Genomic DNA, 121896 nt, shown 5'->3' with positions numbered 1-121896 from the left:
TGATTCACATAATCATACAAACATTTCATAGAAGCCTATGTTTTTACCATGTATTTATGCTAGACAAATTTGCTTAATTTTATAAAAATTTACCTTTCAATGAAAGCGGCAGACTATCTTACATTTTCCTTTCCCAAATTATCATGCAGTTCAATAGACTGTTGCACTGCCCTCTTAGTTCCTGCAACAGCACAGCTCCCCAGAGCAACTTACATAAACAGGTTTTAAACTCCTTGCAAAATAGTGTAGATTTCACAGAAATTTGGTATCCTAAAAAAATAGTTCCTCCTGGAATTTAATGTAGGAATTTCCATATGAAATTCATGCTGAAATTTCAGTTAAGTCATTTTAATTACTAAACTGGTTTTTCTACAGGAAGACTACACACCACCTTAAAAATACCAGCCAACCACCTTCTGGTGAGATTCAGGCAATGGCAGTGCAAGACAGCTACAAAGACTACAGAAGTCCCAGCTACTGGACTCCCAAAAGCCCAAGACCAAGAACTACTAATGAAAAAGCCTAGCAGCTGTTCTCACAGTCCAGTTTCTATACTTTTTTTAGGTCCTGGCCATGGTCACAGTGTGATGGAATTCAGTTAAGATTCCAGCTATGTGATTACAGAATGAGTAAAATATTTGCAAAACTAGTTATTGAATTTGTTCAGGCTGTCCACCGTAAGGCCTGTGGGAAGGATATAGAAACAACACGGAGAACATAACACACAGCCTTAAAAGGTTACCTACCTGGATTGCTTCTGCTAGTGGGAAACCCATCCACAGATGAAAAGATTGCAGAGAGAACTGAAATAGGAGGCAACTAGAAAGGAATTCTCCATACTGATCTCTTTTGAAACAGTTCTTTATCAACTGAGCTTCAAACAAAGTTAGTTGAGCTCCATAGCACAGTATTAGGCCCATCTCTATGGTCCCCCTAGATCTAAAGAGTTTGAAATAAGTTTGGTGTGAAGTTACCAGTGTTGTGAACATGGTAAGAAAAAGGATGGCAGGGTTAATTATGTTGCTGTACGTCTGACTGTGAAGGAGCCTCTAAAGCAAAGTCTTCTATTTTGCTTTGTAGATTCATCCATGTAATAAATAAATAAATAGGTAGACATGAGTAAATAGAATTCCTATTCTAGATGCCACTTTTATAATTTTATTGAGGACTGAATACTTTCAGAACAGCACACATGACTATTATGGGAAAATAAAATAGTAATTATGCAACTTAGCACTTTTCAATCTTGCCTATAGTATAAACACTTTATTGATTTAACTCAATCACTTTAAACTGATGCAATTTCTGCATGGACAGGGTAGGTAGGTATGTATGTAGAAAGTCACCGCAATTATCTAATATGAGGCATATCTTAATTTACCTCCACTGCAGGCTATTGGGGTTCACAAGCCACAATGTTTAAGTCTCACCCCTAGTTCATATACTATCTCATACCAAAAACACTTCCTACGTTTTTCTTGTAAGTTTTAAAATACCTGTATTATCTATTTTACACAGAGTCCTACGAATTTTTGTCTTTCAGTAAAAGAAGTGAATCTCCTATTTTTTTTTTAGGAAAAAAGTAAATGATTTTGGAAAGACTGAAAATAACCTCTGAGTTGCATTACACGTATTTCAGTAAATCATTGTTTTAACTCCTCATCAGGTGGCAGCACAAAGTTATTTACAGTGTCATATTAATTCTGTACTGTATTAAGTAATTTGTTCTTAAATTTGCAATAAAACCCCCTACTATTAGATAATTACACCGGATGGAAGAGCTAATAAGAAAAATCAGGCTGTCTGTTTATTCCAGTTCTTCAGGATCACTTCAGCTGCATCTAGTGTGCTGTCTTTCTGCAAAAAAAGGAATATCACTATTACTGCAAGTATGGAGTTCTTGAAAAGAGAGTAGCATTCATGTACATCATCGCAAATCAATATTTGGCAGTTTCACTTGCATCCTGTAAATATCTGTCAGTCAGTTTTTCATTAACAGTTATAACTACAAATCTAGACTACACAAAGAATTCGATGCTGATTCCTTGCAAATATTTATTAGGTATATTTAAAAAGATAACATATTTTCTCAGCATTCATACTACCAAATTTAACGAAAACAATACTACTTATATAAATGCTTAGCATTTATGCAGTGATGTACTTCGCAGGTCTATATTGGAGACATGCTAGCATAGTTTCCTAATCGTTATGTGTACAGTTGGGATTTTTAAATCTCCATGCAACCACGTTATGCTGTGAACTACTTAAACATAATCCCTCTAAGTATGGGTAATCTATCCACTGGCCAGTTGTGTGGCTTGGCTACAACCTGGTGAGTCATACAAGTAGTCTTTAACTTGACATCATTAGTGCTGTTCATCCTGGGCAAGCCACATCTACAGCCAGCAAGTTTCATCCGGGTTGTTACTGGCTCAGTTTCTATCACAGTCTTTATACCTCATCAAAAGAACTAAGTAACACAAGCAGAAACTCCCCTTCATTACTGGTTCAAGCTAAGGCTCCGATCTTTACACTAGAGCAGTTAAGGAGTTGCACATGTTCCATTATGCTGACTCTTGTTACAGAACAATCAGGAAACATCTCAGGGCTGTGGGCTTATCAAAGCTTATGTACCTGTCCCCAAAGTCTTTCAGTCTTTTTAAGAACAGATTCAACAGGAGGAAGAACAACATGTGAAAAGGACATGCTCACAAAATGGCAAAAGTCAGCCAATTCACAAAAAACATGTAAGATAACTTCCTGTGTCTTTGTTTTCTTTTGTAATTTGGAGCTCATGTGAAACCCTATGTATTTTCAGGCAAGTGAGCTAAACTTGAAGGTGACCTCTTCACCGTTTTTGTTGTTGGAAACTGAATGGGCATGGGGTATACCACTCTGCTATACAATTATTCTCTGCTCTGGATTACAGAATTCACCTTAATTGATACCGTACCTGTGTCATTCATTTTCACTGTCACCACTGGTCAAGAATGTTAGAGTAAGCTAAAAAAGGCCTACCCACCCAGTTGCTTTCTGCCAGTTGCCCTTCTTAGCCATGCCACTCACATTTACGGTTTAAAGTCCCTCAGCAGAAAGACAGCTGAAGCTACTTTGTGCTGAATTTTACACCAAGCTGTCTGTTTGCCCAGGAGATCCTGGGCAAAATGTAACAATCAGTCTCTTGCAGATTTCTGTAGTGCATTGATTTTTAGGAGTCTTAAGTCTTCCCTGGACACAAATTTACCTTAATGAAGCAAAAACGTATGTATTTTTCAAACTGCCTTTTTGTCTCACGACCACAGAACGCTGAAAGAGGAATTGCTGACAGCTTCTGAAACATAAAACAAATATTATTTGCTTATTTTAAATATGTATTAAAAAAATCTGTTTTAAGCATGATGATTTTACTATTCCATTTCTAGAACTCTCCCTCCCAACATGTGAGGGAAATACAAGGTTCCGTTTTGTATGCATTAGCTAGGCTTAACTAAATTCAAATTACTTTTCTTAGGCAAAACATTTCAAAGGTACTTTTGTACAACTAGCATTTAAGCATGCTGAAAGAAAAGTCCTGGGCTGTAACACAAACCTACAGGGTACCTTTTCAGCATATTTAGCAATATTTTAGCCACATCATTATCAGCAGTTACTATAAACACCAAATAATATTTTGAATAGAATATGTCTACTACATTATTTAATAAGTATGGTTGCACTGCTCTTGCTTTCAATCGAAAAGCATTTCTAAAATTAGAGTATGATTAAGACACCTTACCTTAGATGTTATCATCCATTTGACAAATTTATAATCATAAGGTTGTTTCTCATCTACATCAGAGAGATCCACATCTAAAAAAATTAAATTTAAAACAAACATGTAAGATTTCCTAGACTCCATTGGGAAGGCATTCATTAACAGCACTTTATTATAGTTAATACTTAAGAATAAAGATGTATGCTTTTATTTTAAAATATAATTTAAAAATTATACTATAACAATTAAAATAGGCCAACAGATTGAACCTTTCTGTTCTGACCTGAGCACTTGCTTTCCATTCAAAGCAAATTCACACATGTAGCTTGGAAGAAAGCCATGCAGCACTCCAAGAAGTCCTCAAGTCTGGGTTTTTGAGGGGTCAGGACTGTGGAGGGTACTGAAGAGCGTATTTATTGCATGGACAGCAATAATCACTGCAACTGCAGTTTTCTCATCTGTGAAACTGGGGTATCTAAAACTTTCTGACACATGGTAGCACTGCGAGGTCCAGCTGTGTTTAAACATTTCTGTGTGAATGACAAGTGCCATTAGGACCAGTTAGTGAAAAATGTGGAACTAGAAAATGTTCCCCTGTGGGAATTCTTCCTCCAAAGTTACCATAACCTGAATTTCCAAAACGTTTTGTAAATTTTGGTAGCATTTACAGTGTTTAGAAATCAGAACACCTCAAAGAGCCTTCAGGGTATGACTTCAGAATAAGAAAAACAAACAAACAAAAAACAGAAAGGGGAAAGTACAAATGGTACGAACTCAGGATATTAAGCCAGGTGCTTGGCTCTCAAACTTCTTCATAATCATAGACCTTTTGAAAACAGAAATTTTATCCACCTCCTTTATCCTCCCTAAAACCTTGCCAAAGCTTTGCAGAACACGGACAGTAGTTAGGATCACAAACAAAGGCTTTGCTAAAGTTTATAAAATCTACCTCCCAGGCTAAGGTCAAACAGAAAATTTCAGTCCCAGTTAGTACTTCTGACAACATTATGCAAACATGAGAATAGAGTTTAAAATGAAAGTTACATTTTCAGATTAACTATAATATTTGCTTTCCACACCCTTTTTAATAAACTTTATACTAACTTAATGTAGAAACATCAACGATCATAAAGTATCCTCCATCTGGAATGACAGGCTTTAGTCCAGCTTCTTGAAGTAGCTGAGCCATCCGATCACGCTTGCTTTCCAGCTCTCGAGACAGTGAGTAAAAATAGCAGTCTGGGTCATCCATGCGTTTATAGTCTATCCAAAATGCTTGTGCCAAAGCCTCCTGGAAACATAATCAATGTTCAAAGTACTCATGGACACTCAGTAAACCCACAGACACTTGCACACTTCCTACTGAAATCACGTGGATTCCTCTTCGATTCTGGCCCTTATTAAGCAAATCAGCATATACAAATTACATAAATTACGTCCAAGTGTGTAATTTGTTACTTTGTGCTGTGGCAACACCCAAAGCACCCAATCATTTGCTAGGCACTAATCATATACAGAAGTCACAGTCCTTGACACAAGGGTTTACAATCTGAATTGAAGCTGAGTTTAAATTATTGATAATAATGTATCATAGAATACTAGAAACTAGTAGACAGAGATAATGCTCAGTAAAACAAAACCTCATTGCAACAACTTTTATTTGTATTTGCTAGGAAACCACTAAGATTGTCATGTTTTATGCAAGAAGCAGTTTGTAGGTGAAAGAAGAAAGAATCTGCAAGACCTTTTTTTTTTTTTAAAATGCGTAGTGAGCTGATCAAATTTGTCTCCTTTCTTGCACCCCAGTATTCATATTTTGACAACTAAAAATTCATTTTTGTGATTACTGTTTTATTACAGTAAGGCCTACAGTTTTGCTACGCCAGAAAATAACCTCCTCTGCCCCATTGGTACCTACCTGTAATGGAGTTGGGCAAGTGTACAGTGTATTTTGGTGAACAACTTGCAAATGCTTAATCAGGTTCTGGGGGCCAATAGACCAACCAAGCTAAGGGAAGAAAGCATGCATATGTTATACTTACAGCAGTGGTGTTACTAAAAATTAACAAAGAATTAAAATTAGCTAATGTCTCAAGTTTTTCTATTTTAAGAATTGGTAGTGAATTTGTTTTGATAAAGAATTAAGAAAAGAGCTGGTTTACACAAAGTTTGCTGAATGATGCCACTAAAAAAATTCTAGATTTGAGACAACAGTTATAGTTTCACTTATCCCTCTCTCTCATAGGGTACCGAGCAAACTTTCAACTCTTCATATAACAACGGTTAGAAATCAAACAGAGCATTTATTAGGAATGTTATTCCTAATTGTTTTAGAATCTTTCCATCTCATAAGCTCCTGTGTCAAAGGTGGTTTGAGCATAAAACAAAAGCTCACTACCGAACCATATATGTCATAGTTCAGTTTGAACACAGGTGATGAAGAAGAAAGAATTTAGTTGCCAAATGGTTAAATATTTTTGTTTACTTTCTGATATGTATTTTAAAGTCAAGCAAAATATTATCATCAAATATTTTACAGAAATGTAAGCCATTCCAAAACATACCATTATCACAATCTGAAAATATCACCATAAAACTGGAAAGTTAAAAATAAGATAATATCCATGTTTTCTCCAAGAATCTTGACTGGTTTTGAACAAATCATACTGTGTTTATTTTTTTAGTATTGTTTTCTTACAAGAGCTTATTAATCGAGAAACAAGAAGAGAATCAAAACATGGGTGTTCAAGATAGGTAATTGCTCCAACTGAATGCTATCTTCATGTTTTGGAGACACAGAGATTTGCCAGAAGCTTTCAAAAGATAGGTCATAAAAACAGAGTCTTCTTTAGTGTAATAAATGCATTTTGTTATTTATATAACTGAACTCTTTTATATTGATTCTTCTTACCTTCCAGCCAGTTACACTATATGTTTTTCCAGCACTTCCTATAGTTATTGTTCTTTCCCACATACCTGGCAACGTAGCTGTATATAAAATAAAATTAATTGGGTACAGGTGCACTCACATATTCCATGTAGTTAGAAAAACTGTACTGCCCCTAGCTCAGAGCTATATGTTGATATATCATTGCAGCATATTAAGCAAGCAATAAGAATCTTCTAAAATTATAGCAATTGTAACAAATGAGAAAGGATATATGGGCCAATGCTTTTTGGCATGAAAAGAAGGAAAGGATTAATGAAAGGAGAAAGAACAGGCAGAAAATGAGAGGCACAGTTTGTGAAAACTAGATGTTAGTTATCCTCAGCTAAAATGCATAATTATTCATAAGAAAGATACGATCTAAGAAGTGGCTACCCATTCATCTCAAGACAGCATTATTTCTGATGCCTGATAATAGCACCATATACAACATTAACTCAGGCACTGCAAGTCATTTTAATAGAATTGCCCAGTTCAGTGTCCCTGGCTGTCTCAAGACATCAGAAAAAGAAAAGAATTACTAAGACTTCTAACCCGGAAGCAAACACCACAAGAATCAGAAAACTAGCAGAGTAAATAAATTATGTTTTGTTATAGAATTTGAACAGGCCTGGGACTGACTGACAATAGCAGCTAGCTAAGAATGTCTGCAAGGATTAAGGGTCACATGGAGGCCTAGCTCTGTCTCTGTATTTATATCTGGTAGACCAAAATCCTTTGTTTCCTTTCCAAGGAGATGACAAAGCAAAGGTCTCTTCCTGCAGTTTGCAAATTTTTTTCTGTACACTGCTTCAAGGGAGTTCTATTTGGACTCTTTAACTTAACTCATTTTCAACAGAAACAGATAAATCAAGATACACATAACTATGAGACACAAAGTTAGACAAGGTCATACCACTACTGCAATTGCAGTGGTCAACAACATCCAGCTCCACCTCATTTGTACACTAGAACCACTACCAATGAATCTGTCAATTGTTAAATCCCCTCTCTAGGGAGACCAACGAACAAAGATTTTCCAAATGAAACCACTGAATTTAATAAGGAAGTTTTTGCAGTATTTATCTGCATTAGATACGGTATAAGTCGTTGCAGTTATTTGAAAACATGTATTGTATTTTTTTGAGCACACTTGCCAAGAAGAAAAACAAAACAGCAGGAAAGAAACTCATATTCCTATTAGCCCACCCATATTCACTCAACTGCTCTCTGACCTTGAAAACAAAAAGGCAGTTTGAACAGATGCATCTTCTAGCTAGCTAGGTCAAGAGTATACATCACTTCCTAAAGGCAACCAAACTAGCTCTCACAGACTGCAAAAAGAATTGAATTTCAAACCTAATGCCCTCTAGCGAGACTGTTTTGTCACATAGTCATAGGAATTCAACCTTGGAGACGGAATGTAACAGCATTTCAAACAATAGCAGCAGCAAAAGGGCACAGGGGAAGAAGCAGCTCCATTGCTTTTACAAGCAGCAAGTTGGGAAAGACAGGGAAATTCCTCCGTGGCAACATCATTATATGACACCATAACCAAGTCTGACTACAATTTAAAAACTAATGAAGTGCAAACTAACACATATAATAAACCTGTTACCTGGGATGGCACTCAGCTTGTTGAGAGGTTTGTTCAGAATCCTCAGTTATAAGATGCAATCTCTAAATCTGCCAGTGCAACCCTAGTCATTACTTAGAGGAGGTCCATGGTTTTACGGAAGTCAGATAATGATGAGAAACATGATGAAGTGGTCTACACTACAGAAAACTGCTTCAGTGACAGCACAAAGACTGTACCAATTTTATGATCTGTGGCTAGCAACCCCTGTTAAATTGTATTAAGGAACCACCATCAGACCCTGTAAATTGATGCAATATCCATTTTGCATCTCTCACAAAGTGCCACTGTATTTGATGGAATATGTAGAGGTTAATATGGAAACACAACAGTTTTAAAATAGTGAAATAACACATTCATTTTTTTCTTGTATTATCTTTTGTAGATTTAAAAAAAAAATCTAAGAAACTTAAGTTAAAAAGAGCAGATCTTGTTTCTTTTACTGAAATAATGTTATTGTTTACAGTGTTACCCTGAAGGTTTTATAGTCATTTTAACACTAAAGTTAAAGGTGATACCACGGGATCTGTTAGAGAATATGTACCTAAACCTAGCTGACTAACTGTCCAGGCTTTAACTTGCATTATCATTACCACAGTATTTTTACATTTTATGCTAAACTACAGGCTGCCTTTTGTTCAACTGGAAATGTTTTGAAGCATTAAAATGACAATACTGATACTAACAAACAATAGAATTACTGTGTCTTGAGAATTCACCACCTGTCCACTAAGACAAAGTGTAACTGACAACATGAGTGTTCGGACCTGCTGCGATTGCAAAGGAAAATGGATTACCTTACACCACCCACAGAGATTTTGGTTCTGTTGACGGCTATTTTCATGAACCACCTGCTAAACCCATGAAGAAAGCTTTACTTTAACTCATTTTACTTTGCAATTGGGACATGATAAGCCACACATGATCAGTTACGGTGGTTAGGATGCACTGACTCAGATTACTGTCACATGAATGTACCCAAAATGTTCCCCTTCTTCCCTGTCTGAAGGTCTTCGAGAAGCTATCACTATCAAGGCACCACAACAGCCATGACTTTCAAAACAGACTCATAGCCTATGCATTGTCAATATAATCAGTGTACTGCAGCTGTATGATCAACAACTGTGTAGCTGAGCTAATAAGTATTGCAAGGTCATTTAGATATAATTTCCTTTTTATTATTTATAAGATTCAGTTTTTACAACAATGTAGCCCCCACTAATGGAAAGTTTCTTTTATTGCCACTCTACATATATGGAAATGAAGCATAGAAGCAAAGTTATTCAGCATTCAACCAGTGGTAAAGCCAGGAAAAAAGCTAAGCTTTTTCATGTCTAAGTTATATTTATGTTTCTTGATTTCATTGTTTAATCTCAACTAGATGTCTCTCGCACACCACTGAAACATGCCTTCATTATGACAATAAGTACATCATAACAGATAGTTCATGCAAGATGCTACCATCAGAAACAAAACGTCTGTACATATAAGGAGGAAGTTTTGGACTTTAGCCAGCTCAAATACATCAGCAGATGCAAACCAAGACCACCACACTAGAAACTTTTACATAAATGCTTAGCTGTAGCATTATAGGACTGGAGAAGGAATTCAGTAACCTGCTGTCATGGTTTAACCCCAGCCAGCAGCTAAACACCATGAGGCAGCTCCCTCACTCCCCGCCCCGCTCCCAGCAGGATGGGGAAGAGAATCGGGAAAGAAGGTAAAACTCGTGGGTTGAGATAAGAATGGTTTAATAACTAAAGCAAAATATAATACTAACAATAATAATAATGAAATATAATAATAATAGTAATGAAAAGGAATATAACAAAAAAAGAAGGGGGGAGAAGGGAAAAAAAAAAAACCAACCCAGTGATGCACAATGCTCACCACCTGCTGACCGATGCCTGAGCAGCGATCCGCCCCTCCCGGCCAGCTCCCCCCCGGTTTATATACTGGGCATGACGTTCTAGGGTATGGAATACCCCTTTGGCTAGTTCGGGTCAGCTGTCCTGGCCATGCTCCCTCCCAGCTTCTTGTACACCTGCTTGCTGGCAGAGCATGGGAAACTGAAAAGTCCTTGGCTTAGGATAAGCGCTACTTAGCAACAACTAAAACATCAGCATGTTATCAACATTATTCTCACACTAAATCCAAAACACAGCACTGTACCAGCTACTAAGAAGAGAATTAACTCTAGCCCAGCCGAAACCAGGACACCTGCACTAAATTCACTTGTTCTGAGACAGTGGGAGTGATTCCGCTAACTTCAGTGAAACTTGGATCAAGAAGTAAAACAAGAGGGACAGGGACATAACGTCATATTTGGTTTTCTGGTTTGTTCTTGCAATGGTGCTTTACCCCTGTAGCAATACTGCCTGAAGACTTTAGCATGCTTTCACACTGCCCATGCAGCGACTCACTTCATTGAATTCAATGTCCATTATTTAACACTGTCCCTGCACTTTGGAGGGACAGTGTTCAAGCATTGTCTCCACACTAACCTTTATACTTTTTTTTTCTTTTTATAAGTAGTGGAACAAAAATAATTGTGTTCCTCATTATGCATTTCCCTCATTGATTACCTCTACAATGCTTTGAGAACGAAGTTTTAATCCCTGTTCCTTCTATTAGTTCTTCAGCAAAGCACAGTCCAATATACATACATGAACAGCAGTTATACTTGTCATGGCCAACAAAGTAACTGAATAAGGATGGGATATTCGAATGATCATAACTGATTTATAAGCATCAGTCCCACTGGTTTCTATGGATATCTGCTCTAAAGTCGCTTAAGAGCTTTTGGAAATTCTGTTTGGAAATTATTCTTTAAAATATTTTTCAGAAAAGGGAGGGGCTCTCCTCAGAGTCTAAACATTGTAAAATAGTCAAAGCTTGAAGTTTGAGCTCCTTCTAGCAACCATTATCTCCAAGAGGCACATTTACAACATCATTCCACGACCAATTCTAAGATGCCACAAAAAATCAGTACCTATTTTAATGTGTTTATTTCCTTTATATACCAGCCATTCATACACCTCATCGCTGATGCACAGGGTATCATGTTTAATACAGAGATCAGCTATTACTTGGAGCTCTTCTCTGGTAAACACCTGGGATACAAGAAAGTAAGAGACAATGCATTAATCATAGTATTTAAGGCATACTCTAAAATTACAGTAGTGTTAAAGCAGGACTCTTACCTTGCCTATAGGGTTGAGTGGGGTATTCAGAATAATTGCTTTTGTTTTGGAATTAAATTTATTTGCAAGTTCAGCAGGATCTAAGACCCAATCAGCACTAGATGCAGGGTTTCCATCATTTTTCTAAAAAAAAAAAAAACAAACCAATAAATTTATGCATTACTTGAATACAACATGTTACAGACTAAACAGAGATGCCCAACTTATCACTCTCAGACACTTTCATAACCATACTTGACAACCTATCCAATCTGTCCTGCTCGCCTGGGAGAAGGCACTTCTAGGAACAGGCAGGGAGGCTAAGAGCAAGGTAAATTATTATGACAGTGGCTGTCCTCTCCTGGACACTGTCTGTCTTAAAGCCTCCGCAGGAACTGGTTTCCAGTATCTAGTTACACATGTGCTGATTATAACAGTGTGTAATGCAGGAAGCCCAGTCACATGACAGCAGAGTTTATGGCCTTCCCAGACACTAGAACAAGTGTGTGCATGCTTGGCTGGAAAGACTGATCACCACTGGAGAGATTCAAGGTCTTTTCCTCCTCCTTGTCCATATGAAAACGGCCAAACAGTTAAAAATCTGCACCACTGCGGCTCTGGAGTTGCTGTGGTATTACACAAGGACAACAGAAGTTTGGGCCAGTTGCTACAGAGAACAAAGAGCATGCCACACTAACTTTCTGACACCTGCACATTACTGGGAGAGGGCCAGACCAAAAACAAGGGTGTGAAACAGAAAATACTTGGAGGGACCCCATCATTCAAAACATCCCTAGAAGGAGGGCACCCAGAGGAAGTGTCTCACCTACTCCCACTGCAGTCCTGGAGGTTTTGTCATTCTGTGTTGTTCTGATATCGTGGTGTTCATGCAACAGTCCTGCCTTAAAGAGCCCCTCAGCCCTCCCCATGCAAGGTTGCCAGTCACCCAAGGCGATGGTAACAGGATCAACACTTTGCATCCAGAACAATCCTTGCAAGCTGCCAGCATAAGGCCAGCAGTACCAATTTGAAAATTAACCCATACCAAAATTACTCCTTTTTACCAATAAAGGAAACAGTAATTCTCATATGTATAGCAAATATGTCTACTGCATGAGCGCTCCTTATTTAGTAAGCAGATTGTGGAAAAGAAATTACATTCTGTCATTGTAGGAGTTGCTGAAGGGATCAGAAAACAAATCTTTTGAAAACCAGCAGATACAGAAATTGCACTGATATGTGATCCTCCTTCCCTTATTTGCACTGAAAACATTCTCTGATGACATCCAAAAAAGGAATTTTGATCAGCTTTCAGAATGCACAAATTAAATGAGAAACATTGTCCCACCTTCTCCAACACTAATAAAATATTCTATCTGCTTTGGATTATCATTGTCTCAGACTTACACTATAGCAATCTATCTCATTTTTATATAATAGGATATTTTGAAAACTATACAGAGAAGCATCGCCTAGAAGGTGTTCATCAAACTGTATTGAGTATGGATGAGAAACTTTATATGACAAATAATTTTTAAAAAGCTACTCACATATCTCAGTGGGATAAAAACAGGCTTTGCACCCGCCATCTTTACCATTGGTTCATAGCAGTCATAAAATGGCTCTATTATTATTACCTGAAATTACAATCATCAGTATCAGAAACAGAGAATTTACCATGCATGATACCATCATATTTCCAGATTTACTTTAGTGGTATAACTTGATAATGTTTCTGGCACTCCATCCTGATCTAACATTGCAGAATATTCCTCCTTTTAGAGCATCATATAACAATGCCCTCAGTCTAAGTATGATAAGCACTACTCATTTTTGACAACACACAGAGGCTGTTCTTCTATAGTTACACATTACAACTACTAAGATATAATATTAGGAAAGTTTGGGTCCTGCACACAGATTTGAAGGTGCAAGGCAAAGATGCAAAGATGGGAGATAGCAACAGTAAACTGTTGAACCACAGCACAGCTGCCCTGTGTCGGACACACACATGGAAATCCTCTCCATGAAATTCCAGGATTTCCAAGTATCTAGAAATCTCAGAAGAATGGCTTAAGTCCTCAGATTTTATCAGAAGAAAAGTTTCACGTAGAAAAAGAGAACAAATTCAAGGAAAATTACATAGAAGCTAGATAATAGGAAAACAAAAAACCCCAAAGGCTAATAGCAGAGAACTCTTACAAAAAGAGAGAAATGAATATCAGAGCAACAGAAAAGGAAGAAAAGATACAGATGAGAATACATTATACAAGCGAAACCAACAAAACATTGAAAGCAAAATGCATGGCAACACAAAAAGTTCTTGTCCACTACAGATACAAACATCCCCCCAAAATGACTTTTAATATCATTGTCAAAAAGGCAGACATCCACAGCTAGTACAGTAAACTAACGATCCTTGCTTTAAAGGACTTTTCTGCTACCTATGCTGCTACCATGCAATGGTCCAAAACAGAACTTGATACACAGTGGTTATTCAAACACCAACAATACTTTGTGCCACCCTTAGTCTTCTGTTGCAGACAACAGCCCACAAGTTTTCTCAAATAAAAAATCAGTGTGTATTGTGTCATACCAGTTATACTGATAAAAAACCTGCTACAGGTACCATAAGTATGAAAGGGGTTTGTAAGTTGGTGAATGATAGGAAGACATCCAAAGGATAGTCTCCTGATCACAGCTTCTGAAACTGTCAGTCAGATGTGCAACTGTAACAAATCAAATTAATGGAGATCAGAAAGAAGCCCCAACATTAACTTACATTTAAAAGTGGACAAATAAAAACCATGCAAATTCTCATTTCAGTGAGTATACGTGAATATTTCAAATAAAAACTTACTTCATCTCCCTCTTCGATTAATGCCTGTATTGTACTAAAGAGAGATCCATAAGCTCCCACGGTCACCAGGATATCTGTGAGAGGATCAATCTTTCTTCCACAAACTCTCTCGTACACTTGAGACAAGGCTTTCACCAGCGACGGATGTCCCTGTTCAAAGCAAACAAATGCAACCGATTGGTGTGTTCCTGACAATGTACAACGCCTATGTTTGAGGTTTTTTCCACATATGTCAAAATAATACTTTTTGAAATAGAAAAATACGAGATGAGCCCTCAGTGTTAATGGCTGTTAACAGGTAGCACGTTAGGGAAGAAAAGTGGTTTCAATTCATACAAAAAGAATTTCCTAGTAGATACGAATATCTGATGCTTTCTAATTTCTATCTTATTATCACATCTCAGGATAGGTCCAGGTAGCGACAGGAGAGCTAGGGCAAGAGACAGAAGGAGAGAAGGGAATACCCTGACACCAATTCATCCTCACCTCCTTTAGAGTCTCTTTCCCACTGCCCATATTTCCATCTGAAGCTCCTTCTGTTTCCTTCCTTATCTTTCAACTAAAAATTATTTGGTGCAAGGGGAATCTGTTTATGTACTGCTGATAAACAGCACTTGTGATCAGAATGATCATTCATATAGTCATATCCCAAATCTCAGAGGACCAGCACCCTTCCCTAGGTGACAGGGACATGGCAGTTAATGTCCTTTTCTCAAAATGTGCAAAGAACAAGAAAACAAACATGCAACAAAGATCATATACAATATGGAAATAAGAAGGCACAATTCTGTTTACTCAGGAAGACTAAAGGTTTCCTGTTGTGAAAATCTTTTTTCTTTTTGGATACTTGGTAGAAATAGAAAACAGCTCTTTGAGAAAATGCACCTATGTAAGAAAAATCCTTCTCTAAAATATTGAATGTTGTACCTCTACACACAAAGCATAAAATCATGAACCTTTCTGTAAACAAAAACATTACCATAAATTAAGGCTTACAAGTCATTGTTGATTCAAATGACAGCCATTTCTTGCCATGAGTGTGTCAGCTACACAGGAATGCTGCACCACCCAAGTCACGTTAGGCCACTCTACAGGCCATAGCCCTACAGTCAATGAGAGATCCAAGCGCCGCAGCCAGCTGAGACGTCGTCTCAATTATCAGATGGCTGTGCATCGTTCATACTCGTCCCTCCCATATTTGCTACCACAAATACTTGTGCTCAAAAACCTTAGAAGTGCAGAAGTTTGCAGAGGAAGTGCAAAGGCTGAAGATGGGAATATTGGTAAAAATCCCTCTTTAATTACTATCTACAGTATAACATATCTGCAAACATTCATAATTATCATGGGAATTATCAAACTATTTGGAAATAAAGAACAAAGTGACAGAAGTAAATACTGAGTAATTGCATGCATTGGGAAAATTGTATTTATGCTTGATTTGCAAATTCTTTTAGAGAATCAGTCTGTGAATATTTGTCAGAAGGTAGACTGTAGCCCATTCTCTCTGTGACCTTTCCCCCTGTGCCAAGGCTCCTCTAAAACCTTGTCTGCCTGGTGAATAAAGACTTTTCAGGTACCTTACCGTGGATGATGAACATGCTAATGCTGAGCCCAGAAGTTCACTAAATCCCAGCCATCTTTTATGTGTGTCCGACACAAAATAATTGCTTTATACTTTCAAGTTTAGAGAGAGAGAGAGTTTTATGTATCTCTCTCTCTATCTATCTATCTCTATACTTGCAGAGACTCTTTGCACACAGCTAAATGTGATTAAACAAAATGACCCAGAAGGATGGAATGAGACTACAGTCACAGGGGATTTTTTTTTTTCTTTCTGGTCTTGCCAGGGCCCTCAATGCCCTAATAGGCCTCAAGGGCCCTGACCAGCCTCACCTGGGGCCTCTACTCAGGGCTGTGCCCCTCGTCCAGGGGCTCCATTTAAGTGCAATGCAGTAGGGTTGCTGGTCTGCAATTCAGTTACAGCCATGCCTGTACCTGGCCATAGACCCTGTTGAACCTGGCCCCTACCTGTAGACCAATTTTGTGGCTTCACCCTAGACCTGCTGTTGTCACCCTGGACCTGCCCAGTGATCACTGGGTTATGTCTAACCATGGTTTGCATTGCCGGGCCTGACCTGTGGACTGACTTCCCGGCTGGACCTCAGGCCCGCCTCACCACCACAAGCTTGCCTGGTGATCTGGGCTGACCTCAGCCACCATCTCCGGGCCTGCCTTGCTCAGGTACTGTGGGACTGGGCCCTGGCTGGTGAGGCCTCCACCCCGCTCGCTGTGATAGCTTGTCTTTTAGGGAGCTGCTGGCCACTGCTGCTCCCCATCAGTTCTAATGCATGCAGATTCTCAGAGAACAGGCAAAAAGTTATGTTGGAATATATACACAATGATGCCACAAATACCAACACAATTGCTGGCCTACCAGCCTATACAATGTTTTTCTATCACTGTTGTATAACATGGTCACCTAGAAAAATATTAGGTAGACTCCTTAGGGTCTTGTAGCAATCCTGACACATGATTCTCAACTGGGCAATATGGTTTATCTTTACCACAAAATAAAAGAAAGGCAAACCAAACAAGGAAGTCGTCATACTAAAACAGTAATAGTCCACTTGAATATCCTGCCTTGGACAATGATAAATGCCACACACTTACACCCAGCTCAAGACATAAACTCTACAAGCCAACTTACAGAATGGGTAGCGGCTATCCTCCAGGGACAAAAACTTACCATTTTCATCACTCCCTAATCTCCACTGAAATCTACTAAATGTTACGGGTGAATCTTTTCTTGATCCTAGAGGCGCTGTCTCAAGTGGTATCAAGTATTTCTTTCTCATTCTACCATTATCCTATCTGATCCATGTTTACACTGACCAAAATCAGAGGTAAATGTATAATTTACACTCTTTAAACTGTGAATCGACTCTTCAAATCAATCCCAGATGTGCTCCACCATTTTGCTCTTGCTGAAGGATTCTGCCTTGAAGAAGCCTGCACAGAGGATGTTCATTAGTAACAGATAAGGCTACTAGATCAACTTAATTTGGGACATAACAGTATCACCTACAGATAAAATCAATTTAAAGCAAAGTCAATTTTTTTTTCCCCCTGTGGCATGTTCTCCACTGAACTTGGGTCCTCAAGTTCCCCAGTACTTACAAAGCCTCGTGTGTACTGGTTCAGTCTGTCAACTGCTGCTGCCTTTGCCAGCTCTTCTTTAACATAGCTGGGAGGGGATATATCAGGAAGGCCTTGACCAAGATTAACAATTGAGGGGTCTGCTGCCACCTTTGTAAATTCAACCCTAAAGGGAAAAAACATCTTAAAGGTAACATACCAGATAAAACTATCTTTTTCTTCATTAGCATTAAAAGGCAAAAAAAAGTATTTCACTTTGCCAAATTCACAGCAGTGGAAACAGGTTTAAGTAGAGTGCTCACATGGTAAGGTGGGGGCTAGGACAATGGTAAGTAGCCACAGGAGTCAGAGGGAACCCAATACAAGGTTGACTTTCTGCATCCACAGAGTAACTTTTCTGCCAGCAGAACTGTGCTCAGATGTGCCCATGCACAAACACACAGTAACTCTGGATATGGGCAGAAATGGAACGCTACCCTCTTTGCAAAATGAAGTAGACCTAATTAGAACAGGCACATTAAATGATTTAAAGGCTAGATTCTGTCAAGTGAAGGTGTCATTTAAACTATCCAGTCACCTCAGAGTGCTATAAATTTTTTTTTTGTAACTTTAGGCAACAGACTGTTTCAGGCTGTTCATTAACTGTTCCTAGTAGCCTGCCAGATATGAACATTAGGATTCTTGAACAATTTTTTTTTCCTCCCTTCACAGGTAAGCTTTGCATTTTACCCTTTCCTCCCTACCTAAATGTTAACAAGATTTAAAAAAAAAAAACAAACACACACAAAAACACCAAACAAAACCAAAAAAACCCACATAGCATCACAGTTCTGTCAAAAATGAATACAAATTGCTAAAAATTAGTTTGAGGCTGGATGACCAAAACACCTTGTGTATATATATACACATATATACATACAACTAATGTAAGCCCAAAACAGTGTTTTCACCAACTAACAAAATCCCATATTTACCAGTGATGGCAATATTGCTTTAAGATCAATTTAATACCTAGAAAAAAGTATTAAAAATAATGAGCTAAATTATAAAGACAAGTATAATGGCTTTAAAAAGAAATCTGATTCATTTGGTAAACACAAATCAAGTGCAATTGAAATACATTACTCAACAAAATTAACATTTAAATTTGAAAGTCAGCTATGCTACCATGCCCAAGAGTTATACTCGTCTTATGTGCTTTACTAGATGAAGAGAAGCCCAAGCCTAATATTTAAAGCTCAATAATAACAATTAATTCAAACCTTTAACAGAATTTGGTTCACTGCTTCTAAGCAGGTGCCAAATATATTTCAGCAGAGATAGCAAGTGCTATGTACCTTCTTATTGGCAATAATTATCGATTTGGAAAGAAAATGTATCAGCCAAAGACATTTTCTGAAATTTGCAGATATTTTCCTTTTACTTACCACACATTGCTATCAAGGCCTTCAATTCGCCTTGTGTTTTTGTGTCTGAAGGCCATTGTCTGCAAGATCAAAATATACAGACAGAGGGGTTTTGTTAACAAAGACAAAGTACTATATTGTTGGATTCTGCATGACAAACCCTCCTTCATGCTTTCTCAAATATACCATTGCCAGCTGAATTCAGTAGTTACACAAAATTATAGACATGTTCTTTCATTAAAGCTTCTATAATAGCTTGAATTCAGACTAACAAGAAAATACACAAAAATGTCCTAAATTCTCATTCATCATTATCTAAAGCCACTGAACTTTCAGCAAGGATGGAGCACGGGCATAATTTAGCTCAACAGCTTTAAAAGATGACCTAAAAAGAAAAAAATAGGGTACATACATTCTTTTTCTTTTCTATGATACACTAACAACTTAAAGACTGTTATTTCTAGCCCAATTCCTGCTCAATCCAGTTTGGAAAGCGTGCATTTTTGACGTAATTTTATTTTTTAAATTGATGGGTAAGAGGAAAATAGCAAAGACATTTCCTATTTTCATTCAGACTTTTAAAACTCTGAAGTATTTACTTACAGCACAGCAAAACCACATTAGAACATGTTTTTGCTGTATATTCAGACCTTCAATTAAGGTCTTGGAAAACTGCTTTAGAATAGACTTTCAATGAGTACGCTCTATAAAGGTAGAGAAAAACTTACTGATAGTTGTGTTATTTTTAAGCTAAAAAGAGAAAACAAAGTTAGGGAAAAAGATTTATTTCTATGTGCAAACAAAAAAAGTGCAAGCCCATTTCTTTGTAAATCAGCTTGATACTGGAAAAAAATTACATAGGAATTACATAGTCCCTCAGTACTCCAGACACTTCTGTTTCTTTGGGTCAGACTACTGATTTTACCACTGCTAGCTATTGTTATTGTCTGAAAGATTCAAAAACCATACTCTAGCTACCATACTCTGAGAAGAAATTGTCTGCGTTACCATTACACTCCAAGTTTCAACTTTGAATCAATGGGAATGACTTATACTAGAAATATTAGGCAGGCACATGTTTGCATTCAACCTTTTTTACAGTAATGAAGCTACCATATACATAATGATTTGAAGAATGGGAAGCTATTAAATTAAACAGATACTTCTCTGCTTATATGTCTTCTCTACAGATCTGATTCTGACCTCATCTATGAGACACAAACACCAGAGGAATCAAGCACAAGACACCTTCTATTTGTCCTCAGGAAGAAAACCATTAAGATAACTAGACAGGTGAAGCTGTACTTCTTGACGCAGAACAAGAGGGAGTTAAGATGAAGTTCTGACTAGGTAATCTCTACTGCATCTATTTACAAACACACATATGGTTTAGAAGATGAATCCAATTTTACAGTGTAGGTCTTGGCAAATATGATTAATGTTTGGCTGTACTACATAAATACACATAACACAGGTACTACTTAGACTGAGCCCCCCCCACATCTTTTTTCACATGCTAGACTACTTCTCGTACTACAAGGAATAATAAGTCTCACCTTGAATCTTTCCAGTTAATAATGAGAATTCTGTATGCTGCCATGGATAAATTTGTTCCATTGACCAGCGTTTCCTAGCTAAAAATGTATTGACCAGTAAAATAAGCCTTACAGCTCTCATACTATTTTAAGTTTAAATATTTAACGATTCAAGTCTTCCTATTTATTTTTAATTGTGCCTTGAAATTAGTTTTAAAACAAATAGCTGGAGCTGCATTAGTTTTCAGGTTTTCACAGATTCAGCTTACAGTGGGGTTCAGGTCCATCTTATTACTTTGAGAAAGCCAACCAATTAACTGACATTTTAAAATGACACCTTAAGTAGCATTCTTTCTTGCAGAAGGTCATGAGAATTCTTAAGACTCTTTTTTCTTCTAGCCCAGTTTTGTCATCACTTGATAATCTTCAAGCCGTTTCTAGGTACAGGGCTAGGATTTCAATGAGTTTAAGATCAGTGTTAAGCAGGAGAGGTATGTCCTCATCAAGATCTAACTCTGACCTCCTGCTTTCCCTAACACTTTCTGTCAGGGAAAGCACCTGATAGAAAGTCAGGTGCTGCTCATATTTATCTTTCTTCCTAATACAAAGAAACTTGTGATTAGATTGAATGGCAATATGTTAAATAATGATAGAAGCAAATACTTTTACATGGTGCATAATTAAATTGTGGAATTCAATGTCAAAATCTACAGCTGAAGCCAAGATCTTAAGGAAATTCAAAAAAACCAGGATTAGATTTCAGCACACTTAGTGAGAATATCCAACTCCATTAAATAGAATACAAATACTTACAGCATATGAAAAACTGACTCAGGCAAAAGCTGACCTTCAAAGTGGCTTGCACGCTAAAAGAAACTTCTCAGATGGGCAAAACATGCTACAACTGTCCAGTATAATGGTTTGAACATCTGTTTTGAAGGATCTGGCATGTGCCTTGGTTGACCCAAGTTGCTGACTAGATGAACGCCTGTTCTGACAATGTGTGACTTCCAACCACCTACCATGTTGCAAAGCTCCGTTTTCTCTCAAAAAAACTGGTAGACTTAAAATGAAGTTACACAATCTTATAAGCAGTTAAGCTGGGAAATTGAGAAGATTCTGTACAAAATTAAGTTTGAGGTACTTGTATACCCCTTGTTATTGCAGCATCAAGAAGCACCACTACTCTCATTTCATTAAAGGAAAACTGAGATACAAAGGAATTAATTGTCTTACCAAAAGTCTGTGATAAAGCTGGGATTGAACCCGTCTCCTTTATCTCAAGCTCTAGTGCCCTAACAACTAGGCAATCCTTTTGGCCTGATATGTGCTAGATGTGACTTCAAAGACTGAAAAGGATACACAAAGCAATAATCACCAAATTCTGTTATGCTAGCGTGGTTAAATATTTGACTGATTCAAATATCTTATTTTGTTCTTGATATTAAACATTTGGATCAATGTAACAAGAAATAAAGAAAACACAGCTAATGCATATATATTGGCAACATTGCAAAACTAGCGTGTCTCTAAAATATTGCACAAAGTAGTTTTATCTGTGAAGCTGAAGGAATACTTACTGCAGAGGCTGAAAGTTTGATGGATCTGGAAAGCAAATCTGTTTGGAGTTGGTATGTTCTAATGCCAAGGCAACAGAAGCTTCGTGAAGCAAAAAGCATGCCTGCATAATAAATAAGTGACCTGAAAAAAACTTACAGATTGCAGGAATGAGTTTCTACACATCACTAAGCAATTTTAAAAGATAAGATCCTCTTCTCTTCCCTTCAGTGATTTTGTTTCACTGAAATAAGTTCTAGTAAATTATTACCTTATCACATTTGTAAGCACAGAGGATGAAACTTTTTAACTGACAGGGCTGCAAAATGTTTCTGAATGTCATCTAGAAGGAAGGTTTCCTCTATTTGACAGCACTGATCTTCTTTTCCGTGAATGACAGTTAAGACTAAATGCAATTCAAGGTTCAAAGTCTCTGTTAGAGTTGTTGTGAAAATGTGTTTGTGTAATAAAAATTGTTATTACAATTGCCAATTTAGACAGAATAGAAAAAGAGCCCAATTTTTAAAAAGTCACACAGCTTTAAAACTGGTCTCCATTTCCAAGTGTTTCAAATCAGGTATTCTGAAACTGAGATAATTAAGATCACCAGTCACACTGGAGAGGCAGGCCTACGCACTTTATATAACTATACTAAGTTTTGCCACAGTGACTTGGCGAACATCAAGTATCTACAATGGCAGAAAACAGACAGCTAGAAAGGACGTTCTGTGTGGAGTAACAGATCATTCACTGACTAGAGAAAATGTGTCCTGTTAATCAATAACTATAAAAAATAAGTAAGAGCTGGTACTTCAGGTAACTACTTCAGAACGTATTTTTAAACATATATATTGGATGACATTGTCAAAATGACTGGAATCTGTAAGAGAAAAACATGTAACCCATAGACCTACGTCAGAAACACAGTAGCCACAGCTGTATAATTATTAACTTTCTTTTCCATAGTTTACTCTTCCCCTCCAGACTTTGCTACCTGAAAAGGGGAAAAAAAACAACAACAAAAAAAAAGAAAAAATTGTACTAGTTGTATTAGAAACAAAGGAATGCCGTTGCCTGTTAAAACAATACCATGCAAACCTTGCAGATAGAAGTAGAAAAGGTAATTCAATATCAAAGTAAAATATGATTTTTTTCATCAAGAATGGATTTAGTCCAACAAGAAAGTGTTCTTTACACTTCCAATGTAAACTAATAGAAAAGGTCAACCGATACTCCCTTTTAAGGATGCTTCATTGAATGAGTTAAGTTTTAAAAGTATGTTGATTTTGCCTTTCCCTTATTCCAGTGCTACAAACTCAGTCTCAATTCTGAAATTAGAGTCTTTCTCACACAGTACTGAGTTGTAGCTAACTCAATTAGACCCTCAATAATACCCACGTAATCCCATTGCATTTAAAATCTGCAAGTATACAATTCATTGACGCTTCCTTTACAAGAAGTAACACTGGCAATTTCCTCAACTCCGCTGGCCTGAGGACTAGCAAAAGCAAACAGCAATTAAATCTCTGATACTAGTTAGCAGATACTCTGAAAGACACAAAAGAAATATATCTGTTTAAGAAGACCTGTAAATACATTTTAAGTTACTTTTAATAACAGCACTTAGCATATTTGACATAATCTTTGATAATAACGACGTGAAATCAAAAAGATTGTGAAGGCCTCTATTCCTCTCCCTGTATATGCTTACAAAAACTACTTATGTAACATACTGATACTATCTTAAAATGTGACTATAACAATAGCGCTATTCTCCCAGGGTCAGACCGGAGGCAGGATTACTCTTGTAGCACACTGCGAACTCTTGCAGTAGTTAGCGCAGAGGGACAAACATGCATATCTTTGCCTCTTTAATTTTGTATTGAGGAGTAGCAAAATGAAATAAAAAACTTGCAAACCTTACATGCAAAACTACCTTGCAAATTTTGTAAGAAAAATTATTAACAGTTGTAAGTATTTCTATCATTAGTGCCATGCTGCACTGCAAGACAGTGTGCTATTTGACAAGCCATTATTTGACACAAGGCAATCATATAAAACCACAACATAGCATGAGGAACAGCAGACCTGTATCACTGTGGCATGGTCAATCTCTGCAAGTACCTGAAATACCTGAAGTAAAAAAGGATACCCACCTTTAACACCACAGAAATGCAGAAATTGTGAAAACTTTATGAGGAACTTAATGGAAACAATACTTTGCTGAACAGCCTCAGTAAGGAAAGTCAAGGCACTAGCATGTAACATTTGTCCTACTACACTTCAATCTGTGACACTTTTCCAGCGAATGCTGAACAGCATTTGTTCAGACTCAAGAGCACCCAGAGACAAGACTACTGGTCATTAAATGGGAAAGCCTCCTATAAAATACTTTTATGAGTTTTTTTTCTTTCTAAAAATACCTCTTCTCTCTTCTGCAACACTGAATACTTCCATTTAAGCTACTCTAGGAAGTAAAGGCAAAGGCCTCCTTAATATAATCAGATACTCTCCCACACTGATCTCAAAAAAAAAGCAAGACCTACTCTTTTTTTTTTTCCAAACACACACATTCCCACTCTAATTGTATATGACATGTTAATACATATCACAGTCTCAAGAGAATTATTTACTGTTACTTTTAGGATGAGTGCACGCTTAATTATTACCTCTGTACGTGTTTTGGCAATGACCAAGTATGTATAAGACATCAATGAGATGTTTTATAATGTCCTAAGGTAAGTTTTCCTCATCAAGACAGAAAGTTTCTTCCAGCTCAGGAAAGTTACACAGTGCTAGGCAGCTACAGAAGTACGGCAAACCCTGTTTCAACTCCCTTAAAAATTTGTAAAGTTCTTCAAACACAGAAAATGCACTGGTCTTTGTGGGGGAATGACAAGGTATTAATTTTTTCTTTCTTAGTCTTATTAATGTCTCTTTTTTCAATCTTGGAGCCAGGCACTGGCTTTTTGGCCAAGAGTCGTGTCTGTTAAACTCAGAAATTAACAGTTAGGAATATTTTTCATCCCATTTAATCTTCAGTGCTCTGAAGCATTCATGCTTTAACTTGTGGTCAGTACTCTTGGAATTCAGGGTTGCATACTCATAGAGAAAACAGGAAAATTAACATGTTAGGGAAAAAAATGATAACGAGTGACTACTCCTGCAGCTTCCTGGTTTTTTAGGGGAGTGAGAAGCAAGGAAGGCTACCAGAAAGGTCAACACAGTAAATGTTTTTTAGTGGGGCTGGGAGGAAGACACATTCTGGTTGCTAATCTGGTTGCTAATCTGGTTTAAACTCAGATTTGTTGACTAAAACTAGACTGGAAGATATAGTCAGACTTTGTCATGGGAACTCTATGAATAAATCTGTGTACTAACAATCATTTAGAGCTCATGCTGTGCTGTATAACCACTCCAGCACAGATACAACCTCTGAGTTGCCGGCTCTTCTGCTCCCTTCACAGCTGCCCAGCCTCCTGGTCATACAGTACCTTGATCTTGGATGCTGCTGTACCACTGGCATTTTATGAAAAGTTACATGTTTGTAATGAACTGATTTTTTTTCCCTTTGAAACTAAAGGCCCAATGCTGCTGTCCCTTCATTTTTGAGCTTCAGTTATATCACCTCTGTAAAAACAATGCCTTTGAGCTTGAAAGACTTATGGCCAGACCCCTTAAGCTGCTGCATTTTTTCCATGTAACAAGTAGTCTCATTTTACTGTGCAGTCTCAGCAACAAACGTTACTAGAAACACTGCAAGCCCATCAGCCACCACAATAATGTAAATATAATCCCTGTTATATTTGTGTTGTGTTTAACATTTGTTGGATGTGCAAGCCTGGAAAATGTTACATCTCAGCCAAACTTTGTGAAGCCTTTGAAAGACTGTCTCTTCATATGTGTCTAGAGGATGAAAGCTTTAGAGAAAGAAAGGGTGCCATCTTACCGAGGCCTCTCCAAACCTTTTTTTCCTACTATCTACAAGTAATAACTGACATGTCAAGCCAAGAACACTGTTGCTAAAATTGCTGGACTCAGGGAAGTTGGATATTCTTATTAAGGGCACTGAACTTAAAAACTGCTGTATGTGAAGGATTTGTCATAGTAGTCACCATTTTGTCATTTCTTCTTCCATAATCTACATGGAACAGAAAAAACTGAGCATGGAGAAATAAATTTTACGATATGGAATGAGGAGAGGGATGAGGTTGTGGGTTTTTTTCTTTTTTGCCCTCATATAGCAGCTTTGCCACTTAGCCACTTTGTATCGCACTTACGCTTTCACTGACGCCCTCTACCCACGCGTATTTTCAACCTGAAGCACTCCGCATTTGCAGCACAATGCTCGGAAGGCCAGAACCTGCCGGGCACCAGCAAAGCCCCCGCCCTCACCGACAGGCCCCGCGTTCAGCAGGGGGGAGGGGGCCGGCGACGGGACGCCCCTACACACAAGCACTCCGCCTTCACCGGGCCCCCGGCACTGGCTCCGGGCCGCTCTGACAGCCAACAGACGCGGCCACCCGCCACCCCAGCTCAGGCTGGAGGCCGGCGAGGCCCAGCCCGCCCCGGGGCCGCTTCCCCCGCAGGCCCTCGGCAGAGAGAGGCCCTCAAGGCAGAGCCTCCGCCCCCAGCCCGCGCCGCCACAACTCACCGCCCCGGCGCCGCCTCCACCGGCCGCCGCGCTCCCGCCCGCGGAGGGAGGCACGGAGCCGCCAGGGCGGAGCTAGGCGCCCGCCTGCCCCGCCGCCGCCCTGAGGGGGCGGGGGGCGCTCTCCCCCCCCCGCCCGCGGGCGCTCCCTCGCGGCGCCTCAGGGGAAGGGGTGGGAGAGCCCTGAGGGAAATGGCGGCCCCGGGGGGCAGAGAGGGCCCTTCCTCCATCGCCCGCCTGGGGCAGGGCACCGACTGGGCCGTGAGCGGCCGAAGAGAGTGTAACGCTGCATGGCCCGAGATAGGTGAAGTCCTGCCCCGCATCCGGAGCGGGAGGGCGGGCGGGAGCGGGATGTCCAGGGCGGGTTTCCCGCGGGCGCCTCCTCGCAGGTGCCGCACAGCCGCCGGCGGAGTGAGGAGCGGGGCGCAGGCGATGGCTTCAGTGGGTACGGCCTGGAAAACGCGGCGGGAAGGCAGCGCGCCCTGCCACGGGCTGTCGGGCCTCACTCCTGAGGGGGAGGTGATCCGCCAAAGCGCAACGTTGGTCATTGTACCGTGGCCGGCGACTGAGCTGGCACTGCGCAAAGGTCTCGCCAATGCGCCATGCGGGTGAAAGGCTGCTGCTAGATGAGAGGTCTGCTCGCAAAGGAAAGCACAGCAGCTTGGCTGAATGTTTTAGAAATGTCTCCCCATTTCCAAGTTCTGGTGGATTTTTTGTCAGAAAGTAAATTATGATTTTTCTGATCTCTCTATGCTAAAATACTTCTTGATACGGAGCTACACACACATACGTACGTAGCATCTCCTGAGCAACATAAAATTTGGCGCTCAGTTGGGGTAAACTGGGCTAACTAGTTACCTTCTTTGGGCCATCTTTCTGGAAGGAATAAAGTGTCCAAATCATTAACAATCATCTCATACCTAAGTTAACCCCTTATCAGGAAAAGAATGGGGTTTTCCAGATTTCTTAAGCTATTCCACAAAGTCACAGGATTTGCATTTCTAAGGTTCCCCTTCACCACCAGGACAAACAGAGACTTACTCCATTCGTAAATGCAAAAGTTCCCTTTAGTCAGTACCTCATCATCACTAAATTTGATTATTCAGTTAGAAAAAATATATATATATTTGAAATGTCTTTGCAACCTATTTTTACTGCTTTTATAAATCTTTACAAAACTGGTTTGCCTTAACATCAACATCACTGTACAGAGCTTTAAGAAAGAGAAAGATTGTACAACTCCGGTTGATTTTGTATGCTAAGTAACATTGTGATCTTAACGTGCAGTATCTCAGACCACTGCAGAGCTGAAAGAACCTCACAAATTAGATTTTTACAGGGGCCTGGCATGACATCACATGTCAAATGCATTTCTTGTTCTAAAATGTCCAGTAATACAGATAAATATTTTAAAAAGAACTGTACAAGCCAGTAAGAAAACACTTTCTGTAGCAAGTCTTGATTGTTTTTTTTAAATGTTGATGCTAGAAATAGGTCTAGTGTGTCAATAATAATCACAAAGAGATGGATGAGCAGACAGAATGCAGATATTATCAAATGCAATAGATACATCTACTACTTGGAAATCATTACTGTACGTATTGTGCTATATATATAATCATTATATATATTCATATAAAATGAAAGTGAGAACTGATTGAAGAGAACCAGTTTCATGGAACGAACCGGAACACCTCTACTTGGATGTAGAAATACTCTGACAAAGCCAGAACAAAATAGCAAAATTAAGAAATGAGTCCCAGCTTTTATTTTTGATCCTAAATAAGATGCACGAACAACTTGACACTTTATTCCTTTTTTCTGTCATGCTTGTTGAGAATTCTCGTGGTCTCAAACGCGGCGCTCCTGCTGGCAGAGAGGACCTCTCCAAGCGTCCACCGGAGGGCAGCAGATCCCAAACCTTGCCATGTCCCAAGGCGGTTCAAAAAGGAAAAGCAAAAAAGGAAACTTTAGCCTTCCGTTGGCTCTTCGTCACATTGATGCCCATATTTTTCACAGAATATTGTGTACAAAGCAGACGTGATGGGGAAGACCATGCAATGTTGTATTTTCCGGGCTTCTGCATGACACCGCTACCCTAGGTCCCTGATACAGATAGCTGAAGGGATGTTATTAAGATACTGCTGATTCATCCTCAGCTGATGAAACAAGCACTGTTTGAGTCCTTACCCTGTTAAGTGATGCTCAGTGTTTACCAGATCAGCTGAGATAGTGAAGAATAAAGGCGGTTTTAAAGTCTCGTCTGCCCCAACTGGCTCTGACATTTCATCTCTTGCAAGACACTTGATTATGTGACTCCTGTTGGTAAAACAATCTTAGGAGCACATGAGTTAATAGGATCCACTGCAGTTTAACTAACACAGCAAAGGCAATATTGTCTACTCTTTTAGTTACAATTCTGTAGCATCTGGTGCAAGAGTTTTGGTCTAAATTTCAGCTGAAGTAATATGAAAAACATGTAAGAGGTCCAACTCATGCAACAATCAAAGTCCACTGTAGTGATGGACCACTATGAAAATTCTAATTGCTACCTATGCTCAGTAGCATTTTTTTTTGAGTTCGCCCCCAAAACCGACAATTTAATTTCTTTAACTTAATGGCATTTTGTGCTTTAAGCAGGAAAAGCTCACTTTGTATATCAGTCAGAAGGTCTTGAAGGAGGCCTGTCTCAACAGTGTTAGAGAAACCGATTGAGCAGTTCAGCCTTGCCACACTTTCAGCAGTGTGAAAGGCCAAAAATTCTGTTTCAAAGATTGCTAACTTAAAAGGATTTTCCAAGTTCTGGCACAGCAGGGAAAACAGGAACACTGACATCTGACCCTAATGATTAAATACATTAAGTCAAGTCTTTTGAATTCAGCATTCAACAGTTTTCGTAAAATTAAATCGGTCCTGAATCCCAGGACTCAGCTAAAGTAATAAATTTAGATATGGTGAGGTATTTGCTTTTTCAAATTTATCTTTCATACTTAGAAGTAATATTTTTTTCCATATTTAAAATAAGTAATTTTCCCAGCACCCACATTAAAATTTTCTGGCCTTTTTTAAGCACCCTAAGTGTCTCATACTGACTTTCAGTTTCGAAGCATCTCATTTTGTAAGTGCACAGCAATGCATCCTGAATTTTTGCTAAAAGTCTTGCATGGCTGGTCTAACTGCTTAACACATTCTCATTCATTAGAAGTAAGAATTGGTGCATTTTTAGGCTAATTTCTTTTCATATAACCCACCTCCATCTTATTTGTGAAGTAGGAATGGTAGTCAGGAATTTCTACACTTCAAAACAGATTAGTGAGAGGCAGTTCAATTGAAGAGGAGAAAATTATTTGGCAGAACTTGGATGCACAAATCACACTATTAACAGTCCATAGAAAATCAGCTGACTTCAGCTCTGTTTTGTCTGTTGGAGTTTTCTACCCTAGCTGCAGTAGATAAGACTCTAATGAACCTGTGTCTTGGTCAAATCAAAGTAGAGATGAAAACCATAAAATTTAGATCAGCTTTCCCTTGGGATATAGCCAGTACTTTCCAAAGTGGTATTATGCAAGTCATAAAAATAAAACCTTACACGTGGCAGTTCAAAAAGACATGTATGTGTTGTAATTTCCTTTTTATATGAATTTAGGACCTCAAGGATTTTTTGTCAAGAGGAAAAAATATTAAATTACTGATGGGACATGTAAGTCTTTGACACAGTCTTGTTTACTAACAAGAAATGGATGAAAGCCTGTTTTTCTGATCACAAAAGCAACTGGACAGCAGATGAGAGAATCTCTTTGCTCACAATTCCTCTTCTTTGTATCTTCTATTCCTTTTCTTCCTCAGAACTGCACAACTATGCTGTGCTAACAGTCCTGCTTTTCAAGCAAAAGCTCAGGAAGACATGCTGATGTCTGCAGCAGTTCAGTGTCAAGTCCTGTACTCACGCCTGTGCAATAGGTTAGGCAGGACACCCGCACACCTCTTAGCCGTGGATAATTTGGAATCTCTCAGGTGGGAGGTACCATCCTTACCCCCAGCCCATTGCCATGCTGCCACTTCACAGTCTGCCGTGTTGTGGCTGTAAGCCCTGCTCAAGAAAAATAGTATGAATCTTGTCTTTTGCAAATATTTATTAAAGAGATGTTCTGAGAAATTAGTGTGCCATCTTAAATATAACGTATGATAATACAAATGAAGAAATACAGCCCAAATATCTCACAGGCCTAACTTTATTCCTAAAGGCTGAGTCCAGCCAGCATCTGGATTGGGGAAGAGGATGCGGCTATCTGACTGCTCCCACACTGCGTGACTAACACTGGATTGCATCAGGGGAGTCTAGGAAGCTGGAAATACTTCAGTGAGAATTTCCTGTATTACTCACAGTATGCAGTATTAAACAAATGCATAAGACTTTTCAGTCGTTTGGGGTGAGCTGTATGACTCGTGTCTAACTACATTTTTTTATGATTAAACATCCCAAATATGTGCCAAGGAACTCCTCATATCGGGCTGTGCTGTACACATTTATTATTTACTTTGGTTCTCATTCAAAAATAATGACTTTTTCTTTTCTTTGCCCGGTAGGCTGCACTGTAACGATTTACTTATCAGATAGTAGCTACTGTGTATGCTTGGCACTATTTTAAAAAAGGTATCATAGCCAATTAGTTTGATCCTGGAGTTCAGATTATACTGGCTTTATTGCCTCTAAAGATTTAATCTTAGCAGGTGGTGAGAGCACTCCAATTTTAAATGACCTCATACCTTTTGTATATCAAAAAAAATTGAATGCAACTGCAGAGTGAAGGAGGTAGTAGATAACTCTAGCATTTCTTAGCAGTATCCATAAACAAATTAATATTCATTTATTTGGACATTGTTCATGCTGCCAAGGCTGATTTTAAATTGTGTCTCTGTATCTTTGACATCTTTATAAAATTATGTATTTTTATGTTGTGAAGGTTTGTGGACAAAATTGGCTTTTTTTTCCCTGTGGCATCAAGCCGTTAATAATGAAAATGGATATGACAATGGAAATCTTTTCTGATAGATTCCAGAGGTGTCTTCTTTGTATTTAAATTTGGGTAGAGATACTTTGGTATAACAGACCTTTTTGTCTTATTTTTCCCATGTCCTCTAGAAAACAGAAGGCAAATTTCTGCTTGAGATGTAGCAGCAGCATGTTTTATTATGGATTCCTTAAGCTACCAGAAAGTGATTCTGTGATGTTTTTGCTGGCAGGGGCTACAAATAGTACAGAACTGAGGTTTTCACCTTCTGGAGGGATATTGGGATAAATTTTTCAGATAAATCACTGGCCAACCTCAAACTACATGTTAGGAAAGAAGACTGAAGAGAATGAGAAAAAAAGGTCCAGAATGAAAGCGTGCTGAAAGACAAATAAATTGCCTTTGGTCTTTTGATCTAACAACTTCCCTGAGGATCTGGGTCCGCAAGGTGCAGAGCAGATCCTGCTTTATTGTAAGGGCAAGGGTCTTTCAGAATGATGCAGATTAAAGAAACCCTGTAACCAAAAGTGTTCAAACTGATCAGGTTAATTTTGGTAGCACCAAACCGGGGAGCAACAACACACATAAACCAGACTGCAGTTTTGAGGGAGCAGCAACTTCTGGTGAAAAATTAGCTGGGGACTATAATCAGCAACAGGAGGTTATTTGAAGGGGGTGACCGCCTTGAGCTGTCTCAGTTGAAATCAGAGCTGCATGTCTGTGGCCTAACAAGTAAAGCAACAGTGATTACATAAAACAACACAGTAAGTAGTTTCCTACTGGAGGACTTCTGATTTCCAGTGTGTTAATCTCCACAGCAAGCATAAAGTTGTCTCCAGACAAGTGCTGAATTGACTAGAAATGCAAGACTTTGCAAGAGTGCTGAGCAAACAGAAGCTGGCATTTATGAAATATTTACTAGGTGTAAAATTCTTTCACCTCTGTGCAAGGTGAGTGAAATGTAAAACATAAGATAGCATAAATGAAAGAAAGACCTAGGACAGTTGTGAGAAACCAGGATCTGCATAAGAATACACTGAAGTGTATTTTCTGCAGAAAATTATGTGATGTAGAGTTTCAAGTGCTGGATTCTTAATTGCATTTTTATGACTTGTAGTTGCAACAGTAGAACTGTACAGTGGAGTCAAAGCATTTGGAAACAACAGGGGTGAATGGTATTGGAATCCCAAAGCACAATTATTTTTTTTGTTAGTAGCATTCTGGCAGACACGCATCAATTATTAGTAATGCAGTATTAAGTGTCATGTGTGAGCTGTTAATGCCTGTAGGGCTGGTAGAGCCAGCAAACATTTATTTTGTGTTGAAAGCTCTTGGGAGATAAATACTCATCTTTAGTTGCTCTGTGTACTTGGAGTCCACCTTAGAAGTTTTCTTGGAAAGTGTCAGATGAAGACTTCACAATTAGTCAATAAGAATAAGATGCAAGGATCACCAGGAGACAAGAACGCAATACCATCCAAAAGAAGCAGACAGTAATCCTTATTCTTCAGCATTTAAAGACCAGGTGACGACTGGAAAACATCCTGCTTAGAAAAGCATTGCTTATGCCACCTTATACTGTATATTTTTTTTAAATTTCCTTTCCCTATTGCTGTTACTCAGGATGTATCCTTGATCCTGACATTCTGGTTTCTTTATTCAAGCCTTTTATTTCGTCTCTAAACTCTTTGAAAACTTTTTTTTTCATGAGAAATATTTCTTATTGATCTTTTCTAACTAGACCTTCAGTGTGCTTAGCACAGCTTTGTTCTGCACACAAATCAGGAACCACCTACTGCATAATCACCTGTTTCCTGTCTGCTAATGAAGGTTTATTCTGGTTAACCTCAGTATGGCTTTCAGCAGTGTTACCTGTTTTACCTTTTGAGTACCACTTTGATCCAATCTTTTGACAGTTTTTCGGTGAAACATCTCTGTCTCCCTTTTCAAAGTAAAGTTCTCTGACTGGGAATATTGTTTTAGGATTATATCTGTGTTTTCTACTCCCCTTCCCCCATCTTTGGCTTATTCATCATCTTCCTGTGTTTTGAAGTCCACCAAAAGCCTTCATTCAGCAGAGTATGTGAACAGAGTCTTTGTTCAGCAAAATGCTTAATTATGTTTTTCAGTCGTGTTTGTACAAGTGAGTTAGGAGCACACGTAGTACTGCACTGGGACCAGTTCCTGTCCTTGTGGAGAACAAGAATTAAGCACAATCTTACTCATTTATCCCTGCAATTCTCTCTCCCCTTCCTCTTAACACTCCCCCTCCCTCAGTTGTGGACAGTATTCCAACAACTGTATGACTTGAACACAAGACAGCTGTATCTGAATATGGTAGTTTCCATCAAACCCCCCTGTAAAAAGTCATACTCTGGTTATTGCTAGCAGTTTGGAACAGATGGCCAGATAGGAAGTGTAGCACTCAATTAAAATTCACTGTAGCACTATACTTGGTTTCCATTAGAGTCACAAAAAGTGCGGCCAATATTTCTCTCTCTCTTAAAAAAAATTAATCTTTTTTCTGTGGCGCCCTATATACACACTCTACAAGGAAATGCCTGTTGGTCTGGGTAAAAGGTGTTTTTAAATATTGACTTCATTTTATCTGGCATGAGGCTCCAGTTGACACTTAAGAGTTGTCAGTTAAAATCAGCATAGGCTGTGTAGAGAAGGTCTTTGCAGACAATAGATCTATATATATCCATTGCTGCGAAGTGAGGTTCATGCTAGCAACCCTATATACTGTACGTTTCTGGGGTTTTTAGGCTGCCTGCACTGTGATGGGCCAAAAAATTGATATCAACATGCTGCTGTCACTTTGTCTGCACTCACTTCCTCACAGGTAGACACAGAGAATAGGTAGCAGCACAGAATAGAGAAAAAAAGAACATGCTGTCTTCTCTGTCCTCTGTTTTGCGGGACGGCCTATGTATGGTGGTGTTCTTGGGGTACCCTATGATCCTGATGCTTTTTCGCTGAAGTATATCCAGCCAAGGAGGCATATCCTGCTCTGAACTACTGTAGTGCAACTCAAGAGCTAACGTGTCAGGGTTTTGGAGTGAATATGAAATGGCAGACCCTAAGACTCCCAATTTTAGCAATGTCTACAGCTTTGAGATACTCCTGTCTTGAGCAGAAACTAAATTGATATTCCTGTCCAGCTGATGCTGGATTAAACTTTTATGATTGTAATATTCATTTGATAAATTAAGAAGCCCTTTGCTAGTTTCTTACTGTCCAAAGCTGTCTGGTAGGAGCAGGGGTCTTGCCTGAGCTAGAGGCAGAGGATCTGGGCAGGTCCCTCCAGTGCAGGCAGAGCTGTGACTGCCCACAGATCCAGCAGAGGGAAGTGTTGTTCTAAAATACCCACCCCTGCAGTGAGAGCCTTTTTTGTTAATTGCAAGCCACATTATTGCACCAGGAAATCAATGATCTGGAGCGTATGTAACCTGTGATTTATAAATTCTCAGAAGGAGACAAAGAAGCTTTAGCAAATGCCGGAAAGAGCAACTGTGGTAATAGTCAGGATGTGCCAGGAACTGAATTAAGTTATATGGAGAACTATGAAGCTTACATGTTTTTTATTGTCTTTAGGAGAAAAAATGGCAGTATAGCATTTTAGAGGTTAAAGGGTTGTGATCTGCTGGTTCATGCTTCAGCTAACTATAAAGCTGTAGCCTTTCTTATCAAAGGATGAGATCTTGAAAAACAGACGGTCAGAAATGCACTTGGTGATCATGAGGCAAGTTGTCATAGGGTGCTTTATTCAAAGAACTGGCTCAGACTCAGTTAACTGCTGCCGGTGCGATTGCCAATCAAGGTGCTGTTGCTCCTGCAACTCCAAGCACTACTGGAGGGTTAAAAGGCAAGTATAATATCATCTCTCTGATATTAAAAGGAATGTTCAATAGGAAATATTTTAAAGTGAAATTTTGACTATAAATACTACCCTCTTAAATATATAGGACTCTGCTATATAGCTTTCCCTTTGTTACTACATGAGATTTCCCCAAATCGTGCAAGCAACAGGATTGACGTAGATGCTCAGGACACCCATTAGTCACACTGAGCATAACATTTGAAACTGTTACTTCTTTTGAGATTCAGAGCTGGTTTTGTAACATCTAAATATCAAGTTAAAAAAGATCAGGGGATGGCATGATGTGTGAAATGAAACTCAACTTTCCCTGGATTGTCAAGCTGTTGTTTTTCAGTATCATAAATCGCTGTGACAAACAATTAGAAAGGGTGTTAGAGCTTGAAGAACATTTTCCGGATAATGTTGCTTGAAAAAGACTGGACGAAATTAATCCTAAAATAATTGCACTAAGATAACCCCAAAGAAGAACTTGATCTGCTAGGTATACAGTCAGGAGCTACACAGCTAAAAACAGCGTTGTTTTTGAGTAGGCGGTTAACAAAATATTCCCTTTGCTCAAATATCATCGCTCGGAGATTTGTGGGGTGTGATTGATGAGTGGAGTGCTCCCCTTGTGCTTCCCCAGGAGCTACTCAGTAGCAGAGTAAATAAGAACCAAACCTAGAAAGTTGGGTTGCAATCTTTTGTTCAAGCAGTTATAAGCCTTATGACCATTAACTTCAGTGTTCTGACTTAATTCAATACTTTTATTTTTAGTGCAAATAGTTCTTGGTTTTACAATTTAGCACAAGTAGTTCTTGGGTTTATAATTTAATTAAACATTAATTTGTCTTCCTAGCCTATTGCTGACAGAAAGAAAATGTGCCAGATCCTGGAGACAGACTTTTCATTTTTGAGTTAGTAGAAAGAAAGATTATAGAATAAGATGTACTTTTATTTATTTTGCTCCTAGAAAGGGGAAATAGTTCCAGTAAGGTAAAATGGATGAAATCATTCTTCAGGGAAACCCTAATAGAGCAGAAGATTTGTCTTGATGGAAATCGAGATACAGTCAGCTAAGGAGGTGGCAGGTCGTGAGACAAAAGGGAATTGGTCTCCTGGGAAGACTGCTGGCCTGCTGCCTGCTGTTTACCAAACCTTACCAACGACTCTTGGAGCAGTAATGGCAGACAATGCCACGCTATTGCCATCTTTGTGATGACAATAGCAGCTGCTCTAAGGTTAGATTACTATCGAAGTACATCACCCTGAGTAGAAACTATCAGCCTAAAACAAAAACAAAACGAATACATTCTCTGCTAGGCTACCAATATGACTGCAAACTAGCGAAACATGCATTTTTTTTTACAGCATACATGTTTGCATTAGTATTTCTATGTGTTTGGATTAAAAAGCAAGCTTCACTTTCATTTGTAATTAGTTTCACTTTTGGCTCAACTGCAATGCTTGTGTTTCAAAACAAGCACATACTTTTGTGTTGCACGGAAGTATGTTGTATTTTAAGTTGAAACTAATAATAATAGCTAAATGTGTACTGAGTACAATTTGCAAATTGTTATTTTTGCAAATTTTAGTGTCTGTGCTGTTTAACTGAAGGGGTTTTTTGTACAGCTGTGAAGAAAAGGATTTTGGTGTTTTATGGAGGAAAAGCAATATTTTGAAAATAGACCCTTTTTCCACGAAACTGATGGCTAGACAAGCAATAAACATTTCTATAGCAGAGTGAGTGTAAGGAGTGTAATTATATTGTAAATAGAATTTTGAATAGATTCTTGCAATGGAGTTGCTAATAATGAAAATAAGGCAGGAAAATTACTTGCGTAGATTGAGCTGTTTGTATGACTAAGAGGAGGCAGACACAGCCCATTTGTCCCAGTTATTTGCAGAAATCTAGGTAGGAATCAAAATTTTCCTTCAGGCTTTCATGGGTTTACCCAGCAGAATCAGCCTCTTCAGACATTTGGAGGAGGGAGCTGTGCTGTCCGCTGGAGAAAGAGGAGGTGAAGTAGGAAAGTCAAATGGATCTATGATTGATGTTTTTAAAACGTTGTGTGTATTTGTGAACTTTTTTATGTTGTTGCCAGGTTTTCACTGGAACTGAAGAGCCATAGAAGGGTCTTGCCATACAGTAATACGGACTTTTGTCTGTCCCTTGCAAAAAGCGGGGTGGACATTGGATGTACCTGGCCACAGTGACGAGACGACCATCGCTGCAGAACAGATACAGCGATAGTGCATCCGGCGGGTGCAGCAGGGGGGCGAGCTCATTCTGAACGTAACCGCGCGGTGACATTCCCGAGCATCCCCCGTCGTGCTTTCCTTGGCCGGGCGAGCCCCACTCCTTCCGCTCGCCCCCGCAGGGGTCGGGTTCATCCCCTCCCGCCGCCCGCGCAGCCGCCCCCGGGGCCGCTCCGGGACCCGCACCCCTTCCCCCGGTCCGGCGCCCGGACCCAGTCGAGGCCTCCGGTGCCCAGAAAACCGCGCGACCCCTGTCAGATGAAATTGCCTCCTTGCACGTGGCACCTGCGTTAATCTTCGGGGGTTGGTCGTCGGCGACGATTGCTTTCTCACTTCTTCCGCCTCCTCCCGCTTTCGAGCGGCTCGATTTGTTTAAATGCCGGCACCGAGGGGGCGGCTGCTGCCTGCGGGTCGGCACGGCCGCTGCCCTGGCACCGGAGGGCTCTCAGCCTGACGGGTCTCCCCGCCGCGGGCACAGCCGCGGTGCCGGGAGCGCTCCGCGCTCCCCGCCCCCGGCGGCGGCCGCCCGGGAGGGGCCGTCAGGTGCCTCCGCAGGTGAGCGCCGCGGGGAGGGGAGGGGGCCGGGCGCTGCGGGGCGCTTTTGTCCGCCGCAGCCCCCTCCCCCGCCCCGCGGCCTGTCAGCGGTTCCGCCGGCCGCGCCCCATTGGCTGGCGCGGCCGGTAACGTGACGGCGGCGGCGGGGCGGGGGCGGGGCCGGATCCGAGAAGTGCCGGTTGGAGCCGGTGCCTCGCGCTGCGCTGCCGGCTCCCTCGCGGACGGAGCGCGCGGGCGGCGCGCCGTCGCGCGGCTGGGCTGGTCACGCCACGCCAGGCCAGGCGGGAGGGGAAGGCGGCGCGGCCAGGTAAGCGCGGGGCGGCCGCCGCTGACAGGTGCCCCGCTTCCCGCGGCGGGGGAGGGACGGGCGGAAGGAGGGGGAGCGAGCGGGGCTTTCCCGAGGGCAGCGCGCGGCTGGCCCTCGCCGCCGCCCGGAGGCCGCCCCCGCTTTCGCCGCCGCCCTGAGGGGCCGGGGTGCCCCCTCCACCTGCGGGAGGGGAGGGGGCTGCCGTCCCGCGGGGCACCCGGCGCTGCCCGCCTGCCGGGCGGCCCGGTGAGCCTGCGCGGCGGCCACCCCCTCCCTCGGCGGCGCCCTGCAGCGGGGCCGCTCACCTGCCCGCCTCCCCGCAGGCCGGCCGGGGCGGGGGGAGGGAGGGACCGGGCGCGGGGAGCCGGAGCGAGTCTCTGCCCGCCCCGGGCCTGGCGGCGTGCCCCGCTCCCGTGCGGGTGGGGCTCGGAAGAAAACCGTTTTCTGATTTGCGTAACCGGTATTTACCCGTGTCCTCAAGTGACCCGGGGCGCTACAGGTCGCCTGGGGCTTCCTTCCCCTCCCCCGGGCTCGGCGCGGCCGGGCGGCAGCTGCCTCCCCTCGGCCGCAGGTGTGGCGGCGGCACCTGCCCTCGAGCAAATGGCAGGCGGGTGCTAAGTCCCAACTTCTCCGAAAGGGAGAGAAGACTGAAACTCAGTGTTGAGGCCTGACAGTACTGTGTGTGAAATAAGAAGCGTCCTCTTCTTTGTTGTTCTCTTCCTTTCCTCCGTCTTGCCAATGCATTTCTCATCCCCAGCGAGACAGCGATCTTGTAGCAAGGCGTTCCTTGCATAGTAGCTTTTACTTGCATCTGACCCGAGTTGTTTTTAGTGACGTAAGGCTTACTTTGTGCTGGTCTGTTCTGTGGTGAAATTGAGGCAGCTTCCTGGCTTCAATTAAGAATTTGTCTGTGGTGAATACTGCAATTAACCACTTCTGTAGGAGTGATTAAAGCGGACTTCCCTAAAGCTTAATTTTATATGAAGATTGTCATTAATTATGCTGATCAGGTAAGCTGTGTTTGAATTGGCACCTAGTGTGGTCATTTAAAACAATACCTTTGAGGTAGCACTAGAATAAGCTACAAGCTATATGGTCACTTTCAGTTTGAAGTATTTAAGCTACATGTTCTGCTGACTCCCAGCTTTCCTCGTCTATTTGCTGAAGTGATAAGGTAAGGCATCAATTATTTCCTGGTGTCTCAGAACTTTTCCTTATGTACCTTCCTAGCAGAGAGGGCAACAGATCACGGCTTATTGATCTATCTTGTTTGAGTTCTCAAACTTTCAAGGGGGGGGGGGAAGCCCACAAGGCTTAAGTATTGAAATCTTATAGTATATCACTCATAGAATTTATTATGTATTGTCTAAGTATATCGTGTGCATTTTCGTTACACAGAGTAACTCAGCTGACTGTGTGGGGAATAGAAAAGTTATCCTAAGTAGTGCTTTTCTTCAGTATCTGTGGTGCTGTGCAGGGCAAGGGATGTGAAATGAGAGCAGAAAGGAGAATGACTGCAGTAGAGAACCAATAGTTAGGATAGGGTACAAGTTTTCTTAAGGATTTTCCCCAGTGTTTAAAACATTCTGTTGTAGCTAGATAACAAAATGTTTATCACAGAGTTTTACATTAGCATATATTTTTACGTTCTACTGAATTTTGCATTAGTGTAATGCAACTGAGTTTCGACTTCAGTAGGATTCATGTAACTTTTAGAAATTTGCAGTATTAACATGCTTGTTCCCTTGCACTCTTGAGAGACGAGAGTTGCTGGTCTGACTTGGTTTTTTCCTTTTTCAGGAAAATAGGATTCTCATTGAGAGAAAAAGAAAATTGCCTTTTGTTTCTTGCAGGATACCAATACAGCTGCTCTTTGAAGTTGATGAAAGCATGTTGAGTAAATTTTAAAGAGGGACCAACAATGCTAAAGAAACATCCATCAGTATTTCAGCATTGTAAAATGAACTTTGTAGAGCAGTATGTCACTGCCAAAGAAGTATTTTTATAAAGGATTTCAGGGGTGGGGGTGGGGGGGTGGAAGGGGAAATCTTGTGTTCCGTTAGCTGCTACTGTGCCTGCTCTGCCTGACGTGCTACAGGTAGTGAAAGAGACTGTGGCACTATTAATACTACTTTGGCTTACAATACCTACTGCTAAAGCCATAAAGCTTTACTCAGCTAGGATTAGAAATGGATATTTTATGTGACTAAGGGGATAAGGTGTGGTTTATACTGGTCTCTATGTTGCCTATTTAAATGTTTCACACTGCTGTCTGTATTCTGTGCGCTAACCTGTGGGCTGTATTTAGCCTTTCTGTAGGCATCCTTGTAACAGCTGTTCAGCTGTTGTCTTGCAAACAGTGTTATTCTGCCAATTGCTCTTGCAGTTACTCTTTTTAAAGATAAGTTAGAAGTGTGTGCTGTGATTATGAAGATATTTGGTTCAGATACCATGGGTAGCCATGTAGAAGGGCGAGGAATGTAAAGTGGAATTAATATTCTAATATTTAAATATGCTGTCATTTTAATGTTTAAGTGGTACAGATTATATGTTGGTTTAGCAACATATCTATTATTGATTTGCTAATAATTAACTAGTAAATAATATGCTTTATTCTTCTTAACTGGTGACAAGCTATGGTATGCCTTGTCTAATACATGTTTGTATCCTGTATGGAGTGAGTTCAGAGCCACACAAACTTGTAACTGTGCTTTGTGGTAGCTGGGAAATGTAGCTGAGAGGCTGTGGCCTGCATTTTATTAACCTGACCACTACCATGTGGGCAGTCAGCCTCATTAATGTCAGAAAGCTTGTTATGAATCATGTGGCTTTAAGTTATTAATAACTAAACTGCTTATTTGTATGAACTGTCTTGTGTATACTTTCCAATTAGAGTTTTACCAGACTTGGTAAGCGGGCTTCAGTTTATTGTAGTTATGCTTGGGTTTGGTGATTCTTTTCCCCAAGAGTTGTTAGTGTGCTATGAACTAGTTCTGGATTTAATTTCTAGCTAGTTGCAATCAAATTGTAATTCAATATTGAACTAAAGTTTCATAATACTTATTAATAGTTTCCCCAATTATTTGATTTAAACTTACTGATATGAAAAGGCTATACTTTCTAGCAGTGTAATACATTGGAAAGAAGGCGGATGATGCAGCTCTCAAGAAAGCTGTTGCAAATGTGGTTTGGGCTATAGTGCTGGCACACCCTCCTCCAACGTACACCCAAGAGGATTCTAGGGACTTTCAACAATCGGAAGGGAATTGTGGAGAAAACTTGTAATGGAGTATCTTCAATTTAATTCTCATTGGTGCCATTCTGTTTCAAAATAGTGTCTTCACACACCCTGAATTAAATTATGTGAGTGCATTTCCATCAAAAGCGCTCAACTTCTCAGTATGTTCTGATACTGTAAACTGGAATGCAATTTCTTATACTGAAATTGAGAATTTAGTTGACTGTGAGAAACTGAAGGGTTTAAAAATGCCAGTAAGGGATCCAGTGATACCAATAAAGAATATGGTAGGAACACAGTCTGGTTTTGTTGCTGCTAATTGTTAGTAGGCGTAAGACATTGTTATAAACACTTTGTTTCTTTGGGAGATACTAGTTTGAGTTGTGGTTTTAGTTTAATATGGAAACAAAGTTTCAGTTTTGTGGCAGAGCAGCTACAAAACTATGGTTATGTAGTTTACTCAGGCTTAATTAAAGTGTCATTGATTTTAAAGCTTTCACTTAAAACCCCTGGAAATGTAACCCCTGATTTCCCAGACATTATTGCCATAGTTTTCTGCAGAAAATATTGGTGTTCTATGAGTAGTTCAGGTTGTCAAATATTTATTCAGATATTTTCTGGTAGCTAAAGTTCATCTGCATGCAAATGTGAAGGTCTGCTGAGCTGGAATTCAAGAACTGCAAATTTAGACTCTAATGCTAAAGTATTTATCCTTTAAACAAATTTTTCCTTCTGAATGAAAGCAAAATCTTGATGTGTGTTTGTTGTGTAATCCAAAATATTTGAAGAAGGGAGGGCATTTGAAAAGTTTTAACTAAAAACTGTCTGTTTCTAGGCTGTGTTTAAATCATTAACAAGATAAATTATCACTTCTAACCCATGCCAATGGAAGTGTGAAAATTATTATTACTTTGCCAGTGCCTTTGCAGTACAGGAAAACTGTTTTCTAAGTAAATGTTTTTTATTAAACATTAACATTGTTTAAATACTAACTTTGCAATGACACTGACTCAAAGTCAGGAAAGCACCAAAACATTGCTTAATTGAAGTGAGACGGGATATGTCAATACTCAAGTGCTTTACTGAACTGGAGTTGTTAAAAGTAGTGTCTGCTTTGCTTCAAACTGTTACTCAGTTTCTTACAAATATGGGGCTGGAGGTTTTTACTTCAAAGTTCTTAATTGATTCAGGTGATGATAAAACCTTGCCTTTTGTTTTTTGAAGTTATTAAGCTTGGCTTCATACCAAAAACTGTTTTTCTTGTAGTACTGCTGTCTCAAAAAACTTGCCAGTTGTTAGGTCTCCTCAGACAGCCTACTCAAAAAGGAAATTTTGTGCAGCAGAAGACTCTGTTGCACAGCATACTTGAGCTTGATGGAAGTATGAAGCGTGAACGTAGGTGCTAAGCTAACTTTGTGTTTGTTCAGGAAACAAAGCGGGATTACTGTAGGTTTACTGTAGCATTCAAGTCTGATCACTTCTACATGGTTCTGAAACTTAGCATTGTTCTAGGAGATGCTTCTGATAAGCATAACACCGCTTTTAGCTCTCATGATCGCATGCGTATGTGCAGCGCTCTGAAACTGTAGAGTTGAGTTTAGGCATTGGTATGTAATTTGTACATATACTATTACACCGTATGTGAAACTTGCCCTTCAGTCCTTTCATTTTATTAAAAGAAAAGATGTAGCTGGTTGCTTTGTCCAATTAGTAAATACATAATGTAGAGTAATATGAAGAGGAAGATACTTAAGAGATTGAGGTGATTGTGCGGACAGCATGCTCCTGCTGGAGGATTAGTAAAACCATTTCCATTTTGGGTGAGTTTGTATTTGACTGCAGAGTTTCATAAGGTTTTTTCTTTTTTACTTTGGGATGGGGAGATTCTTTAAAAAGATAACAAGATGGGTTTCAGGAGAGTTTGCATACAAAAAGAGTGCCTGAGTTTGAGTCAGATGTAAATTGGAAACTTACCTATTCTCATTATTTTATTTTTGATGTTTAGACTGAACATCTAGAATCAAGTATTTCAACTTGTCAGGCTGGCTTTCAAGAGTAACTGTCTTCCCTGTTAAACAAGATGAAAAGCTGCTGCTTCTGAGAAGAGATGCAAGCCACTGCTGAAAATCTGAATCAGCTTTCCAATGTCAGAACTAATAGAGTGAAATCAGATGTGTTTCTGTATTGCTGCCTTGATAATTATATATTCCTAGATGCAGTTAAATTCTTGTCTGTGGAAGTAATAATATTCCCTTCTGGAAAGTTCTTCATGAAACTTATGCAGCATCAGGAAAACTTAAAACCAAAACACTGTTTTTTGACTGTTCTTAAATCTTGTAGCTATATTTGTGTGTGATAATAATTATCTTGCAGAGACAGAATGTATTTGGTATATATTTTTGATTTGTGACCTCACTTGATGTTTCTGTTTGTTCTCAACATCTGTTATCCTGACAGGACACTGTTTGGTCTTGGCAGTCTATAAATATTGAAAAAACAGTTTCCTTTCTAGGCTGAATGTTGGAATTTTAACTTATTGTAGTAGATAACTGTTCATATTTTAGAAACATCAAAATGATTCTAGCTAGAATAAGGAGTATAAATACAAATTCATATTTCTGAGATCAGGCAAAGGTGATAACTGACCACTATTAGGAAAAGTAGCAGCATGTGTGCTTCCAGTTCACGGAACCTAACAGAACCTGTAGTACAATCCAGAATAGCCTCTCTGATTATCTAGTAAGAAGTTAAGTGTTATTACTGTATTATGTTCCTCATTTAAATACTTTATGAAGAATAGGAGAAACATTAACATGATTTTGCAGTTGAAGAATTTGAGGTAGAGAGAAAGAAAATTACTTGCATGAAGTTATTCAGCTGTCAGAGGTAAACATCACTATTAACTGGGTTGGGTATGGTTATTGTATTGGAAAGCAGTGTTTGAGCTAGGAAAATAATGTAGAATGGAGGTTCTGAATATCTAAAACATTGGATTTCAGTACTCTGCTCTCTGCAAAACTAGCAGGACTTCCTATGGTAGAAGAATGTTGGCCCCTTCCATCTTTGTCCAAATGCAGTGCTGTTGAATTCCTTATAGGACCTTTACCTAGAAGTATCAAATCAGAATATGAACATGCTTAATGCATCAGTACGTATGGTATTACATTACCATATAATGAATTATGCTGATAGCCTAGTTATAGCAGCATGATATCCTGTGGACTACAAAATTGACCCCAATGCTTACCTGACTACTTAAGTAGGATTTGTAGTCCACTTTGTTCTGCTGTGACAGCAGCACTCCTAGTGGTACCTGAGAAATTAATTCAGAGCTAGTTCAGGTGTGTGGACATACTCCAAGGCTCCTCCTTCTGAGAATATTTTCTTATTTCAGACTTTTTTTCCAGTGAGGTTACAGGAGTTGTCTTGGCTATTTCAAGGTTTTCTGGCCATTTATGTGTTTATTGAAAAGTACACTGAAAATAGAAGAGCATGTATGAGCAATTCCCTGCCTTTTCCCAAGGAAAGAGGGTCTTTTGTTAAATACTCATAACTGTTTTATGCTGCTGGCTCTCTTGTACTTTTACTGCTCTTGAAGACTGAAGATAATAAACTATACCATAATTAAAGAATCTGCTCATAGAGAAACCTTTTAGTATTTAAGTTGTGAGTATTCTCCAGTGTTATCTTCCTCTGCTTTGCTTTCTGATGTCCTGAGCATAGCAGCACAATGAATAGACATTGTGAGTATCTGTCTCACTTCTGGAAACTAAGGGGATAAAAATTAATTTTCTATTGTAGTACTTATCTTGGTATGCAGAATTAAATAGATACCATTGAGGCTTCCTTTAGAATGCTGGAGGGATACTGCTGATACCATTGTCTTATGGTTATGTATTCATATTACTCAGCATGAGAAAGACCCAAGAATGTGGTTACAAGAATAAAAAGGCATTATAAGTGAGCTTGAAAAATCTTAATTTCATGCAGTTGGAAGGTGTCTGACTCTGTGTTAGCTATGCTAGTACTGGGATGAAGGACTTGATGTGCTCTTGTGTCAGATGGTTTCTGGGAGAGCTATAAAAGGTACAGCACGCCACAGCTATCAGTGCCAGTCTAGACCTTTTGAGATTGCTTTTCATGTGTTATTCCTTGCTTAGGAAAGAATAGGTGAAGAACCAAGGAGACTTTTCATACTTAATGCTCCAAACTTGCTCTAAGATTTCTTTGGAACTTGAAAGCAAGGACTGTTTGTAGTATTGGTGTATTATTTCTGTCTTCAGTGTTGCCGTGCTGATTTTGAAACATAATTGGGGGATGGGGGAACAACAAAGGAGGCCTGTTCTTTTAGGTATCATTTAAGAGTATAATCTGTGCCACTTCCCTGATATCTTCCATGACACCTTTGGGCTGGGATGTTTGAGAGCATGGCATGCTTGCAGTCATCTCTGGAAAGAGTTGTCTCCTTCCACACTGGTTTGAATAAGCATTAGCCGAGCACAGATGGACTATGTACTTCTGTCCCGAGAAGGCAGATGCATTTCCCATGCTGTTCTATCTCCTCCTCTCCACCCCCAGTATATTCTCATTCCTCTTTTTCTTATGCTAGAAAGCGCACTTCCTTTAGTATACTTTCTTAAGAGTCACTATTCCTATGAGCATTGTTAGTCTCGCAATTCTGGTTTTGTTGGCTTTTTCTAAATGGGATGATAACGCTTTTTAGGCATCCAGATTAGGTTTGTACAGGGATGGTGCCCCTGTCTGCTACAAGTATTTTCTTGAGTATTAGTGGAGGACAGCCTTTGCTGCTCTTAGGGCTACATCATTGGTAGCACATTCCTCCTACAAAGGATTAGTCCAGGTAGGGTTTTCCCTCTCTTCTTTTGGTTGCTTCCAACAAATGACTCAAAAGTTAGAGCAAAAAACCTGTTGTTTACACACTTGAACATTTTTTACACATTCCTATTGCTGCAGTCCCTGTAAGTGTTAAATCTTATTTTTATCTAGTCTACCTTTTCTTTGTTCAGCATGGCCTGTGACCTGTCTCCTTTTCTGTGAATTGCTTGTAACTTTTGTGAAATTACCAGCTTTGTCTTAGCTGATATAGTATGGAGTCACTCTGGAAGTTACTTTCTGTAACCTGGATTCAATCTCTTATGCCCGGCTTGTTTAAAAAACCATTTACTTTATCAAAGAAACGCACGTACTTGGTCTGGCAAGCTCTGTTTAATTTTTACTTCTATAACTTGAGTGCCAGATTTTTTGAAAGGAAAAAACTAATGGATTTGTAACTGGACTTGTTTGTTTCTTTAAATATATGTGAAGTTCATGATTGTATATTTGAGTCTGTGATAGCATGAGCCACTCTGGGGTGATGTTGATGATTTAAGTACATTGCTGTGGGTAATGTAGTCCAGTATCTCAGTGCTCTCACAATCCTATTTCACAAATCCATTACATTTCATTAAAAAAGGTAGGTTTGTCTACGAGGAGAGAACTGATACATGCTTTGAATGTGCTTGGCTTCAAATTTATTTGTAAAAAAGTCTCTTGTACTGCTTGGGTGCTGATTCTGCCTGTGTACCTGTGTCCCCTTTTTGAGATGTAACATGAACTGACTTTCTGTTGCATTAAATTGTGTACTTCATTATGGGCTGTCTAATGCCAAGCTTAAAAATACAATTCTTTGGGCTCTTAGAAGTGTACAGATACTTTAGAAGTAGTAGGAATGCATGCCCCTCTCCTACTTTTTATTCAATACTGAAGTTTTTGTTTACTTGAAAGTGTTACAGGGCCAAAAAAAGGGGAAAGGAGGCTGACAAAGATAGTGCTTCACTTTAAATACTAACCCCTTTGTGTTGAAAATGAATGAGATGTGATCAGACTGTATGGTGCCACATAACGGATATATGGGACTTGTTATTTGTTTCAGTTTTTTGGGTCCCTGTTTTTACTTCATGAGAATTTCAGAAGTGACTTTCTGGAAGACAATCTATATGGTTTGTGTTTTGCACCAAGAGGTGCTGGTCCATGATGATCTCAGTAAGAAAGGTACTCAGACTCTGTACAGTATCATTTAAAATGCTTTTTATTGGATTTGACACTATAAAGAAAGAGAATAGTATAGATAATCTTACATCCCTTTAGAAGCTGGGAACATGAGTTGTGCAGCATCAAATGAGCCTTCAATCCTTGTGCAGCACGCTGTGCGGACCCTGCCTGTAGAAAGGGTTTCCTCATTTTGATCATTCAAGCTATTATAGAATTTTCTTACAAGAAAACGACTCTGTGCATCATTTCTGTTGTCAACTAGGAAAGATGTTCACAGAACTTCTTGCTGCACTTATCGATAAAGACAAGGACATGCAGGTGGTTTAATTGCTGCTACCAAGTGGGAGCTGCCTGCAGACTCCTCTGTTATGAGCTGGCTAAATTTATCCTGTGGCCAAGAGATCTGCACAGCACAGGCCTGAGCCTGTTAACTAGCCAGAGTGGATCACTAAGACCTCAATGTGCCATGGTCTTCCAATCAGAACTACTACAGTTTGTTATAATCTTTTCTTTTTTAAAAGCCTTATGGAACTCTTTCCAGTTATTTTTTATCTGTTAATGGGTTTTGCTACGTTTCTTTAGGAATTGCCAAGCAGACTTGTGATAGCAGAGCTATTTTTTTAGTGGGTAATACCAATGTGGAGTTTTGGCAGTCTTTTTCTATTTATAATTTCCTTTTTAAAGTGGAATATGTGAAATGCACAACTGTTTGAAGAAATGTAAATTAATGGAGCAAATAAAAAATCTGCTTTCTAAAAACAGTGCTAGAGTTTCCAGTGAGAATACAAATTAAATAAGTTAAATTATTAGTTAAATATTTGAGTGAAACAAAATATGTCTCTAAGTGAATTTACTCTTTGGATTCTCTGTATAACCAATACAAAGCACTCTTCTAAACAGGTGCTTGTTTCGATATTTATTGTAATCAGTATTTTAGATGCTAATACATCTCTTAATTTTAAGTTAATATGTTTATATTTGTAGTTAAAAAGAATTAAAGGGGTGAGAACACAAGCTGAAAATAAATCCATGGTCTGGTAAAGCTACTACAACTTCATTGCAGATTTATCTTAATGTGTCCTCAAGGAAAGAGGAGACCACAGCACTATAATACTTGTCTATGTAGTTAAAGTCCTTCTTCTGTCATACTTCTGTCATCACCTGATATAACCTTAATTTATATTTAAAAAAAAAAAAGCATCTCTGAGTTTGACAATAGTGCTGGGACACTAAAGCTGTACAAACTATTGCTTACTAGAAATGTTCAGATTTGATTCAGTCCGGATCCTGCTTGGTTTGGTAGGGATCTTAGAAAGCACCATGACTATGAATGAAGTGATATTTGCCCAGAATGTAGACAGCTTGCTTTCAAAGAGATCAATTGTGTTGATGCAATTATGTGCAAAACAAAGCTGGTCTACCTTTTGTTTTACTTTAGGTTTTTTCCATTAGCTTGCTTGCCTGTTTAACTCAAACATACTTGTTCAGAAACCTAGGTTTGTACCTACTTGTCAGTTTTTCTTCATTTTGTTTTGCAGTGTTTTTTTGTGTAAACTGCTTGTCTCACCTGTCTGTCTGGTCTTAAACTTGGTTTAAACTGAATATTTTTCTTGCTAGTACAGGCCTTTCTAGGAGCATAGGTTGTGACCTATTTTAGCTAGAACACAATCCTTAGCACCTTGAACTTACCTTGAGGAGAGGGCTGGAGAAAGTGCTTTTACCAGTCAAAGTATGTATGTCTGAATATGAATTCATATTTAAAATTGCTCTACAGGCTAGACTAGTATGAAATAAAAAGCACATTTAACATACCTTTTAAATACATATCTTGTATTACAAATTCATTAGAGTTTAACCCTCAAAATAGTTGACTTGGTTTCTCCCTCCCATCCACTATTGAGAATTAGGCTCAAGTAACTTCAGGGCAGCAAGGGCAGACCTCGCTGATGTGATTCATTATCATGTGGCCTACAGGTATGTAATTTTAACTGCCTGTGCAACCAGAATGTTTGAAGATGATCCATCTCCCTAGTGAGTCTTTGACCAGTGACATATTTTACTACCAAAGTTTAATTCTTTACTGGCCTTCCTTGAATAAGGAAAAGGTGTAATACTTGCATATTGATGGCATTTAATGAGAAGTTAACTTAATATGGGTCAAGGAAGGCAATGGTCTTTTCCGGAGTGCTGCAGGCATAGGTTGGAAATGCATAATGTAGCATATCTAATCCTGCACAGTCAGATTTCAAGCATAAGTCTTGTGCTTGTAAAGCAAATCAAATTGGAGTAAACTTATTTTCAATTTAGATTAGACTGCAAGATAAAGTATTTCTCTTGCATTAGCTGTACCAGAGAAAGGAAGTAATAGAATAAAGATGGATATTCTGAGTTTGGGTGAAGCTGCCTTAAGATTTTTTTTTGCACCTACTCTAAGGCCTTTTGTGTTGAACCTAGGAATGTTCAAGCTTTTGGGTAGCTGAGGAAACTATTTAAAATACACTTGCTATGTTGTACTCTTTTTCTTAGCTTGCTGAAGGTATAGTAGTGGTAGAGCTGGGTAGTAGTTGCTTAATTTTGCAAGACTTTTTATTAGCTTATGCACTGTGCAGTTAACTCTGAAGCAGTAGCAGAGTAACCCATGTAAAGTAAAAATGTAAGTGTAGCCTAACTTACTAAACTTTAAACTAAAAATATGTTTACAATTTTTTTCCCAGAAATTATTGGGCTACATAGTCTTATGTAAGCAGCCTTCTCCAGAGAGCAAGGACTGCTTCTTAAACAGTATGAGACTTTGCTATTACTGTTCCACATCTTATGTTCAGCAGTACTGTCTTGAGAGCAGGAGTCTTTAAGAAAGACAAGGCCTCTAGTTAATCCAGACACAGATGGTTGAGATTGTCTGTAGTTGTAATTACAGTCTTTGATTGTTTGAAAGGTTGATATGGAAAACTTGTAACAATGTTAGGGTAGTCTTGAACATCCTGTGCTTGAGGAATATGCTGGTTTTTGTAGAGTGTGGGAATGTCTTTGGGTTTATTTTAAATACAAAAACATAATCACTTATACATGTTTAATTGTCACCTGTGACCTTCTTCAGAAGGAACTGGAAAGAAGCTTTCTCTAATCTTGTTTGCATGTTCTGCATTCAGTGGAATACAGATCCAAAAATACAATCCCCATCGAAAAGATCCTACAACTGAATCTGCATGTGCACACAAGTGGTCAAAGTACAGATTCTGAAAGACAATATATCAAATGTAGTGCTTGAATTGAGTAGTCTATTACTTGTCAATAGGAGGCTTAAAAAAGGGAGAGGAAGTCATCTGAACGCATCTGCTAAGAGTACGTATGATAGTATCATTCTTTATGAAGTCAGATCTGCCCCAGAACTCTTGCAGTACCTGGCATTTTGTTGTTTAGAGAACACTTGAAAAAGGAAATGGTAGTATGCCAATAGAAGGGGAAGTTTTCGCCAGGAAAGGTGTGTTTTAGGTGATGAGTGTGGGGGGGGTAAAGTTTGTTACTTTTTTCCTTTGGGAATATTCATGAGGGTTTATATCCAAGTGGAGGTTCAGGCTGTGCATGTGAGACCATAAGCAGGTACTAGGAGTCCCATAGGAGAGTCTTAAAACTGCCTATTAAGCAAAAATGATTGCATGCTTAATTTATTATTGAACTTAATTTTGCATCCAAAACTTTGGAAGAAAAAGTGATACATTTAAACTAGCTAGAAGCTAAGTTGGTACTGTAGTTCAGGAATCACTTTTGATAGAAAATTGATAAAACGGACACATTTACTTAGTATGCCAGCATCTCCTTATCTCATTTGAGAAGCACACCATGCTGTTGGAATAACAGCATGAGTCTAAAGAGATTAGCCCAAAACTTGATGGCTCTGTTTCTCTGACGGGGAGGGGAAAAAAGCAAGATAGAGGGGCCACTGGAATACCTGTCAAGATATGCTGTAGTTGTATAAATCTGTTTTGATTAACTTAGTGTGTCAGAAACACCAGTTGAATACTTAATCAACAAAAACAGTGTAGCCTTAAAAATAAATCAAAGCCTCCTGTCAGGTGTTGGCTTTTTGTAGCCTATTATCCTTTGGGGAGGACAAGCAAGGCACTTATCTTGCTGCAGAGCCATCCCTAACTAAATGTGCCTAAAATTATGTAAGTAGTGACCAAATGACAGAGTAATGCAATGTTAAGTAACCTTTCGGCAGCAGGGGAGGGTGAGGAGGGGTGTGTGATGCTTATAGATAATATTTTTCAAAATGATAGCCTTTTATTCATATTCTGGATATGTTTCTGTTGATCAGATTTGTAAGTCTTGAAGTAAGTAAAAATTGCCTAGATACTAGTGATCTTTCTTACTTTATTTTTTCTGGCCTGTGTCCCAGTACTGGTCTGGAGTAACTCTCCGGGAGTCATCACTTAGCCTGGGGCTAAACTTCTGTCTCTCATCTTCTAAGAAAGATTGCCAATTGAATTAGGCCACTTTGAAAAGCTTTTATGGCTTTGATATGGGTTGAAAGCTGCTGGAGATGAGACTTATCAAACCCATTACAGTTCAGCATTATTCCATTTGATTAGTCACTCTTGGCATACAGATAGGATTTGAAAGAAAACTGTCTTTAGCAAAATTATCATTAATAATTCACATGTTTATATTACTTGTATATACTGTGTACTTCTCTGATAGGAAGCTTTATTTCATATACACAGAATTGTAATGAATACACATGCTTCATTGGAAGGTTTCAAAAAGTAGTCATTAACAAGACCAGAGTTCAAGTATTTAAATGCTTAATATTGTGACACTCACTTTCTGCTAGGAAGTGTTCTAAAACTGCAGCAAGAATGTAGCCTTTTTTCTGGGATATGTGATAGGGACTAACAACTTTCCAGTTCAAGGCAGGGAGGTGACAAAGAAAGCGTTTTATAGAAACAGACCTTACAAAATTACATGGGTCAGTCTCACTTTGAGTTCTCAATCTGTATAAAAACAAACCACTTTTTGTCTGAGCATTATGGCATTGCTTGAAGAAGGTGTATTGGGTTATGCATATTCTCAAGTATACCAGTATGCTTTTAACAGAATTGGCTTAAGTTCCATTTTCTGTTTTTCTTTCTGTAACTTTTAGAGAAAATACTTTATCAAGCAGTGTTAACTGTCTTTTGTACTCTGAATTCTGTCCCTTATATTCAACAAGAGCCTTGCTTATTCCCCAAAATAGGTCTGTTACCAGGTGAGTGGTGTTCTTTGTATAAAAGTGCAAAGTACATATGTGCATTATTAAATTGTGTTACTTGTAACTTTCTCTAAGCACCTAGTTATATAAAACATCATCTTAAAATGTTAGTATCTGCCGAAGGCCCTGATGAGGCTTACATGTCTCAGGAAAAGAATTGCTCCCATCCTCATGCTAATTAGACCTTTCGCACTATTTTAAACTCTTAGCCAGTTCAGTGATAACTTTTGACTTTTCAAATGTTTTTCTTTGTTAAAAATATAGTATTTATACCTTTTGCTCTTACTTTGTTGAATCATTCAGCATATTTATCTCTTGTAGATCTAGTTAGATCTTTTGCTCATTAAATGTTTTGGATCTTTAACACACTGCTGTGGAAGGAGTAATGAGCTGTTTTTCTAATACAGTTATTGGAGTCCAAATATTTCATGATCTGATGACAATTTATTTTCTCTCCAGGAGTGTATTGCAACCATCCTGTCCTCCTTCAGCTGCTTTCCCTTGAGTGGGCCTGGTAAGTTTCTACATTCTATTAAAAGTAGCCTTGCCAATGCAAGAAAGGTTAACTTATTTTCAGCCATTCTTCTCCCTTCAAATGCGAATGTGGAGTAAGAATAAGGTTCTGCCTCAGTTCAGCTGTTGTTTGTCTTTTTATAACAGCTTGTCAGCTCTGTTTGGAATTGAAATGTCCAGTACCGATATATTACGAATATGAGCTGGCAGAGTGCCTGGGTGACCAAGAAGGCCAGTAGCATCCTGGCTTGTATCAGAAATAGCGTGGCCAGCAGGATTAGGGAAGTGATCATCCCCCTGTACTCAGCACTGGTGAGGCTGCACCTCGAATACTCTGTTCAGTTTTGGGCCCCTCACTACAAGTAAGACACTGAGGTGCTGGAGCACGTCCAAAGAAGAGGAACGAAGCTGGTGAAGGGTCCAGAGCCCAAGTCTTATGTGGAATGGCTGAGGGAACTGGGATTGTTTAGCCTGCAGAAAAGGAGACTCAGCCGAGACCTTATCGCTCTCTACAACTACCTGAAAGGAGATTGTAGTGAGGTGGATGTTGGTCTCTTCTCCCAAGTAACAAGCGATAGGACAAGAGGAAAAGGCCTCAAGTTGCACCAGGAGAGGTTTAGATTGGATTTTAAGAAAAATTTCTTCACCGAAAGGGTTGTCAAGCTTTGGAACAGGCTGCCCAGGGAAGTGGTGGAGTCACCATCCCTGGAGGTATTTAAAAGATGTGTAGATGTGGTGCTTAGGGACATGGTTTAATGGTGGACTCGGCAGTGCTAGGTTAATAGTTGGACTCTGTGATCTTAAAGGTCCTTTCGAACCTAAACAATTCTATGATTAAGAAAAATACAGAACATCCTCATTGCTTCGTATCTGTACTGGTTTAACAAACTTTATAGTAATTAAATACTTTATGGTAGTAAATACTTTATGGTAGTGTCTGTGGTATTGCCGTTGACACTGGATAGCTTATTGATTTGTTTCAGGATGCAAAATATGAGCCTCTGTTTTTGAGAAACTTGCCTTTCTGCCAAACCTTGGTATATCAAAATTATAACTGAATTCTACTTCTTGAAGTCTTGCATGTTGTGTATTTTATTTTCACATAGTTATTTGGCAAAAAAAAAGAATTACTTCCCAGTTGAAATAGGGCTAGCTGTAGGCGGTTTCCTGTTTTTTGTGTTGATAATGACTGTGCAAAACTTTGACTTCACATTCTACATGATCATGCCTGAGTATGTTCTGTTCCATTTCATGTAGCTGTAGCAATGCAGAGCTTAATGGATCCTGATGTTTGCAATAAGGCAGCAGTTCTAACGAAAGCTGAAATGTTTGCTCTTTATTTAGATGAAGCCATTAAAAATAAAGTATATTAAATATTTTCTCCATCCAGAATGAAGACAAATGTAAAGATGGCATGTCCAAGGAATTTTAAAAGGTGTAGACCTCCTGACTGAGCAGTGCTGTGTATTTTATTCTCTTTAATTAGTAAAGTAAGTATGAATCAAACCTGTGCTGCTGGGGGTTAAGTGTGCCATTTTTATATATATGACAATATTGGACAATACCAAGTTGTGTTAGCTTCATTTTCATTCTGTCAGTACGCTTAATTCTCTTGATGGGAGAAGGTGGGAATTATATATAAGAATATGTAGTACAAAACTGCTCTTTTGAGAATTTTTGGGTATTCTTTAATTGGATAGAATGATTTAATCTAGTAGAGAATTCTAAATTACAAGAGCCATCATGTTAATATATCACTCTGATTTTGGAATTCCTCATAAATGAGAAATCACTTTTGCTATGTAAGTTTAGGACAGTGGTGAAGGACTGCTAGTAATATATCAGATGCTTCCTAACTTATACCTGCTTGTTGCTTCTACAGTACCCAAATGTTTGGTCAAAATATACTTTCTCCTAATCTTTGCTAGTTTCACTCTTCATTTAAATTTTTGCATTCCAAGTAACTTTCCTTAAAATAAATAAATAATATGATGACTAGGGTTAGGTGCCAGGAGTTCTTGGATCCTTTTGCTATGCTCCGGATGCTAGGCCAAATGTTACACATATTTAAAACTGTGAAAACAGTAATAAGCTTCAAGTGTTTAATAGTGATGTAAATTGTTTTTAACAATTCTCTAAGGATGTCTTTTCTTTTTTCCTCTACCAGCTGCTGTTCTCCCACAGGTGAAAGTCATGATCACGCTAACAGAACTCAAATACTTAGCAGATGCCCAGTCATCCTACCACATACTAAAACCATGGTGGGATGTCTTCTGGTATTACCTCACCATGATAATGCTGCTAGTTGCTGTGCTCGCTGGGGCTCTCCAGCTTACTCAAACCAGAGTATTGTGTTGTCTTCCTTGCAAGCTAGAATTTGACAATCATTGTGCTGTGCCTTGGGATTTAGTTAAAGCCAATCTTAACATGTCAGCTAGCTCTACCGCACAGATAATCATCCCGCTTAAAATCCAGAATGATCTCCATCGGCAGCAGTATTCCTATATTGATGCAGTATGTTATGAGAGACAGCTTCACTGGTTTGCCAAATTTTTTCCGTACCTAGTGCTTCTGCATACCTTTATTTTTGCAGCTTGCAGTAATTTCTGGCTTTACTATCCTAGTACAAGTTCCAGGCTTGAGCACTTCGTAGCCATTCTTCAGAAGTGTTTTGATTCTCCATGGACAACGCGTGCCCTCTCAGAAACCGTTGCCGAGCAGTCTGTGAGGAAGTTGCCAATAGCCAAATCAAAAGCAGTGATTTCATCACCTGGGAGTTCAGTAGATATAGGAGCCAGCAGACAGTCCCTGCCATATTCACAACCTGGCTTGGAAACAACTGGAAGAGAAAATTCCTCAAGTGTTCTTGACAAAAAAGAAGGGGAACAAGCTAAAGCTATATTTGAAAAAGTGAAGAAATTCAGAGTGCACGTTGAAGAGAAGGATGTCATATATACAGTGTATATGAAACAGATTATAGTGAAAGTCATTGTATTTGTAATAATAATAATTTATGTCCCCTACTATTTATCATTTATTACACTTGAAATTGATTGTGTAGTTAATGTTCAAGCCTTTACAGGCTACAAAAGGTACCAGTGTGTTTATTCGCTAGCAGAAATTTTTAAAGTTTTGGCTTCATTTTATGTTGTTTTAGTGATCTTCTATGGCTTAACTTGTACTTATAGTTTGTGGTGGATGTTAAGAAGTTCACTTAAGCAATATTCTTTTGAGAAGTTGAGAGAGAAAAGTAATTACAGTGATATACCTGATGTAAAGAATGACTTTGCATTTATTCTCCACTTGGCAGATCAGTATGATCCTCTTTATTCCCAACGATTCTCAATATTCCTGTCTGATTTGAGTGAAAACAAACTGAAACAGATAAACCTTAACAATGAATGGTCAGTGGAAAAACTGAAAAATAAACTAGTAAGAAATTCCCAAGACAAGATTGAACTTCACCTTTTCATGTTAAATGGTCTTCCAGACAGTGTCTTTGAACTGACAGAAATAGAAGTCCTAAGCCTGGAACTTATTCCTGAAGCCAAACTTCCTTCAGCTGTTACCCAGCTAGTCAATCTCAAAGAACTCAATGTTTATCATTCATCACTAACTATGGATTATCCAGCAGTCAGCTTTTTAGAAGAAAATCTGAAGACGTTGCGCCTGAAATCTAGTGAGATGGGAAGAATTCCATTTTGGGTCTTTCATCTAAAAAACCTACAAGAATTGTGCTTAACAGGCTATTTCATGCTAGATCATCACAACTCCATATACAACGAAAGCTTTCAGGGGCTAAAAAATCTGAGATCAATTCACTTAAAAAACAACCTTTCCCGTATACCTCAAGTGGTTACAGATCTTCTGCCTTCTTTACAACACTTGTCTATCAACAATGAGGGAAATAAACTGATAGTGCTAAATAACCTGAAGAAGCTGGTAAACCTGAGAACCTTGGAATTAATCTGCTGTGATTTAGAGCGCATTCCCCATTCCATTTTTACCCTAAACAATTTGCATGAAATTGACTTAAAAGAAAATAATCTCAGAACAGTGGAAGAAATAATTAGTTTTCAACATCTTAAGAACCTTGCTTGCTTAAAATTGTGGCACAACAGTATTTCATATGTCCCAGTGCAGATTGGTGCATTGTCAAACCTGGAACAATTGTATCTAAATTATAATAATATTAAAAATGTTCCATTGCAGCTATTTCTTTGTAAAAAATTACACTATTTGGATCTTAGCTATAATAAGCTAACCTCCATCCCTGAAGAAATCAGTTATCTGACCAATCTGCAGTACTTGGCTTTGACAAAAAACCATGTAAGTAGAACTTTGAATTACTACTTTAAAAAAAAAAATCAAATATTGACTTAACCTACCATTTATTCTGGAACAGCCTCTCATTCAAAATGCTCTTGTGGTGTTCATGATTAAAGTAAACCCAGTAAAGCTGAAAAAAGGGGTGGTTCTTGTTTAATTACTAAAACTTTGGTGTCATCAAAGGTTGCATAATACTGGGTAAGTACTGTCCTGGTCTGTAGCAGCTTAAGGGCTCTGATCCGGAGATAGTATAGGTTAGGATGGCTGCAGAAATGTATCTTCCCTTTCCCTGCAGCTGTCTATCCTATGTAGTATTTTAATGGAAGTGAACAGTGTTAAATTTTTACCTTAATGTCAAACTGACAGCTGTAGTGAATCAACAGCTAGTTGAGCAGCTCAGCTGTCTGATTGGGAAGAGGGAAATAATTATAGCTGGTAACCTCATCAGCAGTGCTAAACTGTCTGGCTCGTTAGTGTGGAGTCCAGGCTTGTGACTTAAGACTTCTTTTGAGATTTATAATAGTTTTCACTGGTGAGGTTGGTTTTGGATGTTATATGTCAGTAGTGTGGACCAGGACTAAGTTACTACTGTACTGCACAGATAACTGCTTGTACAGGTTTCACAACACAGGAGCTGCTAATGTCTCTCCACAAGCTGTGTTTGTTCTTCATTAAGTGATTCTCAGGAGATAGTAGCCTATTTATCTCCCCTGCCACCTGCACGTGCACAGGTTTGCGCACACTTCTGCGCATGCACACGTGTATATGCTCCCCCCGCCATGCTTATGTCTTGACTTCTGCCAGTAGCTAAGCATATTCATAACAAAACAGGTATATAAAACCATTGTAGTGTTCTCAAGCACTTTATCACATAATGATAGAAGCATTACAATCTTCCCTTTCCTTATCCTTCCATAAACTAAGAGGTGGCTTTACCCTAAAATAAAACGGGGAAATGTCAAAACATGCAGCTGCATGTAGGCTAACAACTTCTAATGTATGTTATTTTTGTTCTTTTCTTTCCTTTTTCTAGATTGAAATGCTGCCTGATGGATTATTTCAGTGCAAAAAGCTGCAATTTCTTCTTCTGGGAAATAACAGTCTGATGAATTTGTCCCCTTGTGTGGGTCAGCTGCTGAATCTTGTTCAATTAGAGATCATTGGAAATTATCTTGAATCACTTCCTGCTGAACTGGAAGAATGTCAGTTCTTAAAGCGGAATAGTCTAATTGTAGAAGAAAGGTTGTTAAAAACACTTCCACCTCGTGTAAGAGAGCGTTTGCAGACATGCTCAGATAAGTGCTAAGTTTGAAATGAAACTCTGCATCATTGTATTCTATGAGTCTTTTGCTTAATATCTCTCTAAAGATCTGTATAGGTGGAGAGAAGTGAAGGAGAGAGAACGGTTTACAAATCAGTCTTAAATGCATTGAACTGAGTTGATTGTACTGGAAAAGAAAAATTTATTTAGATTCAAACAAAAAATGCAGCCTTTAACAGGCAATCATATGTTTGAAAAATCTGAAATATGAATTGTTGGTTGGGTTCTACTGATTGAAATAATTCAGTTAAATGTTTATGATAGTATTGAAATAGAAGAGTTGATTGCCTGGCTATAGTGAGAGTGTACATACTTTTTTCCTATGGGAATTTTTTCTGTTGATAGTGATGATTTTAAACAGTTTCATCTCCTGCTATATGAGATCTAAGAACTGTCTGGAATTAGTTTCTAAATATGAACTCTTCACTAACTTAGAATATGTTAAGAGTTTAAACTACTTGAGCAGTTCAATTGCATGGGGTATACTGAAAGTAATTTTTCAACATACCTTAATTTTTAAAGCTTTTAACAAGTACTGAGCATTAATTCTATAATTGTGGAAGATGCTATTTGAATCTTGCTATTCAAACCAGTTGGACAATAATACCTGAAACCAGTTTCAGTATTTTGTCTTAAAAATAGTAAATACAAAATTGCTTGTTGCCTGGAAATTGGGAGGAATCAGAAGAATCTGGAGTAACTGTTGTGCACATGTACTAGATAACAAATCTTACAGTAATGATCTTCATAGATAATGATGGCAAATGGAACATGATATAGTTGCAAAGTTGCCTTCTGTATGTTGTGAGCATCCCAGGTGTTAGTGTAGTATATGTTGCTGTTTAACATTTTTATAACTTCTCATTACTGATTGCCTTGGTGCTGCTTCTCCACACTCAGTTACTGTATTTTTGTGGCTGGGGAAGAGGATGAAGGAGGTTTGTATTAGATAGGGACAGAAAGACACCATTAAAACAAACCAAATAATCACACAGCTTATAAGCACTTGGGAGGGAAAAACAGGAAGCATTATAAGCTTTGCCTCTTCTAGGGTTGTAATAATTTCATAAATTATAGTGGTGGAATGCGCTTTTATGCCATCCTTAATACTTGCAAAACTGGATGGAAATAAAATGGTTCCTGACTTCATTCTTCTGCTGTGCGCTGTTTTATTGTATTTGAAGTCTTAACTCTCATGATGTTTATCATGTTCAATAACAACATAAGTTATGCCCCTGGGGAAAAAAGAGCCTGCTTTCCAAAAACATATTTGAAAACTCTTTGTATTAAAGTTTTCAAAACCAATCTCAATTATGGGTTAAATAGATGAGGTAAACTGTGCTCTTAATGACTTTGTGTTCAAGTGTGCTAACTATGCATTGCAGTTTGTAACAACAAACCATCGCAGATGAACCAGTTTTAGTACTAGACTACTTTTAGTCATCTCTTGCTCCCATTCCAGTGCCGCTTTTGTGGAGAGTAAGGTTTATTTTGAATGAAAATGCCAAAACCGAGTCTGATCAACATGGAAGTAGGAGATGTCTCTGCAGTAGCACTGCAAGAGGTGCATGTTTATTCACTGTACTGATGGCATTCCAAAGACCTTTGTAGTTAGAGCACTTTTCTTCTCAGGGAACCAAAATGTGGTAAACTATTACATTTTATGTAGTTCTAGAAATGTTCAGTGTAAACTGATTAGTTGTGTTTATGTGCAGACCAGTGCTGCTGGAACAGTCTTTCATAATGTCCATATATAGCTCTTCCAAACTCTACTTTCAACTAATTTTGAGTTGTATAATAGTTCCATAGGAATTGACATGGTTCATAAACAGAGCTAGTTGTGGTAGATGTGGTTAAACCAGAGTACATTGATTTGCACCCCTGTGGCAAGAGTTTTGTTAATAATTGCAATAGGTCTGTCAGGACTTTATAACTTAACATTGAAGAACACTTCATGCCAGAACTTGACATGCAAGACTTGCAGTCTAGTAATTTTTTAAAAGATTAAGCGAGCATTTTCTTTAAAGCTTTTTTCTAAATTGGAAAGCTGTATTGAAAAAGTTAAATAAGCAAGTAACTGGCTTGGCCGGTAACTTCAACTTTTTAGCAGTGCATCTGTCCTTTTCCATAATCAACAAAACTGGTGGAGGCGAACAATGATCTTAAATGTGCATTTTATGCTATTCTGTCAGAGTGATATAACAGAAATAACTTGAAGAAAGGTACTTCACTTCTTAAATGTGTAACCTCAACGGATTTGAGGAAACACTAAGAAATGCATAAGAATGTAAATGCTGTTTTATAGGTTAAATGGGTTACATTTTTTTGCAGACTTTAATATTTTTCACTCTGCATCCCCTCAAGAGGGTTGGATTTTTTCCACTGCATGTTTGAGTGTTTATAAAACACCCAGACGAAAGCCAGAAGGTTTAAAGGCTAGAATCTCTAGCCTTGCTTTCAAACCACAGTGTGCCTTTATTCATCTTGTACTGTGAAACCCAATCCTAGTGCTTAGAATTGAGGGTGGAGACAAATATAACTCTGAATTTCTTGAATTCACTTCAGCCATGACTTCAATATTCAATATTTCTTCAAAATGAGGGGATTTTCAGGGAATCAATATATGAATCCACTGTCAAACTTTGTACGATAAGTATTGTTGGCATCTAGTCTTTGTATTAAACAATCACTTCCAATCAAAAAAAGGCTTTGCAACTTGTTTCAGTGTTGTATTGTGTTTAAGAACTTTGTATTGTGACCTTCCATATCGTGAACACTTTTTTGAAAAATTAAATTTTTTTTGCATTACAATTCTATGAACTGTTCTTTATTTTCCATATGAGATGTTGCATTTAATGCAAAGCCCAGAAGTCTGCTTCCAGCTATCTGTACCTATGTGCTAGCAGGTATATCTTCCACAGGAAAGTGTGAAGATAATGAACAGCAGTGGGAAATGAACACTATGCTCCATATCAAAGCAGTTCTTATGTTCTGGGCTAGGAGAGAAGCTCCTGTGTTGATTAGAACTAAGCTTCCATCTTAATGGCTGTTACAGAACCTTTTCCAAGTCTCCTACTTTAATTTTTGTGAGCTGGGTAAATATCGAACGCAGCCTGGAATTGTACTGGTGCTTGTAGTAAATCATGAATGTGTTTCAAGTATTGCACATTGTGTTAGCTCAAAGATCTCATTTCTCTTGAAATGAGAGATGATACCTGATGGCTTTTTGTGGGAACCTGCGTTTGGCTCCATGTTTTGAAGATAAGGGAAAAAAACAAACATGCAAGTAATGTTATGTATTCAAGTGCTAGCTGCTTATCTTTCAAAATAAGAACCTTCCTAGCAAGTTTTACAGAACTGCGGCCCTTTCTTCTTGGAGAGGAAATGAAATAACTAATAAAAAATGACTTGCGGTTTACCTGTTTCAAGGTGGTAGTGTTAGTAAAATAAGGCAGATGATTCTTCTTAAAGCTGTTGTTCCATGCTCCTACAGATCCATGTATTTTGTTTTCATGGCAGCTTGTTGTAGTTCTAATTTTTTTTTAACCCGTAGATTTACATCATGCTAACAAACTTCCTTGGTATATAGACTTTTCATCTTCAAGAATGTGACCTGAAGTTCATTCTGTAATCACTTCTAATAAGTGAATCTTTCCCTCTTTCCTTTCCACCCCAATAAATGCCAGGGTTATAGAGAACAATATAGGAGCAACTGAAGAATTTTGCTAGCAAATACATGGCTGCAAATCCTGAAAGCAGGAGGCAGTGCGTGTCATCCTATGGATTGTTTATATCAAGGATTTTGCAGAACTTTGGGTATTTCTGGAGATCAGGAATTGATCAAGCTCTGACACTTTATTTGGCCTTGTTGGGTGGGTGAGTCCCTCAAATGTGCAAGCATGGTAATGTATTTCCCAGAGAGAATGCAGAGACTGTGCAGTTTACTTGCTGTCATGATGGAGTTGACAGCTAATATAGGCTGTGGCAGCAGAGGAGGAATTGTAGTTAATTGATAGGAAGAAGCAAGCAGTGATACCACAGTCCTATATGCCTGCAGGATGCAGCAATGTCTCAGGAATTCCTGTGTCTGGAGAAGTCACCATCCTGGCGTTACATGAAGAGTTTATCCCAGTCCTCCATTGCTAGGACACGTAGGTGACAGGGGGGGCAGTAGCAACCCACTCCGGCGCTGGACTGGCATCTGAAAGGGTTAGGCGTTTAGTAAATGAACCCTTACATCTTTGTCTTGTTGCTTCCTTATGTTCCTCTGTTTATGTGAAAATCTGTTCTCTCTTTGTCCAACCTCTAATAACTTATAATCCATTTTTATTACTTTGTACAAGTGTGCTTTCTGCTTGGCAGGAGCTGGCTAAAAGCCTTTCAGGTGCTATGGATATGCAAGCCATATGCATTTAACACTTGGAGAGGTGGAGAAGAGAGGACAGAAATTGGTCTACCTGCAGAGAGAGGGGAAAGGAATAATTGCTCAAAGTAACAGGGGAGATGTCTGAGAGATCATTACTACTACTTAGTCCAGCAAGGCTATTGGGAAGTATTACTTGCTAGTAGGCAGTTATGACAGTACAGTGCTTAACACAGTGAGGTATTAATTTATAGTGCTTGTGGGCATGCTGTTAAACAGGTGAATTTATTACTTGCTATTGCTTTTTTTCCTCTTATAAAAATGCTATTTATAAATCTACTGCTACTATTTGTAAAGCTTACTTATAAAACTCTGAATAAAACTTATTTTCTTTTCTTTCCCTTCCCTCATACTTGGCATATCTATGTATTGCAGAACGAGTACTTTTGTCAAAAGACGTTGCAAAGCAACTGATGTGACTAGTATTTGAAAAGCGTGCAAGGATGAAAACCACCAGTAATGGGAGGTATGTAGAAATGCCACTCTCTGCAATCTCACTGGCAATGAGAGATTGGTGACTAGTGGGCTCATTAGTGGGCTAATTAATCCCTAACACTGTCACCTTTCCTCAGGTTGCCTATGTTTTATCTAGATTAGCACTCTGATTATGGAGCAGTGATAGCGGTTTCTGTGCTCCTTTGAGAATTTTCTGCTACTTAGGGATGATTCAGGTTCTCCAGCAGCAGCTGCTGAACTGTTGTATTTTAGTCTGGGTTATTAAGGTAACGCCAAGTTGGCATCGCTTTTTGTGAGGTAGACAAAAGTTAAGCAGCTATGTCAAAGCAACAGAGCCACTCCTGTAGTGGAGATGGAAAACTGAAGAGGGGAGAGAACCGAGTCCAAGTGTTGTAGAGCAAGCCATTTTCACTCCTGAATCAGTTCCTTAATCTGGCTGATGAGATACACTGCTAGTTTTTCTTCAAAGCAGTCTGTCTCGTTATAGAAAACTCATGAAGTAACTTGAGGGCTGTGCAGGGACTGATTCTGTAAGGTGCTGAGTTTTTGAGTAACTGCTTAGTGAATGTGCTTGACTCCCACCCAAAGCCAGTGGGAGTTCAGGGTATTCATACCATTCCAAATAACCCTTTTTATTCTTAAAGATGTCTTGATAAAAGGAACTTGTAAAACAATTATTTGTTTTCTTTCTGTTCTGTGGATATAAATTATAACATATGCATGAAAAGGAAATTAATAACAGTTTTCTGTTTTAAAAAATGGCTAGAAACAAGCAACAATGTCAAAGGCAAGGACATATGAATCTTATTTGATTTAAATCTGGTTTTATGCCAAGTGTGTGGTTTTGCTAGCTTGCGAAATAAATCCACTGAATGGTCTTAACTGATAACATATTCATTCCTGGATTGGTTCAGAGAAAACTCTGATAAACTTTAGGTACAAAACTTTAAATTTACTGAGTCTTACTTTTAGCTACAGCTGCCCATTTTTCTGGATTTAATAATGCTAGCAGCTTATAAAGAAGGATTGGTTTTCATTGCCATAGATTTACACAGATCCATCAAGAGTATAAACAAAGCCTCATATTCCATAGCAAAGGAGTCTGAAATTCTACATAAAGTTTCTAGTTGCAGCAGGCTACAATAGTTACATTATTTATTATATTAAAATGGAGGCTTTTAATAAGTTAAGCTCACAAATAAAGATTAATAGTTAATAGAGTACTTCTGATACTTTGATGAAAAGCTCTGCATGTTTTACGCTGCCCTGCGCTTAGTTCTTAATATATCAAAGATGTTTGTGCTGGAAATGTGCAACTGCCGGTGAGAAGCTGAAGCAGTGGGCAGATGGGAAAGTGGAATATGCACACAAGCTGAATGTTCTTGAGTCAGCAGTGAAGCAGCAAATGGTGCATGACAAGCTGTCTTTTAAGACTTAAATCAGTTCAGATCTCAGCCATTTGCTTCCCTTGGAGTATTGCTCTAGGACCTTGCAGACTCAAGAAAAGAGAACTGGAGCAGAGGACAAGTCGAGGTTTGGGGATTTTTCTTCCCTGAAAAAAGTTGCTGGGTTTTTTTAAAAGGAGACTAACAAAGCCATGCTGCAGCAGTCTAGTATGGTTAATAAGGCTTTGAGCTCCTTTAAGTTGCAATATCCCTCTTGCATTTTTGAGAAGTTTCTCTCTTTAAGGAAGGCCTGTGTGCCAGTTGACTTCAACTCTGCCTTTTCTCATTAATGGCCTACCCTTAAGTGAGTTTTAATCGTAGTAATAATTGCATAGGGCAAAGGAGTCCCCTACGGCTTCTAGATGACAGTGAAAGTTATCTCCCTTGTGTCTAGGTAAACATTCCTTCGGTTTCTGTATTGGGGGCAGGGAGATGCTAAATCACTGTGGTTGCTGCCTCCCCCTTAGAGTCCAGCTGTTGATAAAATTACAGCCTGGTATGCAGGAGAATTCATGCTTGTGCTGGCATGAGAGAAAGGGCTGGGAGGGGCACAATAGGGCTGGTTATTTCAGTGGCTGTGCCAGTTTTGATCATTTGTAGATAGAAATGTGACCTAAATAGTGGCCGTATCTAAGTGTAGAACATGGAGTAGGAAACACACAGACTGGGAGGCAAACTCAGTCATTCTTTAGAGGCCGTCCCTGCTATATGTTGAAAGAATTGAGCTAGCGAAGAGTACTGGAAAAACTGCTATTTGGAGGGGAAAGCTTTCGTTTAGGTCTGAGTCTCTCCCAATATCAGTATTTCTGTTTGCATCCTTAGCAATTTAGCTAACAGCTGTATTTTTGCCATCTTCATAGGGTTAAGCCAGTGGCTTCTTTGACAGTTATGTAAGTCCATAGGTCAGTGGGGAGGGAGTAGCATTTACCTTAATTCTTTCTCAGCCAAAGTAATATGCTAAAAAAATCAGAGAGCTGTTTTAGTGTAAGCTGTACATACTGATATTGAATCAGATTGCCAGTGAAGCATGGGAAATGCATCCTGTGCAGCTAGGGACCTGACACATTTGGATATGCCAAGTAATGTCTTTGCCTTTCCCTCCCAAAATGCTACATGTCCTGAGAACATCTCCAGTTGAGAGAGAAAATATATGCTGAGGAATGCTAACAAAGAGATTGCAGTCATTTACGAACAGTTACACAAATGTATAAGGTATGTGTGTATGATTATTAAAGATTCAAAAATTAAGCTACTAGGTAAGTGTTCAGAAATAATCAGCTATACCCAGAAAACTAAACCAAGCAGCTGTAGAGAATATTTACCTTGTGCTCTTGCTCCTTAGTATGTTGTTTTTCATTTGTCTTATTTTTTAAATCTCCTATTTAAATGCCAGTTTATTTCTGCTTTTAAATGCTCCAAGACCCCTGTGTAAGGCATTTCTACTGTAAAATTTCTCTCCTACCCATGCTTTATGCAGCTTTAGGCATATTTTACTCTTCGTCTCCCCCTGCCGGCACTATTGCATGAGTAAATGGGGCCTGTAACATGATTTCGGGTATGGACAACTTCTTTGAAAAGACAGTTTAAAAAATATTTTAATGAATTAAATAAAAATCACAGCTTAAGCTCTCTGAGGTTTGACTGTAAAGACACCCTCGATTTCCAGTCACTGCAGTATGGAGCAAAGCCCTGCAAACCAGGAATGGAACTCTTATGCGGGACAGCAGTACCAGTTCATGCTGCCATTTAGCCACTGCGTGCAAAGCAAATGCACTACCCAAACAGCGAAAAACCCAAGTGAAGTCCTTATTTTAATTTATGTACTTGAGTGGCAAAATGTGCATTTTCAGTTTACTTTTTTGCTGCCAGGGTGTCTTTGCCCAGTTTTGATGCTAATCAGTCCAAGCTGAGAAGTAAGCAGTGATACTAAGATGGATGTTAAGCTCTATCAGAAAAGTTGTATTAAATGGCAAAAGTTCTCAAAAAATGGGAAAAGTCCTTTTCTGTTGAGAAACAGCTATCATTACTTAGTTCTGGAGGGACTAGAAATTATGTTAGTTTTCTCCCCACTTCAAATCCATGTCAGAATAGTTACCTGGGAGCATGCCCTGCTCACTGAATTTCCCTTTTGCTGGTATCTCGCTCTGCATGGAGCAGTATAGTCACGACATCACTCGGGCTGTGTCACTAGTTTGGAACGTACTCTCCCAATCCTCAAGTCGTTTTCATTCTTTAACCTTTTCCTGAACATCTGTTATTTTCTTCATATGCCTTAAGTCGCTCTGCTGGAAAGAGTTTTTTCTTCATTTCTCTTGGATAAGTGGGAAAATAAAACACTTGTTATTTTGAATCTGTGGATAAGATCTGAGTAATTTCCTAAAGCATCATGTTTTGTCTTCTGGTTTTATTCTATGAATGTGCAACATAGCATACTCTACATGATTTTCAAACATAATTGAATAAATAGTTTCATTTTGTAGAATGGATGAGATTTAAAAATCAAATGTATAACTTGCTGATGGCCAGTATTTAAATGTCTAACAGTATTTTCCATTACTAATAATCTGGCAAAATGTTGTGTCTAATGGGTTATGTCAGCTAAGAAATAGACAGTGGGTTGGGGTGTTCCTCTGCTGTTTTGCTTCTCTACAATGAATCACAAGTGTCTCCTCTTGCTTCATTTCTGTGTTTTGAGAAGTCTATTTAATTCATTGCTTCCAGCTCAGGTCCTTTCCTAACTGACTCCTCACCCTCTGGTTTTCTCCTGGGATAATACTGTGATGTCTGCCTCCATGGGCTGCTTTGTCCAGTCCTTTCACTCAGTCTGGGTGCATTATCTCTCTTGAGGTTGCAGCCACTGTAAAGCGCAAGGCATCCATATACAATCATCCTCTATTTAAATCTCTCTGCGTGCATAATTTAGGCTATATAGCAGCCTTTCTGGGATCTTTGTTTCAGCTGAGGGCTTGTGTTCCATGAAAGGGATGTGTAATTACCCACGTCCATGAGGAGGGTGACTGTTCTCATGTGCCAGCTTCAGTGAAATTTTTGGCTAGCTGTTCACAGAAACGTTTCACTGTGATCATGCCACCAGGTATCCCCAGACTAGTCACCAGAGGTCAACATCATCATCTTCTAATAGCGCACTAACTACCACATAATTAAAGGACAGAGTCTTGGTTGTAGCAGTTCATTCCTCTAAACAATTTAAATGTTCGTGATGGGATGTTACTGATCCTGCCACTGTCCAAGGTTAGGAGGACAGAAGATGTAAACCAGGAGTTAGTAGTTTCTCACAGTGTGGGCTTTTTAAAGGTACCAGGAGCAAGGAAAAAATAAATCTAAAGGCCTTTGCCTTTCTGTGCCTGAGGTTGCTTTTGGTGAGTGCCTTGGGGGAACAGTGGCAAAGCCAACAGGGTAGAGCAATAAGGAAAACTTTTCTGGAGCCATTGCTGTGTGTCAGAGTCGTAGGTCTTCCAGCTAATGTGTGTGTAGCCAGGGACTCCTGTCAGTACAACATGCACTTCATCAGCATCATAACTCTTGGGGATCCCTAGGATTTTCCAGATGCAGAAGTGTTATTTTTACATTCCTACTTGGAGATGCTTTTTACTGTTTCTAGCTTGGACAAGCATACAGTCTATCTGAAGTCTCTGACAAACTGTTCCATAACTGGATGGAAGTTAAGAAAACTGAAACCAGGGAGGAAGAGCCTAACACTACATCATTTCATAAGCAGCTGAAGGAACGAAGCCTGGCCTACAGAGCAGTGTCCCTGAAGATTTCCTCATAGTTGGGGTATGTAAAAGTGACCTCCCTCTTACAGATTTTTCTGGTGTTTAACTTAATCTTGCAGGCTTTCTCTTGGCTGCAACACTTGCAGGATCTTCTTCCCCTAGGTGGCCAGTTGCCTGTTTTCATGCAACTTGAAGGCACTTGGTTTATCTGAGTTCCTTCTATTCTTTTGTTAAATTTGTTTGAAATCAACCAGTACTTTCAGTATTTATCAGGGGGATGACACAGATTGCATCATTACTTTAATGTTTATTCCTTACCTAATTTCCTGTGGGAATATGATGTAAATAGTCTTCATCCTAAGAAATCTGCAGAAAACATACTTGTTACTATGAATGCAGTATCCTCTGGGCTAAATCATCCACTCTACATTTAATGAACTTTGAAAGAGGTGAAGAAAGCAACACTTTTAGGGAGAGCATGGATCAGAGTTTCAAGTGTGCATCTATATATACCAAATCTCCTTTCAGCTTAACTTTATCTGCTAGGTCCAAGAGCAACATTGAAGATGGGGGAGAGGAAGGGAAGATGGACCTATCCAAAGGCACGGAATAAGATTAATTAGATGATCCTGGGCAATTATCAAGGCTTTAACTAGTCAGGATTTTAATTGTTGCTGTTGCTTCTGTTGGAAAGTTGCTCATAATTTCCTGTCTTCCTGTTTTTTTCATAAAAACATAGTGTTCATGTCAAATTTATAGAACTTGAGCCAGTAATATGTTTTTATTTGTTAGACTGGAAGAAAAAGAAACAGAAACAGTACTTTACAAACTCTGCCCCCCACACCCCCCCCGTAGGAGTTGGCTTCTCACTTGCTGTCAAGAGACTTGCCAGGAGAGGGAACGCAGACTGCCCTCCATTCTGGCTGGGCTGCTGTGCATTGCTGTCTCCTTTTTAGCTAAAGCAGCTCTCCTGCTTCTGGGCTATAAGCTAGGCCCATGGGCTGTGCCAGGCGGCTCTCCCGGCTCATCTGGACTAGCTCAGGACCTCTGCACAGTGGTGCCTTGTGTGTGGGAGTCATACTGCGATGCGGAGACTAAAGGCCACACCACTGAGATGCTGTGGAGGTAACGGCAAAATATAGGTGCAGGGCGAAAAAGTTCTGTTCCTGTTTTCTGTGCAGAGCTGGCATATCACTTTTGGTAGACTGACACCGCTGCGTGTTTTCCCAATGTAAGTCTGGAGGAGGGCTATCTATCTGGCATACAGTGCTGTTGTCAGGGCTAAGCTGAAATTCCGTGAATAGTGTGAGCTGGCACAAACTGGTGGTACTGCTGAGGGAGATGGCTCTGCTGCCCTCTCCTCCCTCCTTCCCTCCCTGTGTGTGCAAATATTTCTGCAGCTGTGCAGACAATGTCTGCATGGGTAAGCTAAACAGGCCTGGGGCAGAGGCCCAAGCACTGGCACGCTCTCTATTCATACTGCAAATTGTGGTATAGTCTATGGCACAGCCCTGGGCCGGTCAGCACCCTTCCCAGCAATGCTCTGGGCAGCACAGGCCAGCGACTGTTTCCAGCTGGCAGTTTGGATGTAGCCCTGTTGGTGCCAATAAGGGAGTTTAGCTGTATGGACGCAGGCTGTTCTTTGCAATAAGTAGATACGAAAAGTAACTATAGTATCATGTCATTGTTCTTTAAAGCTTGATAAGCTGACTGTGTCTAGTTGCATATCCTTGGACTTGTATTAAGTGGGGTTTTCATATTCCTGCCTCTTTCTCTGCTGGACCAAAAAGTAAATGAGTAACAGAAATATGAGAGCATTTGAAAACCTGTTTCATGAAAAGCTATACGTAGTTTTTGTATTCCATCCAAGCATCTTTGATATGGTGGAAAGACCACCTGAAATTGGAAGTATGCAAACACTGAACAGTAACCACGATGTCACCTGGGTTTGACACCTGATGATTAGAAGTTGCAGTCTTCACTCATCAATAGCCAGTGTCAGGACCTGAGCTGTGCTTGATAAAGCTGAGAAGCAAACACTTCAGGGTTGAAGCCATACTAGAGCACCTCTAAGAGTCAACATGTAAAAGTAAGATTTTCTCTAGCACGTTGGAGCAGAGGTTCCCTGAAGGAAGAGAGAAGGTGGCTCTACTGGGAGGATTGCTTTCATTATATCCAGAGGCCAAACTTTTGCACATGCTGTCTGGTACTTTGCTTTGAAAGTGCTCTGCTCAACCACTGCTTCAGATTAGGTTCTAGTCAGCAGAACTGATTTCTTAATGAACCTGAATGGACAGGTTTCCTATTGCTTTTGAACCCCAAAATGCACTGCTTTCCTTTCCCCTCAGAACTGCAGAGTTCACCTGTTTCTATATAATTATTGCCTTTTACCTAGTCATTCCTTTATTATTGCTAGATGGAAGCATGGACAAAGAGCTCTTAACCTCTCCATTAGCACTGCATTCAAGCTAGAAGTGGATTTGGTTTCTTAAGATAAAATCATGGAGAGATTACATTTTATCCTGAGATAATTTTGTACTGCTTTGTTTCGGGGCTTGCTCTTGACATATCGGCTTCTGGTTAGCCTAGCAAAGGTCTTCTAACACGTCTGTTTTCTTCGTTCTTCTTTGCACAAACTAAAATAGCCTAGTGGTGCAGAGACTGTCAGCATTACCTTTGTTCCCTCTTTATACTTGCATTTTACACAATAATCTCCGGGAAACAATCCTATTCCTGGAAATTCATCACATTCCACGCAGTTGTGTGGCCTCACTGATGGTGTTCTTCAGCTGCTTCAAGTGATTCAGTGGAACTTCCATTTGTGTTTGGGATTCCTGGAAGGTTTGTCATGTACAGTGCTCTAAAAACGCAATACAGCAGATGAGGCCAGGCATAGAAAAATGCACAGTTCAGTCTCTTAAATTGTTAGTACCCAGTCTAAAGGGGAAGTTGTCTACTGCATAGTCTGAGTCTTAAAGGTCTCAAGTGCAAGTATATAATCTTTAGCCTCTTGCTGAACAAAAAGTCATTGTACCATATACAGTCCGACCAACAGCTAGACTAAAACAGCTTGCATGGATGTTTCATCCCCTTACGTTTGTGCTGTAGTAAACAATCTTATCTTTCATCTCAGCTGCATGCAGGCTTGTTGTAGTATGTAAGCATATGTGTATGTATATGCAAATACACACAGCCTTAATTCTAAATACTTTAGTGTGATAGTTTTTCATATAGATAGAAATTTCTGGCAATGCAGCCTGGACTGCTTGGACAACTCTGCAAATCACATCCACCAGAAACACCTACAGCTGTGAGAAGGGAAGAATGAAGCCCTCAGACTATGATCATTCAACTGTGTGAATGGCTCACAGCCAGAGCTTGGAGGATACAAAAGCACTTCTAGAAGTAACGACAAAGAGACTGTTAAATGTGGAGTCACTGACCTAGCTGAATTGGGTGTAGTCCAGGTGGAGATCCAACGGTTGACAAGCTAGGAAAGGAGAAAGTAAAAATGAGTCTCAGGTGCATGCTGTGTGTATGATGCCTGAATAGCTGGACTGACAATTACTGTAGGCCACAGATTGCTGTTATTTATGCCCTCTCACCACAAAAGACTGTTCTGAACAGTCTTCCCGAACACTGTTCACCCTCCTGTGAGGTTACGTGCTTCAGAGGCTGTGCCCACCATGGCCTTTGTACCAAAGGAGTCCTGGAGCAGTGAAGTACATTGTCTTTCGGATTGTTCCCCTACTGAAGTAGTGTGAAGTAGCCAGAGTTGAAATTGTAAACTACCCCAAAGTTTTTTGGTGGGGGTTTTTTTTTCCCCCAATAGTTGGATTCAAATTGATGCCTAGTGAAGTGCAAGGCTCAAATATATGATTGAAAAACAACAGAGGAAAAAAAAAAAAACTTTTAACTGCGTGCGTTGAAATGGGGGCAAGTCTGAACACAGCAGGCATAATTGCAGTGGGGTCAGATGCATGCCACGTAAGTGACTGTCGGCTGATGAATAAGCACGAAGCACAGTGCAGGATGTATGCCGACTTCCGCTGTCGGAAGTAGCGTTGGCCCGGACCTGTGTCATGTATAAGCAGCAAAACATGTATCCATTCATCCTCTGCGTGGGCCTCGTCTAATGACGCAGGAAAATGTTGGGATCAGTCTTCTGCCATTACGGTAGTGATGTAAAGAGTCACACCAGTGCCAAACTAGAATGATGATGTGGAGATTTTCATTCTATTGTACCTCCACTGATGGCAGCAGTACGGCCTATAAACTGCGCTTCCACACTGGGCATGAAAACTTACACCAGAACATACTTTTACTGCCCAATAGCTCAGTGATGCTTAGCACTATACATCCAAAAATATGATTACTTTTATCTGACCGGACTCTTTTGCATTAGGAATCCCATGACTCTTAAAGCTACTGAGCTCATACAGAAGCCACCAAACAACACTTCACATTTTGCTCCTTATCAGCTATGTCTGTATCAGATAATCCCCTTTGCAGGTAAACTGGTGACTAGCTCATCCCCAATCCCCTGAGACTTCCTCTCTCCTGCCAGGCACTGTATTTCAGAGAATCATTTAAACGTGTGGGGTTTTTATGTTGATCTGTTCCAGCAATTAACACAAAACATTGTTTATTTTAAGTTTAGGCAGCCAAGACTGCTGCTATATTTTAGTGCTTTCTAATTTTGAGAATCTATTCTAATCCTGACCCTTTCCCAGCTAACAAGCATACCATATGTCTGATTACTCAGGTTCCCATGCAAAATAGGAAATTAAAAATTCCAGATGATTAACAAACATTTCTTTTTGTTTATTTTGTGAAGACTGTTTTAAAATACCATAAAAAATTTAGGGACCTGTTTCTCAAACATTTACTTTATCATTTAGAAGTGTAAAAGGACATTTTCATTACGAATGTACTGTTTGTGTTTTTTAAATTATGATTTATTGACACAGGTTTGCTAGCGGTAAAAGATCTGCAAATAACTGTTTAAAGACAGTGCACAAAAAGGTGGGTAATTCAATGGTGGAATTTCACGGGGGGACAGGAACTAGGGAAAAACATTCCAAGCTGAGGTCTAATGACAGTGAAAGACTTCAATCCTCCTTGAAACACCCAAGCGCAAAGCACGATGCAAAGTGGACCACCACCGACAGTCTGTTCTCTCTTAGCAGGATGTCAGCCAGGGGGAGCACGCCATGTAACCAGTGACTCAGTCCAATACAGCATCGGAGCCAGGATACCGGTCAGGATAGGTCACTGCTCTGGCAAGTAGAGACTTCCCTAAAAGTAGAGCTGCTTTGTATTAATTTATAGATTCTGTGCATAAATTTGGTTATGAGCAGACTGGCTCTGCGAGTATCACAGTCTGGCTTGTGCGAGGGGCAAAAAGGCTGTTGAGAAAACCAAGTGTGAGAGAAAACCAAACACTTGACTTAAGCCATCTCTCTGTGAGTGCGTGAATGAGGGTAAGAGACGGTGCCCATGTCGAAAAAAGCCTGTATGGGTGTCAGACCAGCTACAGCATTTCAGCAGAGAACATCAGAGGGGACAGAGAGTGGGGGGAAGGCTGGGAGGCAGGACCTGGCGCAGCCTCAGCTACCACCTGAGGACAGCAAGCCTGGTGATTGACTCTTGTCCTAATATCCTCCCCCAGAAGTGTTTGTCCTTGCTACTGCTTGTTTATTCAATCACACCCATAAAGGTGCATTGGCAGTAATAAAGGCCTCCGTTATTTTGAAAGTAGCATTTAGTAATTATAAAGTGCCTGTTCTGAGCTCTGGCTGCTGGGCTCCATCCCTCCTGCCTCATGCGAGGTACCCCTACTCCTTGCATCACATCTAAAATTAGATAAGATGCTGTATCCCGTGAAGCACATGGCTCAGTGGCTCAGAGCTGCAATAGCCGTACCAAGCATAGCTGCGTAGCTCCCCAGTTAGGAAGATGTTTTCAGATGGATCACTGAAGAAAACTTAATGATGATCAGAAGTGTAACGGAGGTAAAGCATTGTTCAAATCCAGGAGCTCCGGTTCAGCCAAAGGTCAGAAAATGGGAGTTAGTCCTATTTCTTTTGGCATGTCGTTAGCTCTCTGTTTTCTCAACAATACAAGGTACGTGGGGACAGCTGTCAATAGCTTCTCTATAGAGAGCTAGTTGGGCCAAATTCTTCCCTGAAGTAATTGCACTGCTTTCATTGTAATCATACCAGTGATGAACGTGGCTCCTCTTTACAAGAGAGCTCATGAGATTGAACATCCTTTCAGTGTTTTCCTTCTGATTAAAGCAGGTTTTAGTACATAGAAAATGCTGCAGGCTTAAGAAATGATAGCATATTCTTCACCTTGCTCTGAAGCTTTGCTTCTCCTGCCCAGACTCAGCCCATAGCATCCATGCAATTTATTTTAAAGATCTGTATTTCCCATGCGCTGCTATTATTTAAACATCTGGTGCACTTAAAATTCATATTTCAAAACCACTAATCTGAGAGGAGAGGGGTTAAAATGTAAAACTAGAGAAAAGCAAACTAGGGGAAAAGATAAACTTTGACAGAAACTTCAAGCAGCTAAGAAGCACTAGAGCTGTCAAATCATGCAGTTTGGATTTGAGCCGAATCAAATCACAGAAGCAGTTTTCCAGTACTTCGTCTGAAAGCAATTTAGCTTTTCTGTGTTAGCAGATTATGCTGTTTTCAACAGTTGTTGGAGAGATGACTGACGAAAAGCATTTTCATTGTGGGTGCGTTTCCAAGTATAGACAAAGCTCTTGCACTCGACCCCTGTTTTCTTGCCCCAATCTCTCCTGAAACCGAGAGGGGATGTGGTCTGTCAAGCTCTGCGCAGCACCGTCCCCTCAGCTCGAGCTTCAGGGCTGCTCTTGGGACCTCAGACTTTAGGGTATGGGATGGCTTTGAGTTTTTTCAGGGTGCATCCTCAACTTATCAAGGGATTGGAGAGGAAAAAAAAAAAAGAAAAACCAAAACCCTGAGCAGGAATCAGTAGGAGGGGGGGGCTGTATCCTGGCAGATGCTATGTTGGTGCTGAGCAAGGACCTGAGGATTGGGCATCCTGAACCTGGATCACACCCGGGAATAGGCCCACGGGTACATGAGCAGGGGATAACTGTCACGTAAGCACTGACGGTGCGATCTGTCCCTCTGTCCAGCTGGGTTTGGAGGCTGGTCTGTCACAGTTTTACCTCAGGTGCAAACCAGCACTGCTCTTGGTTCTGTTGTAGTGAAAGTACTGCAAGGTAGCACTCAGTAGCAGCAATAACACTCCTGGAGTTTGTAAATTATGAATAACAGAATAGGACAATCGACAGTAAAGTCAAATGCACTAAGTTTGCAGTAATGGCATTTCTTATGTGACCTGTCCCACGTTCCTCTGGAGTCAATGAAAAACAAAGAGGCAACCTGAAATCAAAGGATGTCAAAAACTTGCAGTCATACAGATGGCTGCATCTTGTTTCTGTTCCCCATCATTTTGGCAGAAACAATACTTTCAGTCAAATAAATACCCCCAAATTACTTCAGATTTCACCTGCCTAGATGGTCTTAACGAAAATAATGCAGGAACTCACAAATAAATTACAGTTTTCTGCAGGCAGCAAATTTTTTCCAGTGGAGCAAAGGTATCTGGAGCCCTAATTGCGTGTTTAATATCAACCATGAATTTTTGGGCCTTCTTCCACCAGAAGCTCATGTATCAGAACCACACTAAGCCTCCATCCCCAAACCCATCAGCTATAATTATCCATGGACTATGTTTTCTATTGCAGTATCAGTGACCTTGCCTGTAATTATTCTTCACAGGGGAAGCTTAGCTCAGTCCTCCAAGTACTGCAGCAACTCTGAACAAAAATAACCCAGAAGTCCACAACAGGAAACGTTAACAATGGCAGGATTACGGGCCACCGTATCACCGTAAAATAAACGAGCAACTGCGAGGGAGTTCAGGGAAAAGCAGCACCATGATTAGGTAATAGGAGAGACTGACTTATGCGAAAAGATTAAATGAGCTAAGTGATGACGAAAGGGTGAACAGAACAACTGCCTGCAAACGTTTGAAAGAAGAAACCATCCAGGACAGGGAGGGATTCTCTAAGCTGCTGCCAGGAGTTAAGAGTAATGGAAAGAAACCAATAAAAAGAAAATGAATGCAGCAGTCACCATAACCATTTCTTTAGCTCAAAAAAGAAACCCAGTGCTTTTGTCCATACGGAAACCTTTCTCGTTTGTCCTGTTTTATTCCTCAGCCATATCCCCCAAAGCATGGGGCTAACGCTTAAAATTATGTAATGGTGCAATATTGCTGAAATCTTTTAGGCTCGTGGCTCTGAAGGACCGTGAGGGAGTCATGCCAACAACCTCTTCCAGCTCCTGCCAGATTCAGGCCCTCATTTCTTGAGGTGCCTCAGAAAGCCTCGAGGCTTCAGCTGAGGAAAGCAGCTCTGCACAGCCAAGCACTTAAGCAAACACTTCAGTCAAACGATGAGCTGAACTCCCACAGCTATAAATCACGAGTGATTCCCAGATGAGGAACCTGAGTCTGCCCTCGGCAGTCCCTGAAGCAGATGGGTCAGAAAGTACACGAAGTCAGAATTACCCACAGCTATCCACGGCAGACCTTTGGTACACATCCCAATCCAGTTAATATTTTTGCAGCGAAACAGCTGTGATGCCTCATGTTGTATTTGTTTCCATTAACTCCCCCCCAGTGGGCTTATATATTTGTATTTCTTTGTTTACATATTTGTACTGTCCCTAAGGGGATACACACGCTATCCCTAAGGTTAGGGGCAAGTCCTTAGAGGGCAAGTACCTCCCTCTGATGCAGAATTTGTCCCGTCTCTTCGTTCTGCCAGAGATGTAAATCTTTCTTGGAAATGTTGGACAAAAGTCCCTTCAAATATGCGGTTTCTTTCAGCAGCAGTTTTCAGTCTGCGCTTTTTTAATTGCTGGGCCAGAAGTTTGTGTTTCCAATTGTCACTCTTTGAGACGCTTTTCTATTGTTAATGCAATCCCAGGCGCTTTACAGCCTGGTCTCTTTATAGTCTTTCCACGGCCCTGTGCGTTGAGGTCGAGGTCTTTCCATAAGCACTTCTGCTGTCATCCCCCAGACACGGACCGAAGCCGCCCGCCAGCGCGGGGCCGGCCCCTCGCGGCTCCCCTCCGCCCGTCGGTACTTCCCACGGCACCAGCTGCACCTTGTGGAGGAGAAAAAGCCACCCCCGAGCCCAGCCTGCTTGTGCCGCGCTTCTCCAGCCAGCCCCCACCTCGCAGCTCCCTCCGGGCGCCGCCGACGGCCGCTCCAGCCGGGGATGCCGCGGGCCCTCCCGGAGGCCTCGGCCGTCGGTTACCGTTAGCGGCCCCCTCCCGCCCGGCCTCCGGGGGAGCGGGGGCGGGCGGAGCGCGGCCGTCCACGCCCGCCGCGGCCGGGCCTGCGGAGCGGCACGCCCAGGAGCGCCGCCGCCAGCGGGGGCTGCCCGGCCCGGCCCGACCGGCGCCCACCGGCCGCCGCCGCGTGCGTCAGACCGGAGACGTGGCCCCGCGGCGGCGGGGGGCGGAGCGGCGGCGGGCGGAGCGCGGCTGCAGGCGGCTTCCCCGCCCCGCCCGGCCCGGCCCGGCCCGGCCCTGCCCGCCGCGCTCAGCACCGCACCGCGCCCCGGCATGATCGCCCTCCCGCCCGGCCGCCGCCGCCCGTGACCCCGCGCCCCCCGCCCGGACGCGCACCAGGTAGGCGCTGCCGCGCCCGGCCTGCCTCTCCCCGGGCCCTCCGCTGCCCGCGCCGGGCGGGGCCGCGCCGGGGCCGGAGCATCGCCGCGGGGAGCGGTCCGCGGGGACGGAGCCGCCGCGGGGCCCGGCGCTGCGCCCCCCGCGGGGAGAAGAGACCCGGCCCGGCCCAGGCAGCGGCTGCGGGGGCGCCGCTCTGCCCGCCGGCGGCATCGGCGGTGCCGCCCCCGTCCCTGGCCAGCGCCGGGGGAGCCAAACTTTAGCTGGGGTCGCGGCCGTCTGCTCCCCCGCGGAGGGGCGCCGGGAAGCGGCCGCGGCAGCTCCCCCCGCTCCATCCCACCGCACCCCATCCCCTGCCGGGCGGGCCTCCCCCGCTGCCGGGCCGCGGCGCTCGGGCGGCCCCGGGGTGCCCCGCGGGGCGGCGGCCCGGAGCCAAGCGGGGCTTCCCGGGAGCGGGGTCGGCGGGGGGGGGGGGGGGGGAGGCGAAACAGTCGCCGTGGAGACGGGCGGGTGGAGGGAAGCCCTCGACGGTATCTTCCCCGAAAAAAGCCCCAAACCAACCCGCGTTACGGGGAGGCTGCGAGCAGGACGGGGAGGCGGCGGTTGAGCCGCGCTCTCACCGCGCCCGCCGGCGGGCAGAGAGGACGCGGGGAGCGCGGTCCCTCCGCGGGGGCTGCGCAGCGTCTCCGGGCCCCAGAGGGTCCTGGCGGGTCCCTGCCGCCGGCTCGGGAGGGCAGCGCAGCCCCCGGCGGCGCTGCGAGGCTCCGGCGTTCATGGCTCTGTTTTCGAAGGGATTTAAAAAAAAACCCCAATCCTGAATTTAAATCGGTTTAAAAACAACTCTGCCTTGTCGCAGTGTGATGGGTGGTTTTGTTCATTATTCACGAAATGCGGTTTATCCAGTTCACTGGAAAGAGTTGACCAAGCAAAATGAGAGGCTTATGAAAGACTGCTGAATGTAGCCTACTAGAATTTCATTAGGACAAAAATGTTTGAAAGTGAGGAATTTTGTTGCACAGATAAGTATGTGAATTATGGCTTGCCTTTTTAAATTTTTTTACTTTTGGAATAACTACTTTCTGTGAGGAAGGACTCAGTATTATGAGCAGCACTGTTTGAAGACACACATGTACATGTTTGCTCCCATAGAGCACTGTAGGCTTGAATGATGCTGTAAAAAACTGGACAGGCAGAAAGGTGCTTTGCAAGATAGTGAGAAAAAGATGGCAATGTTAGAAATAAATAATAGAAAAAAAATCTCCCTTCCCAATTCAACGAAGTACGCATATTTCCCCTCCCCCCAGTATAGTAGACCTGCTTTTACTTTTCTTTTTGGCACGATGAAAGCAGTCAGGAGGGTAGCACTCGCTCTCCTGGGCTCACTCTTCTCCTGGAAATGCCTCTTTGCCCCTGTGGTGCAGATCAGCATCGAGAGCCAGGCTGAGCACAGTTCCGAGTTGATCCCTAATTTTAACCTGGCCTTGGATTCGTGCTGTCTCGCAAGTGCCGGTGCCCAGGGGCTGCCAGCAAGGCGTAGCAGCCTGGTGCTAAGCACCTGTGGTTTCTGAATCATTTCCTTTTCCAGTTGCACTCTGAGTTTGCTAAATGTGTGGCAGCCGTGATGCTGTTTTCTTCCAGTCTGAATACTAACAGAGCCCGCTGGAGGTTTTACTGTAATACAACTTTCTGTGGGTTTTTTGTTATTATTTACTCTTGTAAGCAGTTTTAGAAAGAAACTTTCTGATGGAAAGCCTAAAAATCTGGTTACTTTGTATGCCCAGTATTGGAAAAGGCCAGCACTGGCTGTCAGTGAAGAACAAAATCAGAGACTGCTGAATTCTTCACACAAGTTCCTTGCCTCAGTGCTTGGTGCTATCTTGCAATCAGTTCCTGTACCAGTTCGAGCTGATTTCCTGAGGCAGCCGCATCCCACCTCGGTCTCTGGTTTTTGAGGCCCACAATAAGGGGCTCTGGCTGGGAGGGGGGCGGCATCCGGGCTGGGCGGTAGAGAGGGTTAAACAATATTCAGGTGGCCTTAGCGCCAGAGTGAGGACACAGTAAGGCCCAAAATAATGAGCTGGGTCAGAGAGCGCCGGGAGGAGCAGTTCCCCTGATTGTCCGGTGACCTCAGTTGCAACTGGTTGAAGTGGCCCCTATTCACCACCAGAAAGGCACTTCCCAGCCCAGGCCTTTTTGAACGCTGCAGGAAGTAAAAAAAAATTTCGATTACTGTCCAAACAATTCACAATAACAGGAGCTAGAGTTTAATTTTACAGGATTTTTTCCTCTCTGAGAAAATTTAGTGAAAAGGTATTGTCCTCATTGTCACAGAGTTGTGAAGGGCAGGGGAGGGGCTATATATTAAAGAAAACCCTGAAAATGAAACAGTTTACCTCTGGAAAAAAAAAAAACAACCCCAAAATACTTCCCTTAAAACCTTACTTAGTAAAGCAAAGAAGCCATTCTCCTTCCAAAATGATTTGTCAGAAGAATGTTAACAAGTGTTGGATTTCACGTGCTGAACATAATGGAAACTTTACTCTCTTCTTCATCCTTTAGCTGTTTGCCCAGGGATTTTGTGCGACAAAACTCTGATGCAAATTCAAGCTATAGTGCAATGACTTTTATTGGGGTTTGTGTTTCTAAGATCTCTTTCCCACGAGGAAGATACTAGGTTTGATTCACCTTCTTGGGCATGTGTGAGTATGCCATTTGCTCCATTGCTTTCATTCATAATACAGGGCAGGCATTGCTGTCTTCCCATCCCCAGGGAGGCAAAGTGTCTTAGAGCTGTCTTTAAACCTGACAGACCCTGGATCAGCTTTCCTGCACTGTATTCATTTTGCGTTTTAGTGCCTGACACAAGCAGCTAATCAGACACAGGATAAACTTTACAACTGTATCATCCAGAGAGTCATAGGCTTGGACCAGGATGATTTTTTTCGGTGGTTTTTTCCAGTATGGAGGTTGTGTCTGCTCTGTTTCCATCTCCCATGAAGGTCTGATTTACAATCTAGTGTTGGATCAGGTCAGATTTTTAAAAGGTAGGATAGTGCCATGTATGTGCTTTGCACATTTTCCATTTGTTCGGGAGAATCCTGCATTAAGATACAGTGCATGCTTTTTCTTGGTTTTAGAGTAAAACAAAGGCCTCCCCTGAAGCGCAGAATGGCACCGTTCTCCATGGAAAGTTGCTAACGCTGCTGTCGTGGCGAGCATACAAAGTTCCACTGAATTTGAACCAGCATATGTGAAAGCATTTGGTCCTGTAGAGTAGCATTAAAAATCCATTTCTCTCTCTGTCAAAGTAAACTTTAACTTTTCCGTTGACTTTCAGGTGAGCAGCATCCAGCCTTTTATACCAACTTCAAATCCTGGGCTAAACTATGATCTGCTGAAAATGGAGACACCAGCTCACGTCTCCCTTCAGTGGCAATAGCACGTAGTGATTTTGTATTGGTGGGAATCCAAAATTCAACAAGCCAGCAATAAGATTGCTGAAGTGCTGAGAACATTTCCAATTTTATTTACTCATCACTGAAAGCAAGGTGGGAGCTTGAATTAATTGCTTGCTCTGGAGCATATGGTGAAGCAGAGCACAGGTCAAGCCCTGCCCTGCGCGTGCAGCGGCGTAAGATGCTGATATACGTGTGATTTACAGCAGAATGCAACAGCTCAGAAGTGCAGGTTGCTGTCAGAAAGCAGGTTTGGTGTTCTGAGCGAGGACCGTTAGAGATCTCATTTTCCAGTCGATGTGAGTGCTTCATGAGCTATCTCAGGGGTAGATAGTTTTCATGCAAGCTTATAGAGCAAGATGGGTGTTCACAGACAATATTGTCGGAAAAGCCCTTTGTTAAGTGTAATGTGATTAAAAAGAGTATTTGCTCTTTGCCATCATTTACCCATGACAACATGATTTCAAAGACCTGCACACCTGCTATAGTATGGTTGGAAACCCCCCCAGCAACTGCTTTGATCTCACAGAGTTTAGGCTTGATGGATACAGCCTTTCTGTTTTATGATGCAGCAACGGACTTTTTGGTGGCGAAGTTTCGAGCTAATCCCTCTTTGGTGGGCCATGGCTGGACACTGCGCTGAAAAAGTCCAATAGAGAATTTAAGCAGGTAGTTCTGGTTTTCCACACTTCTGAAGTTTATGATCTTTAGAAGTCATCTTATGTGAATAACGATTCTGATTCTGTAGCTGTTCGTGTTTATCTTCGAGTATGTATAGATCACATCCATTTTATGTGCTTGAATTTGTCTGTGTTAGTCTTATTCTTTCAGGAGTATGGATGAGACTATAAGCTTTATTTTTACTGTCCGGGATTTTTGTCACACAGGATGGTTTGGGGGGAAGAAAATTAATCAGCTGTGTTTCAGGCTGAGAATACCTGTATGTTTATCCAGGTGTTTTGGGATCCAAGTTTTATGAGACTATCGCAAAGTTTAGAAAGTTCTCTTGCGTAGCATGCAAGTGGGAGCAGAAAAGATCCTTTATACGAAAAAGTCTCACAGATCGTGAAAACAGGCATTTCTTTAATGTTTTTGGCTCAATCACTGCATAAGAAGTTTTTAACTAACTTTTCAGATGGTTGAGCTGCTTAAGACTCAGAATGGACCCTTTGTGCTTCCTATCCCAATTAGGAATTAATTTTTAATTATATCAGCTGAACATTTTTTCTTATGAGCACTTGTATTAGCCTGAGGCCCTTGACGATTCCTTTGACAATGAATGGCACTGGTTTGTGTAATATTGTCTGTCCTATGACATTCTACGGCATTGTTTCTGTCTTCATTATCTGAGTATGTTAAATAAGTGTTTGTGGAAAACCTGGTGTAACTTTGATTAAAACTTGATGTGAATTTACTTTTCTCAATCATTTAGACATATTTCAGGAGTACTAAAATGCCACTTACTGGATAGTTTCTTGCTCAGTGCTTTGGTTTGCTGTTAAAGGTTTTCACTCACATTAAGAACATTTTGCAGCTCTGGAAAGAGGGCCGGCAGCTTGAGTGATAGCTCTGATAAACTAAGAATGTTACTCCCAGAGCCGAAAAATGATAAGTATTGCCTTTGAAGTAGTCTTTGACATGGAAATGCGTAGAGTGTACTTCTCTTTAGATTTGGACAAATAGCTCAGCAAAGCCAAATCTCCACACAGGCCTATGTGCTTGGTACAGAAAGAACTCCTGTTGGTTTCACTGAGGCTTTATCTGGCAGAATCTGGCCCTGAATGTTTCTTTGTCGTCAGTCCAACCAAGTCGAAGTCAAAGAGCTTCTGACAATAGGAAGTCTTTTTGGTGTGTAATACATGAAAAAGTACTATGACTCAATTGAAACAAACAACAAGGTTATTGTCTGGGATCTGTCGCCAAAGCAGCACTTACTGTACGTGTAGGTGGAAATTGCAGCGTATGTTTTGAAATGCAGTTTATTAAAGTTACTTCCTCTTTACGTCCTTTATGTCTCCTCTTTACATCCCTTATGTCTTCTCTGAGTTCTGGATTCAGGCCTTTGAGCTTCCACTGCCGCAGCAGATGGTACCAACAGCAGAGCAGGGGGATTCACTGCCACCTCTGAATCCACCATGCGCCCTCCTGGGTGTTGGGCAGGGGGGCAGCCGAAACCTAAATGTACGCTGGATGCTTGCAGTGTGGGCCTCAGTAAGTCAGAGGGAAAAGAATCGAAAAGGTCTAGGTTCAGCAAGTTTATGGAAGTTACACCCTTTTCAGTTTTTCAAGCAACTAAATCCCTGGTGATTCATTGGAGTCTTGCCCATGGTTGCGGACCTGCGGAGCCGGGGCACTGGGGAAGCTCGGTTGTGGCAGTTGGCGTAATGGAGGGCAGTTTTCCAGTAGCTGGGTTGTGACTGTGCTGGAGTTCAGGTGGCACAGCCTAGCATTCTCCAATCAGTGCACCTGGACATGAAGCCCCGTTTCTATGCTGAACGGCTGTCACACAGGGGACAGCCTCGTCGTGGCCAGCCTGCTTTCATCCGCATCGGTGCAGGTGTAGCCGCTGTGAAAACTGCACGGATTGCACACATTTTGTAGGACCGCCAAATTGTGGGTGCTGGAATAATGTCTTCTGTGGGCTGATTGTATTTTTTCTGCTCCCCAGATTGCAAACTAATACCAACTGTGACACATAATTTTGGTAATGTGTAGTATGAAATCAGATTAACTCCAGTGGCTTTGCAGGGAAGTTTTGACATGCTATCAGTTTAGACTCAACCATTGCAGAGAACTGGAAAAAGCAGTATATTATGATTTTGTAGTACTATTCATTCATATTTCCCACCAAAGGTAGTAAAGAAAGTAGATACCTTTCTGTTTTGCAGCTGGAGAAGTGGCGGCACGGCAGGTCGATGTGGCGTGCCTACAGCAGGAGCACAGGGAGCCCACGGCCAGATCCCAGTGGGGACTCCTGACTCATGCTCTGTTGTTCCTCCAGGCCACATTTCCTCGCCAGCCTCAGCCTCAAGAAGATGATTTTGTTTGAAAATACAGTAAACACATGAACTTTTAAAAATAACTGTTTGGATGCAAATGGTTTGTTTTTAATGGCTTTCCAGTTCCTTAACGTGGGATTTATGTTTAAGCAACAGCATCATTTGTTTGTATTTCTTACTTCAGAATGATGGTATTTCTTCCTATGAAAATCTCCCTTATAGTCATGGAACAAAAAGTAACCCGTCATGTTTGAAAAAGCGGCAACATGTGATACTTTTTTGCCATACTCCCAAATAGCCAGCATTCAAAGTAGTTTTTCCAAGCAAAAAATTTTGACAGGTTTTTTTTGTTTGGTTGGTTTTTTAATTTTATATTACGGGAACCACCAATGGCCGTAAAGCCTAGCAGGGAAACTGGTCTCCTGAACTGCCTCAAATACAGGGAGAAGTTAATAGCAGAGGTATTATCGTATGTTACATGGGAACTGACCAAGCACCTACACTTACCAAAATGCTGGACGTTTTGGTCAGTGCAAACATGTAGCAAGATAATTACCAAAACCAAATGTCAGGGTAGTTCAGACATTATTTCACTGCACATACAATGTGTGTGAGAATACACAGATAAAGATGGAACATCAACCTCTTGGGAATTAGGAGTTGCTAATTCCAGCCCTTATCATCTTATTTCCCCCTTAGTCTAATCTCAGTTTTCCAGACTTGGTGCCTTGTCCCTGGGTCCACTTTTAGTCCTCTCCTGGTTAGGTGATGAAGTGAAGCAAGTTCATTATCTGTGATCTGTGGTGCCAGCACGGGCAGTGCCAGGAGCTGTGAGGGGCTCCTGGACACGTGCTGAAGATGAAGTGTTCAGCTGCTGAGATCAAAGGACACATGCAAAATCACAGTTTCCAAAGGTTTATAAATTAGCCAGCTGTGGGCAGTTGTTCACACTGCAGCAAAAACTGCGTCCCTGATACACAGGCCAAATTTTGGGGCATGGGGGCTCTGGAAAGTTTAAAATAAAAAGACCGCAAGTTTTGTAGTGTGCACAGTCCAATGTTGTTCCCCTAAGCTTGTTTCTAGAAATAGTTTGAACAATTGCTGGCTAGATCTTCATTTAAATTTTGTTTTAAATTAGACAGGTTTTTCCTTACAGTCATTTTGGGGACCCAGTCCCACCCAAAAATACAAATTCGGCAAAGTTATAATCAACAGAAAATATGACTGATGATGGTAGTACCAAGCCGTTTTCGTGCCAGGCTGTGCCTATCAATCAGCCCTGACTAGAGGAGACTGTGGCCCTAAGCTCTGGGGCTCTGCATAGACCAGTGATTTTGTTTAAATTGGGTATTTAAGAATACATCACCGTGAACGTGACTGCAAAACTCACTTATCCCTGCTTATTTAACTGTCTCAGTGTGCAGTTCCCAGTCAGGCAAAAAAATAAGAATGCAAAATTCTGCTGTTCAGTGCAGCCTCAGGCCCTGTGCTAAGAAGCACTTCAGCTTAACTTCAGCTCCTGACACAAGGTGGCCGAGGCCAGACAGCACAGAACCACCTATATGACATCACTGTGTTATCAACATTATTTTCCTACTAAAGATTTTCCTACTAAATCCAAAACACAGCACTATACCAGCTACTAGGAAGAAAATTAACTCTGTCCTAGCTGAAACCAGGACAGGTATTTATGCAGAGTAACAAATGTTTACAACCAAGGACAGCAGAATGTGGTGTTCAGGGTGTGCAGTGCCATGTCCTGTGTAAAGCAAAACCCACTGGAGTGCAGCCCCTGCACACATGGCCCGCAGCACTCGAGCTCTGCTGAGTCCCTGCTACCAAGTCACAAGCTCGTTGTGTGTTAAATATGTGCTGTGCTCTGTTCCTTTAATGAAGATGAATATGCAATAAATCATGTATGGGAACCAACCCAGAGACCTACTTGCAGCACTATTCCCAAAAGGCATTTCATAATTTATCCTAACACATGCAGTATGTTTAAAACAGCCAGGAGGGCAGGTTTTGCCTAGCCCAGCACTTTCTCCTTTCAGTAGAGCTCTGATGTGAAAGACCAAGCAGTCCCAGTCTGAATTGTCTCTTGAGGACATCTCAGCCTTGACCCTTCCTGGCGTACTCAGCTGGGCTGTGGTTGTGGCCCTGTGGCCACCAGTCCAAAGACCCTCACGCTAAGGGGAAAGCTCCTTCTCTATGGGGGGTAAGGGCCATGTCCATAGCATCTGGGACTTGCTTGGACTCTGTGCCACTCTCAGGAGGTGGTGGTGCTCATCCTGCAGCTGAGGAGAGTTGATGCGATGTCAGGGAAATGTGGTTAAATGTCAGCTGGCTAATCATTTAAACGTCTTTTCTAGTCAGCTTAAGAAATCTCACCAACTTTTTATGCTTCCCAGTTGTAAATGTCACTATTTCTGCAGTGTTGTCTCTCTCCTCCTGCTACATTCCTACTCCTTTTTCCCTCTGGTGTGTTATTCATACCCTGCCCCTACCAAACCAATAAATTCTGGATGTTAATTGCCTGTCCGGCACCCAGGGGCCCCAATTCTGGTGTGTGGCTGTGGTTGTTCTCCTAAAACAAGTGATGGATGACAGCGATTGCTTCAATGCATGGCAACATGATTGAGTAACCACTGCTGGCAGAATAAAATAGCAGAGGGCCTGACTTCTGGTGAGTAACACCTGTAGCTTGGCAAACACAGCTCTGGCAAGTCCTGGTCTCCTGCCTACAGCACACGAAGCAGCAGTGACGCCGCTTCTCTGTCACATGAGGGTCAGCAAAGGGCAAGGACGGGCCTTTGGGCTTTGCTGGGCAAGGAGGCCATAGCTGGGGCACGGGCTGGCTGGTGTCAATGGGTAGTATCGAGCGTTGCCTGTGGAAGGGCACAGACCAGTTGGCAGCTTTCCCAACAGCACAGTGCAGGCGGCCCAGTGGCCATCTTGCCATGGCGGAGGGCAGTGGTGGGAGCTACTGGGGGTCCGCCTGCCTCGGTGAGGAAAGCACGCTAGCGGACCTGCCACAGGTGAGATAAAGGCAGGGCCTCCCACTTATTTCTTTCAGTTTCACTCAGTGTGCTTGTTTTTTTTAATCGCAGTGTCTCTACAAACTGTGCCTTGAAAACTGAGGTGGGGCAGAGTGGGAGCGGCGCGGTGGTTTTCACCGGTAACAGAGCACTCTCCAGCAGCGTACCCTCTAATTCTGCTGAGGGCTGGTGTCAATCCACAGTTACACTCCATAAAATGAATGAAGTTACTCTGTGAGAATCTGCTTAAAAATAGCAACCGTCACCTAGCAATAGCTGGAGCGTGGGGCCTGGAAGTGGCTAGAAGCCAAAAGCAGTTTTGTTGGGGGTTGTACCAGAGGGGCACTTCTCTGAGTATTAATATGTTTTTTTCTTTGTAAAGCGTCTCTCAAGATGCAAGATGAATACAGCTTGATGAAGGGGTGTATCACACACATCTCAGACAGGTCGAGTGTATAAACTTTTATGTCCCCAAGCGTTTGCCCATCTGGCGTGGTGGGTCCTGTCTCTGACTGGGGTCCCTTGTGTGCTGCTGGAAGGCAAGTCACAGAAGGTCAGTGGACACAAAGCCGCGGGGAGCAGCTCACGGCACCTACTTGTGAAGCATTAAGCCAAGGCCGGGGCTTGTCCCCGGGGCTTTGCTGGCCACGCTGTGACAGCTAGCACCGCTGAAGAGCCCCGGCAGCGAGCAGTGCCAGCCTGGGCACGCTGTGCCGTGGCTGGGGAGGGCTGGTCCGTTGGGTTGCTGTCACTGGTGGAGGTAGGGTAGCTACAGCTGCAGCTGGAAACTGTGCTTGTGAGCATCTCTGTGCCTGTTCGCACAGAGGCCTTGCTGACACAGCACTGGTGGCAGAGGTTTGACCACTGCCCGGCAGCCCCGGCTGTGCCGCTCGGCCCTGGGGGCACCAGTGCTGCAAAGGCAGTCCCTGCCCAGGAATCCCCCGGGCTGCCCGCCCGAGCATCCTCTGAGCCACCAATGGGCAGGAAGTTAATTAATTAATTTCCTTTATGTTCTGCAGTGCACATCACGTGGATTGCCCAATTTGTAAAACATACTCGTTTTTCTCTTTAGCTGCACTGGCAAGAGCCATCATTACTTCCGAACTGTCCCCACCGCTTTCCTTTATTCCCTCTGATGAAGGCCAATTGCTGAGAAGCTGGTTTGCTCCACGGTGCAGCCATTTCACAATCATCCTTTGATTCAATCTCTTGATTTATTAAGTCTAATTTGTTTCCAATACTTTTCTCTCTGACTTGGATCTATTTATTCTCCTTAGCTCTTTTAGGTCACGTTAAGTCGTTGTGTCTTGCTCCTAATTGCCCATGCGTTAGCTGATTCCTGTAGTTAGTTTTTCTGCTGGAGTAAATATCACACCTTCCTTGTACCTGGATTCCAGTATTTCATCTTATCATCACGCATTCATTTTCACTCATCAAGTTTTCTATATTTCCTAGAAATTTTAAAATAATGATAAAAATCCCTACTAATTTCTCTCTCCTCAGTTTTGGGGTTTTTTTGTTTTTTGTTGATTTGTTTGTCATTTTTTATTTAATCTGGCAACCCCCCAGTTCTTTTCTGCAGCACTGCTTAACAGCCAGTACAACTTTTTTTAATCCAAGTTCTTTTTTATTTCCTTCTGGTAGCTGAATACCAGATGATTTCTCATGTAGTTTTCTTTCCTCTAGAGACTGAGGATTATTCGAAATGCAAGAGAGAAAAAAGAGAACGAGTTCTGATTTGAATTGAAAAAATTATCCAATATTTAGAATTCAATATTTCCTAAAGTAGGTTAGAATAGTATTTAACATAAGTCAGACTCCACACTTCAGCTACGATGTATTGTGCCATTAAATAGCTTTTTGAATGTGAGTGAACTGAAATTAGTAATGCTGTCTTAGTTTTCACCAGCTGAAATGTTGAACTCCTTTTCTTCTATCTCCTTGTTATAAGAAGAGATAAGAATCTACAGTAGATGGTGTGCTGTCCCAGAGATTGCTGTGATTTGGGCTGCAGTGTGACTTTTTAGCATCCCTGTTTTGATTTGTTTAAATTCATGATTGACTAAATCACTTTATTTTGTACAGACCTGGTTTGTGCATGGTTATAAATGAGTCTGGCAGTGGTGTGGCTTTGGGTGTAGCAGTGGGGAAGAGCTGGACTCTGGCCATGGCCAAGAGGGGGTTTTCAGGATTGCTCTGAGCCACATGGACCTGTTGTGTCTTTTCTGAGGCCTCAGAGCCACTGCTAATAGATGTCCTTTCAGTCACTGGACAGGCCGGAACGGAAAAGAAGCTAGAGGGAAGAGGGACACAAATAAAAAGCAATTTCGTGTCATTTTGTTCAGCATGCAGACATCAGCAGCACTGGTAAACCTAGGCTTCTCTGCACTTCTTTCCAGCATTTTCTCTTTATTGCTAGTGCAGCAAGGGGAGAAGCAATAGGGTTTCTCAAGAGGATGTTGGAAAACGGTTATCCCACTTCTTCACGTCCAATCTCCATTTAAAGCTTCTTGTGAATGTCTTTTTTCCTGAAGTTAAATATTGTCTGTCATTAGACATTGTTGCTTTACTTACCATTATTATGTGCAATACTATTGCCATCATTCAGTAACAATTGTTTTCTTTTTTTAATAAAGAAAAACAGAAGTGGCAGACAGATTTTGATGTCTGGTGCTGGACTGCAAACCTTCCACCCTCAGAGATGGGTTTTCTAGCATGGCTCAGAGAGGCTTTCTGTATGCAGGTCTCCCTTTGCTTGGCCCATTAACCAGGGTAACAGTATGTGCACTCTACTAATGAGGAGTCACACTATGCAAACAGCAGCCTCTAAAGGGAACAAGGGATCAGAGCAGCACGTATTTGTGGTGCCAGAAACTATCTGCCTTCATCTAAATTCCCCACACATCACTTCTTAGAAGAGATAAAGCAAATACATAATACAACAAAGACCCCTAAAAATACAGAGTGAAACCGATCAAATGCAACAGCCAAATTAATTTTTGGTCTTGAAAGCTGTCCCTGCACAGTAATTTGCAAGATAGTTTCCAGTCCCATCTGCTGTCAGGTGCTGTCCCTGTTTCAGTACTGCTAACTTTCATAACACCATGGCTCAGATCCACAGAGTTGCTTAGACGTCTAACCAGCGAGGACTGGGCCTCTGCATGTTTTGGTGCATGTAAGCACTTGTGTTTTCTCAAGAGTCTCCACTGTAGGAAACATGATTCTGTCTTACCTGACACTCAAATTGTCTGTACTTTCGGAAAAACCTTGCAAATAGGACCTCTAGAGGCTGTGGCATCAGAATATGAAAAAGCACTCATAAGCCATTGGGGGGGGGGGGGGCGGGGAAGAAAATGTTGTGATTTTAAAGCAATCTGTTGATACGTATTCTTGGGTGTACTGATGGCATTCCAGTCAGCTAACTGGCCTCAAAACCTGAGCTGACACTGGTATATGTGTTACAAAGCTTTGAGCAGGACTGTTGCATGGCAACTGATTAGCTAATATTTGTATTAGTGTATTCCTTTAAGAATTTTCTATGTTTTTCAATGCTTGGTAGAAAAATTATTTTTTAGAGCTTACCAGCAGCTGTTGCCAGTCACCTACATTTTATGTGGAAATAAAAAAGAGGAGGGTAATTCCTTACCAATGGCAGTGAAATGCATGCGGTATGGAAGAGAGATCAGCGCGTGATGTTCTTCATCTCAGGCACCTCTGGGAGCTGCCAGCGGAGGGTTTCCTCTCTGCGGGTTCAGCTGAAGGAGTGCTGGGCATGGGCTTAAAGCTGCATGGGGCACCTCTAATGGGGCACCTCTAATTTATGAGATCCATTTTTTCCAGCAGTATTTCTAAAAGAAAAGTGAAAGGCAACATAGGTTTGTCCCAGCAGCTATCTGGGCTGTTCTCTGCTGTGGAGGTATATCTTCCCTGGTATGTCTGCTGAGCATTTGCAAGACAGGCACACAAAAATCAGAATTGCGGCTCCTGGCTGCGTGCTATTTCATAACGAATGCTGCATTCCTTCACCACCACTGCAGCAATTCAGGCCTGTTGGCATGGACGCTGCCAAGCCTCCAGCCTGGCTATGTGAAGTCAGGCTTGCATTGCCATTGTTTTCACTGATGGTCTATTAATTTGCAAGTGCTGCAGAGGACAGCCTGCCTTCCTCTTGGGGATTGCCAGCCGTGCAAGAGGTGTGTGCAATTTCATCTGGCATTGTAGCATGCATCCTGGGGAGAGCTTTTAGAAGGACAAGAGGCTGAGAGAGAGATTCTCCTGCCTGGCCAAGTAGTGCTTAAGGCAACACAAAAGGGTTGCAAGAGGAGAGGGGAGCAGGGAACAAGGATTAAGAAGTTTTTATGCTACTCACTCAGAAAGCTGCAAAGCCCCAGCCTTGCTACTAACCCACGTTCATTTACAGATGTCACCTTGTGCTTTTGAGGACTGCGGTACCTCCTGAGGATCAGCTGGGCAAGCAGAGGTACAGCAGTCCCTGAGAAGGTGTCAGAGTGAGCATCTTTCCACACGAGTATGGCCAGTGTAGTGGGAGTCAGTTATAAATTCTTGGGATGGCTGTATGCTTGCGATGAATTGCAGCCGTTAGGGCCTGAATCCTTCCCTGCCGGATCCCCGGCTCTGAATGAACTGAATCCCTTAAGTCCCTGGGCAGCATATCAGCAAGTGTGTGCTTATCGCTAAGCCTGCGCACAGCTGGATGGCACCAAACCCACACTAATGGATCCCAGTGTGCAGCTGAATCAGGATTATAGACTCTTCCAATATTACTGTGATAGGAAGTGATTGTGGTGAGCATTTACAATGTTAGTTAAAGGACAAATTTTGTAAATTGCCCTTGGGAGTATTTTTGTTACATTCCCATGCGAATTTATCTTTCCATCATAACTTACTGGGGAGTTTCAGTACTGGTTTGATCTCAGGGATTCAGTTACACAATATGCCGTAGACTTTAAAATCAGTTGCTTTGCCTGTACATGCTCATGTGTTAGCTGATTTTTCAGAGGAGGTGATGATGTAAGCCTAGACATCTGAGGTGAAGATAAAGCCCTTGATCTGCCTGTAATTTTGGTTAGCTAAAGCACTTTAGCAACCTGCACTCAAAACATAGTAGTTTTAAAACTGCAGTGAGTATGCACACAAATATTCCAAAGCATTCCTGAAACCACTATGAATAAAATGGAAGTGAATGAAACATGATAGCTAAAAGGGCCTGTGAAATTTGAGCGCAGGACAAGTGTTTTAGACAGACCTTTGAGATCAAGGCTAATGTGTATAAAGCTGAATGTCTCTATCTACAGAACGGGCTGATTTTCAGGGATTCAGAAGGCCTCGCTGATCCATCAGATACGGCTGGAGTCAATGCAGAGAGGGATTTGCCTGCCTGCATGGGTAGGACCCTGGTCCTGCTCTCCCTTCCTCACAGGAGCTGCAGGGGGGCAGCACGAGCATTCCTCTTCTGAGGCGGGGTGTCAGAGGGACCGCTTGGGTGGTAGCTGGGAACTTCTATGCCACATCCTGGGACTTTCATTTCCAGCACAGGTTTTTTCAAACCTCACAGAAGTCCTTGCTCGTACAGACTGAGGGGTATGGGCTGCAGGAGGCTGAGCGCTGGCCTTGCTCTTTTGCAGGACGATGATTCCCGTGACCGAGTTTCGCCAGTTCTCGGAGCAGCAGCCGGCGTTCAGGGTGCTGAAGCCCTGGTGGGATGTGTTCACAGACTATCTCTCCGTCGCCATGCTGATGATCGGTGTGTTTGGGTGCACGTTACAGGTAAATCAAACGGGACAGAAGCAAGGCGGGTGCTCTCGGGCGTGCTGAAAGAACACCACAAACGAGGAAGGTCCTCAGAAGGATGGTGTCACGTCTTGTTTTATCTCTTGGGTTCACCATGAACAAAGCAAAAATTTGCTTGTCCCAGGATTAAAGCTGTTTAGGTAGCAACATCAAATAACACAGACCAGACTTTTAGCAGCTGTAAATCAGCAGAGTTGCGCTAGAGTTGATGGAGCAGTGCCAGCTAAGATAAGAGCTGTTGGTTTGGCTTGTGCCTGGATGCCTGTTCTCACCACAATTGGGCATAACAAAACAGATGATCAACTTAAGTTTTTATTTGTTCCCATTTTTCTGTTTACAAGTTTGAAAAATGTAATTTTGTAATTTCTGTTTTTCTTTATTTGGCAAATGTTAATATTCTTTCTGTCGTTATGCTTCAAAGAGATTTGAACTGAATGTGCTTATTTTATTAACACCACCCACAGCTAATATTATGCCTCTTCCATTCCAAAGCATCTCTGAGGATGCTTACACGTAAACAATTGACATTACTGTCAGTCACTGTTAGTTACATTTTGCTAAAGAGCCAAAAGCTGAAAAGAAATGGAAAGTACTGTTTGGGATGGACTCCACAAAAATAGAAAGTTATAGTACTAGTTCAAACATGGATCTCACGTTTCTTGGCATGACTTCGAAATGGAGCTAAAGGGACACATTGACAGAGCTCTTATTTCAGGGCAATTTGCTCACTTACATGGCCCAAGATTTTCGCATACTGTGTCCCAAATTTCACATGAAATCAACTGTAGTTTTGCCTGTATTCTCTGTTTTCAAGTATTTTCAGTTGAAAAGATATGATGTCTATGTTTAAAAATCTCTTTATGTAGGGCTGAATTTTGCATTAGTAGCTAAGTGTTTGCTTAAGCACACGAAGTAGAACATCTGTTATTTTTAAGTTTACCTGCTTGATTGGATGAAGCACACTGGAAAATAATGTGTGGAAACACTGCAAATAATAGGCGATTTTTTTTATTCCAACTTATTACCAGAGACATGAATCCAGGGTGTAAGTAAGGGTGTATATCAGAACAGCATTTACAGACAAAGATTCACTGCAGGAGTTTTTGACATGTCAACAGTTATGGCACTGATATTGGTCAAAACATATGTGGTCTCATCTCAGCATCTCCCTGCACCAGGGCGGATCATCAAGGAGGATGTGATTTTGGTAGCTCTTGTTGCATACCCTATATTTAGTGCTTTCAACAGCCATGATGTCAAAGAATACATCTACGCTACACACACATTCTTAGTTTGGGCTAATCCCAGTTAGTCATTCAGGGCAAATAACAGAGCTCCTTGGTTTATCACATGGATTAGCATTTTAAATTCAGACCTATAGGGAGCCTTGCACTGAACGCAAACTGTTATCCCAAGTAAAACCAAAGGTGATTGGTCACTAAAGGCACTCTGACCTCAGTTTGTCAACATGGATGGCCAGCCCAAATTAAGAAAGTTGCTTCTTTTTGCATTATAGACAGACTCAAGGACAGAAGAACAGAGCTACTTTTTTCCCCCCAGGTGTGTGGTATGAGGACTCTATGTATATGTATGAGAAACTGAATAAAAATTATGTCCATGCGCACACGCACACAAGTGCCATCAATTCTCTGTTATCCCTGTCTGTCTTTATTAAGACTGAAGATTAATAATGTCCCAGCATAGACATGCCCATGTTAGCTCTTTGTCAGCCATTTTTGGTGTGATAAGACATCACAGTACAAGTGTACAGCCACATGAATGCAGTTATGCCGCTTTCAAGCTTAAGCTATCTCTGAACATCGTGTAGCCAGGGTGAACACACCTGGCAAGAACAGTCTGTCTCTGGGGAGAGCAATGCAGGAGATCCCTCATCGTTTCTGGAAGCATTACCCACACTTTTACTTTTTCTGGATTATCTCAGTGCCCTCCTATTCATATAATGGAAAGCTAACCATAGATGAAAAGGGGTGACCTCGTTCTTGGCATATAGAACAAGTGTCTTGTTGGGAATAACAATAATAATAGCACAGCCTGTGGGGCCAAATGCCAGGCTGTGGGGAGGAATGCCTGGCAGCTGGAGGAACTCCAAGGACAGCTACCCATTGGTACTGCCACCATTGTTTGTACATTAGTTTAAAAGATATCTTCTTGTGTGTTTCAGGTCATGCAAGACAAGATAATATGCCTTCCGAAGCGCGTACAGCCTTGCCAGAACCAATCTAATAGTTCAAATGTGTTTAATACGATCCCAGAAACAACCCCCTTTCCTCCACCCAAGCCATCCACCCCTCCAGCTACAGTTGAAATGAAAGGACTGAAGACTGATTTGGACCTTCAGCAATACAGCTTTATAAATCAGGTGTGCTATGAACGTGCTCTGCACTGGTATGCCAAGTACTTCCCTTACCTTGTCCTTATACACACACTGGTCTTCATGCTGTGCAGTAACTTCTGGTTCAAATTCCCTGGATCGAGCTCCAAAATTGAACATTCATTTCAATACTCGGGAAATGTTTCGATTCTCCCTGGACAACAAGAGCCTTATCCGAAGTGTCAGGGGAAGACTCTGAAGAGAAAGATAACAGAAAGAACAACATAAACAAATCTAATACTATCCAGCCAAGCACTGAAGGCACTTTGGTCAAGACACAGTCTTTAAAATCAATCCCTGAGAAGTTAGTTGTGGATAAGGGAACACCTGGGGCACTAGATAAGAAAGAAGGTGAACAGGCCAAAGCACTGTTTGAAAAGGTGAAGAAATTTAGACTGCATGTTGAGGAGGGTGATATACTCTATGTCATGTATGTTCGCCAGACTGTACTTAAGGTAATTAAATTCCTTATTATTATTGCTTACAACACAGCACTTGTCTCAGAAGTTAATTTTACAGTAGTCTGTAACGTTGATATTGAAGACATGACAGGATATAAGAATTTTTGCTGTAATCACACAATGGCACATCTGTTCTCTAAACTTTCTTACTGCTACCTGTGCTTTGTAAGCATCTACGGCCTCACATGCCTTTATACACTATACTGGTTGTTCTACCGTTCACTGAAAGAATATTCTTTTGAATATGTTCGGCAAGAGACAGGAATTGATGATATCCCAGATGTCAAGAATGACTTTGCTTTTATGCTTCATATGATTGATCAGTATGATCCTCTCTATTCCAAGCGGTTTGCTGTCTTCCTGTCTGAAGTCAGTGAAAATAAGCTGAAACAACTGAACCTAAACAACGAGTGGACTGCAGATAAACTGCGACAGAGGCTACAGACAAACTCCCATAGCCATTTGGAGCTACAGCTTTTCATGCTCTCTGGACTACCAGACACAGTTTTTGAAATCACTGAGCTGCAGTCGTTAAAACTTGAAATAATTAATAATGTAATGATACCAGCAACCATTGCACAGTTGGACAATCTCCAGGAGCTCTCGTTGCACCAGTGCTCTGTGAAGATCCACAGCGCAGCCTTGGCGTTTCTGAAGGAGAATCTCAAGATCTTGAGCGTCAAGTTTGATGACATCAGAGAACTTCCACACTGGATGTATGGTCTCAGAAATTTGGAAGAGCTCTATTTAATTGGCTCCCTAGGTCACGATATTTCCAAAAACATTACACTGGAGTCTTTTCGGGAACTTAAAAGCCTGAAAGTTCTTTACATAAAAAGTAATTTGTCGAAAATCCCACAATCTGCAGTCGATGTTTCAAGTCACCTGCAAAAGTTGTGCATCCATAATGATGGCACTAAGTTAGTGATGCTCAACAACCTGAAGAAGATGGTCAACCTGACACAGCTGGAATTGGTTCATTGTGACTTGGAGCGCATACCTCATGCAGTCTTCAGCCTTCTCAGTCTTCAGGAATTGGATCTAAAGGAAAACAACCTCAAATCCATTGAAGAAATAGTAAGTTTTCAACATCTGCGAAAACTGACAATCCTAAAGCTGTGGTACAACAGTATAACGTACATCCCAGAGCATATAAAGAAACTCACTAGTCTCGAGCGGCTTTCCTTCAGCCATAACAAAATAGAGGTTCTTCCATCCCACCTATTCCTATGCAACAAAATCAGATATTTGGATCTGTCTTACAATGACATTCGCTTTATCCCACCTGAAATAGGAGTTCTGCAGAGTTTACAATACTTTTCCATTACTTGCAACAAAGTGGAGAGCGTGCCGGATGAACTATACTTTTGCAAAAAACTTAAGACTCTGAAAATTGGGAAAAATAACTTGTCAGTCCTTTCACCTAAAATTGGTAATTTGGTATTCCTCTCATACTTGGATATTAAAGGTAATCACTTTGAAATCCTCCCACCTGAACTCGGTGAATGTAGAGCTCTGAAGCGGACTGGTTTCACTGTAGAGGACACCTTGTTTGAAACGTTGCCTTCTGATGTCAGGGAACAAATGAAAGCTGAATAACTAACTTCCTCTCGCTCAGTTTTACAGAAATAACGCTTCTACCAAATACGCTGTAGAAAGTGCATACTCCGAATATGCATTTAGTTTGTCATTATTTTTTCCTTTTTCAAACAAATCCTTTCTGTACAAACAAATTTGGAGTAAGGAGTACATATATTTTTAAATAAAATTTTCTCGTATTTTTTCACTGTTTTAAGATATTCTTTAAGTTTGTTTTGCCCTGAGAACAAGGGTGTCTAACTTAATTTTTACTGGTAAAAGTAAATGGTTTTATCTGCTGATTTTTTTTTTCCTTTGCCTAATCCCAACAGGGGAACTGTGTTTAAGCTGTATGCTTTGGGTTGCATAATTTGTAATAGATGATTATATTGTCTTCCTGGTTATTGTTAATCCCTTAGGACATGGTCTTCAACGGGTGGTGCTGCAGGTGTTGAATGCCTTGTTTCCTCTTTTCTTCAGTGGCAGTAGAAGGTGTTCAGCACCTAACAAGATCAAATCTGGGTTGACCATCCTTTTTTATTTATGACGTGGTTTTCTCAGATGGTCAAAGCAAGTAGAAAAGGTTCTTTATGTATTTTAACAGGTCTGAGGGAGCACGCAGAACTCCTTCAGGGCCTTTTGGCAAGTTCAGTCTAGTTGTCAATTCACACACCGCGCCGAGCAGGAGGCACTGACTGCGATTTCCTCTCTGGTGCAGGAAGAGTAAGGTCACAGTTCACAGAGGAGTCAGGACCAAAGTGACTCACGTTGAAGATTTTCCCAACAGTGCAAAGGGATGCGGCTGCCCATTTCCTGCTAACTTGAATGGAAGGGGTGCAATGAACTCACTGTGTTGGAAACGTCAACCCAGCGAGATGAAACACTATCTTGAAAAATCCCCATCCTCCACTAAACACCCCATCCTGCAAGGGAGAAAGTGCCCTCTGCCCCCCTCAGTTCATTTCCCCACCGGGATGCTTGGCACTTTGCAGGGATGGGATCCAGAAAAAGTGCAATCATGTTTAGTTTGTAAAGCTTCTGACAAGGAAATAGAATCTAATACGCTCCTTGATTGAGCCTGGATATCATATAACCGAGCTCAGCACAGGAACGTTTGCAGATTAGCAAAAATGAGATTAAATGAATACATTAACTTTTCAAAAGTTTCAGCCTACCAGAGGACAGTGATGAAGGCTATGTTTTCATCTCCCAGCTAGTAATTAAATCAGAAATCATACAGTTGGAAGTCTGCTTTTTAAAATAATGTAATAATCTGTAATGATCATGCATCAGGTTGGGAACTTTATCCTCTGAAGCCATGTTCAGTTGTTTATTTAATCCAGCCATTTGCTTTCTTTTAGGCAAGTTTGGCAGGTATATGATAACTCATGTGCTGCGGACAAGCTAATTTAAGCTAATCAAAAATAACCATATGATAGTAAAATATTTTGCTGGGAGGAGATCTCTTCATCCCATCCAACAACACATATTTGAGTCAGATGCAGGCACTGGATAATGCTTCACAAGAATATCTAGGAATAAGTACTTCTTTCTCTAGGAGGCATTGCTGTTCATAAATTGCAGAGGTTGAGTTGCTGATTGTTTAAAGTTATGTAAAATAATTGTTTGATGATTGTCAGGTTGGTTGCTCTTAAATGTTTTCTAACTGCCGTTGCGTGTCTTGAACTACAGTTAATCTGAGTTCTTGAGCTTGGTACAAAAGCATACTGTTGTTTTAAGAGTCTGACTTACAAAGGTGGGGAGACAAACTAAAATGAGAATTTCCTCATTAATCCAGGGTGTTCTACGCAATCTGGTATGTGGGCTTGCCACAGTACCAAGTCAGACTTATTTTTTGTGCTTGGCTATGTTCTGAAGAAGATCCACGTGATTAAGCAAAAATGGGTCAGACATGAAGGAATCAAAGCAAGCTTTTTTAAAGGGGTTTGATTTAGTTCTATTAAAGACCTATAACTGATGTAGCTATTGCGAGAGCTACTCTTACTCGTGTATGGAATGCACTTATTGGAACAGCTTGGCAGTATATATATTCTAAATGTATTTCACTTTGATGTAATGGGAGGGAGAGAAATGTTTCATTGCTCATATTAACCTAATTATGTAAACCAAAGTGCTGTTGTCCCTGATGAATGTAAACTGTTTAAAATGTCCAAGTAATCAGTGGAGCTGTATAGTTCTCTTACTTAGATTTGAAATATGGGATTACATTTAAAGTTTTTTAAAAAAATCTTTATATTCCTAGATGTAGCATTTTAAATCCCTAATTTATTTTGTGTCTAATGTTGTTTCATGTGTAGGTTGTGGTCTATTTTCTGAATGGAAGTTATGCACACCTCATAACTGAAGGTTGGAGACTTGTTCTACACCATTTTTGTAAATACATCACTTAGGGGATGTGGGGGTTTTGTTTGGTACTGATTATACTTATACCAGTGCAACCCCTCACGTGGACACAGTTACATGAGTATAAAGTGCCTTGTGCTGGCATATCTTTATTCACTTTGATAGGAATAAACTATACCGGTCTAAGCACTTTCGCGCCAATAACTGTATCTTCTCCAAGGGTTTGGTCTGCTGAGACAGTTTAGTCAATCTGACAGCTCACTGCCACCAAAAAGGGGCAGTTCCCTCCTCCTCCCATGCTCCCTATTCCTGCCAGCGTGTTCCAGCTGCTTCTCTTGTACCTTTACTGATCTGGTGCTGATCTGATCCCTCCACAGGACAAATCAACTTTTTAAGCCAGGAGAAAACTAAGCCAGTTAAAAAAATTTTCTGCTGGATCAGCTCTCCAAAGGATCAGATGGACACTAGGGTGGGAGTAGCAAGGGGACAGGACTCTGCAGCCAGGGTCCGGGCAAGGAGGAGGTGGGACAAGTCACTTTGGAGGTGCTGAGCTGCTAGGTCAGTTCATCATCTTGCCGAGCCACATGCTTGGAGACCTGTGCTGTTTTATCTGTAGCAGGGTTAAGCAGCATGGCTTTTGTGGGTAGACAACCCTCAGGCTCACAGTGAATGATAAAATATCACATTACTGTTAATTGCTTAAACTTAATGAAACAAACTCAGGTAGCTGCACTGTTGACTTTTCTAAACTTCTTACTGTCTAGTCTGTGGGGTGTATTTTCCAAAACCCTATTACAGTATTTTAGAAATGCGTCAGCTAAGAGAAGATTGTTTCCTAATTCTGTATGACATCCAGGAAAATATGTAAAAGTGCCATATTTACTCAGTGATTCATGTACTGCTCATATGTATATTCACATGCAATGCATACCAGACTTTTCTGTGACCTATAGTATTTGACTTAGGATGGATGGACATTTTGTGGCTAATACTTTAGGCATGGTTTGTATATATACAAAGAGTTTATATAACTACTTACATTAATGAGGTGCCTAACAAGTACGACAATTCCAGAATATAAGCAAGGCATTTTACATTATTGCTCAAAAATAATGCAGATCTTCCTTGGTAACGGAAGCAGAGATGACAAAGAGTGCATCAAAAATAAGAAGACAACCTTAATAGTACATTAAGCCTGAAAAGCAAATCTACTTTGTGATCAAAATCTGGAGATGTGCATCTCCCCCTTTGTCAAAATTAGGATGGATATTTGTGCTGACCTCTTGCATCTAGCCTGCCCAACAACTTTTGCAAATTCTGATTGGAAAGCGCCTGCTCCAAGTCTCATATCACATTTCTGGCACTTCCAGTAATTCATGTGCTTAAGTGGTGACGAGTCCTGTAAGAATGCCAAGGAAAAGCTTTGAAATTTGACCAAATGGACAAACTTCTTAATTCTGTGGCAAGAATCTTAATACGATAATAGACCTCCGTAGTGTTACGTTGCAGTATAGTACACCCAGAAAAAATGGAAATAAAATGCTCTTTTGTAATAAAGAACATTGTCAGACTGCAATGTGATTATTTGTTTGGGAAACATTTTGTTTCTGGGTTACCTAAAGATCAAACATAACCATCTTTTGGGTTTCGTCCCTTGGGAGGGAAGTCAGGAAAATATGCTTGAAAAAACATCGTTAGACTTGACAGGATTTATAGCCACATGGTCTTGCTTCCTGTGCGCCTCCTTCCATCCCCTCCCTCTGGCAGCCAGCTCAATGGCCAGCAAAGAAGCCGTCCCCGCGGGAGCAGCTCCCCCGCTCTGGTCCCTGTGCTCTGCCAGGGCTCGTGGGGGATGCCGGGGGCCCTGCCAGCCCGGGCTCCCACACCGGCCCCCGCATAGCCGGCAGCGGGGGCACGAGGGCTCCTGCCTGCCCCCGTCGCGCGCTTGCGCTGCTAAGGGAAATGATGCTGTTAGTCCTTGCATCTGACGTAACCCCCTGTAAATCTCCCGACCAAAGGCGATGGGGTCGTGCTGCCTGCGTTTGGCATGGGACATTCTCCTCGTTTCTCTGTATCTTTAAGTTGGAAGCAATAATGTGTTTCAGTGTGGTTTTTTTATACCGAGACAACACTGTCCTGCCAAGATGGAGCAAGAAATGCTCCTCTCTGGTCCTTGTGGTCCCAGGGAGAGGAGGGGAGCAGTAAGCACAGCACCCTGAGTTGGCTTTGCCTCTGGATAAGCTCCGGCAGGGAGCTGGCACCAGGGACACACCTCCCCTGGGGCACGGCGGGCCTCGCGGAGAAGTAGAGGAAGCCTTGCTGACAGCGCCTGCTCTTAACCTCCGAGCTGTTCCCTGCAAAGATGCAGAGGGCTGGAAAAGCTGGTCCGCTCCTCGCAGCCCTGCTCCTTCCCACCAGCCCCGTAGGAGATACCATCTTGGGGCCGCACCCAGCGGGATGGGAACGACGGCGCAGGTGAAACCGCCGTGGGGATCCCTGGGGTGATGAGATCACGCTGCTGGAGCAGATGTCGCCTTGTTTATTAAGTGTGCTGGTGGCAGGAGAAGTTCACGGCCCGAGTTAGCTGAGCCCCAACAAACCTCTTCTCTCAGTTTCCTGAATATGCGTGCTGGGGAGCGGGAGTTAACCAGAGCAGATACCGTGCCCTGAGAAACCCCCACCCCGCAGCCTGGGGGGCTCCCAGAGCACAGCCCCACCAGCAGCTACGTCATCTGCTTGCCAGCAAGCAGCAACGCTAGGGCCAGTTTGTCCTTCACTTCACGCCAAATAGCTACTGGGAATTCCCAATAACCGTGACGGTTTGCTTGTATGTCTTCATGTATTGCATTCGATAGCATGAGCGATGGTAAGAAAATTGCATGTTTGTCCTCTTTGCTCCTTTGGAGTGTACATGAAGCCCTGAAGATTCAGATGAAGAAGCAGCAGTTTCTGTTTCTCTTTTTTTTCATCTGTGATTGCCTCAGAAACACCCCTCATGCCAAGGGTGCAGGTCTTCCCCACTGCCGCCTCTGTCCCCATGAGCAGCGGGCGTGTGGGAGCGATGGCCCACAGGCAAAGGCCCGGGCCACCGCAGGAGCACGGAGGCAGGAGCGGGTCTGCCAGGAAGGCGAGGACGAGCCCCTCGGCCTCCTCCCCGCTGGGGCAGCGCCAGGGCAGGGCTGGGCAGGCGGTGTCCTGCCGGCAGGGCAGCTCAGCGCAGCAGGTCTCTGCAAGTCCACCTCCACCCATGGGTGCTCACGCACCCCAGGCTCAGCTCCCGATTTCCCATCACGCATCTTGGCCTTCATCATGCTCTTGTCTGTAGCACTGGGTGCAGAGGACCTGATGGACAAATCTGGGCTGGACCTGCCCTGTCTCCACTGGGATCAGAGAGGGCTGGCATGCCGCGGAGGGACGTGAGGTTTGGCAGACATGCGATGGATGGCAATGGCCCCAGAGCTTCCACATAAGGAAGCCCAGACCAGCATGAGGACTTTGCTCCAGTCCTCTGGCTCCAGACACACATTGGAAGGAGCTTGTGCAGGCAGAGAAGTTGTGTTTTTATTGCTGTCTCGATACGAAATAGGCCGTGTTGTGACTGGGCTGCACCTGGCGGCTTTGGCTCTGGCAAGTAAACTGTGAGGCTGCTGGTGGTGGTTGGTGGGGCCATGCTAGGTCCTCACACGTGGGCTGTCTGCAGGTGGAGAGGCCTGAAATGGAGCTGGCTTTCAGAGCAGGGCTTCCTCCACCTGGCCCGGGCCAGGGAGGGACCGAGTGTGCCCAAATGTTGTGCTTCCAATGAGAAAACAAATACAATAACCTCAAGGAATGCAACCATCATGGCCAGTGGGGTTTGGTGGCTTTTGGCCAGGGCCAGATTCCCAGGTGCTACCATGAGCAGCACTGGCAAGGTGTGCAATCCCAGGGTGTGGAGTAAAACACCTACATTGCAGGCAAGCTTGAACCGTTCTGCTATCAAGCATGATTTTATCAGCCTATCCTCTCCTCTGCTGCCAAGGCTTAGGAAGTTGCACCTAAACTGGGGGATCTGGGTAGCACATCCAGCAGCATCCTTGATGTGGCAAGGTGGCAGTGGCATGCGTGTTGGGAATGGTAATGGCAAGATGGTGCTTCCTTCAAAACCAATGTCAATGGGCCAAATGGGACGTGTGACCGTGTCCCTTTACAGTGCTGCAATGTATAGCTTATACTGAAGGTGGACCCTTAGCTCCGTCAGACAACTGGAAAGTCCCCCAGGAACACGACAGAGGAGGCAAGGGAATTTAGGACTGCAAGATGCACTGAGAGCCCCACAGCATGCAGAGATTTCAGCGAGGAGTCACTTGCTAGTGCGTGTGTTGCTGCCAGCCTGGTGTGATACTGCAGAACATGTGCTGATTTGATTTGTTGTGCTTTTACATTGCTGGAGTAAGAAGGCTACTAAGCTGTCTGTCGGAGGTATTTTGTCACATGAATTTTATGGACTGTGGTAAATAAGTGTTGATGTTTTGCTGAATTAAAATTGAATTTAAATGTAACCCTTGTTTCTTGCCAGTTGGGGTCATGTAGCACTGTTAGACTGGCTTGTGGAGACTGCCTGCAGTTCTATTTATTTAGTAAAATATTTTGGCAAAGCTGTGGCATCCTGTTTCCTTGTTGTGAGCAGAGAGAAGAAAGTAAAGAAGCACAAAACTTCAGTACAGTCACAGGGTTACCCTTAGGAACAAATTGCTGGCTACAGCTAGAAGCTAAATGAGTTTTTTACAAGTCCAGAACAAGTTGCAAACAAAACCACAGAGCAAAGTAATCCCCTCAGCAAAGAGTAACTTCAGGAAGCTGAAGTGCCAGGCAGGATCAGTGCTGGTGAGATCTGCAACCTCATTTACCCCTGTTTGTCCCTCTCCTGAGGCACGCAATGCTCTGCAGTGGAGGGGTGGAGGGTGAGAGGGACAGGCTCACCGTGGTGGGGTGCAGGACAGCTGGAAGGAGCAGAGCTGCACCTCTCTCCTGTGTTTTGAAGCTGATGCTACCCATGAGGCAGTTTCTTTGCCCGCTTGACTGCAGCATCTCTGCACTGGGTATGCTGAGTAGGAGACTGCCAGGCTCAAAGGGACAGAATATATTATTTTCTTTAAATATAAGAAATCTATTGCTACATCCTCACTGCAAGGTCTCAGTGTGCAATTTGGAACACTGACCCTACTCACTGTCGCCACCAGCATGTCAGAACCCGTACGTGGACTCTAAGCAGGGTAAGACATGGTAAATAAATACCATTACAGCTGCGCTCCCAGCTGGTGGCTACAATGCTCCTTGAAAACACAGCCTAACCTTTGGGGGATTTTACCCCTGTCGCTTCAATGAGCTGAAAAGCTTCTACGAAGCCAAGGACCCGGGCATTTGTTTCAAACCGCACAGCTTATCAGGGGCATGAATTGGTTGAATAGAAGAGAAAAGTAACTTTCTGAGCTGATGGCTTTGCAAAGCCTGGCACTTGCCCAGTGGAAGAGCAACCAAGTGGTCCTGCCGGTTCAGGGCTGGATCGGCCGAGCAGGCAGTGCTGGCTCCTCCTGCCCAAGCAGCCCTTCCCGGGAGCTCGGCATGGACGCCCTGATAAGCTGCCGGAGGAACTGCCGAGCACGCACTTTGCCTTCGCCAGCAATTATTTCTGCAGAAGTTATGAAAGTGGAGAGGAACTGCTTCCAAACTGCTGATTGCGCCCGATGTCAGAAACGAGCTGCACAAGGGACTCGCCTCGGCGGGTGCCAGCATCCGGACACCTTGGGCATCAATGGTCCAGCTCTGCCGCACGAGCTGTGCCATTCACAACTCCTCCAGAGCTGTGGGACCCCTTTCTTAGCACCATAACCCACACTCTCCTGTGAGCACCCAAGTACTTGTGGGTGTTTTCTTCAGGGAAGTGAGTCTGGGACTTGGTGAGTGAGCAACTGGTGCATCAACAGGAGCTTGAGCTTGCACCTACTCATCAGTGGAGGTTAGCCACAAATCTCCCAAAGCAAAAGATCTTTCATGGGAAACCTGTGAAAAGGACCTGAAAGGAAAACTCGGCGCTCATCAAGCCTCTGAGGGGGGGCAAATATAAGCTTGCAGGCCTGGAAAAAAGTGAGGTGATGAGGTAGGGGGCTGCTGCGTCCCGTGGGGTGTGACAATACCCATGGCGGGGAAGGGTGCTGCTGGCCTCAATGCTGCAAGGGCACCTGAGTGCTCGGGGGTTATGTGGCTTTTTCATGAAGAGGGCAGCAGCAGCAAGGCAAACTCTTTGTAGGAGAGTAAAGATTTTTGCAGTCATTGAAGAGAGGGCTGTGGCCTGGGGAGCGAGGGACCGGTGAAAAGGTGTTTTGTTGGGACTTGGACTTCTCCTGGGCTTGTGTTGACGCCAGCGGGGCTGGAGCTCTCCCTTGGCAGGGGGCGGGGAAATGGAGGAAGCAGATGTGTTGCCATGGCAATGCAGGGAGCAGCCGCCATCGGCACAAGCCTCCTTTTCTGCTGCTTTTCAGCCTGTGCTGAGAGCCAGCGTCAGGGATTGTCTGCCTCAGGTGCCCTGGAAGGCCCACGGCCACCCACAGCCAGGCGGGCAGCACTCACCCTGGGCGAGGTCGTGGGACGGGGTGACTGCAGCACCCATACCAATGGCCAGACTGCAGCACAGGGCTCCCACTGCTGCCCCCCAGCACCAGGTTTGCCACTAGGACACTTGGGGCTTTCATAAAAAAAAAAAAAAAAAAAAGCCTGTGTTTACTTAAACTTCTTTTTTTCCCAGCTTCACAGCTCTGATTCCCTTTAGGTAGGCTTCAAGAGTCCTCATTCGTAACGGTGCAGGAGGTTAAGTCATGCTCTCTGAGGGAAGTTACACATAAATACGAAAAATGTGGTTGCCCAAAACTTGCAGATTTCAGACCTGATTGTTTCTGTGTCCCAGGTCTTGCAAAATATTTGTTGATTTTTTTTTTTTTTCCCCCCTGAAAAGAATCAGGTTCCTTTAGCGGGCCAGTAGATGACCGAAATGGTGAGTTTCCCAAAGCCGGTCTCCCCCTCATGTTCTCGGCACCCCAAGGCTGGAGCACAGGGCACCAAGGGTCCCCATGCATCATCTCACCAGAGAGGGCAACAAGCCTTAAAACACCAGGAACAGGGGCCGTGTGGCAGAGGGCAGGTGAGGCCAGTTGAGGTGTCCAGTGACCAGTGTCACTGATAGCTCTCCTCTCCACTGCTGCAGGTGTGCTCAGTCCTGCCTGGAACTGGTCCTGTCTGTCTTAGTCTTTGGCCCAGGATATTTTAAATAGGGATTAGAGGATGACTGACTGAACTAATTAGTAGGCTCCAGGGGTAGGATGTTCAGCACAATTAGATCCCTCTGCCTTGGACCCCTTGGGTGGCACAGGCTGCTTCCTCCTCCTTCGGCTCCTTTCTGCATCCTTTGGCTGGACGTGGAAGGTGAACAGTAACAATGATGTGATGCTCAACCCAGGCAGCCAAAAGGAGGTGAGAAGATCCCTACCCAAATGACTTACAGTCAGACACTGCCATCCCTGGGTGTTCAAGGGTGCTTGATCCCAGTGGTTGGGTGTAACCCTCTATACAGCACAGGCCAGCTGAAAAATTGTAGCCAGGATTTTAGTATGGTCTGAGACACTATCCAAACAAAAGTGAGCAATGTCCCCCCAAGTCAATCATTAATAATGTGTGTGTGGATGTTTTCCCTTGACAACAGCACGGTCGAGCCTTAGCCTTACCTAAATCTCATTTAAACAGCTTTCCAAGAAAATTTTAAAAAGTGACTGGAAACTGCATTGAAATCCATCCATTTGAGCTGTAATTTCATCCAGTACTTGTTTAGAAGAAGTTATGTCCAAGAGATCTGCCTAATGTATGAGTGTGTTTTCCTTACACATTGCCTACCTTGACATTTTTCCATTGGAGATCACTCAGCTGTTGGGGATCTGTGATAATGATGATTTAGAAACAAGGCCAGCAAGGAATTCAGACAGAGTACAAATAAATGGCCCAAAGCTGCCTTCACCCCAAGCATATTTCCACTTTTCACACCCTTTTTCTCTACAGCATAGAAGGCTCATAACACTCCATAAATACATGTTTACAGTTGCTTCAGGCATCCAAGGGCATCCCACATTAAACCATCTCTCATTAGATAAGAAATGTTTGCAGTTTTAGGAGCCTTTAAAGTGAATTCCATTAATGTCGCGCTTCTACTAGTTCTGCAGCTCTCTCACTGGGTTTTGATCCCATCTTTACGTGTGCCTTGGATGCTTTGGTTGCCTTCCAAGATAACAAGACTGATTACCTGTTTTTTCATAATGTGTTGTCCCCAAGCACTTTGTTTTCAGTTCTTTAATGTATTATTTGCCATGGGTGCACAGATAATGCAATAGATGCCAGATTTATTACGCGTTATGGAGATTCTGTGAATTTTTTCCCCACTGTAGTCCACATGAAGAAGTTTGTTTATTCTGCAAAACTTCAAAGCATTCAAATTTAAACATTTTGCTTTCCCTTTTATGGCTGTGGAAAAGAGAGGTGAGACCTCAGGGTGTGGGCCTTTTCCACAGTGTCACTGACAGGCAGCAGATATTATGGAGGCCAGGGGAAACTGGGGACACACCAAGCAACATCTTAAAAGGGTAAAGGGCAGGGGCTGAGGTGAGGAGCACGCTGAGCAGTGCTGCCATCAGAGATAGCAGGAGCTGAGAGGCCTTAGCCCTTGCAAAGTGCTGGCTTGTGCGGCAAGGGACGGGTGATGGTCCCTCTCCGGATTATGACCCTTTCTGGGGTGAAAAAAGCAGAATTCACTAAAGATGCTGCTGGGGGCAGGGTTGGAAAAGCCTCCCTCCTTCCCTTGCTAATTAACTCACTGGGCACACACTGAGCATGATGCCAGCCATTGCCCCAGGAGGGGGGTTGTGTCTGGTCCCATGTGTGGGACACCCGTGCCAGGAGGGCTCCCAGGGACAGCCCCTGCCAGGGCTTGAGCTACGCATGGAAGTCAGAGCTTGGTACCCAGCATCTCACTCGCTGCCCTGTGAACAGCCACCCTGTGACTTTCTGCCATCCCCATCCCCACCTTTGGCATGGGGGAGCATTTAAAGGAGTTTGTCAAGCTGACACGAGGTGGTGTAAAATACTCCGAGATCCTCAGGTGAAATCCACTGATAAGATAACCTGTTATAGCTCTGCATCTCAGCAGGCTTCCCTGAAAATCTCTCACAACTCCATATGCAGTAATGCAGGGGTGTATGCAGCCAGCAGTGTTGGTAAGGGGGTCTTTCCACCTTCCACATGTAACAGATCCTGATTTGATCCCGGTGACAGTTGCATATACACCAGATAGATAGTAATTAATCTGACGTGCCATGGTAGGAAATGTCGTTCCATCCCTGATGTAAAGATAATCTCTGCTCCTTCTGTACTGCTTTATATATTACCACCAGCACACATCCCCAGATGTGTCCACACTGTGGTGGCCTGTCTCAGTGATGTGAGATAGGCTTCCCCCAGCTCCCCAGGCTGGGCAGGGGCTGGGTTCACCCGTCAAGTCCCTCCAGGGGGTTTGCAGCTGAGCGAAGTTCCCGAGCGGCCAGGCTGCAAAAGGGGCTGGCGGAGGCCGAGTAAAGCTGGTAGGTGACACAGCACTGCAGGAGCCCTTGGCAGCATAGATGCACCCTGTGTCAGCAACACAATGGTTCAGTTCGCTTGCTTTTGGGCTCGCCTCCTTTTCCCTCAGCTTCTGCTGTTGAAATCCCGGCTGTGCCCGTGCCCCGGGCTTGCTGTGCCCAGCTCTGCACTGCCCCATGGAGCTGTCAGGTTGTGGCTGGGTCCCATGGGATGGGAGGGCAGCAGCTGGAGGCGTCATGGAAAGCAGAGCAGGGCATTGAATGGGTTCCAAGGTGGCAGGGCTGTGTGGTTTTCTAGGGGCAGGGAGCCTGGGTTCCCACCCCTTAGGGTGTCCCTGGCTGGCTGCGGGGAGCACAGCAACCCCAGCCCCGGGCTGTGCACCAGGGAGGGCTACAGGGACCCAGCTGCAAATGGCAGTGCTGAATGCCCGGGTGGAAGAGGAAGGAGGTTTCCCTGCTGTTCTCAGTTTCTGTTCTTTCTTCATAATTAAAATCTGATAGGTATCTAGGGGAAGCTGTTATCCTTGATATCATTCCTCTTAAATCCTTCTCTTTTTCCCCTCTGTCTGCTTTGAAAGGTTTTTTTATTCCCTTGCCTGTTTCCCAAAGCTTCTCCTTCTCCTTGTTCCCCTATCATTGAGGTGAAAACAAAGTCCCTAAACCAATAACAACAACAACAACGAATTAAATAAATTACCCAGACTTACAGGAAAAGCTCGGCTATTTTTGAACTTCCTCTCCCTGACTTTGTTTCTGGCTCCTTCAACGCCCAGTGTCTTCTGCCACCCACCTCCGGGCTTGGGCGCGTTCACAGGCGAAGCTGGAGGGCTGCAGAGTGGGGGCCCACCGGGACCTTCCCGGGGCACACTAACCTCACTATCTCCTCAACTGGTCAAGGTACTTCCCCCAGGGAGTGGGGAAAGGGAGATTTTTGCTGCTGTTAAAAAGCAAAGGAAGTACCTTAGCTAGCCAGGAAATTCTCTTACGAGCAGGGTACATAAGCAGTAGTTCAAATGCTCTCCAAATCAGAGTACCCAAAAAACTATTCCATAAAAGCAGCCCTGTATCACATCACTTTAATGGGTGTGCTGAATTCACGGGCTGATAACATAAAAATGAGCAACTGTGAGGTCAGATGAGGAAATACTGTATTTCTCTGACTGTTTCTCAGTGCTCGCCTACATGGTTCTTTTTCCTGCTTTTGGCTTCTTTTTCCTGCAAAACCAGTTTTTAGGGAGGATTATCATGGCTCATTCGGTGAATGCCTCACTCCGATTTGCTTTCTGCAGCTCTTTCGCATTTGGATCCTCTGTTAATAAACAGTCGCTTCCTTTTACCTCCCTGTGGGACTATGAGAAAGCCTGCGGGCAAAGGGGATTGAAAGCATCATCTTTCCTCTGCCACTGAGCTGGAAAGAAAAGCCGCCTGCAAAGCCTGCGGGACACACTGCTTGTAGGAAACTCGGCTCAGATGAGGCCGGGGATAGCACAGGGATGAAATGATGCACAGAGGGACCCAGGACGCAGGTGGCTGCCAGAGGAGGGGTTGGCTGGGAGGGACGGCTTCTCCTCCAAAAGATGCTGGAGTCATCTCATGCAACTCTCCCTCTTCGTGCACAGAGAGGAAGAAATCTCTATCAGCTGCCAGAAGTTACTCACGTAGAAGGAAGAAGGTGGATCTAAAAAGCAAACTACAAATCAGGACTAAAGGGTTGTACCTTCCTCCTCCTTTACTATGCAGGAAGAACATCAGAATTGAAAGGCAGCTTATTTTTCATGAAACAAATTGCAAATAACTGGAGGGCTTCAAGTGCCTGATCTATGTATAATAAAACCAGTGGGAAGTTTAATTTGCTTATTTTCCTAACACTTAATAAAATGTCTGGCAAACAGAAGGGATAAAACCACTTATGTTAAAAATTTTGTGTTTTCACTTCTTCAACAAGCCTTTAACTGTAGGCTCTGCTCACCCTGGGAGACCATCAAGGGGGACTGGAAATTTGGAGAGTTGAAAAATAAACACACAAACAAAACTCTGTGAACAAATCTTTCATGCCTTATTTCTTGTCATTAAAAGGCAATACCCCCAGTTCTTCCAAGATAATTTCACATCACTTTAACAAAGATTCAAAGAAATAAAGAAAGGGAGAGGTCTTTAAAAAGTGCAAATCCTCTTCTACTTCAGCCAGCTGAGCCACTGCAGCGGAGCCATTCACCGGGGGAGTTTCTATGAGGAAGCCCTGAAATAAGCCGAAACTCTGCTTGGAGAAGGACACGTTTTCGATGAACATCAACATTCACAGAAGCCTACAAACCATTTCACAGTGTCTTTGAACAAGGCTGGGAAGCGGAGGATGCAGAGAAGGGGGCGTGTGTGGGGGGGGTGGTGGTATGTTCCTCTTGACATTTATTTTCCAAGGCCTTCTGTAATAATTTAAAAACGCACTTGAGGGTATCTGAGAGCTCCAGCGAGGCTGGTGGCCTGGCAGTGCAAGACCCAAAGGACAGGGGCTTGGTTTGCAGGCAGTGGGCAGGCAGTGGGACGGCTGCCACCACTTGCTTGTCCTTTGGCAGTCCTGGGTCCCCCTCCGGGCAGCACAAGGGCAGCAATAAGAAGGGAGCTGTGCCCACCTGAGCGCTTGCTGCAGTACACAGCTCAGGGAAAACGGGACCTGGGAGAAAAAGACTTGCATGTATTTATTTGCGTATTTACATATATTTGAAATGTATGCAGGACTTTGAGCGTTAGAAGCAAGAAAGAGGATGAGAAGGCTTTGAAGGATTCTACCACGCACGTGAGTTGTGCATACATTTTCCTTCCCATATACTCTACAATAAGGCTTATAAAGAACAAGGGACTTTGCACCAAAGGTGTTCAGGGCCATGGTGTTGCTTACTCTGCACTGGAGCAAACTGTAGGACCTGTGTTGGTGCAGGTGAAATCAGAAAGCCAAAGTGCCAGGTGTAGGGCATCGGCCTAGGATCAGTGCTGTGCTCAAATGGCTTCACAGCAGCTGGGTGCCAAGCTCTCTGCCCTGCATGGCATGGTGCAGTCCATGCAAATGGGACCCTTTGTGCCTGGTGAGTGTTTTTGTGGAGGAGGTAGCTGTGCTCTCAGGATGAGCTCTGGGTCTCCATCCTGCTCTGGAGTAGGGTCTCCCACATCCCTGCTGCTGCATGCTCTCTTCCCCTGTCTGCGGATCCCGCCTCCCGCTCACAGGCTCCTTCCCACAGCCTTGCATTGCTCCCTGCAGCTCCCGAGTCCCTGCAACCAGCTGCCCTGAATATAAGGGCTTTGACCTTCATTTGATTTTCTATAGGAAGCTAGAGCAGAAAAAGGAGGGTACGGCTATAAGCTTGTGGTGCTTTTGATGGGGAGAGTTAATGTCTTCTGGGCACTGAATGCTCTGTGTGTGTATATGCTGCAGTGCTGATTGATAGGCACTGATTGATGAAGGTGCATATAACTGAGAATGAGCAGTCTCAAAGATGGGCAGAATATCCTACTGAGGAGGTGAAGGGAGACTGATTGTGCGGGGGGGTTTTTTGGTTGGTGGTTGTCGTTGTTGTTCATGTGCTGTGCTCCCTTAGGATGGTCTTTTCTGCTCATCTTCCTTCAACCATTGGTTCCCACAGTATTCAACATTTTTCTAATGCAAATGAGCTCTTTCTCAATGTCTTCCTTGAACTGCACGGTACTTGGGAAGCTCAGAGAAACGTTGATGCCCTGAGGGCAGGGAATTTTCAAAACCCCTGTGTAAGTAGCTGTCCTGGCAAGTTGTTTGTCTATGTCCTGGTTTCTCTCCTTCACCTGTCATTTACCCACACTCTCCATTGGTGTGGCAGCGGCTGAAAGAGGCATCTGGTCTGTGTCAGCTTTTATCTGCCTTTTTTTCTTCCTACTGTGCCTCATTATTTATGCTCACTAATTCAATTCAGATTTGAAAGGAAATATATGAGAAATTAACTGGCAGACATCAGCAGCTGCAGGAACTCCATGGGAGAAGAAATCCATGAACTAATGGAGTTAGTGGCAATGCAAAACCTAGACATGACTGCAAATTACTTCAGCACATTTGAGTCTGAAAACAGAGAGAGGATCCAAGAAACTGGAAAGGAGTCGGGAGAAAAATATCTGACTGTCAAGTGCCATTTCTCTTGCTCCTCTCAAGGCTGTAGGTAAACTCAGACCAGAGTAAGGCATCTTGCAGAGCAGACACATGCAGGAAGATACAGCAGTTGCAATACTCAGTAATGCAATGGCAAAGCACGTGAGACTCACTCACAGCGGCACGGCACGGGAGCTGCCACCAGGACCCAGGGCGTGGTGCCAGCAATGTCCCCAATCCCTGGGAGCGCCTGGGGCTGTGTCCTGGGTGCCTGCATTCCCCAGGACTACCTGCCTGTGCAGTGGAGCAGGGATATGGCTGTGAGGAGCTTGCCATGACCATCCTCCGCTTGGCTCCTGTGGGACGGTCAGGTCTGAGTAATTACACACTTCGAGCAGCCTTACTACAGATATAGAGACAGCTCCAGAAGAGCACTCTGCCTAATTGCAGATTTGGGTGGTTGATGTCAGGATTAAAACCATAGCTGCTTCCCCTGGAAGATCTGTGAGGTGGCTGTGATACCTCCCACAGTTTGTAAGAGTCCACCCTAGCCACGAGGCACTGGGGTGTTGGGGGCACGGCATACGTTGTGTCACAGCTGAGGGTTCCCACTGCCTTACTTCTTTTCTTCTCTTTTTTTTTTTCCCCCTCTCTTTCTTTTTTTTTTTTGTTTTTGAGACAAGTGACATAAATATTCCCTAGCACTGGGGAGCCACATCTGGTTTTTAAGACTAGACATCTCTTACCTAAATGCTTAGGGCAGTTTCCCAAGACAGCTATGCTTACACAGACCTCTCACCTTTTGCTGGCAGCCGGTGCTACCAGCTGGGACTCCCAGGCTGCCTTCAAGCCAGGGGACGGACTGGGGACATCCCAGAGAGGGGTGCCAGGGAGGGGGATGCCAGGCACAGCCCAAGTGACAACAGCCAGCACACAGAAAGCCTGCGGCTTTATCAAGCTGCTCAAGGTTACAGCTTCTGTGCTGCAGCTCTGCACAAAATGGGGAGAGTGCTTCAGCCAGGAGAAATGCTGCTCTCTTCAACTGAGGTTTGTGTTTGGCCAAAATGGAAAAAACAGACACCTGCAAGCTATTGGGATATGGTTACACTGCCCAGAACCACCGTACAAAGCGCTGGCAGCGTGAGGTAAGGAGACTCTTTAAATAATTTGGCTGTAAAGTAGCCCTAGATCAGCAATTCTTACAGTAGCCCTGCACTGTAATGCCGTTGTGAATTGTTCTTTTTATCTTGCTGATTATAAAAGCAACAGCAAAGTTTTTCTTTGTGTGTTGTGTTTGGGTTTTTTTCTTAGAAGAAAAAGAGATGGACCAGTGCTCTGCAGGCACTGTGGAGATAAGCAGATGTCCTTGGCCACAAAATGAAATATCTTCTGTTTTCTTTCTGTTCCCTTTTCCCAGGGTGCTTGCCCAGCTCAGCCGGCGAGGCTCAGCGTCATGACCTCCAGTACTACGTGTTAGACTCGCTGGGAGGCGAGGCAGTGAGGGCTGAGCATGGGGAAACTTCTTTCCTGAGCAACTCTTCCTAACTGATGTACTGAAACAGGAGTCCTGACACGGAAGCTATCATGGCATGAGGATTACAGCTCCTGGAAACCAGCTGGCCTCCAGAGCTGGGGTGTAAAGCCACCAGCCCCACAGCCCACAGGGTATACCCGTGGTGTAATTGTGGTCCAGAATAGCCCGGCAGTTCCCTCCTCTCACTGCAGATTTGTGGTGAGTGCCTTGGGATGATGGCAAGCGCAGAGGCAGCCAGGGGCTGTTTTATTGACCCAAGTGTCCCAGGCAATCCCAGGCCATACCAGCTGCTCTGTCTCACACTGGGAACCAGAATAAAGGAAGCTGCAGAGATTTTTAGACCTATATTGCCATCCTCACCCTTCCCTTCACCCAGTGTCTGGATTTGCTCATGGCACAGCAAAGGGTGCCCAGGAACCCCCTCATCACAGCCCTGCAGTGGCCGGGTGCTGTAGCATCAGGGTTGGCTTAGGGCTGCTCAGGGACAACGTGCAACTCCAGAGCAACAAGCTGGACCCGGGATCTGGGAAGGAGCCTTTGGAATGAGAAAGTCATGGGACATCATGGGCTTTGGGCACCCATTGGGGAAGCAAAGATCATCGGGAATGACCTGGCTCAAGGGGCTGGACTCCTGCAGGCAAGAGTGAAATAGGTTTGGTGACAGGAGCCAGATCAAGTTATTTCAGTGACTTGCTCCGTTTACGGGTTCGTTTTGCTTTATGAATGTCAAATGTGGGTTTGGTTTTTTTTTCCCTTTGCCCTATTGCTGTTGGACATTGCCTCTGGGAATTACTTTGTTCAGACCTGTTGAGAAGCCCAGCTGTAAGGAGAGCAAACACAGAAAAGTCCTTATAATGAAATTTTCCAGGATACTAAAAGATTAATTTGTTTTTGCTTGCAGAAAATGACCAAGCAGAAGCATGCTCTTATGTAAGAGGAAAAAAGAGGCTAATAGGAATTGTCTGTAAATGCCAGGGAATAAGGTCTAGTGGAGAGTGTTCTTTTTTCAGGTGCACTACTGCAAATCTTTAGTAGACAAAGCATAGGAAAAAGGGGTTGCTAGGATTGCCAGTACTGTGCAGTTATCTACATCTATAAAAAAAGGTCAAATGCCTTTAATGTGATTAAAGAACAGAGGTCAGACCTGTTTTACAGTGACTTTGGACTATCCAGAGAGAGAGAGAGACTTGGACTCCAGGCATCCATAAGGGGATACAGATAACGCAGCAGGAGCAAGAGAGCAATGTCCAGGAGTCTTTAAAGAATAGAAAAAGGAATTTAAAACAGCCTCCTTGGAATGTAACTTGAAAAACAGGCAAGTAGGGAAAAAAAAGAAACAGAAATGCAAATATTTCCAGGTTTTTAGTTCTTTAAAAATGATGACGGTTCAGGTGTGTGATGAGCAGCCACTTTCTCTGAAAAGCAGGCAAAACATTAAATCAAAGAAAAAGGAGAATGTATGTACATATGTATGCACTTTGAAAGCCTCCTGATGAATTATAAATACCTTTGAATCATAAAATATAGAGCCTGTCAGTGGTTTCTATCGAAGTTTGAACATGCAATTTCACTTGTTCACAGCACAGCCTGTGTGTGCTATCACGTTAAAACCAGAGAGAAGTAAGAAAGACACAGAAACATCCTGTAGGTAAAAAAACCCCACAAACCTGACTGACAGACTGAGTAATTATTAATGGGAATCTCAGCATGGATAGGCGTGTGGAGCAGACTCCTCTAGGAATCAGCTTTTATCAAGCAGCAGTTAATAGATGAATTGCAAGAGGTAAGGTTCTTCCTTCCCTTGGAAATGTGGAGAGGTTAAAAACGTGAACAGCCAGCAGCTGCCCCAGTACCGTATAGATGCTGCCGTGGGACACTGCTGCTGTGCTGGCAGAAGCAGTGGCTTTTAAGGCTCTCCCATGGGCATGACCGAAAGGAGGACTGCTGGAAATACCTGAAGCTGTCGTGGGGTGGGGAGTCCCTGACCCTCAGGAACGGCATGTCGGGGACCGGCAAAGCAACCAAAAGCTGCGGGTTTGGGAGCAGGCAGCCCCTCCAGCGCTTCCTCCACGCCATGCGCCCGGGCTACTGCCTGTAGCTGAAGAAAGGATGCACCAGGATGGGCTGTCACAGCTGTGGGGTCGGGCAGGTCTATGGGGCCGAAAGATGCGGGCCTTGCGAGCAGTTGGGGAGCCACAGGCAGGAGGGCAAGCAGGGCTGTGGGTGCCATGATGCTGGCAGGGCAGAGCCAGGCTGGCAGCGGGCAGGGCTGGTGGCAGCACCAGGCTCTGCCCACCCTGGGCAGTCGGTTCTCGCTCCAGGCCAGCGAGCCAGAACTGGCAGGGGACAAGCCTGGATGCAGCCCCACCTGCAGTGGGGTCATGCCAGGCCTGGGGGCTCCCCAAAATGGAGCTGCTGGGCCACGGGCAGGGGTGCACGTCTTGGGGAGAGCGGTGGGGCAGTGAGGCCTCTGGGTGCACCATCGACCTTGACACAAGCGTCAGGAGGGAGGACGTAAGGTCTTGGTCCATTGTGTGGAATGTGTGTGAACGAATGAGATGTGCTGGATGTTTTTTCCCATCCACGCACAGAGCTTGTCGGCAGCTGCTGTTACTTTAGGGACTCAAGAAGGGTGTCGAGGTTGCTGAAGACCTCCTGCCACGGTGGAGGATGCAGGATGGGGGGTGGTCCCACTGTTCTACAAAGCCTCCACTTATGCTCGCAGTGACAGCCCGCCTGCGGGCTGATGTCCTGGCCCAGCCCCATCCCCAACAAGGTGCCTGATGCCCAGGGCTGGGGCTGCCCCGGTGCCTCCTGGCCTGCTCTGCTCCCTGGCTGGGGTGGTGGGACATGTCCTGCTGGCAGGTCCTGCCCGCTGCCCCAGGGAGCCCCCATGGCTCCCACCTCCCAGGCAGCCCCCGGCCCCACTGGCCTGGAGGGCAAGGGAACCATGGGCAAGACAGTCTCATGAACTGCAGCAGCACAGAAAGATTCTGGCAGGAATTGTACAACTGAACCTCAGGTCATGACTGTTGTCTGTAATTCAGGGAGGAAAACTGTGACGGGCGCTGGAGACAGGGTGTACAGAGCAGGAGGGAGGTACCGCATCTGCAGGCGCAGCCCGAGGAGCATGGAGGTCTGCCCAGGAAGGAAGAAGAGCTGCGAGCAGCTCAGTGAAGGCGGAGGAGGAAGCAGCTCTGATGGAAACAGTGACCTGGATTCTCAGATCACTGAATTGCAGGAAGACTTGGAGTCTAATTGAGCAGCCAGCAAAAAAAACAGTAGAAACTCAAATTAGAGCCTGATGAGAAACTGGAAGTCCTTCACCCAGCAGCAAAGCTTTCTGGAAGGAGAAAAAGCATGGCACTGTCTGAGAAAACAACTTTGAGGTCAAGCTGGACAACAGCAGAGGCTTTCCAAAGCACTGGGAATCTAGTTAAATCAGCAGTAAGTTTCTCAGCTGGACAATATATAGGAGCAGATCCAGGAGGCAAACTTCAACACGTGGCCAAGGCAGGCAGAGACAGTTACACTGCCCTGGAAATGCAAGGGACAAAGCAATTGTGTCCACAGAGTTAGGGGATGACTCCTACATTACTAAGGCTGTGCAGCCTCAGTAAGTGGGAACTGGGTCATTCAGTAATTATATACCATTATTACATGTAATCATAGCATATGGGCCTCTTTTATTGATTTTCATTGCTGCTAAAAAGGAAGTAGTGTGAGATGAAGCCATTAATACAGGGAGATGTATGGATTTCTAGCAGCAACGCGTGGAAATCTGAATAGAGCTCTACAAAGGAAAAACTTTCCTGCTCTAGAGAGTGAGTGTGTATGTTTGTGATGCCCAGAATGGCCTTGAGACAAGGTGTCTGAATGACTGGAAGGTCCACAGGAGAGGCTCATGCTGCAGCACACCTTCAGATCTCTACAGTTTACTGGTGCAAACCCTCACGTGGATGCACCTGCATCGACTAGAGAGATTTCCATCTGTTTAGCTTGTCTTCACGGATGTAAAGAGCAAATTAAACCCAGTTAATACTATCTGGATTCAATACACATCAGGTACAGAATCAGCTGGTTTAAAGCAGTACCTTGAGACCAGATTTCTTGCCTCTCCTGCTAGCAGGACGTGCCGCTCAGAGCAAAGGTCTTTGATGCAGCCATGCTGCCACTGGCCCCTTGGTGGGTTAACCTGCAAGCTGCCTTCTTTGTACCACCCACATTTCTCGCAGGGAGGTAATTCCTGTTACCCGGTCCTGTGCCCAGGGCAGGCCGTGCTTTCAAACCACTGCAGCCTGCCTGGCACCCGCCGTGCGTGGTGTGCACCTTCCTGCCCCATCCCTGCTCAGCATGGTCCCTTCCATACCTGCCTATGCACAGCTGACAAGCTGATGGGAATTTGGGGGGATCGGAGGTTCATTTCCCCAGGCTGGGTGCCAGAGCAGCAGGTGGCAGTGCTGGGGGAACGTGAAGGGCGCTCCTGGTTATGCGTGTCCAGTGGAGGCTGCTCGTGCTGTTCCCTTTACAGAAAGCAGCTGGAGATGCTGAAGCTGGAGCCTTGTGCAACCCCAAGGAAGACATCCAGAAGTACTGAGTGATCCACCAGCTGTCATCAAGAGAGCGACAGACATAGCCAAGGTGGGTGACCGGCACAGGCAGAGTAATGCACTTGGGGAGACCTGGCCAGCAGCAGAGAATGCTATTAATAAAACACCATAGTAAAAAGCCGTAGGTAGGTAGCACTTCATCATGTAATGCTCTTGCTAAGCAGGTGAGTGCTGTCTCTCAGATCTCTCACGCAGCACCAGAGGGGGTAATGCTGCTCTGTTCAGTCACAGCAAACCTGCCTTTGATAGCATGGAGTAGCACCCAGTTTTCACCTGTCACTTTGGAAGGCATCGGTATGGAGAGATCCTAAAGAGAGAAAACAGAGGATCTAGGAGTTGTAGCTCACTAGGAGAGAACCACAGCACTTGCTCATGCTTTTTTCCTCTCCTCCCTGCTGGCTCTCTGAATTAACCACCTCTTGTTCTCCACTCCCATCTCTAGGACTGCAGGTCTCCAGTACATCCTTAGGTGCCCTCTCTGCTCTCCAGCTGTTGCTCCTGCATGGACCAGTCTCCTGAGGCCCTACACTGTGTCTAGCAGCTCTGTGCAGTCTCAGAAACCTTGGGGTGTCTAAAGTGGTGGGTAGGCAAATTGTGCCCTGCTTATCTACAGCCATACTGCCAGGCCCTCCTCCATGTCCTGTGGGCCCTTCCTGTCTTCCTCTTTGCTTCCATCCAGGCCTCGATGGCATACCAAGAAGTTGCAAATGATCTCCAAAATCTCA

At 42.5% G+C, this 121896-nt stretch overlaps 3 protein-coding genes across 7 annotated transcripts; 2 read left to right on the top strand and 1 right to left on the bottom strand.

The window, feature by feature from the left end:
- Positions 1–1145: 1145 nt before the first annotated feature.
- On the bottom strand, positions 1146–26697 carry KYAT3 (kynurenine aminotransferase 3). Of its 5 annotated transcripts, none has more exons than XM_050900772.1 (14): positions 26673–26697; positions 22042–22142; positions 18948–19006; positions 17542–17686; positions 14362–14511; positions 13052–13138; positions 11523–11645; positions 11312–11432; positions 6669–6745; positions 5676–5765; positions 4862–5048; positions 3779–3852; positions 3248–3334; positions 1146–1857 (listed from the first exon to the last, which is right to left on the bottom strand). In XM_050900772.1, exons 2-14 carry the CDS (start codon positions 22138–22140, stop codon positions 1795–1797), a joined length of 1362 nt encoding a protein of 453 aa, XP_050756729.1. In that variant the 5' UTR covers positions 22141–22142; positions 26673–26697; the 3' UTR covers positions 1146–1794. The 5 variants fall into 5 exon arrangements, with proteins under 5 accessions (XP_050756729.1, XP_050756725.1, XP_050756726.1 ...); XM_050900768.1 differs by lacking the exon at positions 26673–26697 and adding an exon at positions 26299–26339; XM_050900769.1 differs by lacking the exon at positions 26673–26697 and adding an exon at positions 21698–21810 and having other exon boundaries at positions 22042–22103.
- Positions 26698–38604: 11907 nt separating this feature from the next.
- Positions 38605–62177, top strand: LRRC8B (leucine rich repeat containing 8 VRAC subunit B). The gene is made up of 5 exons (XM_050901177.1): positions 38605–38664; positions 53664–53718; positions 55108–55207; positions 55885–58046; positions 59080–62177. The coding sequence occupies exons 4-5, from the start codon at positions 55911–55913 to the stop codon at positions 59350–59352; spliced, it is 2409 nt and encodes an 802-aa protein (XP_050757134.1). The 5' UTR covers positions 38605–38664; positions 53664–53718; positions 55108–55207; positions 55885–55910; the 3' UTR covers positions 59353–62177.
- A 32135-nt stretch (positions 62178–94312) lies between these two features.
- Positions 94313–99107, top strand: LRRC8C (leucine rich repeat containing 8 VRAC subunit C). Its single transcript, XM_050900797.1, is given in 3 exon segments — positions 94313–94450; positions 96657–96984; positions 96987–99107. Coding segments are annotated over 3 exon segments (2406 nt in total). The 3' UTR covers positions 98927–99107.
- Positions 99108–121896: the final 22789 nt, after the last annotated feature.

This window comes from Gymnogyps californianus, chromosome 8 (assembly GCF_018139145.2).
Source record: "Gymnogyps californianus isolate 813 chromosome 8, ASM1813914v2, whole genome shotgun sequence".
Classification (NCBI taxonomy): domain Eukaryota; kingdom Metazoa; phylum Chordata; class Aves; order Accipitriformes; family Cathartidae; genus Gymnogyps; species Gymnogyps californianus.
This window is presented reverse-complemented; position numbering and strand designations above follow the sequence as displayed.

Coding starts and splice junctions, on each gene's coding strand:
- LRRC8B (XM_050901177.1), top strand. CDS start 55,911: ATGATCACGCTAACAGAACTCAAATACTTAGCAGATGCCCAGTCATCC. Junction 58,047..59,079: donor TGGCTTTGACAAAAAACCAT/GTAAGTAGAACT, acceptor TCCTTTTTCTAG/ATTGAAATGCTGCCTGATGG.
- KYAT3 (XM_050900772.1), bottom strand. CDS start 22,140: ATGCTTTTTGCTTCACGAAGCTTCTGTTGCCTTGGCATTAGAACATAC. Junction 14,512..17,541: donor ACCAGTACACACGAGGCTTT/GTAAGTACTGGG, acceptor TGCTTTGAACAG/GGACATCCGTCGCTGGTGAA. Junction 3,335..3,778: donor AATGGATGATAACATCTAAG/GTAAGGTGTCTT, acceptor TTTATGTTTCAG/AAGCTGTCAGCAATTCCTCT.